The sequence below is a fragment of the Uloborus diversus genome, chromosome 5 (assembly GCF_026930045.1).
Source record: "Uloborus diversus isolate 005 chromosome 5, Udiv.v.3.1, whole genome shotgun sequence".
NCBI classification, from domain to species: Eukaryota; Metazoa; Arthropoda; class Arachnida; order Araneae; family Uloboridae; genus Uloborus; species Uloborus diversus.
Window position 1 is genome coordinate 165370418 of NC_072735.1, and position 120000 is coordinate 165490417.

Sequence of the window (120000 nt, forward strand, 5' to 3'; positions counted from 1 at the left end):
CGTGATATATTTTAAAGCTAAGTACTGGAAGAAATCGGGTTTCTTTCACTAACCAAATGATCAGAAAGTACTGTACCAGCAACATTTGTTTCTTGGCTGAAATCCATCCTAGTTTTGGCACCAATGTCAAGAATACTTTAAGGATTATCAAACTAATCAGTACATTATTAAAGAAAAAGACAGTGGAATAAACTTAAAGACGAAACAAATTTTATTTTTGTCCAGATAAATTACAACAGGGTAGTTCTGTGCACAAAAGATCGTGCAGTGGAAGATTTTTATTTTTGGCGGAAAAAACAAATTAAGCAATATATGAAGATCATTCAAGTACGCAAGGAAAGATAGTGAGACAACTGCTCAGCGAGAGAGCAGGATTTAAGTTTCCGCTCAAAAGATCGGATCGTCGGAGTTCGCTTCGCTCACTGATCGGCTGGATTACAGTAACGTGGTGGCTTGGCGACTTTGGACATTAAGAGTTGTGGGATTATTTGTTTGCATTTTAAAGCTACCGTTTATGTAACTTATTGTATTTTTTGTTTATTTCGCGAAATATTTTAAATTGCAAAGAATTGTTTTTGGTTTTTAAAGAGTGCTTATTCAGGGAACTGTTTTTACCTTTATCATTTTTTAAAAAAATGATACCCTTTCGATTGTTTTATTCTTTTTCATATGGGGGACGTTGTAGAGGGATTTGCCGTTTTAGATGGGTGGGTAGTGTTTTTTTTTTTTTTTTTTTTTTTTTTTTTTTTTTTTTTTTTTTTTAATTAATATCTGAGATCGATTTTTATCCTTTAAGTATGGCTGAAGGAACAAATCATAAATTTTATTATAAAATTGTACTTGAAAGATCTTTATAATATAAAGATCTTTCAAGTACGCGAGAAAAAATAGCTAATAAAATAACTGCTCAGTGGGCATCAGATAAATCTAGTTGTAATAAATATATGCACTTTGACACCAAGCAGCTTAAAACATTTCTTTTTACTTATTTTTGTCAACAAAAAGGATCAAACACTTGATAGTTTATTGAAATGCTTTAATTTACAAAGTTTGAACAGAACGTCTGTCGGGTCCTCTAGTAATACTATAAAATAATATTATTAAAGCAAATTTTAAAGTGCTTAAAATTCGCAACTCCAGCGTTCGAATACGCTACCTTGCGGTGATTCACAAAATTAAAGAAAAGGGTAAAACGCTGCGTTTCACGTATGTCTGTAAACATAGTCCGCATTCGATGCATCTTAGATTGCATTCAGCAACAGATTGTTTCGTCCCTTATTAATGGTATTCTCGAGCTTCTCAAAATAATGTTAGTTCTCATTACTTCCCTCTAAAAAGTGATTTGATTGTCGTAAATCGCGAAAGCGTAAACACAAGAACAACAAATTTCGCATTTGCATGAAATTATGCTCGCCTGTTCGATGCGTTTTTTTTTTTTTTTTTTTGAAGAGGATAGCGTTTTACCAGGTAATTTTTCTTTTTATTGTTTTGTGTGAATTTGTAAGAATATGAGTTTTTTTTAAATCTTAAGCTCGAAAGAAGGGTTTGATAACATTAGCAGAAGAATTAGGGCTTTCATCTCCGCCTAGTTTAAAGATAATTAATTTAACTAACCTTATTTTACTGCAGCATTTAGTTGGAATGGACAGTATGCAAAATATTTTCTCGAATATATTATCTTCTTCTATCACCTTGAGATAGCTGCTGCACTTTATCAAAGTGGCTTTATCTCTATTAATCCGGACAATATATATGATAATTTTATAATCATGAATTTATTCGAAAATATTTCAGTGTACGATGATTTTTGTGGCGTATTTTTTCTTGTCTCTTCGTTTTTTGACAAATTTCAAAAATAAAATATTTTGAAAAAAACTACTGGGTTTTATTCAGAATGGCATAGGAATTGGTGTGAAAAAAAATTGGACTTCATATTCGAATTCAGTTTTGCGTTATTTTGGTTTTACTACGAAATTTCAGGGTGTACGAACACTTTTGGGAGCCACTGTATTATCGTAGAACGAAATGAAAAATGTTTAACGCTCTGAGAATTTTCATCGCCAAAATAGTGCGACAACTTAACTTTATTGCTTACATTATCAGCTGAAGAGTTTCACGAAAAATTTGTTTAGGGTAGTATTGTGCAAGCCCTTGGCGAGATTTCGAATGTTAGTTATAAACCATTTTTATTTTTTATCATGTGTGGATTAAAATGGTAGAAAGATAACAGAATTCCATGAGATTAAAGAAATAATGGAAGACCAATTAAAAACAAAACCGCCAGCACCATGTATCCGTGAGAATTTTATTGATGATGCATGACAGAATTAAATCATAATTCTGAAATTAGAAACATACGAAACAGAAAAAAATAAAATTAACAAATTCCGCAATTTGTGAGAAAACTCAGCTACAAATGTAACAGACGGAGAGCCCAGGGCCGCCAGACCTGACCAGACCTAAGTTATTTTCTAAGTAACAAAATGTGTAGGACAGAATAGAGTTAGCATGTACTTTCAACATACGCGTGTTTATTAACTTGGTCCGCGGGCCAATTTGCAGGTACTGGGTACTGAATGTACGCAAAAATAGTGCTAAACTAAGTTATTTTCTAAGTCTCAATTTTCATATTATGATACTCAGGGAACTATTCCAAAGCATTTTTTAAGCTGCCAGACCAATCTTACGGGCCAAACATCCCGCCAGACACAGTTAAAACAACCTACCAAACTACCAGATACGTCCCGTGGACACTAATGGCTGCCAGTGGCGCAAACTTACCTATTTTCTAAGACTCAATTTTTACATTATGATACTCAGAGAACTATTCCAAAACTTTTGTAAGCTGCCAGAACAATCGTATGAGCAAAACATCCTGCCAGACACAGTTAAAACGTCGCTGTGAGTACGAGCGCGTGGAAAAAATAAGTTATCGCTGTTTTTACGTACATTCAGTATCAGCACCAGTTTTCAGCAGGACAATGCCAGATAACATACGGCACGTGTTGCTATGAACTGTCTGCAAGCTTGTCAAACTCTTTCGTGGCCTGCCAGATTGCCAGATCTCTCTCCCATCGAGCATGTCTGGGATATCATGGGATGACGATTGTATCTGGCAAGGAATGTTGATAACCTCATCCGACAATTGGAGCGAATTTGTCCGGAAATACCGCAGGACACCCTCCGGGAGCTTTAGCCGTGTTTGCCACACCGTGCTTCAGCTTGTATCCATGCTAGAGGGGGGTCAATACCTTATTGAACCTGTTACTGTAACTCTGACATAAATTATTCAATTGTTCTGAGAATTTAATCATTTACTGTTCTGTGCATTGTCTTCCTATCCATCTGTTTTCGTCTCAATCGGATCACTCCTTGGCGCGTCGATTTTTTTGTTATAGAGTGTATTTTGCATTTGGGATGCTGCCAAATAATATCAGCAGAAATGCAAACTAAAGCTTTTTACTCAAATAAAATTATTACCCTTTCATATGTAGATACAAAAACATAAAATTGCATACATTCGTACCATTCAGTCATGGGTGCAATTTTAGTGAGAAATAAATTTAAAAATTGAAATATAAAATCAGGTTTTAAAGCAGAGATGACCCACACCTCCAAGAGCAAATGCACCCCCCCCCCCAAAAAAAAAAAAAAACACGATGCCCCTTCCAAATCTGCAGCCCTTCCTAAAGAAGAAAAAAATACACCTTAAACAACCCCCTAAAAAATTCGATTCCGCAGTCTGCGCCATGCCCTCCCTCCCCCCCCCCCCCCCATTCCAGGTGGCACACCTGTTTCAATTTATTTTAGAAAGTATATCACACAAAACCCAGGATTTCACGCTGTAGTTTGAAATAAAAAGTATTCTGTTAACATTTTGAGTTGACTACTTTCGTTGGAGGTTGAGAGGGGGGGGGGGGGCAGGGCTGTAAAAAAGCCGGCTTTTTTTTAAAAAAGCCAGACCGGCCGGCTTTTATTAAAAAAGCCGGCTTTATTTGGCCTTTTTTAAAAAAAAGCCGGTCTTTTTTGGCTTTTTTGCATTACATACTTTACTACTTATACTAATGCACTCCTTACATTTTAATAGGATAACCAATGTTAATTCAAGTAATAAAGCAATGCTTATGCTGAAAATATGGTGATAAAAAGAATATACAAACAAAAACTGCAAATGATTTTCAAATGTCTGAGAGAATCCTTACGCTTTTGTTGCTTACTCTTCCACCTTCAGCATGGAAAAGTGCTTCCATATTGTCGCCTCAGAGCAACAGTAAGACATCTAATCCCAGAAATAACAATATGATATCCTACTGTTGCTCAGAGACGACAATATGACTTTAAACATGTTTATCTTTGATTACAATACAAGAAAGTATGTAGTATAGTGACTCAGAACAAACTGGGAAAATTTAAACTTAAAAAAAAATCAGTTTTCTTAGGAAGACAGTGAAAAAAAAAAAAAAAATGCTTCATTGAAATGTGATAAAAATTTCTCATTTTTTGTCAAATTGTTTCTTTTGAATGATTGTGTTACAGCTTAAAACAACATCTGCATAGTATTTTTTGTGTGTACATTATTTATTTTTTTAAAGACTATTCTATGTTTTAAAAAAAACATATACTACAAAATAATCAAATGGCACCCTTCTGAATTTAGCAAAAAACCAAGATTAGTAGAAGAAAAGAACTGATGCTTGAAATATTACTAATTTATTAGCTTCAAAATTAAGTGCTATCATATATTAGCTGAATAATTCCAGGACTTCATATCAAAAGCGCGCCTGGGGGAAGGGAGCAGATACAGGTCAGCTGATCTTAAAAACAGGTCACTGCTAAAATGCAGAACTCTTACTTTTTTTATGTTCTAAAGTTTAAAAAATAATTTATTTCAAATGAATTTAATTATTTTATTTCCAAGTAGATAAATAGTAAATAAAATACATCATTGCTGAATTACTTGCTTTGAATTTGAATGAAATGTTATAAAATGGAAAAAGACACCTTCCCTTTACTTAAACTCTGCTGAAAAGATAAACATTGGAATTGCATTCAGAGGTATGTCAATTGGACAAAGAAACCCATTCTGCACTATTTGTAAGGTGATAAGGAGGGTCATGACCAGTATTCTTTAGTGGTTTCAAGGCAATTCTAGAAACTTACAATTACTCAGAATTCAGCAGAGGCTAGTCAGAAAGAAAGAGTGGATATCAATGGGAATGATCCTCTAGTTTGAGTGACAGGAGCAGTGACATACAAAAGTATTAAAGGTGCAACTAAAGATAAAAACAGGTGGCAGAGTATTATTATCCTGAAAGAATGTTCCTTCCTTGTTCCAGAATTGGGGAGCTGGTGAATGAGCAATAGTCAATGACAATCCTAGTTGAGTAGGAGGGGGGGGGGAGGGGAGGAGAGAAAGATTGCAGAAATAGAGTGAGAAGGTACTGCTGCATTTTATTCACTTTTGTGTTCAAAATCAACAGGGTTCTGGTTTCTCATCAAACAGGCAAGAACAGAACCATTTCACAAATAAAAGGGGAAGAAGGGTACCTTTCAGGAATGGAAGGGCAGACAGGTCACCCTCCCATCCAAGTCTGGGGGAATAAAAAATTTATCTGACAACTATTGGTTACTGATCTAGTTCCGCAATAACCAATAAAATAGCACCTCTTAAAAGAATGGAATTGCAGATTGAAAATGGTATCACAATTCTTTTCTGCTTTAAAACCATTTTGAACCTTTGAGTAGCTCAGTTCAAATTTTTAGTGATCACTATTATTTTCCCAAAGTTATAATGGCTTCAGGATGTGGGAGAAAACAAGCTTCAGAATGGAATGAGTTTACTGAATTTGGCACAAAAGTGAAGTGCAAACATTGCGAAACTGTTGTTAGCAAAAGAGCTGTAAGAATAAAAGAACATTTAAAAAAGTGCAAAAGGAATATTGCCTCTAGGACTATTGAAGAAACTGATATTGCAGAGATTGAGCCTCCTACTAAAGTGCCCAGAGTTGAAGAGTGCAATAATGACTGTGCAGAAGTTCCTTCTTCAAGCAAAGAACAAAAGCAGAAATCCATATTTTCTTACGGTGTAGTTACAACAGCATCTCAGAAACAAAATTTGGATAAATCTGTTGCTAGATTTTTTTATGCAAACAACATAGCTTTCAATGTTTCAAGCAATGTAGAATTTAAAAAAATCGTTGAAGATTTAAGACCTGGTTACGTTCCTCCTAACAGGCATCAACTTTCGGGGAAATTACTTGATGAAGCTTGCGATGATATTGAAAACTGCTTAAAGAAAGAACTTGTCGATGAAGCAGCTCTAACTTTAATCCTTGATGGATGGTCAAGTGTAAAAAATGACCCAATTTTTGCCTGCAGTATTCATACCGGAGTTAAATCTTACCTTTTCAAGGCTATGGACTGTGGTTCGGAAAAGAAAACAGCAGAGTTTTGTGCTAATTTTGCGAAGGAAACACTAGAGGAAGTCGAGATCAAGTATAATAAGAAAGTGTTCGCTATTTGTACAGATAATGAAAATAAGATGACTGCTATGGGAAATCAAATTCAGGAAACTCACCCGTCACTTTTGATTTATGGATGCTCAGCACACATGCTAAATCTTTGTGTTAAAGACATCATACCAAATAGTTTAATTAAACATGTCTTAGAAGTGCAAAAATATTTCAGGAATAAGCACAATGCTCATGGATGGCTAAAGGAGAAAAATGGCTTAATGCCTCAGATACCCAATGACACTAGATGGAATTCACAAGATGAATGTCTAAGAACTTTCATCATTAATTTTCACAAGTATAATGAAATCAGATTAGAGCACTTGGATGAGTTTGATCAGCAGATTGGAAGTATACTGACAAATGTTGGTATCTATACTCAAGTTGTTTACCTACGTAAGCAGCTTGAAATTATTTCAAAAGCAATCAATGAACTTCAAAGCGACAACGCTACTTTGTCGAAAGCAGTGGAGACATGGTTGAATGTTATAGGAGACTCATCTTTAGAAAGCCATGAAGCAAAAATTAGAAAAAGATTTAATCAACACATTGAGCCGTTTCATCTGCTAGCTCACATGACGGATCCCAAATACTTTGGCAAGCGATTGAGAAATCTACAGGAAAATGAAGCGGAAATGTGGCTTGCAGAAAAGTACCCTCAATTTCTACCCGGTGTACTAAAATTCAAGATAAAAGATTCCGAAACCTATTCACCATTACTTTTTTCTGAAAACGTTATCGAACAATTTCCAGCAAGAAAATGGTGGAATTTAGTAAAAATCAAGGCTTCAAAAACCAAGAGTTCAATATCTGATGATTTTTGTGATTTTTTTATAAAATTACATAGTTGTCCTCCATCTTCTGCATCCATTGAGAGGATTTTTCTCAAATTATGGCTTTATTTGGAGCAAAGTCAGAAACAGCTTAGGTGCAGAAAAAGCCGAAAAATTAGTGAAAGTGTACCGATATTTAAAGGCTCAACCAAATGATTGGTAATTTATTTAATACAGCAGCAGTCGTATGTGATCTTTTATATACATAGTGAAACATTCCTTTATAATAATTTAAATTGTATCAAAAAGGATCATGTCCCTAATAAATAAGTTTTTTTTCTCTATTTTTGTGATGTAGCAAAATTTTAATGTGTTGGTGGTTTACTGTTTGGGTGATTAAACAAAAGCAGAAAAAAAGGTAAGAGTATACTGTTATTTAAAAACTGAACCAAATGACTGGTACTAAAAGCAGCAGTGTTTTGTGATCTTTTGAATACTTGAACTGAAAATAATTTCTAATCATTTAAATTCCATTCAATAATTTCATAATATAGAGCAATAGTTTGTTTTGTTATGTTTTTTTTTTTTTTTTTTTTTTTTGTACTGCACATTGTTATCTAACTGTCTAATTTTTAACCATTTTATTAAAAGAGTAGTAATTGCATTAATGATATATAATTTTCATTTTGATTAAATCACACTAAAAATACCAAAAAGTATTTTTTCTAAAAAAGCCGGCTTTTTTAATAAAAGCCGGCCTTTTTAAAGTGGTTTAAACCAAAAAAAGCCGGCCGGCTTTTTTTGGCCCGGCTAAAATCCGACAGCCCTGGGGGGGGGGGGGGGTATAACTGATTATAAAATGTGATGACTACGGAAAAACTGACTAAAAATAAGACTGAAACTTTCGAAAAAGATTACAAACTATGTATTTCAGTTCTCTACAAAAGAAACTGCAATTTTTTAAATGCAACCTGAACGTTTAATGTTTTTGGGAAGAACTTCATAACTTAACTTTATGCCTAAAACATTTCAAGTTCAAGCGCCACTTCATATTACATTAAAAAAAAAAACAGCATTGTGTATATGATGACTTACAGAAGCCCTACTAACGTATTGGCACTTCAAATTCAAACTGTAATGTTCCTTAAAACTTAAATTCAACCTGGGAGAACCATCCCCTGTTGGCTTCGCTCACCAATTCCGTTCATCGCCTGCGGAGTGGGACAATTGATGGCTATAAATCTATTTTTATCAACTCATAATTCCGTCCCCATTAGGTTTATATGGGTGAACCGGGGTTACCGGGCGGAATGGCTTCCTCTGAATGTCCTGAAACCCCTACCCCCAACTTTCCAGTATTGACTTTGTAGACATTGACAGTCCAGAGGAGATATAGACACACGCACAGCAAGTTACTCAACGGTATTGTTGCGCAAGTACTTAATAGTATTGATTAAATGTGGTTTATACTTTTATTTATTTTCAAAATTTCTGGTTTAAGATTTGTTCTTGATAATGTCAAGTTGTTTTTAGCTTTCAGCTTTTATAAGAACTAAAACGCAGAAAAAGAAAATAATAGACAAGTAAAATGTTTACTTTTGCTCATTAAGTTACAACATATAATAACAACGTTAGAATTGCGTAAGTAACAATCAGTCTTTTCATTAAAACCAAAAATGTTTTCAAGAAAAAAAGTAGTTTCTCGTAATTTCGAAACACATGCCTGCAGATTTTATTTGTGCAATTTTAATAGTCAAGTCCCGAAAAGTGACCCAAGCTTAGGAAAACGCCGGTTTATCGAGAATGCACATGCAACAAGTTTTATGGCCGGGAAGTTTACTTCCTATGGTGGCCGAGTTTTCTGGGTTCGACCTGGTTATCGAGTGCCGAGTTTTTGGGTCTCTCCTTTATTGCCAACATTGTTAGTAAGAAATATGTGCACATTGTTCTTGATTTCACACAGATAAAACTGATTTAATATATTTTAGTTAGAAAATGGAAGCATAAATCTTTAACTTTTATAGGAGTTTTTTAAAGATAAATTCGTTAATGCTGTACAAAAGTCAAAATACTTTTCAAGATTAAAAAAAAAAAGTTGTTTCCCGCCGCTTTGTAATTGTTTTAAAAAATATTTTCCTTAACTTTTCTTTTCTTATCTTTTTTTTCTGATGAATTATCATGGAGATGAGTCTGTAACATGCACTGATACAACTAAAAAGAGGTTCAAACCTGAATTGGGGGTTGGTCATATAACGTACATCACTGTAAAACTAATAATTCGTTGAATTTTTTTTTCTTTCGGTAAATTATATCAAAAACTTTTTCCACCAAAAATATTTCGGTTAGAAACTTTTCAAGAATATTTAAATCTATTATCTGATTAAATTTGTAATATCAACCCTCCAAATGTACAATCATAATTCAATTTATGCAAAAAGTTGCAGAAAGGATGTAACCGAACAATTTATAATATATTTAAATCAAAAATGTAGCTGTCGTCGCGATAGCAGATGTATAAAACTAATCTATCCGGCATCCGAACTGAAATTCAGAGATATTTTGCTGTCAGTAATTTTTAACCCTTTTCCGAAGCGAATTACCGAAGTTGAAATACTCCGGACGTATCGAAGTAAGAAACTTCGGAAGGATGACGTCATGCGTCACGTGACAGCTTCAATTCCGGGAGTGGAACACTTTCCGGATAGATAAAAGTAACCGCCTATGTTTTGCATTTCCAAGTACTGGTATACTGAGTGGCGGATACAAGGGGGGGGGGGCGCCATGCCCCCCCCCCCCCCCTAAAAAACCCGGAAACGTATTTAACTGTTTGCTTGAAAAAATAAAAAAACTTGATCGAAACCATATGATTTTTTTTGAATGCAATAATTTTTGGGCGTTACATGAAGGGGTAGATACAAGGAGGGGGTCATGTGGGTCGCGACCTCCCCTCCTCCCTCCGTAATCTGCAAAATTTCTTTGTAATCGTTATAAGGTTCTTTGCATTTGAGTAGTAAAAAAAAACTGCTTGGAAAAAAAAAAAAAAAACCTGAACGGAACCATAAGTAAAAAGAAAATAATAATTTATTTATTTGTGGCATAGCATGTCATTTGCTATTGATACATAGCTTTGCTTGAGACTACGGCGCTGTCTACAGCCGCCAGTAAATTGAAGTAATAAAAATGTGTCAGCTGCCCGATCGCTTTTTATGCAACAAATTTAATGGACAATAGGAATATTTCCAGAGCTGTGAGGCATCGCTTCAATTGATAAAATATTTGATTGTATAATTATTTCTTATGTAAAGTCTCTGTAAATTATTATTCTTTTCTGTTGTGATTTTTAGACAGTTTCGTTTTTGTTCGTGCTGAGTTAATTTGTAAATGTGCTGTGAGTAGTTGATTTTGGATTTTGTGTCGTGCAAGAAATTTAAAATTTTAGTTTCGTGTTAGCGCGAAACCTCGTTATACGAGGGTTTTCGTAAATTAGACCCTTGTATTAGACGAAAATGTGATTAAAAAAAAAGCCGCGTTTTGTTAGAAAAGGACTACCTATAACAAAAACAATGAAGTTTTCGGGTGACAAAATATTGTAGTCTTTTGTTGCAAAGTTAAAAAAAACTGATGAACCCAAATCCGATGGAAACATATGAGGCCCCTAGTTTCAAAACCGGATACTTGTAGAAAACCAAATTTTACAGGAGACGTAAAAGTGCGGTTTTGAAACTGAGGCAGACCTTCCCGCCCCATTTCAAGGGAGAAAGAAGCGGTTTTTGAACCTAATATTGAGCAGGCAAATAGGCCTTATGATTCTCTACAAGATTAACAAAAAAAAAAAAAAAGAAAATCGAATTTTTTGCAAGTATCCGGTTTTGAAACTAGGGGCCTCATATCCCGAGTTCCTGAATCAGACTCTGAGACTGCGACGTTCTCGTACACCTCCGATTTTTCTTCAACCGAAAACAATCAGTCGGTGAGTATTGATCAATGTCTGAATTTCATTCATAAAATATTTAATTTTGATTAGATTTTCACTGCATTTTTTAGGAAAGTTTAAAAAGTATATTTCTGCATACAAGATAGATGTGTCATAATCAGATGTATGAATAAAATGAGTCTTCTTTACGGTGATATCAGAGTACATAAAATATAAAAAAGAGCGGAGACCGTCATAAGAAGCTATTATCTTGATGTTTATTTTATTATAATTAATGTGCAATAACTTTTTATTTACGTCATTTAGTTAAAGTTTAATCACAACTTTTATGCTAAATAATTTTTTATTTTAGGCCCTTATCTATAACTTTCGGGTTCCACTACAAATATCAGCATGCCCTATACGTTTTTTCAACTCGCATCTGAGATGCCTATTTTATTCAAAGTCGCTATGTAAATTTAAACAGGATTTAAACTTTTTCCAGCGCAAATTCAAAATTCATAGTTAGAACAGGAAATATCATACTATCCCTTCACGGCTTTTACAAGGTGAATCCCAGAGGTCAAACCAAGTGATTTATTTAAATTACTAGCTTTTACCCGTAGCTTCGCTCACGTTGATGTAGTTTTTTTTTTTTTTTTTTTTTTTTTGATTCAAGTTAATGATCAACACAGACAGAGGTCAAATAGTTACCAAAAAATGGTTTGTCCCCAGTTTCGACGACATTATAAATTGTCTCTCCCCTTTAATATATCAAAAGGTATGATTAAAACTGAAAACCACGGGGGGAGGGGATGTAAATGAAATGTCGGTGAAACTGGGAAGACACCCAAATAATCACACAACATAAATTAGGAAAACTTTCAGGAGTTGTAAAGAAGTCAGTTTGGGTAATTCAAATTCAAGTGAGGTCAACAATTCAAACAAAATAAAGTCAAAAATTTCCCTAATAATCCCGATCGCCGTCAAATGATGTCCAGTGCTACACTGGCTATCTAAATTATTGTATAGCTTCTTGCCGGAGAAATCGTCCCAAAATAGGGTCAACAGTCAATGCAAATCATGATTCTAATAATGTGCCTTTAGAGTGAGAACATCAAACCTTTAAAATCCCCATCAGAAGGAAAAGGACTGTCTCTGAATAACGTAAACGGTCCTTATTACAATATGAAAAAGTTCAGAGTAAAAATATTATTAAAATCAGAGTAACCACAACAGTTTTTAAGTTTCCATTTAAATGAAGACAATAGTACAAAAAACTTCTTATTTCGAAAAGAGAAACATTCCCTAAAGTCTCTATTAGAATGATGATATCAGCGTTTTCAAATAACATCTCCCTCTGAAGATTTCCGTCATGATTAATTCCAAAAATCTTCATCAGTACGGGTCCGATAGCATGAAAAACAAATTTAAAAAGAAAGAAAGAAAGAAGGAACAATATTCTTCATTGTCGCCATTAAAGTGGGGACATTAATTCTACAAAATCCTAATTAGCATCATTAATTCTTAAAAACACAAAAAAATAAATAAATAAATAAAAGTTTCATAAAAATTTAAAATAATTCGCCAATGCGCTAACGTAGTCACCTGGTGAGACTGGAGATTAAAAAATTGGATTTGGCCGATTAAATTACATTTTAATAGTAGTTTTGATGTTATTTGAGCGTGTTGTTTCACTGATGTGGCGGATTAATTTTAACTTCAATGTCTTATACATAGTATTTAATGATCTTTTACCAAAATTAATTTTGCGAAATCTTTAGATTTAATGCAACTTTTGTAATGGCTGTAGCGCCAAGATTTTTGAACACTCGTCCCGACCGCGTTTTCATAACTCTGCCTATCGAATAAGTTTTTAAAATGTCATTTTGTTTAATGTCATTTTCTATTTTTGCAGTTAAAAGCAGCATAAAATGTAAAATAAATAATCCAAATCCATTATTTATCGCCAAAGGATCACAGTACCAAACATTCCCCAGAGACTTGCCAAATTTATGAAACTGCGTAAAATGTTTGCTTAATCTATATTCATAAAATACGATTTTTAAATATAATCATATCAGGAAAATAATCAGCCAAATCCATATTTTATTTGCCAATCTTGTGCAAAAATCTTACTTTAAGATTTAACTTGAGAAAAGCCTTGAACAGTCAGACAAAAAGCAAAAATAGTCATCAATACATCAATTGTCGCTATTGACAGGGAGTTGAGATGATACACTAAATACTGTATTGAGTTGAGGAAAGCCTTCGAACATGGAACTAAAAAACTCATAACTTGTTTTTTATTCTACTTAGAAATTTCGAACAGATTCCATCTTCAGCATAAAAATCAGAGCTTTCGATGGACATATAATGTTAATATGTGCAAGTATTTTTCATCCCCATATTAGAGAACTTATACGAAAATTGCGTTTTATCGCCCCCGGTGGGGGGTTTCTGCCCCCCATAATGGGATGAAAACTACCCTATGTGTTATTCTGATGCATAAGCTATATTATTGTAAAGTTTCATCAAAATCCATTCAGTAGTTTTCGCGTGAAAGTGTAAGAAACATCCATCCATACAGACAAACTTTCGCATATATAATAGTAGTAAGATTATTATTTCAATTAAACGTGACCTAAGTTTAAGAAAATTGCCTTACATGAGACTACACAATCTATGGTTACGGTTTCCGAAAATTTAGGGCTGACAACACATTCTAAAATCTGAAAAAAATATTTAAGAAAAAAAAATTTTTTTTAAATGGTCATTTCAATAATTTTTGTATGTTATTTTGAATTTTTTACGGAGGGGGGGGGGGACATTCTCATAGTTTTTGAAAATTTCAGAGTGTCTTCAAAAACTTTTACTTGAGTCTACTCACAGCCCCCTGCACATGACCCCCCCCCCCAAAAAAAATGAAATCCTGTATCTGCCCCTGGGTACACACTCTAAATTATTATTTTTTTTTTAGCATTGAAGCAGTGAATTTTATGACGCTGAAATAGATAATCATGCTTTAAAAAAATTTGTTTCAATTTCGAAATTTGCCGATCTAAGCGGCCACCTACCCCAGGAGCCGGGCCTGCATGCATCCACCAATCAATGTCAACGTTTCAATGCAGCTCATCCATCCATCAATCATAATCAATGTTTCAAAGTTTTTTTATACTTTTGATTGGCTGTCGCCCATTTTGACCGTAAGAGCCACTGGGAACCCATGTATCCACCAATCAATGGCAAAGTAATGGAAACAGGGGTGTCCTGTAGCGCCCTCTTTGTTGCCATGGGTTTCAGCGATTGCCACGGCCCGTAAGTATTCAGTAGGGCCATGCTCTGTCATAGTGCCACGGAAGTATAAAGTTCATGCTTGTGGCACCTGGGGCGGAGCCCCGCATCCACTTGTGTGATATATTTTGTTCAAATTTCCCCGAAGGGAGGCATAGCTGTGATTGGCCGAAGTGAAAGCCGATCGAGAGATCCTGGCGGCTCCAAGGGAGAACAATTAAGGGGGACACAGATGCGTGGTAAAGAGGGGTGAAAAAAGGTACTTGAAAATGTGAAAGGAAAAACAGACAAATTAGTCCAAGTTGCTTAAAACTTGAACTATGGAAGATAATTTCTCTAACAAGTTGCCTTGGCTTTTTAGAATAGGGAGGATTGACTTGAGAGTGGAGATGAGTTTATTGATGTTGAAAACTTTATTGATTTCCTGTATAATTGAGAATAAATCGGTGAAATTTTGTTCAGGGTAGTTATTGAAATGGGGATCATTTTCAGTGGCGGAAATGCCTTGAGTGGTATTAGAGTAAGAGCGGCGTGGGTCAACGCGGGCAGTATCCCGGTTGAAGTAGCGCCGGTTGCCTAAATTGATCTTGGGCTTTGGGAAGGCCTTACAGCCCCTATAAGAGGCTGCATGATTCTCCCCGCAGTTTGCGCAACAAGATTTTTCCTGATTTTGCCTGTTAGGGCAATCTGCTTTGTTGTGTGCTTCACCGCACACCACACATCTGACATGCCTGAAGCAATTCTCTGCCAGGTGGTTAAACCCCTGGCATGCATAACATTGCAGAATAGATTTACGATTACGATATTTTTCGACAGAAATTTTTGTGTTCAGAATACTTTCTAGGTCCGAAAAATCGGCCGAATCTTTGGAATGGGGGAGTTGGACCTGGAAAAGAGGGAGTGGAATTTTGTCCTTTCTTTTAAGCTGTGCTACCTTATTAATTTTAAATCCTTGCGCGGTAAGTTCTTCAAGCAGGTCAGAAGTGGAGGTTGTTGAGGGCAGTCCTCTAATTACAAATTTTAAGACCTTTTGGCCATAGGGTCTACCAATGTAGAATTGAAAGTTAACAGATTTTAAATACATGATAACTTTATTACGTGTAGTAGGATCATCCATGAAAATGGCACTTTCATTATTGCTCCTATTCCTGATTTGGAAATTCTTGCAGTTTTTGGTGAGATGCTTTACAAAATCAGCATAATTTTGTGGTGTTTGCACCACGATAGGGGGAGTTTGGGAGGGGGCTCCTGACTGGGGGAGGGGTTATCTTCCACCTGTTTTTCCAGAGATGAGAATTGATTGCTGACCTCAATAAGAGGTGAAGCAGCAGGAGGGGGACTTTTGCAAGTTCTTTTAGCTGGGGAGAATTCCAATTGAGCATCTTTTAGAGTTTGGAGGTGGGGGGCCATACTGGCTGAATAAAAGGCTGTCTCACCCAGGATTTCCACCAGGCGTTCGGCAACTTCGGCTTGGTCAGCACCATGCTCGGCCATTCTCAACAGTTGTACTTCGACTTTCTTGCATGCTGTAATGCCAATGGTATGACGAATAAAATCGTCAGAGATTCCATACTTGGCAGTTGTAAGGATTGTCGTAACATCACTATATGCAATAGTGAATCGTACCCAGAGGTAACATTCATTTCATCATCATCATCCTCAGACGGGACTAAGTCCGCCCAAGAGGTGTTAGCTTTGGGATTCAGGACCGCTTGTCCGAGAGCAGACGAGGGGATAAGTACCGGCGCTGGGTTCGGAGGGTCGGGATTACTCCCTGCCACCTAGCCACCGGCCGACACTGCATTCCTCTTCCCCTGTTTCTTCTTTGTCATGGCGAGACTTCCATCATTCACGAAATCCAGAAACTGAAATGTCTTTCCGTTTGTGTGCAATTTCATTGAAAATAACTTTTCTTCACCATCGCAACGGCGATTCTTAAATATTGATGTTTGTTCATCTACCAATTGTATCTCTGTCATAGTGCTTGTGTTTTACTTCGACTTTTAAAAACTACTTTTACTTTTTATTTGTTGCCAAACAATGAAGAATAATAGTAATTATAAAGTTAGATTTCTTAATAAATTAACTTCAAGGCTGCACTGAAGCAAGCATATATTTGTGGGTTTAGGCATTTTAAACTTCTCAAATAATTCAGGTTTTCGAGCTTTCGTTGATTCAAGTCAAGTCTTCAAATTATAAGTTTTTAAAGCTTTTTTTCCCCCACTATACTTGTTCAAAATTGCTTTTAAATTTGAGCATGTAGACTTGTAATATTTAGAGCAAAAAATGGTAAACATAAGCTAGTCTCTCTTATTGTGCAATACGTATTTTAAAATGATAGTCAATACCGTTTTTCCTCTCTCTCTTTTTAAATAAAAATAGGTAACAGGGAAATATTTGTTTCTGAACTAAATATGCAATAATTCGGGGGGGGGGGGGCTGTTTTACGGAGATAGTGGTTCTCTTTGAGCTGGGACTTGGCCTGGTTTGGCAAACCCTAATATGGAGTATGGACTAAATGAAACTAAGCATATCAGGAAATTGTCATATAATGTATTGAGACTCCTTGACGTTTAATATGTATTTTATTTTAGTTGAATTTGGGAACCAACTTTACGTTACAACATTTAAATCATCTTCAGTCGTTCTGACAATATTTTAAAAACCTAAAGTCACGTTCACTTACAATTATATTAAAAGTAACATTTGAAGTAATAATAAAATATGCAAGGATAAACTATATTACACGCCCTTTCTTTTCAATGAAACAATAAAATGAAACGAAAAAAGAAAATTAAAAATTCAAATGTGGCTTAAAGTTTCAAAGCAAAATTAAAAGTCAAACATAGTCTTTGAAACGAATTGGCGGTCTTATTGCTCTTTTGAGTCTCGCCATTTTAGGAGTAACTGTTTCACTGGGGTGGAATCGTCTAACTTTCTTGGTCTTAAGTGTATTCTATTACGGCGATATACAGTTCCTTCTGCGGACAGTACTAAATATGATCTTTGACTGTGTTTCTTTATAATAGTTCCTGGTATCCATTTACGATGATCAATCTGTAGATACACTGGATCTTTTACATTTAAAGATTTTAATTTCGTTGTTGAAAAATCATTATAATATTTTTGCTTGTTTTGATTTTCCTTGAGTTGCTGAATGGTGCTTCTAGTGGAAAATAAAGGCTTTAGTAAAATTGTCTTCTGGGGTACCACTGACCTTAAGCGTCTTCCCATCAACATTTCTGCTGGAGAAGGCAATTTAAATTTTGGCGTGTTGTTGTACTCCAAGATTGCTAAATTGGGATCGCCTCCAGAAGCTTTTACTTTCAAAAGGATGTTCTTCATTGTCCCTATTGATCTTTCAATCATTCCATTAGATCTTGGATATCTAAGAGATGATGTTATAGGTTGAATATCATATGATTTCAAAAATGACAAATATGCTTGGCTGTCAAAAGGTGGGCCATTGTCTGAATGCATTTTCTGCGGAATTCCATGTGTACGAAATATTTGTTTAAGTGCACTGATCACTGCTGTAGCTGTTTTCGTGTTAAGCTTCCTCAATTCTATAAATTTTGAATGGTAATCTATTACTTGTAAGAAGTTATCTCCATCCAAATACATAAAGTCTACGCCTACTTCTTCCCAAGGTAGTTTTGGAATATCATAAGGCATTAATGACTCTTTCTGATTTGCAGTTTGGCGCTCTTGGCAGTCTTGGCATCGCTCCACGTGATCTTTAATATGTTCACTCATTTTCGGCCAGTACAAAGATACTTTAGCTTTATTTTGACATGTAGTGATACCTTGGTGTGCAGAATGCAATTTAGATAATACATAAGATTGCATGGTCTTTGGCACAACAAGTCTATGTCCAAGAAAAATCAAGTCATTACTATCATGTAACTCTTCTTTAAAATTCCAATAAGGTCTTAGTTTTTCTGGAACTTGACTAAACTGTTTTGGCCATCCATTTTGTATTAACAACTTTAATCTGGATAGATCTTCATCCTCCTTTACAGCATTTTGCATTTCAGTTGTTCGTTCATCTGTTGTTGATAGAATCGTATGTACAGTTGCAGCTCCTCCCTCCAAAAAACTTGTGTCTGCATAGACCTTTGTAGAACTTCTAGACAGAGCATCTGCTACATAACGTTTCTTCCCTGGGACATATACAAGTTTAATTCTGTATTTTAAAAGTTCAAAAAGCATTCTTTGCAATCTTGGCGAAAGATTTTCAATTGGTTTTTTGAACAATCCAAGAAGAGGCTTGTGATTTGTTTCCACAACTGTATCAGTACCATATATAAAATAGTGAAATTTTTTACAACCATTCACAACAGCTAAAAGTTCTTTCTCTATTTGGCTGTATCTTTGCTGAGTGTCATTAAGCGCACACGATGCATAGCAAACTGGGTGGTCTCCTTGTTGTAAAACTGCTCCTAAGCCGTATTGGCTAGCATCAACAGAGACAGTAGATTTTAAATCAGGATTATAGTACGCTAAAACGGGTGCAATCTTGCATGTGCTCTTTGTCCAAACCATCACTCCTCCACTAGCATAATGGTCCCTTTCCATGATGTTACTGGAATGGTATCGGGTCCCAGGTCCATTCCATATGAATATTCGCCGAGAATCAGGTTGTAGACTGAATCTGGACTCATCTGTGAAAAGAACATTCGCCCATTGTTACTGTGTCCAGTGTTGGTGCTGTCTGCACCACTGTACACGCTCTCTTTTGTGGGAGTGAGTGAGTGGGATGCAAATGACGGGCTTTCTGGCATACAACCTTCTTTCTCCGAGCCTACTGGCAACTGTCGTCCTTGAAACTAATGTTCCTGTAGCAGCAGCAAGGTCCCTAGACAGTTGTGTTATTGTTGACGCCCTTTAGCACTTGGTTGTAAGTAACAAATACTCGTCTTTATTGGGCGTTGTTGTTCTCAAACGACTTTGTCCCAGTCTTCTGGACATTGTCCCACTGTTTTTTAACTGACTCAGCAAATGTAGTAGTAAGAAATAGATAAATAAAAGTTAGATTTTTTTTTCTTTTTTTCCAAAAAAACATCGGCGGTACATTGGCATTTAGATGTTTTTCAAGACCTATGGGCCGATGTTTTATCCGAGTTAGCATCGGCCGCCGATTCCGATGGATGAATTTTTGAACCATCGGCCTGGCCGATGCATCGGTCGAGTCGCATTCTTTAGTAGCATCAAGCTTTCTCGCGTTTAATTCTAACAATGATTTCTCAAACAAGATTTTGAGTCAAAGATAATACATGAGATTTGAAAAATTAACTAAAATATCTGATGATAGGGAATTATTGCAAAATAAAGAAAGGGAGGTGGGTATGAAACGGTTAAACAATACATTACAGAAAAAAGAAAACATGAGAAAACAAATTCAGAAAATGCCTTACCAGTTCTTTTTAAATTAGTATTTTATTTATTTATTTATTTATTTTTTCAACCATTGCACACAAAAATATATATAAGAATGGATTTCAGTTCCATCCATTCTGACTTATCTTATAGCATAGGCTGGAGTCTTAAATTAAGTTTTAAACTAGTTCTTTACTTCAATTCGGTGCACTGCCTATATTGTATCCCTTTTTCTGTTTAAAACAAAAGTTAAAATGATCTCTACACATTTATATAAAAATACTTATAAACACGCCTTCCAATTCTAAATGTTCCGAAAGAATCTAAATTAATAATAAGCAAATCAAGTGTTGTTACAAAAAAATGACTACTATTCTGGTGCCATCGGATGGCAGTGTTTTTGTACAACGGATACGAAATTTAACAAACTAAGACAAAAAGAAAGATGTGTGATGAATTTCTTTTTAACTGTTGTAAGAGAAAATTTAATTTAAAATATGTTGAGATTTCTGCATTTATATTTAAAAAAAAAAAACTTTTAAATAAATTTCGGTATCACTCTCTAAAGGGTTGTCACTCGACCGCCTCCCCTGCAGCAATGCTTTTGTGTTTGATGGATTAAAAATAATTTAAAATATATCAGGATTTCAGTATTTAAATTTTTCAGAAACTCTAAAATGCATTTTGTGTGTCATCCCCCAGTAGGAAGTCAACCGGCGAAAAATTAAGAATTACACCCAATTCGACTCACAACATCAGATTCAACAAACTCTAATTAAAAATCAGTCTTCTCATTTTCTCCCTACAAACCATTCCCTAGTTAGCGAGTAAAAGAACTCTGTAAAACGTTTTCCACTGCCATCACAGTATCAGTGCAGAGAAAACAAATTCAAGTTACTCCCTTTAGACCTACAGTAAACACTCGTTTTACGCGGTTTTTTTTTTTTTTTTTTTTTTCTTTTTTTTTTTTTAACGCGGTTTAAGATTTGACACTTTTATTTTATTTTACGCGGATAAGTTTCGGATTTGCGCAGATGCAGCGTTGCAAACAGATCAAGATTTCCCCTCTTTCAAAATCCCAACTCCTGAGATTGCAGATAACAAGTAATAAACTGCATTTTGACGTGTTAAAAAGCGAGCTTGGGCAACTGGAGACATTTTTACTTTCTTCTATATCTAATATATAGAAGAAAGTATCGGATTCGTGAAAATTTTCGAATTTCGAATTTTGACGGATTCGAACGTTTTGAGGTGTGCTGAGTCCATTTCGACTATTTTTGGAAAATGTCTGTCTGTCTGTGTGTGTATGTGTGTCACGTCTGTGTGTGACCATTTTTTTGTGGCTGCTCTACAGCAAAAACTACCGCATGAAATTGAACGAAATTTGGTACACATATGTGCCCCTATGTGAATTTGTGCCCATTGGCTTTTGGCGCGAATTCCTCCAAGGGGGGTGGAGCAATGGGACGTTTTTTGAGTTACGCGTGCTTGCTATTCCTCAGGAAGTAACCGGCGGAATCAAACAAAATTTGGTCCGTATGTTGCCCCTAACAGGAGCAGGTGCTGATTCAATTTTGGTGTCAATAGCTGAAACGGGGGTTGAGTTATAGGACGATTTTTGTCGTCAATTGTGACTGCTGTATCTCAAGAAATAACGAACGGAATCAAACAAAATTTTTTTGACAAGTAGCCCTTAGTGGGTATAAGAGCCGATTTTATTTTGGTGTCAACAGCTAAAAAGGGGGTAGCGCAATCGACCGTTCTTTTTTTCCATTGTGAATGCCCTATCTCAAGAAGTAATGCTACGTTCTGGTTGAAATTTGGAATATATGTGAATCCATACGTAAACAGGCTTTGGTTCAATTTTGACTCCAATCGCTCCAAGAGGTGTTGATTTTTTTTTTTTTTTTTTTTTTTTTTTTTTTTTTGCGAATAAAAATAGTTTTATTAATGCAACAATAAGAAAGATAAATCGTAATAGATTGTCGTCTGCGTATTTCTCGTGATTTTAATTGTATGGAAATGATCGGAAATATTATCTCAATGATTTAAAATTTTTAACTGTTGCCATCTTATGTTTGTTAATAAATAAAATATTTGTAATTAATTCAAGTAAGGCTTTTAAAGTAACTTTCAATTTTCGCTCTTTGTTTTGTTTTTACAATAATTCAGACATTGGGATGGTCGTCAAGTTTTTGCATGTGTAATTTTGTTTTTGTTAGGAATATTGCTTCCTCGTCAAGCATAGGGAGGGATCAGAAAAAGGAAAAATATAGAAGAAAGTTTCGTGATGGCCACAACATACTAGTTTGTGATTGGTTCTAGAGTCCTTTCCAGAAGTAAAGTTATTAATCTCACACGGTTATTCGGAGTTCACAGTAAGAACTCCGAGAAGTGAACAAGGAGAACAAAACCAATGAAGACATTGATGACACACAACCAAAAACTTTCACACTTGAAAATGTTGAGTAATTCCTGGACAATGGCAAATGATCTTTCTGATTTATTAGTGACTAGTGATACCCGCACGGCTTTGCCCGTAATAGAAAAATCAAAAGGTCTTTTGGTTCGCCTGTATATTTACAAATAATGTATGGTGAATTTTCTCGCCAGTTGCCTTGTACCCATCTTACGGTTCCACGTTATGATAATTTCGTATCTCGCCAATTGGCTTGTGCCCATGTTACGGTTCCACGTTATGATAATTTCGTAATTTACTCGTCCATCTTATGATATTTTTTTCTTAAAATTGGAATAGAAAAACAACCACATCGAATTTTCGAAAAATCGCTTCGAGGTGCACACCCCCATGCTACATACTAACTTTGTGCCAAATTTCATGAAAATCGGCCGAACGGTATAGGCGCTATGCGCAGGGGTAGAAGTGACCGACTTGTCACAAATAGGACATTTTCCACAAAAAATATAGGACACATTATATGAATAATTTTGCTATGAAAAAAGAAATAATACATATCATATATTATTCAGTTATTCTTATCAATGATTTTGTTTAAAAAAAACCTCAAACAAAATACCTTACATCTATAATGACTTTCCTGTAGTTGAAAGAATAATTTTTGAAAAAAGTATACTTTATAGACTAAATAACTAAACAAAATTTGAACAAAGATAATTTTTATTTTTTCTTCCTCACTCATGACCCAAGTACTAATTCCACTGCTCTTAGATTTTATATCTAAACTGAACCCTTTACCACTTGTATTAAGAACAAACAGAGCTTGAGAAGGATCCTTCTGACGTTTTTCAGAGTTTTCTTTATGCTTGAATGTTTTAGCATGCTGCCTCAATTGCGAAAATCCACTATTGCTTATGGGCACTGAACAGTTGCAAAAATGGCAAAAAGCGGTAAAATCATCTTTTTTTTTACACCATGCACCAAAATTTGTAGAATTAATGTCCTCCTGGTTCAACAACTCCACACGAAATGTTGTTAAGCGATGCGATTTCGCCATCATAATTCCACTTATTACAACAAACTACGTTTTAACATCATAAGGAACTAACCATTCCACGATCCCAAAATTCCACAAAAAGAAAAGATTGCAAAAAGAAAATTAGAACATTCCGATCAGAAAATGCACTGAAAGCAAAAATATACCAACGAAAACCATGATGGAAAACAAAACAAACGGCTGTTGCCGCCCCCCCCCCTCAAATGCAAAATTCTAAAACAACCTCAGAATTAGTTCTCGAAACTGCACCAACTATAGAGTGACGTCACATTGCTGTAGCCAATGAGAGAAGATGCCTGTTGCAGAATTTAGTCAGTTGAGTTTTTTAATTTGAAATTCGTTTGGGCACGTACTTTCAGCGAAAAATCCGATGTCAGAAAGTTTATTTTAACGTTATTTTCAAAAGATATATATGGTATAAAAAGGGAATATAGGACATTTTTGAAAAATATAGGAAATATAGGATATATAGGACTATTTCGACCCCTGTATGCGCGTCACAGACATCCTACAGACATCCAGACATCCTCCGGACAGAGAGACTTTCAGCTTTATTATTAGTAAAGATAAAGAAGGAAGATCCCGTCATGGAAATTAAGCGAGTGATCATGGAAGCATTAATGCCACACAAAGAACTACAGATTTTTTTTTTTTTTTTTTTTTGAATTGTATGCCAAAAGAATAATATAAACAGCTCTTTTTTTATAAGCACTAAGTTAATTCATGTTTTCTTTATACACGTCGCGCGTATGTATTAGAATAAGTACACATTAAACTTATTATATATATTTATCTATCACTAGAATTGATTTTTTTTTTCATCTAAGGAACCTAACCCCTATGTTAACACTATTATTAAGCCTCAACTTACGCGGTTTAGATTTACACGGCATTTCCGTGGAACGAAATTTCCGCAAAAAACGAAAGTCTACTGTGTACAGAACTCGTTCTATCTGACGTAAGTCATTGAAACTTGTTGTACATGTTAAATGGACTATGGTTTAATGAAATTTTCAATAATGAAACACGAGTTCAATGGATGAGAACGGGGAGCAGGAAAAAACAATCAAGGAACAGGAAACTTTATTTTATCACATAACTTGTTCAATGTGCTTTTCATTTAATTCAATCACCTGCCCAAAACGCATTCAACAATATCGTAAAACGTTTTTATATCAATTGCAGCAACTTGACAACCATAAAGGAAGTATCACTTGGCAAGTAAAATTTAAAAAAAAGAACTTTCTTATTGCATATTTCATTCTTTTTCCCTTGGTCCATAAAGCACACATATCAAATTTCATTAACACGTTTTTTTGATCTTTAACCTGATTTTAAGTTTAAAGAATAATGGCAATTTTTAGTCTGGTTTATAGGGTTTTTTCCCCTTAGTCTTTTAAAATTACACATGGTTATTACACGTTACAGGGGAACCTGGGAAAAAAAACAGGGTAAACACAGGAAATTCAAAAAAAAAAAAAGGAAAAAATTATTTGAATTTTGACCTCTTGAATTCAAGTTATGTTTTTCGCAATCACGAGTGTGTGTGTATGTAGGCATGTGTGTTTATGAGTGTGGTGGGTATGTGTGTTTCGGTGTAGGGGGTATGTGTATGTGTGTGTAGGCATGTGTGTTTGTGTCTGTGTTCAGGTATGAGTGTGTGGGTAGTTGTGTGTATGAGTGTTTGTGTGTGGTGGGGAATGTGTATGTGTGTGTGTAGGCATATGTGTTTGTGTCTGTGTGCAGGCATGAGTGTGATGAGTGTGTGGGTAGTTGTGTGTGTATGTGCAGGGGTCTGTATGTATGTGTAGGTGTCTGTATGTATGCGTGTGTGTTTGTGTGTATGTATGTGTTTGTGTGTGTGTGTTTGTGTATGTGTGTGGGTGTATGTATGCGCGTGTGTGTAGCATATTTATGCAACCGGGAGACGGTTTTTGCTATAGGAGCAGCATCGTGAGGAGCTGGTCGACGGTGATGCTGCAGAGGGTGCTGGCGGGAAAATAAAATGATAGCATATCAAAACAGTCAAGCGAGAACAATAAGCAATCGTGATTGCTCAAAAAAAAAGACACAAAAAAAGTAAAATGTAACATGGGAATTCTAGTTATTTTCTTCCCACAAAAAAATTAAAACCCCTTCCCCCACCCATAAAGTTTGGAACGGAGGCTCCCCTCTAGAAAAATTTGAATTTTAGCCATTGAGTATGTTTTTAAGGAACTCTGCAACATATACAATGGAAGTCTTGATTGCATATGCAACTAATATATGGATGCTTCACTTGACAAATCAATTAACTCCATAAAACAAAAAGTCGAGAAACGTGACGAAGATGATTCTGTTTTCCATTGAAGTGAATGGGCCCTCATGTTACATTTTCTGCCATCACAGGATTAGAAATGTACTGAACCAAAACTTTAATATAAATTTACATGCTAAGCATTGATTGAGCACTATCAAAGAAGAAATGAGGATTTTTTCAAAAAGTGGAGTTGATCGATTTGGCAATTGAGGCATCCATATAGGGATGTTAAAGTCGGGAAAATCCTTAAAAATCAATAAAGATAAAAAGGTGTCGTTAGCATTGAATGAATGGAGATGAAACAGTCCCCCCCCCCCTTTGTGTGTGTATATGTGTGAAGAAAGAAATGAATACAGAAAAAAAGCTTTCATTTCACTAAATGTAAGATGGCTTACATTTAAAGCTGAATGTCAGTTTATAGACGTTCAATGTTTAGTGCTAGCCATTTTGGGGACTAAAATTTGTTGTCGTTTTGCATCAATGTAGAGCACATTGTTTGTCTTTTTTCCAAACAAACAGCAAAATATTCCTACTACAATATGCCTGCAGTGTCGCAGATAGACTTTACCCCTTTTTGGCAAAACTTTATCTTCAAGTTTAACAAAGAAACCTTTCTCTAAGCAGACAGCACTTTCAAACTGCATATTTGATTACTGTGATTTGTTCTTTATACTGCCCACTGCTTTGCATAACTCTAATGCACCATCCAAAGGTTAAAAGCATGGTTTCCTTTTTTTCACCCTTCACACAATTGATCACGCCCTTATATGCATATACAGTGTAGTTCAAAGAAACTGCTTCTATTTATGAAATGCTAAGGGCCTATCACTAAACCAAACTTTCGACCAAAACCTCTAACATAGTTATTTGAAGGTATGTCCTGGAGATAGTGATCATTTTAAATAATACAGAGTTTATACTTACCGTTACACTGAAAGAATTCTGAACTTTCAAATTGGAACACCCACTTTTTCCTCATGCAAATTGATCAGTGTATTGAAAAGCCATAAATGGAGTTGGAACAATGACTGAATGATGAAAAATGCTCATTGGAAAATTAAAACACCAAAATGAAGAAATACTTTCCACACAGCTTTTTAAGGATTTTTCCGCAAACAATACTTTGAACATGGTGCAAATACTACTGTTCAGCGTACGTGAATTATGCAAAGTGCGTCAAAGCACCTTTGATTTTGTGTTGTCATTAGTCCTTTAAAATGCTTTTCTTTGCAAATGCTTTACACTGGGAACTTTTGTCACATGTCAATCTTTTCAATGACATTTGCGGTTTTCAATAAGCTGATAAATTTTCACATGAAAAAAATGGGTGTTGCAATTCAAAAATTTTGAAATTCTCTCATCATAATCATGAGCACTGTGTTGTTTAAAATCATCACAATTTCCAGCTCAAAACTTCTAACAGCCATGTCTGAAATATTGTTTTGATTGATTGAGTGGATAAGAGTTTCATAAAAAGGGTAAGTTTCTTTTGGACTACCATGTATGCATAAGTTTTCCAACATATTTAATAATGTTGATTTCATATATACAAAGAAAACTAATAATAATTGGGATAAAATCCTCCATCTGCTTTTTATTTTTTTGTTTTCCATGAAATGATATGACAGCAAATTATAGCATCTACACTGATTATCATAAATTAAGGTCAAAAAAAAAAAAAAAAAAAAAAAAAAAAAAAAACAGCAAAAACACCCACAAAAATAAGCTAATTTAATATACTGCCAAGTAAGGGTTACTGAGTAAAACTGCAATATGTAAATGAGTGATGCTGTAACTGCAATATGAAAGCAAGCCTACAAATTTTGCAGTGATACTGACATAAGAAATATGAGATCGCCAATTCATAAGGATGCCTTCCAGGTATCATTTACAGGCAGAACTACGATGGAGAGCTATTGGGAGATGAGAGGTAGGACAAAGTCAAAAGAAGTTGCCAGATGGCTCAATAAGTCTTCTGTTGTTCATCGACTTTGGAGTCAATTTCAAACCACAGATTTGGCATCAAGGAGGTTCAGTCAAGGGCTACAATGAGTGCTGATAAGCAATATTTGACATTATGTGCACACAAGAATAGCACCACTACCTCAAATAATCTCAGATCTTTGCTTGCTACAACTACTGGTAGCACCAACCATGCATAGTAGGCTTCACAAAGATGGTATGCGAGTCGACCAGCCATTTGTGTGCCACTCACATCACAACATAGGAGAGACTGTTTGCAGTGCGCATGACAACATGATCACTGGACATCTGATCAATGGAGGGCCGTTCTCTTTACGGATGAGTCCAGGTTTAGTCTAGAAAGTGATCGTAGGCGTTATTTGATATGGACAGAGCTTAGAACCTGTTATCATTTGTCAAACACCTATGAAAGAGATGCGCATAAAAAAGGCAGCATCTGTTTATTTGGGTTAGCATTTCATTGGGTGAAAGCAGATGTCTATGTCTTTCCAAGGGGAACAGTGAATGCTTAGGTTTATAGATGACAGCCTAGATGCTTTTGTGAGCCTATCTATTGGGGCAATAGGCGATGCTTTTCCATTACAGACCAACAATGTAGACCTCACAGGGCTTGCATTGTAGAAGATAATCCTCAATAGGCAACAATTCTATGCATGGAGTGGTCAGATCGATCCTTGGACTTAAACCTGTTGAGCATGTTTGGGATACTTTAGGGAGTAGCTGAAGGAGTCTCAATCTGCAACTAGACAACATAATTGATGGCATCCCACATCGATGCATGTGCTGCATTGCTTCTATAGGGGATTATATTCTATATTGAAGGTAGGTACTTTTAATATAGCAAATTTACACCTTTGATTTGTTCATTTTATACATGTGCTAATTTCTATCCTACTGTAATTTCTACTGGTAATTTCTTTTTGTGTTATTTTATACCTTACCATGTGCTGTATATTGTGGGTAAGTTTGATAAAATTCTACATAATTTTTTGAGTAACCATCATTTTAAAATTTTTTCCTTAATTTACGATAATCAGTGTATTAGTAACAGTTTAAAAACAATAACTTTTAAATACTCAGAAGTGAAAATAATTTAATGAAACTAAACAGTTTATAAACATACATATACATCTCTGTACAAATGACAATAAATTACACCTCATTGCCTTTTTTTAACAACTCGAGTTCTCGCAGGGGCTCTTTTACCCCCTGTAAAAAGGGAAGTCATCATTTCAGATAATTCCGGGACATCATATTTAGGCATCTGCATCTGCTGCATTTCCTAAGAATATTTCAACACACAAGAAAAAAACAAGAAGTTAAAACTAAAACTGGAATAAAATTTTTAAAAGCTTTTAAATTGTTAAATTCATATAGTAGTTTAATTAACAGTTTTAATTGTGTTTCTAAACAATTACTGAAACTTTCAAAACCTCCATGAATAAATTTAAAAAATAATAAGAAGGAGAAAGGAGAGGAAAACATGTTTAAAGCTTCAAAATGTTTTTTTTTTTTTTAAACTATACTTTCCAACTGTTTTTAATGGAAAAATTTGGTTGTAAATTTCTAATTAATATGTGTTGATCTGCAAACATAAGTTAACATTTATTAGCAGTCTGAATTCTGTAATGAAACTCTCAATTTGTATATTCCAATCCTCACCATAATCAATGAAAATTTGCATTAGGAAACTAAAGCAAAATGAATTTTAAACATCTGAACAAAACTCTAGATAAAAAGGAAACTTTAAGACACATCAGAAAACCTATAAAACACAGAATTAGGAATAAAAAATTAAGTAAACTTACCCTTTGAGTTTCTGGATCAGCTGCATTCATCATCTTTGGTAAAACCATTATTAATAACAATGGAAGAACCATCATCAGCACCTGAGGAAAAAATTATAGTAAAAATGAGAGAAACACTAAAACAAAAACATGTCATGCCTGTACAATTGAATATAATGATGAAAACTTGCACTTAATTTTAGAACTATGTATCTCTACATCATTGTCATTTGCATCTCTGGCTTCAGAAAAAGTTTGTAGTTTTTGAATAAAAAAGGAGTCATCATCACTCGTGCTAAAGATTTATAAATCATCACTAACTTTGAGTTGACTTCAGAATATTGAAGGAATTTTTCCAAAAGAAAGAGTTAGGTGGAATTTAATAGACATTTTATGAATTATATAAGAAATATATGAGGTTTGCTCATTAAAAGTGAGTTACTCTCTGGTAGACTCATTGTATCAACCAAGTTTTTCTGAACCCCTCGTTGAAGTCACGTTCTTGCTAAATCAGGGCTGGTTGAAAGTTAGTTTAACCGGGGCAACCGCGAAAGTAATGAAGAGCAGCTCTGCTGCTGTTTCGGACCCGGTACTACTAGAGGGCGCTTTGGCATTTTGTGTCGGCAAGTGATGGACAACGTGATGTTTACATTGGTGATTGTTAACGCTGTATAGGAAAATATGTGAAGAAAAATATGTAATTGAAGTCTTATTTCTTCTAGTTTCGAGTACATGAAATTCACAGGTAGTTGAAGACATTAACTCATTTGATGCAGGTAAGCAGTTATTATATTATGTCTGGATTCATATTAATTTCAATGATAGGCTTAAGTTTAGTTGCCAATAGTGGATTGTAGATTACTTGTTCTCCAACTTTTGTTTTGGATAAAATAGTGTCAAATTAAGACACAATTAACATAAGTTATAAATTTTCGTGAAAAATGTCTCGGATAAATTCATTCTTAGTCGAAGTGTTTAACTTTCGTTTTTTGCTATTAAATATTTAATAGTGTTTGAAATTAGTCCGTCAGTCTCTACTGGTTCTAACCGAATTTAATAACTAAGATCTAGCTAGTACTTGGTTGGCAGTTGATTGTAATTAATATTAAATACTACATCAAGTTAAACTAGCACTGGTCAAGAGTTTTTTTTTTTTTTTTTGATTTTTGACCTCCAATGAAACGACATTCCACAATTTTGGTATTTCAACCATATAATTTAATTTTTATGCTAAATAATTATGTCTTTCTAAAAAAACATTATGATTCCTTATCTTTATACTTCTTATTGATTTTACAAACTTAATTAAAATATAATAATTCGAGTTGTACCAGAACAGGACTAAAAATTAATCATTTTTTCCACAGCTAGCTATTAAAAAACATTCATAATTGTAGAGCACGAGAGTGCAAGGTTTGTCATTGTAATAATATTTGATTTATTTATAAAGTTTGTTTTCATATTAATAAATAAATACATATTCAAACCGTTTATATTGAAGCCATACATAGAAAATTTATGGCTATAATGTAATAGCTGTAATTTTTATAATGAAAATATGGCTATAGCGAAATTTTTATTCGATTCTTCAACTTGGCTATAAATATACTGCATTTATTAAACAACTTAACAATAAAATTGCTTTTTATTCTTTTATTTATTTCTGTTTATTTGTTTCTCTGTAAAGGAGTTAGGAAAAGAAAAAGCTACATTCTATTATCTAGTGTGTTTGAATTGTAAATTTACTTTTTACTTCATAGGATGTTTTGTTATGAACTTTTTAGTTTCTTGAGATGTGAAGAAGTGTGATTGCTGTATAACTTTTGTATTTATAGTTGTAAAAAAGCTATTATCTAAATATTAGTGTTTCATGTTTTAATACCTACTATAAGTTTATTATTATTAAATTTGGGACTGCTTTATTTTGATCAATCAAAATAAATTACCTTTTAAATAAATCTAAAGACAAGCTGTTTAGCATTGAATAATTGAATTTCTTTTTTTGCTATGCATTAAAAAAAGATTTAATATTCGTAATATTGTTGTGTATTTGCTAGGGGTAAGCTGAAACTTCTAATGTAGTTATATGTGCAACTTTTTGCTGTTCATTTTAATACTTAATTTTTATTATTATTTGAAATGAAATGCATGAAACTATTTCCTATTTTCCTAAAATTAAGTCAATTTCGTTACAGCTAGATTTTAAAGTGATAGAAGAGTTTGATATTTTTATGGTGCACAGGAATGAAAGGTTTGCCATTGCATGAAACTTGATTGGTGTATGAAGTCTATTCCCACACTTCTTAATATATTCTTGAATGCAAATGATATTGTTTTGTATCCCTAAAGGGTATGAAAAAGTAGCTGGATTATTTAGTGCATCTGAAGTGTAAATTTTAAAAAAGTTTGTTATGAACTTGTAAATTTTCTATGTACATGTCAATAAACCTGATTTTAATATAACTGTAGTGTTTATTGACTGAAATAATGTTCCGTGTATTACCACCTACAAGAAGTTTAACATAATCTAAATCTGTGTTACTTTGATTAATTCAAAAAAAAAAAAAAAAAAAAACACACACACACACACACATTCCGATATTAGCTTATCAGCATACCAGAAAGAACATTTTGTGGGTAGTCATTTAATTAAAATAACACAATTGAGGCAGTGAGAAGCAAAGGGACGTAAGTGGCAAAATTAAAAATTTGGAGATAACCAGTACAAATGGTAGGTGAACCCCTCCTCTGTCTTGGGGCAAGGTGTAGTACTAGCAGCCCTGGTAGGTTCCGGTATACTGTTTGATTTAGAAAAAAAATTCAATGAAAGCTTACCTAGGAGCTGATCTTTAAATGAGTTTTACTCAAAACTTCAAAATGTCCACTTGCATCCCCTTGCTTCTCACTGCCTCAATTGCACAAGCTTTTATTTAATCGATAAGCAAAGGATTTTTGATCTACAGTAGTTAATATCGTCAATAAATTTGTGCTCTCAATTAATGTATTCAACCCTTGATGAATTTCTCTTTTAAATAGCAGTTTTTTCCTGATGCGAAAACACCATACACCCTGACACCGTCAATGTTTTCCTTTTTTCATTTCTTCCATCGCTTAGCAGGATAGCAGCATTCCTCAGTACCGGGCCCAAAGAAACAGCAGAGCTGCTCTCAGGGGCCTCGGTTTAACTGTATATGATTACATTTCTGCCCCTTTTTTTTTTTTTGTTTATTTTTAAAAAAAATTTGTTTCTCATGCTGTTTTGTCTCAATAAAGGGATACTCTGACTAATCGGCCATACAGATTAATCAGCCATTTTGCTGATTATTCCTTATTGGCAAAATTTTGCTGATTAATTGGCGAAAAATATGTTTTCCAAAATTTTTTCTTTAAGTATAACTTCAACAAGAAACTATGATGAATACATTTATTCACAATAAATAAATGAAATTTTCTGCGAACTACTATACCATGTATTACGAAAGTGTACAGAGTAAAAACAAAACAAATATAGGTAGTTTAAAATGTGTGTAGACTTGTATGAGATACTAAAGAATAACCCTCACAGCTGATATTCATATGACTCTATTATGAATAATTAATTTCCACGACTTTTAAATTGCAATGCAAAAAACATGAACAAGTAAATCCCCCTTCCCCCCTCTCCAATACCACATTTGCGATAAATAAAAATAACTTTCAATTCATATCCATATTAAGCCAATATTTTTTTTTCCATCATTTGAAGAATAGAAATGTAACAGAAATAAGCAAATATGTATATGATACCACTGCAACCTCCCCTTAACTCTCTTCAGCAAAAAAGCTTCCTAATGCTTTTGTTTTATTTCATAAAGTAAATCAGGATCATTTTTTAGGTTTATAATATGATACCCTCCCTCCAGTTTTGGATGACACAACATATTTTTTTTCTTTTTATAGTTACCGTAAACCAAGGCTACTTGAGCCTCCAGGGACTTATTGAACCCAAGAGAAAAAAAGTGTTTAAAATCCGTCCTGGTCCTATAAAACTCAATGTGTAGACTTTAAAACCTTCTACATGACAGGTAGCAGTACTAGGCAGAGGCTGGTGCATGAAACAAAGTTTCTGCTATTCCCGCCTTTTTCTGATGAGGATATGATTGCATGTTTGCAGTTGTTTTTAGTGGCTGCAAACTTCTACATATAAGTTCAGGGAAACACCCAATATCATCAAGGTAAAGATAGTTCTATGGTTGCATTCTATTTCTTAGTAAAATAACAGTTTTTTAAGGGTATAGCTATATATAATTAACACAGCAACTAACATAAGTTAGCAAAAGTATACTAGTTGCCTTAAAATGGGGCTCCTTGAACCCAGCGTTCAAGCAGCCCCGAACCACATTTTATCACTAAATTATGTTACGCAAAGTTTGTAACCTTTTAAAATAAAGAAGTTAGTTTTATTAAGAGGAAAAATGACAGTTGTGTCCAGATTTAATTAATTCCGGAAAAATATCTTAGAGAGTGGCAGCAGCCCATTTTGACTTAAGTATATGAACTAATTAAAAGATCGTTCACAAAAGAAGCCTGGTCATCCTGTAGTACTTAGTAGTTAGGAAGAGCAGGTATTAAATAATATAAGAGAAAATAAATCCACCCAAGCCGTTTTCATTCTTTCTAATGTTCAAATAATGAGTATTTCCATTGGTTTTAGCTGTAGTTACACTACTTGACAATTGCTAAGGAACAATTATGTTTTTTGGTATAGTTAAAAATTGACAATGATTAAAGAAACAGAACTAAGTACATAGTAGGGAGGATGTGCCTTTATGATAAGTATAAAATAGTACAGATATTGCTGCATCAATGAAGTAAAAACTTAAAAATTAAAAAAAAAATAGTACTTCGATGATTTTTAAACAACCACAAAAAATTGATCTAGGTCAGAATGATGGAGACACGAGTACCTTAGTATGATGTGTATTAGTGCCAGAGATACTAATGCATATTTTGCAGCTGTTTTCCATACTAACCACTAAACTATCGAGGAGTGCTTAAGGGATATTTTCCCACTCCTCTCTCAAGGCAGATTTGAGCTCCTGTATTGTTCTTGGAGACGGTTCTTTGCGCAACACATCTGTCAAGAGCCTCCCAGGCATGCTTGATTGGATTTAAGTCGAGAGAGTAAGCAGGCATACGGAGAATGTTTTCAGTTTGCAATGTGTCTGATACTTAGATGCTTCTGTCTGGTTGTGCCTTTTTGTCCATAAAGATAAAGCCTGGACCTACAGCACCCCTAAAAAGACGAGCATGATCCAGTATAACTTCTCTGCAATACCTTTGTGATGTAATGCTTCCTAGTTGAAAAATGTGAAGTGGTGTTCTGCCATTGTGCATGACGCCTGCCCACACCATCACGCCTGGGCTGTACCAATCACGTTCACAAACAAATTTCTGTGCATAATGTGTTCCACGCTCTCTCCACAGTAGTTGGTGACCAGAATCACTTGTCACACTGAAGCACCATTTGTCCGAAAACATCACTCTAGACCAATTTTTACGATCTCTTCCAACATGTTTCTTACACCAGTGTAATCTCTCTCAACGATAGCGTGGTTGAAGTGGAATGTGACGTACGGGCTTCTGTGCATGCAGACCAACATTATTTAATCGTCGTGAGATGGTTCTTGCAGAAACATGCGTACCGGTAGCGGTTGCAAGATTTACAGCTATCTGTCCAAGAGTGAAAATTCTGTTCCTTTTTGCCACGAGGGCTACATAACCATCTTTTGAAGGTGTGATGATCCTACCACAATCCCTGGCATGCTTTCGCAAAGCATTTCCAACCTCAGTGGTGGAAATGCTTGTGCAGCTACAGTGATGAAACTTTGACCTGCTTCCAGCAGTCAATCCGCTCGTCCACGATCGTAGGTACTCAAGTGATGTTTTGCTGACATTTTACTCTTAAATATTTCAAGAATTAAACAGAATTTCAGAGAAAAAACTTTTTCAACATCCAGCACTATTTTTGTTAAGCACCAAACAATATGAATTTTTGTACGAATCTTGAGCTTATATGCACTGTCTTTTATATAGATAACAAGCTATCTGACATTGAATTTATTTCCATTAACCGGTTGTCTGAGGCAAAAATTTGCATAAATCACTTGTTTCTTAGCAATTGTCAAGCAGTGTAGATTATATTTCTATTTGAGAAATTATGTTTGCCTAAAAATATGTTTTTCTGTATATGTTGTAATTTATATAAGTAATTAGCAATTTATATAAATAGTTTGCTCACTAGAATGTACATTTAGAGTTTTCTTTCAAAAGCATTGGCCCTTCTTGATACCACCACCTGTTTTACAGCTTTTTCTAATGGATTTGATGAGTTTGACCAGGCAGCCCCAGCGCAGGGCTACTTGAACCCAATTTTTAAAAATAGTGAAGCACCGTTTATAAGTTTCTCTTTTATACGTTTTTATCAATTACATGTTTTTTAAATTGGTCCCTGCAGAGTCTAATACACATTAACGTACATCTATTATACGTTTTTTCATTTATACGCTTTTTTATATGGTCCCTTCAAAAACATATAAACGGTGCGTCACTGTAGAAATAAATATGTAGAGTTAAAATTGTTGTTTAAAAAAAGACTTAAGGTAGTAGCAGAATGTCTGAAAAGTGGTAAAAACAAGGTTATCAGTGGACAATATGGGTTTAACCAAAAATTCAGCATAACACTCCCAAAAAATATGAAATTTCGGGTCCAAGTAGCTTTTGTTCACGGTACTTTGTTTCTTTTAACAACACATATGATTACATCAAACAATTTACAAATTACTCGTTAAATTATTTATTTTGGATTCAAAAAAATTAATTACTGTTAAAAATCATGTGATTAAAAAAAATATGTATAGGATAAATGATTAGTTATGGGCAACCAACCAGCAAGGGGCAAGTTTGTCTTGTATTGTTAATATCAAGGTTGTAATCAATATTCCAGGAAAACCATCAGTGGATTCTCAAAATAGTATCTTTTAAGAGCACCCTCACCACATTTTTGCCAAACATACATTTTATCTATGTTAGAAAAAAATGTTCAAAAATTAAAAAAATGCAATTATCTTGGCATTTAAGCTTTTGAAGGGTTTTGTTCTTAAGGACCTGACACTGCTTTCTTATCAGCTTGCAGTTTTATTGGTGCGCACTCATTCTTTAGCTTTTTCTATAAAATAGAGATATTTTTGTCATTGGTTGAGATGCTTAATGTCATTCAGACATTGTTTCCATTTTTGCTGCTGACGTCACAAGATAGTAAATTGCTAGGGTCACCAGAATCAAGTTACAGGACACTGCCCTTTATTTAAAAAATTTTGTTAAACAAATAAATTGATCACAGTGAAAAAAATCATTAAAAGGCGATATCTTGCCAGAAAAGACAACCACTTGCTCCAATTCAAGATGGCGGTCATTACTTGAGACGTCACACGAAGAAACATTTTGGTTTTAAAAGCACACATTTTTAACAAAATAATTAAAAATTAAATGTTGGAAAAATAAAGGTATTTTCTGGGCTCATGTTTTTTTTTTTTTTGCTTATTTTACAAATTTCAGTGACTAAAAGTAGTACTTTTAACCAGGGTTGGCTTTTTTCCCGTCCAAACTTGTTTTTCCCATCCTGCCGGAAAAAACTGGGAAAAAATGGTAAATAACGGGGAAAAGTGGTAAAAACCGGGAAAAATTTCCAAATAACTATATGTAAGAAATGTTTTGGCTTTCTGAATCTGATGTGTAAAATGGAAGTTAGAAATAAAGTTATTAATTATTCCCTTGGGTTTTAAATTAGTCTGTAAGAAAGGAATATAATTAAAAAAGAATTATTGCTCAAAACATAAAATTTGCTCACAAAAGTTTTTAACAATAAATAGTTTCCTAAATAAATATTTTAGAACACGATAAAATAAAATTATTAAACCTTAAAATACTAGGGTCATCAAGAGAGGCAATAAATAATTTGTGTTTAAATTCAATAAAATTTTTATTACATTTTTAAGTAGACCTATTAAACAGTTTTTTTTAAAAAATAATTTGGGTTTGGTGTGATATTTACACAAAATGTACTTTTGCATCATCAGTAACAGTTGTTGCCAGATTCCTTTCCAATCAAACGGAATGTTTGAAAAATCAGTGGAAACATTTTTCTCTAAAGGCATTACAAAAGCACTATGGTGAAAGAATTTAAGTAATATTTCTACAATTATTGGAACATCTTAAAGGATATCTGTCCTGCATCATCAGCATCTCCTGAACTTTTTTTTTCTTTCTAATTTTTCACTCATGCAAAACAATATTAGAAATTGACTGGGTTTGCAAAAAGCTCCTAAATTAGTGTTTTGTTACATGATGCTAAAATGCAATGTAGAGGTAGAAGACGAAGAATATGAATAGGATTTTGATTTATAATCTGTGTATTGTGTAAATATTTATAAATAAATCCACTTCATTGTCCATTTTTGAGTACTTTCTTCTTTTTTTCGATTTTTCAAACTATTATTTACTTAGATTTCAATTTTGATATTTTTAAAGATTATTTTGAATTTATATTTTAAAAATCAGTTTTTCTCCATGTGGGAAAAAAAATTATATTTCCCAGGACAGTAAATACCGGTAATTACCATGGTATTTACCAGGTGTGGGAAAAACTTTCAGTTAAAAGCCTGCTCTTAACTGAAGGAAACAACCCAATTATGTAATAATTTCATTGTATCATAGCAATAATTTAATGTATTAAACATATAAATAATCAGTGTTTTTATTTTGTCCAGTTTCATCTATTTTTCTCATTTTCTTCTGGCGTCCCAGACTTTTTACAAAAACTTGGGTTTTCTGCCAAAATACCAATTCTGTCTGTTTTTCAATATACATGTTGGTAAAACGTTTTCTCCCACTATAATCACATGGCAATTTACTCCCACCCCCCACCCTTTTCCTGATGTAATCTGACGGTACTAAAAAAAAGGAATGCATGGATTAGAGAGTAGGGTAACGGCACCAGTAACAGACGAGGGTCCAGTAACCAACTGTCATAAGTTTGGATTTAAATAATTAGAAATTTAGGCAGATTAAACTGATGTTGCTGTGGCCCATGAATACGATGCAACCACCTAATGTTAACAGGGCGAATTTTATGAGCCAGTTGGTATTTACAAGGCAGTGACGGAAGGTTATGAACAACTGCCATGAGGTCAGCTGGTGTTCCCTGTTCATTTGAATTTAATAAGGATTTGGTTCTAAAAATAAAGAATTTTTGCACATTTTGACTTGAAAAAGATAATTTTTTTGCCCAAGACTCATCCTTTCCTCATCTTATCTGTTACTGGGTGTTATCAGATTTTTCGGTGTGTTACTGGGGATCAGACATTTTTTTCGAAATTGAGCAAATAAAAATAGAATTAACTAATTCAGAGGATCCAGAAGCAGCCAAATGTTAGATGAGATGTAGTTGCATGAGAGAAAAATAGTTTTATAAGTCTAAATACAAAAAAAGACTCAGAAAATTGAATTAACCTGAGAGTGATGTCTTACTAGTGCCGTTACCCTATGTACTTGGAAATCTGGGTTTGAAAAAATCGTGGTTTTTTGTGGAACTATTCTATTGTGGAGGAGATATTATTGGTGAATGTTTCATTTGTTTGCTAGAACAAGGCTGAATCATATTATTTCAGCGATACCAGTTAATTTTTAAAAAGGAAGAATCCGCATTGAAATCTTTCAATGTCTGCAGCCCAGTCAAAATTATTTATTTATTGATTAACGTTTAATAAATGTTGCTTTAATGAAGTAATATGAATGATTGTAAAAAAAATTATCAATGCTGCAAAAACCTCTGAAAATTGCAACAAAAGTGGCTGGACACAGCTTCAGCATAAAAGTGTCAAGAAAAGCTTCTGGAACTCTTTGAAAACGATAATCTTCAGCGGTGAAATTGAAGCAGCTATAGGATCCCTGTCCTTCATACAAATGTTATCGAAACAAAGAAATCCAGGTAGAAAATTTAAAAAAAAAAAAAAAAAAAGTTAATGCACATGTTTATAAGTGTATCAGTATCTTATCAGTAAATCAGGGGTGCCCACCTAGACCCAGTGTCATCGAAACTTTTTGAGTGGAATTTTTTTATTTGGGGGGGGGGGTCTTGCTTTTTGGGGAAATCTTTGTGATATCTAGGGGGTGCACCATTGCTCTTAGGGGGAGGGGGCTTGAGTAAATCAAAATGCAAACTATGCAATTTAATTACTGACCCTTTTAAACATCAAGCGGATAATAACCTGCCTTATTTTATAGCTTCCGTATCAAGTTAAGTTTAATAGATTTCTAATAACTCACCATAGGATTCATAAGAAAGTCTGTTATCCTCCATGCTTCTCTAACTTGAAAGTACTTGTATGGGGCTCGAACTTTGAACTTTAAAGGATAAGGTACTTGGTGAACTAGATTGGTCTGAACGTAGTTCAGCTTGCGAGCACGGAATTTGCCTTTAGAGTTAATGTCAATTCTTGAAGGTTCATAAATATGGTTAGGATTTATAACTTCAACTGCATAAGAGCCAGGTTCAACATTGCTAACAGTGAAGCTTCCATCACTCCTAAAAAGAAAAACCATTTAAATTATTAAAACCGTCATTGCAAAAGAAAGCAAAAATACTTAATATTTCACACAGGGATGTAACAAATATTTGGTATTCAGCACTTCTACCCAATGGGATGTGTCGAGGCACGTTGGACCGGGTTCCAATTATTTAAACAGCATTCATATTTTTTATTTAAATTTATGACAACAAAGAGCACGATTGTGCTACAAATTGTATGATGAATTGCGGGGGGGGGGGGGGGGCATTAGATTACATACCCCTTTAGACCCCCCCCCCCCCCCCCCGAAGATGTCTAACCCCCCACACAATTTTTGCAAGTCGTCACCCGTGCTGGGAGTAGACCATCAGAAAAATTGATGGGAACATCACTCGTTATCCTACTACAGAAAAACAAAAGATAATTTTAATAACTTCACTTAAATTTTTATTGATGTTTGGAAAGAAACTGTGCCAGAAAGTCATGTCTTAACAGTGGAATGGCTTTTGTGGTAACATTAATGACTAATAACATTAACCATGATCACACAAAGCGACGTCCACATTTTAACCATAAATGAATTTAATTTTAATAACACACACCCTGTTATATAAAATTCATGCATATAAAACTTATGGTACAAAAGCAAAGCATTATATTTTAGCATCATGTATAATTTTATAAGGTAAAATGGTGAAATTTAAATAGGGGAATGTGGGGCTAAGTATAGGTTAAGGTGACTAAGCTTTTTCAAAATGAACAAATTGAAAATTCATTTTGAAAATTACAGTACATAAAGAAATAACATTCTATTTTATAATAAAACTGGCATTGAAACAGTGTTTTATATTTTTGGCAATAAATTTGCAGCTTCAAAAAAAAAAAATATATATATATAATAAAAAATAAATAAATAATAATAATAAATAAATAAAAGCGGAAATTTTTTACTTATTTTTTCCATGGGACTAAGTGAAAAATGAAATATTTTTCTTATGAAATATTTTCTATTCAATTATAGAGAAAATATTTTTGATCAAATGAATCAGTAAATAAAAGGTTTAATGAGCAAATGAAAAGTTAATGAAACAAACTGAAAATTAAATTAGTTAATTAATTAATATATGAAGGAATACAAATGAACAAGCATAAGAGTGAATGAATGAGAAAATGAATGAATAAATCAGTGAATTGCTAAATAGCGACATGTAAATGAATAAATTAAGGAAATTAATAAGTGATTTAGTAAATGAATGAGCGAGTAGACAAAATAAACTATTTCACTTTGCCCTGCATGTACTTGACTGATTGTAGAAAATATTTAAAATACAAATAAGCTTAATATTAAGTAAATAAATATTTCAAAGCATTAGAAGGTCACAATCAATACTTAAAATGGCAATAATAAGAACAAATTTCATAACAATAATTTCATAATTACAAAAACAATTTTTGACTTGCAACAAAATATTACAAAATGAGTAGGATCAATTTTTGAAAATTGCCTTCATTATCATATGCTTTAATCTTCGGTTGGGTGGTATTTTTTTACTGACTGAAATAGTTTAGGTGTGCTACTATACACCTACTATTCTATATTACAGTTAAAATATTACCGGACAGGGAAGAGTAAATATTTCACCATTTCAATTTGCCTCACATTCCCCTACTTGAATTTAAGAGGCTGAAATGTACGATACAGGACAATTTAATTACAATTACTTTTAGAAATCAGCTACTATTGTAGATTTTGTCTATCAATAAAATAACACTATAAAATTAATATATATCTGTAAAAATTACATGAAGTTTAGGTAATCCATTAGAAATTCAAATAATAGTAGTTTCTTCTGAATGTACCATTCATGGCATTTCTTATTTCTGTTTGAAACATTTTTATACGATTCTAAGTGAACTTTTTTAATTGCTGAGCAAAACAAGCACAAAATTCAAATTATAGATATGGGCTTTCATGGATTTTTTATTTTTTATTTTTAAATATATAACCATGTTGTTTAGCAGCACTTATCAGAGCTACTAGCACCATCTTTTGCCACAAAACAGATGATAGTTCCTCTTGTTTGTACTAGCTATTTCTGAATTTGAAATTTAGCACTTGCACTCCTCTGCTTCAAGGTGCTTCAATCCAGGGTTCGCCGATATATATCATGATATATATCCTATATTTATTTTGAAAATATCATGATATTTTTCGATGTTTATTTTTTTCAACTACCGTATTTTCAATACAAAAATTATTAATTATAGTAATTTTGTTTATTTTTTATTAAAAATTACCAAAAAGTTGTGTACTATATTTTTATGATACATTAATATACGATTAATAACAAAGTAATGTAATATTCCTTTTTATTTTATGTTCATAAATATATTAGCAATGAAACAATTGTAATTCATTTTGAAAGTGCCTAATTAAATATCAACATTAGTCAGAAAAACAAGAAAATGTCTTACGACTGTGCACCAACTAATGCATATTTTTTGTTTCCAAATCATACAACTGTGTATAGAAGAAAAATGAGTAAAACAGCAAATGCTAAATTAACTCCACTAAAAATTGATAAAAATGTTAAACGAAATATTAGATATAAGTAATGAAAGAAACCTTCGTTTTAAGTCTACATATTGTAGTAATAATAATATAAGAAAATAAAGAGTAATTTGAGGATGCATTTTACTATTTTGAAGACTTTAGTTTGTGCTGATTGAAAATATCGGATATACATCAAACTATCCAATATCTATCAAAATATCAGATATTTCCGAAAATATTATATTTTCGGACCCTGCGTCAATCATTAAAAAGATTCATCACATAATTTCAAGTTTCGAGCATCGTAATGAACATTAACAATATTTAACCAATCAAATGTCTCAATTTTAATGTGACTTCAGGTGAAGGAAACATCGGGTAGAAAATGTAATGAATAAAAACACTATACTATTAAGAAATATTTATCAACTAACCTTAAAAAGCCAATGCGTTCACCACCATTCACCAAAACTTTAGTCAACAATAACCACTCAGGAGTGATAACATCCGGCGGCAAAACAGTTCCTTCGATTGTATATTTATCATTTTCTGAAGAATCTACATCTTCTGCAATTACATAGCAAGTAAAAAAGGGTACAAATACAATTAAAAATGCCCAATGCAAAACATAAACAGCCATATTGTTTAGTTTCTGTTTAAATACCCTTGTTGCCAATAGTTGTTTTATAAGTATGCATAAAAATTTAATTTAAAAAAAACGTTCATGAAGCTCATTTCAAGGGGCTTTTTTCTTTAAATTTTTGAGAGTATTTTTTCTGGATGTGTGACAATCATAATCTTCTATAATAACATGATAAAAACTCATTAACTTTTCTTCCCTTCCCTTACATCCCCTCCCCGTTTTCTCTCCTCTGCGCATCTGCATATTCATATTCCAGATTTTCTGGCGGTCAATACAACAAACGTGATGGCTGTCAAAAAATTCAATAAATTTCTTATAACATGATGTATTTATGTGCCTAGTTCATATATAATGAATCCTTCGAAAAATTTTAAGGTGCAGTTGTATGAAACAGATTGTAAAATATTGATAAAAAGTGTCACAAAATTTGAGGTAATTTTTCTTAGCTTTAAAAGTTTTGTGTTATGCTCAAAATGTCATACTCACAAAATGTATTTTATTTCATTTTTAGTTATTGCTGCAAGCAATGCAAAAGAATAAAGTATTTAAAGAACAATAATTTAAATTTTGTGATTTATTGTGCTTTAAATTTTTTAATTTCGAACTTCTGTTCAAGAAACAGAAGCGAAAAAAAAAAAAATATGAATTAACTGCATTTTTTGAAATTGTAAATTATTTTTTGAAAATTATTTGAATTATTGTTTATAGAATTGGCCTCCCAATGCTTCAATTTATAAGTTGTATTGAAATAACTTCATTAGAAACTATATATTTTAGTACAAAAGTGAATTTTCTTTGGTTAAGAAATGAATGAAAGTTTACGTTAAAATATTAATGAAACTACAAAATAATCTTGATGAACATTTTTCCTTTGAACTGGAAACTAAAACTTTCAGCATTTTATTTAGAATATTTATTAACTTTGCATTCAACATTTCATAAGTCTACCTTTTTGTAGCTTACCATATATACTCGTAATATAAGCGATCTCGCATATAAGTCGACCCCCTATTTTTAGAAAAAAAATCGGGAAAAAATCGAAAACCTGAGTTTAAGTCGAATTCCTACTTTTGAAAAAAACAGGAGCGTTTTGCCGCTAATTAATTAATTAAACTTTTTAAAAAGGAGGAAAATGAAATGTAATGAACATTTTTATGTTAAAAAACATCCCATTATAATACTTTTGCGTTAAAAGGGCTCACTTTTGCGATCCCGATTTTTGTAAAAGGTTAGATTTCACTACGATTTTTTTTGCTGTTTGCTTTTATTTCGATTTTATATCAATAGAATTTTATGCTGTTAAAAAATGAGCAATAATTCATGATTATAAGGAAAATTCGTGAATACGGTGACCCCCCGCACTTTTGGCGTAGTCCACAATCTACTGTAATTATTTATTCTTTATTTCACAATCAGACCAAATAAACTCATAGCAGAATGTTTAAGTATTTACTTTTTAAATCTCTGCTTAAAAGGGAGGCAGTGGCGAATCCAGGGGGCAGCTATGAGGCTGCAGCCGCTCCCAGACTAGAACTTTTTTTTCCTATTAGAATTTTTTTTATTGTGTATGTATCTTAATGTAAAATAATAAAATATATAATTTCCTATATCTATTCTATCTTAATCATTTTATTCGTTTTCCCTTGGGTTTATACACGAATTTGCTGTAGTAATGCAGATACTTGTTTTCAGAAATTTCCTTTTGAATTTCGGAAATTTTTCCCTGCCTTTTCAAAAAATTTATTTATTTACTCTATAAGAAGAAAGACAAAAAAAAAAATTTCAGACCTCTTTAATTAATGCACTTAGTGTCAATTCTCAGAATTTTATCTTCTTTTTCCTTTTTTTAACTATTAGTTCATGATTTTTCTGGTTTTCTTACTTACATTTAGTGTACTTGCATTTGCCACGGACAATATTTTTTATAATCAACAAGATGTGTTATTTTTGCCTTCAAATTGTTAAAAAATGTCCAAAAATTTTATTTTTTTAAAATTTAATTTAATTTTATTTATTTTTATTTTTACTGACATTTAAATTTTAAAATTTTATCACTAAATACCAAATTTTAGGTAATTTCAACGGTGACTCAGAAAATTTCATTAGCCATTCACACCTCCTGAAAAATATTTTTTTCTTCAAACGACTTTGTTTACATCAATGAACTTTTGGTGATGTCAAGGAGACATACATTGTTAATGATCTCAGCCGCCCCCAGAACTAAATCCTGAATTCGCCACTGAAGGGAGGGACTGAAATCGAGAAAGTGTTCACGTTTTTGAGTGTGTTTTTTTTTCTGAGAAAAAATTGAGGGAAATTTTTGGAAATTCTGCCTTGCGTTTAAGATGACCCCATAACTTTAAACATCATTTTTTGTAATAAATTTCTTGATTTATACATGAGTATGTGCGGTATTTTTTGCCATGGTTTTGTGATTAAATTAAAGTTATAACGGTGACATTTTATCAAAGTGCATATCATTCTTACCTTTCTTCTTCATACTTTATGTATTAAATTATAGTTTATGTCATTTCGATAAAATGCATGATATTTTAAGAAAATCACTTTTGAGTTAAATTAACTCCTTTCTGTTTTTTTTATAGGAATCAGAAGAAAATTTTAATTTGTGTCTTGATTATACTTTATCCAACTTACTGTATCACTCCTATCAAGACGTTGATAGTCATAAAGTAAACCGTATTGTTTCAGGGTATGTGATAAACTTTCAATATTTATGTTGTGTTTGATTATTAAAGTAAAAGTTTCATTTAGTTTATTCCAGCTGAAGGAAAATACTCATAATATTGAATAGTTTTAAACACCCACACCAGTGTTGGGCATCAACTAAAAAAATCAACTAAATTTGTAATTGATTGATTAGTTGACTAAAGTAATCTAACTCCCATTTAGTTCAGACTAATATTTTAAAAATTTAATTCAATTGCAGACGAAGATTAACGTTAGTTTAAACTAACTCGTTAGTTGACTAAAAAAACTAATTTAGTTCAGATTGATTTAGTTCAGATTAAATTAATCAGATTGAATTTAATCAAACTAAAAGTAATCAGATTAAAAGTAATCAAATTGATTTGATTACTTTTTTAATTCAGATTAAATTTGTAAAATATAAATATCACATGAACAGAGGCACATTTGTATTTCTACGTGTATATATATATTTATGCAAGCATAAACGAGTTAATGCGTGTACATACGACTACGTGCGGGTATATACGTATACAAACGTGTTATCCCGCGTATGTTCGTGTACGGAGGTATATTTGAAATTTTAAGTAAATATACATATTTATGTGTGCATACACGAGTAAATACGTGTATATACGAGTATGTACGTGTATACAAGAGAATATGCATATGGATACGTGGAACCCCGAGTATACTCGTGTACAGAGGCAAATTTGCTTTTAATTGTGTATACACATACTTATGCGTGCACATAAGCGAAAATACGTTTATATACGTGTATACATGAGAATATGCTCATAGATACGTGTTACCCCGAGTATACTCGTGTAAAGAGGTACATTTGTATTTCGACGTTTATATACGTATTCAAACATGCATATACGAGAAAGTACGTGTACATACAAGTATGTTCGTGTACAAACGAGAATATGCGTATAGATATGTGTTACCCCGAGTATACTCGTGTAAAAAGGTACATTTGTATTTGTACGTGTATATAGATATGTATGCGTGTACAAACAAGAAGGTACGTGTATATAAAAGTATGTTCATGTACACACGAGAATATATGTAAACATACGTGTTACCCCGAGTATACTCGTGCACAGAGGTAAATTTCTATTTAAACGTGTATATACACATGATGATGCATATACGATGCATGCATATACGAGAAAATACGTGTATATACGAGTAAGTACGTGTACACATGACAATAGGTATATAGATACTTGTTTAACCCGAGTATACTCGTGTACGATGGAACATTTGTATTTCTACGTTTATATGCATATTTACGCGTTTATAAACGAGTAAATACGTGTATATACGAGTATGTACGTGTACACATGAGAATATGCGTATAGATACGTGTTACCCCGAGTATACTCGTGTAAAGAGGTACATTTCTATTTCGACGTGTATATACATATTCAAGCATGCATATACGAGAAAGCACGTGTACATACAAGTATGTTCGTGTACACACGAGAATATGCGTATAGATATGTGTTACCCCGAGTATACTCGTGTAAAAAGCTACATTTGTATTTTTACGTGTATATAGATATTTATGCGTGCATAAACAAGAAGGTACGTGTATATAAAAGTATGTTCATGTACACACGAGAATATATGTAAACATACGTGTTACCCCGAGTATACTCGTGCACAGAGGTAAATTTCTATTTAAACGTGTATATACACATTGATGCATGCATATACGAGAAAATACGTGTATATACGAGTAAGTACGTGTACACATGACAATAGGTATATAGATACTTGTTTAACCCGAGTATACTCGTGTACGATGGAACATTTGTATTTCTACGCTTATATGCATATTTATGCATTTATAAACGAGTAAATATGTGTATATACGATTATGTACGTGTACACATGAGAATATGCGTATAGATACGTGTTACCCCGAGTATACTCGTGTAAAGAGGTACATTTCTATTTCGACGTGTATATACATATTCAAGCATGCATATACGAGAAAGCACGTGTACATACAAGTATGTTCGTGTACACACGAGAATATGCGTATAGATATGTGTTATCCCGAGTATACTCGTGTAAAAAGCTACATTTGTATTTGTACGTGTATATAGATATTTATGCGTGCATGAATGAGAAGGTACGTGTATATACAAGTATGTTCATGTACACACGAGAATATATGTAAACATACGTGTTACCCCGAGTATATTCGTGCACAGAGGTAAATTTATATTTAAACGTGTATACACACATTGATGCATGCATATACGAGAAAATACGTGTATATACGAGTAAGTACGTGTACACACGACAATAGGTATATAGATACTTGTTTAACCCGAGTATACTCGTGTACGATGGCACATTTGTATTTCTACGTGTATATGCATATATATGCGTTTATAAACGACTAAATACGTGTATATACGAGTATGTACGTGTACACATGAAAATATGCGTATAGATACGTGTTACCCCCGAGTATACTCGTGTAAAGAGGTACATTTGTATTTCTACGTGTTCAAGCATATTTAAGCTTGCATATACGAGAAAGCACGTGTACATACAAGTATGTTCGTGTACACACGAGAATATGCGTATAGATATGTGTTACCCCGAATATACTCGTGTAAAAAGCTACATTTGTATTTGTACGTGTATATAGATATTTATGCGTGCATAAACGAGAAGGTACGTGTATATACAAGTATGTTCATGTACACACGAGAATATATGTAAACATACGTGTTACCCCGAGTATATTCGTGCACAGAAGTAAATTTCTATTTAAACGTGTATACACACATTGATGCATGCATATAAGAGAAAATACGTGTATATACGAGTAAGTACGTGTACACACGACAATAGGTATATAGATACTTGTTTAACCCGAGTATACTCGTGCACAGCAGTAAATTTCTATTTAAACGTGTATACACACATTGATGCATGCATAAACGAGAAAATACGTGTATATACGAGTAAGTGCGTGTACACCCGACAATAGGTATATAGATACTTGTTTAAACCCGAGTATACTCGTGTACGATGGCACATTTGTATTTCTACGTGTATATGCATATATATGCGTTTATAAACGACTAAATACGTGTATATACGAGTATGTACGTGTACACATGAAAATATGCGTATAGATACGTGTTACCCCGAGTATACTCGTGTAAAGAGGTACATTTGTATTTCTACGTGTTCATGCATATTTAAGCTTGCATATACGAGAAAGTATTTGTATATACAAGTATGTTCGTGTACACACGAGAATATGCATATAGATGCGTGTTAACCCGAGTATACTCGTGCAGAGAGGAGAATTTGTATTTAAGATTGTACATACAATTTTATGCGAGCATATTCGAGAAAAGACAAGTATGTACGAGTATGTTCGTGTACACAAAAAATATGCGTATGGATACGTATTAATTAGAGTATACTCGTGCACAGAGGTATATATATATATATATATATATATATATATATATATATATATATATATATTTATTTATTTATATTATATATATATATATATATATATATATATATATATGGTGCCGACTCTGGTACACCCTGGTACACTTGCATAGCCATTCTTACATTTTAGCCTTCCTATATGGAAAACTCGCCAAGAGATGACGACGTAGAGTCCGGCGACAGAACGAACAGCGCCAAGGGCGGTAAAACTTTTTGATGAGTGAATCACTTTTGATGAGATGAAAGACGTAAGACGTGGTATAAAGACGAGCAGCAAGACGGCTGCACTTCTGCATTGTAATCATTTTTGTAAATATTAGTTATGTGTAGTTTAGTTAGTTATCATTAAATGTTTAGTGGCTAAAATTATGTTATCAATGAGTGCTTCTATAAGTGAATACAAGCATTTTCATAGTTATTACCAGTAGCTCGGCTCCCACACATATATATATATATATATATATATCTGTGCACGAGTATACTCTGATTAACACGTATCCATACGCATATTTTTTGTGTACACGTACATACCCGTGTAATCGAGTATTTACTCGTGTATGCACAAATAAATTTGTACATACACTTAGAAATTACACATATCTCCGTCCACGAATATACTCGGGATAACAGGTAGAAGTGCAAAAAAAAAAAAAAAAATGGGTTTACACTTATCTACTCGTATATACACGTATTTACTTGTGTTTACACGTACTTATAGGTATATACACGTAGAAATACAAAATTTCCAGTATACACGAATATTCGCGATAACGCGTATATATACGGATATGCACAAAACTACTCGTTAATACATGTTTTTACTCGTATATACAAGTGTATGCGAGCATAAATATGTTTTTTAACGTACAAATACAAATGTACCTCTGTACACGAGTATACTCGGGTTACGCGTATCTGTTCGCATATTTTCTTGTGTACACGAACATACTCGTCCATACTTGTCTTTTCTCGAATATGCTCGCATAAAATTGTATGTACAATCTTAAATACAAATTCTCCTCTCTGCACGAGTATACTCGGGTTAACAAGCATCTATATGCATATTCTCGTGTGTACACGAATACACTTGTATATACAAATACTTTCTCGTATATGCAAGCTTAAATATGCGATGAACATGTAGAAATACAAATGTACCTCTTTACACGAGTATACTCGGGGTAACACGTATCTATACGCATATTTTCATGTGTACACGTACATACTCGTATATACACGTATTTAGTCGTTTATAAACGCATATATATGCATATACACGTAGAAATACAAATGTGCCATCGTACACGAGTATACTCGGGTTAAACAAGTATCTATATACCTATTGTCGTGTGTACACGTACTTACTCGTATATACACGTATTTTCTCGTATATGCATGCATCAATGTGTGTATACACGTTTAAATAGAAATTTACTTCTGTGCACGAATATACTCGGGGGTAACACGTATGTTTACATATATTCTCGTGTGTACATGAACATACTTGTATATACACGTACCTTATCGTTTATGCACGCATAAATATCTATATACACGTACAAATACAAATGCAGCTTTTTACACGAGTATACTCGGGGTAACACATATCTATACGCATATTCTCGCGTGTACACGAACATACTTGTATGTACACGTGCTTTCTCGTATATGCATGCTTGAATATGTATATACACGTCGAAATAGAAATGTACCTCTTTACACGAGTATACTCGGGGTAACACGTATCTATACGCATATTCTCATGTGTACACGTACATACTCGTATATACACATATTTACTCGTTTATAAACGCATAAATATTCATATAAACGTAGAAATACAAATGTTCCATCGTACACGAGTATACTCGGGTTAAACAAGTATCTATATACCTATTGTCATGTGTACACGTACTTACTCGTATATACACGTATTTTCTCGTATATGCATGCATCAACGTGTATATACACGTTTAAATAGAAATTTACCTCTGTGCACGAGTATACTCGGGGTAACACGCATGTTTACATATATTCTCGTGTGTACATGAACATACTTTTATATACACGTACCTTCTTGTTTATGCACGCATAAATATATATATATATACGTACAAATACAAATGTAGCTTTTTACACGAGTATACTCGGGGGTAACACATATCTATACGCATATTCTCGTGTGTACACGAACATACTTGTATGTACACGTGCTTTCTCGTATATGCAAGCTTAAATATGCATGAACACGTAGAAATACAAATGTACTTCTTTACACGAGTATACTCGGGGTAACACGTATCTATACGCATATTTTCATGTGTACACGTACATACTCGTATATACACGTATTTAATCGTTTATAAACGCATACATATGCATATATACGTAGAAATACAAATGTGCCATCGTACACGAGTATACTCGGGTTAAACAAGTATCTATATACCTATTGTCGTGTGTACACGTACTTACTCGTATATACACGTATTTTCTCGTATATGCATGCATCTATATGTATATACACGTTTAAATAGAAATTTACCTCTGTACACGAGTATACTCGGGGTAACACGTATGTTTACATATATTCTCGTGTGTACATGAACGTACTTGTATATACACGTACCTTCTCCTATATGCACGCACAAATATGTATATACACGTACAAATACAAATGTACCTCTTTACACGAGTATACTCGGGGGTAACACGTATCTATACGCATATTCTCATGTGTACACGTACATACTCGTATATACACATATTTACTCGTTTATAAACGCATAAATATTCATATAAACGTAGAAATACAAATGTTCCATCGTACACGAGTATACTCGGGTTAAACAAGTATCTATATACCTATTGTCATGTGTACACGTACTTACTCGTATATACATGTATTTTCTCGTATATGCATGCATCAACGTGTATATACACGTTTAAATAGAAATTTACCTCTGTGCACGAGTATACTCGGGGTAACACGCATGTTTACATATATTCTCGTGTGTACATGAACATACTTTTATATACACGTACCTTCTTGTTTATGCACGCATAAATATATATATATATACGTACAAATACAAATGTAGCTTTTTACACGAGTATACTCGGGGTAACACATATCTATACGCATATTCTCGTGTGTACACGAACATACTTGTATGTACACGTGCTTTCTCGTATATGCAAGCTTAAATATGCATGAACACGTAGAAATACAAATGTACTTCTTTACACGAGTATACTCGGGGTAACACGTATCTATACGCATATTTTCATGTGTACACGTACATACTCGTATATACACGTATTTAATCGTTTATAAACGCATACATATGCATATATACGTAGAAATACAAATGTGCCATCGTACACGAGTATACTCGGGTTAAACAAGTATCTATATACCTATTGTCGTGTGTACACGTACTTACTCGTATATACACGTATTTTCTCGTATATGCATGCATCTATATGTATATACACGTTTAAATAGAAATTTACCTCTGTACACGAGTATACTCGGGGTAACACGTATGTTTACATATATTCTCGTGTGTACATGAACGTACTTGTATATACACGTACCTTCTCCTATATGCACGCACAAATATGTATATACACGTACAAATACAAATGTACCTCTTTACACGAGTATACTCGGGGTAACAAATATCTATACGCATATTTTCGTGTTTACACGAACATACTTGTATATACACGTACTTTCTCGTATATGCACGCTTAAATATGCATGAACATGTAGAAATACAAATGTACCTCTTTACACGAGTATACTCGGGGTAAAACGTATATATACGCATACTCTCATGTGTACATGTACATACACGTATTTTCGCTTGCGTGCACGCATAAGTATGTGTTTTCACAATTAAAAGCAAATTTACCTCTGTACACGAGTATACTCGGGGTAATACTTATCTATACGCATACTATCGTGTGTACTCGTAAATAATCGTATATATGTATTTACCCGTTTATAAACCCATAAATATGCATACACACATAGAAATACAAATGTGCCTTCGTACACGAGTATACTCGGGTTAAACACTTATTTTTCGTGTTTACATGTACTTACTCGTATATACACGTATTTTCTCTTATATGCATGCATCTATCTATATATTTATACACGTTTAAATAGAAATTTACCTCTGTACACGAGTATACTCGAGGTAACACGTATGTTTACATATATTCTCGTGTGTACATGAACATACTTGTATATACACGTTCCTTCTCCTTTATGCACGCAGAAATATGTATATACAAGTACAAATACAAATGTACCTCTTTACACGAGTATACTCGGGGTAACAAATATCTATACGCATATTCTCGTGTGTACACGAACATACTTGTATATACACGTACTTTCTCGAATATGCACGCTTCAATATGAATATGCACGTCGAAATATAAATGTTCCTCTTTACACGATTAGACTCGGGATAAAACGCATCTATACGCATATTTTCCTGTGTACACGTATATGCACGTATTTTCGCTTGTGTGCACGCATAAGTATGTGTTTTCACAATTAAAAGCAAATTTACCTCTGTACACGAGTATACTCGGGGTAACACATATCCATATGCATATTCTCTTGTGTACACGTACATACTCGTAGATACACATATTTACTCGTGTATGCACACATAAATATGTATATTCACTTAAAAATTCAAATATACCTCCGTACACGAACATACGCGGGATAACACGTTTATATACATATATTTACGCACATAGTCGTATATACACGTATTAACTCGTGTATGCTTGCGTAAATATGTACATACACGTAGAAATACAAATGTGTCTCTGTTCATGTGACATTTATATTTTACGAATTTAATCTGAATTAAAAATTTAATCAAATTAATTTGATTACTTTTAATCTGATTACTTTTAATCTGACTAAATTCAATTTGATTAATTTAATCTGAACTAAATCAATCTGAACTAAATTAGTTTTTTTAATCAACTAACGCGTTAGTTTAAACTAACGTTAATCTTCGTCTGCAATTGAATTAAATTTTTAAAATATTAGTCGGAACTAAATGAGAGTCAGATTACTTTAGTCGATTGCGGATTTAGTTGATTAATGCCCAACACTGACCCACACAAAAGTAAACTTCTACATTTCTGATTTTAGCTACAATCTTAACCTCCTCCTTAGTTTTTTTTTTTTTTTTTTTGGATCTCTTTTTTTTTTGCTTTAAAATCATTTGTAATCATTTATTCCAAAAACCAGTCAAGCGACAAAATTGCTAATTTTAAGAAAGCATCTATATCACCATATTAAATTATTCAATGATGATTACAACATTATTTATTGAAAGAAATGTACCTAAATATGTATCCCTTTCGGTTCAAAACATTCTAATCATTATAGAAAAATTTTAATGCAGAGGTAAAACTGTTTTTTCAAAATTTCAGAGTTTGTCGTTCGACTGGTTTCTGAAATAAACAGTTCATTTAAATTGTTGATTTGGTATGTAATAAAAAAAGAGAATTTTTTACTGTTTTTCTTTTAAAATTAGTTTTTATAGTACAGTGACCAAAATTCATTTGGAGTTAGTTAAAAGTCTGGTGTACCGTATTTTCGGGAATAAGCGCCACGGCGCATACAGGAAAAAAAATTGCCGGTGCGGCGCCTATAACGGGTGCTGGAGATACAGTGTTTTTTTTTAGTTTCAAGTTTTAAAAATAATTTTTCTTTAAAGGAAAAAAAAGTTGAAAATGCTGCTAAAAGATGGCTTTCCACCACTTTCTTTTATTTTGCAAAATTCTTCGACGACAAGTTAAGCAAGGGGGGGGGGGGGGGGCGAGTCAGCGATTGCACATGTTTCACTGAGGAGAGAAACGCTGACCCACGTGGCCGAGCAAGTCTTTTTGCATCCAAGTGAAGGGATGAGGGAGAGGAGGCAGCAAAAGTACTAGCAAGGGAGGGGATGGATGTCCAGTTTTGTAAAGGGAATTTACCACCCCCAAGGCCGAATTTAGGGGAGGGCAGGCGGGGCTACTGCCTTGGGGCTTCCACAACAAAGTGTCCCCCGCAGTAAATTTTTTACAAAATATCCTAACTTTCACGCGTCGAAAATATCGGATATATACGTGTATATCAAAATATTCGGATATGGGATATTTAAAAAATATGATGATCTTTTCAAACCCTGATTAGGGGCTCCACTCCTTCGTTGCCCCGTGGCCTCCACACTTCCAAATCCGGCCCTGACCAGCCCCGTCACAAAAGTGGGTTGCTCGGTCAAGCAACCGAAGTAGAACCTTGTCTCTTAGCTCTAATTTTATTATTCACTCACATCATCACGTTTCATCTTTTTTGCTGTCGTTTGTGCATTCTTGGCTTATCTTTTTTTATTGAATTCTTTCAGAGTTGCTTTTGAAATGGCTCCTAAGCGATTGAAAAGTTACACTGCAGCCTTTAAGTTTAAGGTAATAAAGGCAGAAGCAATTGGAAATACAGTAAAACCCCTCTATTGCGGACACTAATTGCGGAAATTTTTTTTGTCCACAATAGAGGGGTGTCCGCATAATGTTATATGCATTGGAATTGGAGGAATTAAAAAATGTTCGTATAAGAGGGATGTTCGCACTTGAGGGGTGTCCGTTAGGAAGGGTTTTACTGTAGTCTTGCTGCCAGAGAGTTTGGCACTGACTAGAGATGCGTTTGCCGCTGGAAATCAGATAAATTAACCATCAAAAGTGATGGCCAATCGAGGGATGCAGAAGGCAAAAAGTACAAAATAGGGATTTTTTAAAATATTTCTTATTGTTAATTAAAAATACCAATGAGATTTTTTTTTGTTTACATTTAATTTTCAGCTTTCTTTACTGTTGGAAATAAGGAATCATTCCTGGTCATGTGCCTCCTATCCTTCATGTAAATATTTTTCTAAACTAATTTTGGTTTGTCATCTACATTAAAATGTTAACTGTTTTATTCACTTCTAAATTGAAGAAGAAAGACATTTTGATTTGCATGTAACTGTGCAGCCGCAGTAGCGATCCAGGTATAAAACTTCAATGAAGTGATTATTCTTCTCTTTCAATATTTTCTTTTCATGCTACTTGCTGGTAAGGGGACATAAGTGCAATTTGTAACGAAATGCCGGGATTGCATGTTTTTATGTTTCTATAAGTGTTTTATGATTTTAGTTGAATAAATATTTATCAATGTTATTTTGAGAAGTTTTAATGATTATTCAAGTAGAATTTCAGTTTGAGTTTCACGTGATTGCCTACTCCAGCATTTAGATATTTTCCAGCATTTACTACTGATGGTGCTTTTAAGTTGTTTTATCGTGGGTTTGCGCTTATAGAAGGTGAGGCGCTTACACCAGGTAAGCTGCATACATTAAAAAAAATTTTCTTTTTGAATATATTAGGATGTGGGGCTTACACCGGGTGCTGTGCTTATTTCCGAAAAAAAAAACAGTGCGCTGACTCTGAATAATGGACAGTTGATTGCATAAAAAATGTTTTGTTTTGAATGTGTTGACAGAATTTTGTATAATCTAGTCAAACACGAATTTGTTTTATGAAACCTCTTTTTCATCCTCACATTCAGGTTTTAAACTCCTAATTTACATTATCTTTATTTTACTTTGAAAATGAAATGTAGTTAATAATACTCTAATGATAAGTCTTTTATAGCACAATTATTTTTGAAAACCTTTAATTAATATTTAATTTTTGTTAATTGCTATATGCTTGAAATTTAAAATTCTCAAAATATTCCTCTGTAATTGAGGGCAGACTACAAATTGCAGACAAAATTTCTGGTCTCGTGACTGTCTGCTAATCAGAGTTACTCTTGAGAACTACTGAACGATAGATATATTTGACAATATACTTATGATAAATAGATATACTTGAATTACTAATGAAGATGTTAAAACTTCATGTAACTATCGATAAAACGTTTTGGCTTGATCTTACAGTCTTTTCTTAGAAAGCAGTTGTTCTGACAGGGGCGCGGACTTGCAAAAATTATTGGGGGGGGGGGACATCACCGGGGGGCTTAGGCTGTTAAGTAATCCCTCCGAGGTCCCCCACCCCAAATAAAGGTCAGATTTTTGCACCTTGAAAATGTTATATTTTCTAGTGTGTATAATTTTAACAAATAAACAGTATGTGATACGGCGTTTTCGAAGTAAAAGAATCTAAAAATTGGTTTTCAAATTTTCTGGTTCAACTTTTCAAATTATATCACTTGTCTTAGTAGGAGATTTTTTTGCTCTATTTTATGGGGAGCCGTGCAGTACCGTAGCTAAGCATTGATATTATAAGGTAGGAAGGACACTTGACTTGAATGGAAAAGGTACTCCCAGAGACTCTGACTTTTAAAAAAATGGGGGGGGGGATTTTCTGAATTTGAGATGAAAAATAGTGAGTTTTAAAGTTTTTTTTAAGCATTTTAAAGTCATATAATCAACATTAGAACCCCAAAAACTAGACAAGCCTGACACATTTTTTTTTTGCTTTGAAAAAAGAAAAAATAAATACAAACACGCACAGTATTTTCGTAAAAAGGTAATTTAACTTACGCATGTTTTTTTTAAGTACAGTTGTTTTTTCATTAGTTATACCGGCTAACATATTCAAGTGTAAACGCAGTCTCTCAATGTCTAGGTTATTTTTGAAAACTCAATTGATTTTTCAAAATTAGTTTCACCTCTGCTTAATAAAAGCAAGCACTCTTGTTCAACTGCAATGATCTGTGTGAGTCCAGTTGATGTAAACCGTCCAATAATGCAAGATTGCACCATTTCACAAACCTCAATGTAAAGTGCCTTTGGGATTTTGAAAGCGTGCAGTGAGCTGGCTTCGTTGTTTTAATACTTTGGTATACGTCGATTCCGAGGAAGCGAAGGATCATCATTTTGTGAAGATTTTTCTTTTAAACACAATTCCCAAAAGTATTCAAAACTATCACGCCTCCCATTTAATATACAAATCAAACCCTCATATATTTTTTCCAGATCAGCAACACTTAGATGAGCTCGCCGCAGCGCTGCCCACCGGCAACAGATTTGACGCGTAAGTTCGCGTACTGGGACAAATTCTAAGTGTACTTGCAGCACCATAACACCATCATTATTCACACTACTTGTTTTCAGTTAACCTGCTTACTGTCGTAAGAATTATTTGTTTTAACTCATTACTGAATGTATTTTACAAGGCAAACTATCTTCAAACAAGGAAAATAAAAGATAAATTTATGAGTTTAGAAAACATAATATAACTAATACTTTTCTTGATTTATTGGGGGGGGGGGCTCTGCCCCCTGAAAAATATTTTTGAGGGGGCTCGGGCCCCTCAGGCCCCATGGAGTCGGCGCCACTGCGTTCTGATCACTCAATTAATAATTTCTTATCAGGACTGTGTACAGGGGGGAGAGGGGAGAAGGGACACCTGTTGCCCCTGGCTCAAGGGGGCCCAATATTTTTAAAACTAGGCATGAAATATAGGGGTAAACAATATGTAGAGGGGCGCAGAAAGTAAGTTGTGACGGGTCCCAAAATTTCTGTGCACACCCCTGCTTATTATTCAAGAAGTTATGGAAAATGCAAATTTTCTTGAATCCATCAATGTTATCAATGAAAATGTCTCTTTATTGCTTTGATAATAAACAATACTTATTGCAGTACTAATGTTTTATTTAACTCGGTGGTGCTCAATCAACAGCCTGCTGGCCATATGTGGCTCGCAAAGCTGATCCATATGACCCATTGTTATATTGAATGTTACAAACCAAAAACTGTTCTGGAAATTTCCGAAACAACTGATCATTTATCTTTAGTTGAGGTGCCCAAATAAAGGGGGGGGGGGCATGGCACAGACTGCAGCATTGAAATTTTTTTTTGGGGGGGGGAGGTGTTTTAAGAGATAGTTTTCACCTTTTTTAGGGGGAGAATCCCTTGTATTTAGTATTAAGAATGATTGTTCCAAATAGTCATAAATTAGTTTCTAAAAAATATATGGAAACTTCGTAATGATAAAGTAAGTATTTGTAATGATGACAATTTGATTTATAATTTTTTTTCATTTTCCGTGTTTTCTCCCGTTTTATAGGAAAAAATTTAATTATATTCCTATTCTGTTTGTGTTCTGGCACACGAGATACATCTTACAATGTGGTGGACCTTGAGTAAAAATAGATTGTGCACCATTGGTTTAGCTAATTCCTATAATATTTGTTTCATCTGTTTAAAAATAGCTTATCTGTTTTATTTATTTTGTGTTCAAAATTCTAGTTTTATTCTTAACATTTCATATTTTTATGTGTTTAGGTTGCATGAAAAATTTCTAATTCAGTCCGATCTTGAAAAAGCAAATACTTTCAAGGCAGTTTCAGAGAAATTATTGAAGACAGTAGATAGCCATTATGGTGCACAGGTTAGAAAAATTTTCTTATCTCTGTATGAAGTGATATGTATGTCTTTTAAATGTAAAACCTATATTTTGTTATTGTTTAAATTTTTGGTTTCATTAAACTTTTACATATTGTCAGCCTGTTGCATGATAATGCTAGACCACAGGCAGATAATGCAACTGAGGAACTTTTACAGAAATTTAAGTTGGAAGTCTTGAACCACCCCCTTTATAGTTCAGATCTATCCCCATATGATCCCACATATTTGGGAAACTCAAGAAAGCACTTCGTGGACAACCATTTCATTCCGACAAGGAAGTAAATGAGTGCGTACGTAATAGGCTCTAGCAGCAGCCAAAAGACTTTTATGAGCACAAAATTATGTGACTAATTTCCTAGAGGGATAAGTGTTTAAATAATTTCGGTCAGTACTTTTGAAGAATGTCGGATAAAGTCTGTTTTATAGCCTCTGCCTCGTTATTTATTGACTGACCCTCATATATAGAGAGATTCTAAATTATATGGTACATTTTAAGTACTTCACCATATAGTATAATTGACATATTTTTCTTTTAAATTTTTATTTATAGAAAGAAAATGGATACAGAATTTTAGCTCTGTTACTATGGCTTGCAGAAGCAAAATCCTGTCCTAGTACAGAGGTAACTACACAACATTCTGGTGAGTATGAAAGTAATAAACCATTTTTGTTGTTTAGAAGCATGATTATAATTAAAACGAATAAACAAATTAAAATCTCTTCAACTTAGAAAGCATGTGAAAAACATGGATTTATTACACATTTTTATAGTTCAGTTAACTATACAAATTTAATAATATTTTAGTAATCCTGTTTTGTTATAAAGAAGAAAAAAGACAAAAAAAAAAAAAAAACTTGAAGAATTTTATTAATTTATAATGGATAAAATATTTTTATTCGAGAACAGGTTAAAATGATGTTTCTAAAATAATGTTATTTGTTGATTATCATAGAGTACAAAAATTTATCAAAGTTGTAGATAAGTATGATAGATTAAAATTTATTATAGGCTTAGAATTATGTTTTACTTTTCAATGCAAAAATTCTAAATCTAATTACTTGTATTGGTTCTTTCTGGCTAATTGCAATTTTACAATGAAAGAAATATTTAAAGAATTTCTGCATTTTAGATATTCTTTGTATTTTGCATCAAAGGAGTTCTGATCACTGAATTTCCTAATGTCATTTCATGTATTAAAATAGAATGCAACTATTAAATTCATTAGCATTTCTTACAATAAAGCTAAAACACTTGTTTCAATTAATTGGGAAAGATTGAAGGTATGTTGCCAACAGGGTCATTAAAGAAACGGAAAAGTTTTCACTCACTACTAAAATTTTTCAAATATTGCATTTTTTGCATAAAAATTCCTTTGATTACTTTTTGTTGTTGATAATGATTTAGTATTTATATAATTATCTAGTATATTTTCATTTTTATGCAGAACAAATTTCATATTCAATTCTAAATTTTTTAAAATCCTTCATTGTGATAGTATTTATGTTACAAAATATGTGGACTAGAGATCCTAAATACGGAGAGATTGGACAACTTCAGAGCGGCGGCCATCTTATGTCCAAAGATGCTCACTGCCCGTAACCGTAATGCATCTTCTGCCCCAAATATCACTGTACATTGTATCGAAAAAATTAGAGGCTAGTTATGATATTATGAAATGAAATGTGCAGATCACAAATATATCTTTGTTTTCTATCTTTATGAAAATATTTTTTAGAAAATTTTTATTTTCTTTGTAAGCGCTATGACGATACAAAACGATTGGCGACGGATTTCCAGACTTTGAACTCACTTAGTTAAATGAAAATACGAGGAGAAAAAAAATAAGTCTCTACTTAAAAGATTTAATGTCCTATATTCCGTGGGAAAGCTAAAAAATCACACAGCGCAGCATTTCGAGCCGACAACACTTGGACTAAACATGGCGGATAGCGGCGCGCCGTTGTCCAATCTCTCCGTATGTAGGATCTCTAATGTGGACACTTCTACGTTCTAAGATAGTGGATGGGAAAATTTTAACAAAAATATATATTGTAGGTTTTTTGTGTTTAAATATGAGTATGGTACAAGTAGATCCACCTATAAATGAATGTCTTTCAGACCCGTCATTTGAGGGATCAGGGGAGGTCAGTTGGCTCACCTGCCCTGGATTTTAAAAATGTAATGTAATTATGCATTTTACATGTACTTTGATGGGGGTTTTTTTTTTTCAATAAAATGCATTGAATATTTACCCTTTGCCCTCCCACACCTTGGAAAATTTTGAAATGATAGGCCTGGTGTCCTGGAACCCTCAAATTAGATAAAATTCAGTGACAACCGCCAGTGCCGGATCTGGAAGTGTGGAAGCCCCGGGGCAACGAAGGAGTGGAGGCCCCTAATCAGGATTCGAAAAGATAATCATATTTTCAAAAATATCCAATACTTTGATATATATCCGAACAGTTTGATAGATATGTATATTCCGATATTTTCGATTCGTGAAAGTTAGGATATTTTGTAAAAATTTGATTGTGGGGGGGCCCCTTTGTTGTGGAGGCCCCGTGGCAGTAGCCCTGCCTGCCCTCCCTTAAATCCGGCCCTGACAACCGCAGTTCTAGATACTTGTTTTTATTATATTTTTTCTGTTTTATTTATGTATTTAGATAATGTGATAAAGGAAGACTTTGATTGGGCTGAATATCTTAAAGAAGGTGAAGAAGTATACAATTATTTTTCAGACAGTAGCTCTGAGGTACGTTTAACATTAACTTTCAAAATGTATTTTGTTAGTTTTCTTTTTTCAATGCTTCTCCATGTGGTTTTTTTAAATATATATACAAATTTCATAAGAATTGTATGAATTTATGATCAAAACTATATTGAGGAGCATAGTAGAAAAACACTCTAATGGAAATAAGTAAATCAGGGAAAATATGTTTTCAATTATTTGGCTTGTTGCAACTAGCAAACAGAATGTTTGTGTAAGGTGTTAGAATGTTGACGTAAAGAGTTACTATAGTTGACATAAAGAGTACTTAGAAGTAGATTCATTGACCTGAAGGGATGTTAAATTAAAAAAATAACAATAATAATAAATAAAAAAAACATTTAAAAATAAAGTCATGAAAACTTTGTTATGAAACAGTGTGTGTGTGTGTGAAAGGAGGGGGGGAGGTGCTATTCAATTTCCCCGTGCCCCTCCAAAAGATTTTTCTGTATCCACCCCTGGGCTTGACTAAGCTTGTTGAATTTTGATTCTATGCTGCGGCATTATTATTCGTTATATGCCAGTGAATTCCATGTATTCAATTAAAACTGCTCTCAGTGTTGAGACAGAAAGCCATGTACAAACTCATCAGTGTGTTGCAATATTCTGATAATGCAGTATTTGCTCACGTTGCCAAGCCATTTCAATACTTTTATTCCTTGTTGGCTCATGTCTCGTGATCAGCTACTTGATAACCTGCCCAAAAATTTTCGTATCTTCAAAAAAAAAAAATGTAATGCCCTTATTCACCAAGCTATTCGATTCAACTGAAGTATTCATTTAAAGAATATCATTTAAAGCATACATTTTTCTAAAATTTATCTATATTTTAGATAAGTATCTCTGATACAGAATCGGAAGAAGATGTCGTGCATGACTTACTGCCATTGCCTCCAAGAGATGATTCAGGACTTGGAATCAGTCCTGATAGCTGTTCTGGATCCTCTCAGCAGCAGTTTAATGACAACCATTTTCCTGTTCCCATAAGCCAAGATACCCAATCGGAAGATTTTCCTGTGCCAGTATACCAAAATTCTTTTTATCCCTATTGGATTCCAAAGTATCAACAGACATATTCTGTGACTAAATATAACTTAAAAACTGTAAATTTTACTAAAATATGGTAAGTTATTTTAAAGAGCTTTTAAAAGTTTTAATTTAATTTTGATAATTATCATGTTCTGTTACTTTAGTATTCTTTTGAGTAAGAAACGAGAGCAATTGATTACTTTTCTCTGATTGTTACAAATGTATTGTTTTGTGTATTTTCAATCAAATTTAGTTGGTGAAATAATGCTAAAAAGTATACTCTATCTTATTACTACTTCTTGGCCCAGTTTAGCCTATTAAACTGCGGCATTGAAACCTATAGCGCCAACCAATCTTTGTATTTCAAAGCTCGAAACACTAGAGATTACTTATGCTCTAGTGTTTGAACAATAAATGAAGAACAATCTTGGACTGTATTTCTTAGGTACTAACTAAATAGTTTATGGTTTAGTAAGGTATCTCATCTATTTAAGCACATATCTCTGAAATACTCAATTCCAAAGTGGTTAACCCACTCAGGATGGCTGTGACCAGGGTTACCAGACGTCCCGGATTTCAAGGGACAGTCTCGTATTTTGAAAAATTGTCTCGCGTCCCGGGGAACTTCCATACGGGACGGCTAAAGTCCCGTATTCTGGCTAATAAAAATATTTTATGAAACGAGACATTATTTTAAGGGAAAAAAATAAAGTAGTAAAACACAAAATGTGAAATAAAGAGTAATAAGAAAATCATGAGGCAACAAACGCAAAAATTATTTTCATTTTGGAGGCAGACCATGAGGAGCCGAATGATTACTTCCTCCTTGCTCATTGACTAATGTTGGAAATATATCTCTACGCATGCGTTGTCAATCGCAATGAAAACGATTTCTATACTTAGATCGGCGACATTTTGTAAGGTTTAATGCTTTGTTACGATTGAATTTTTCAGATTTATCATGAAGAGACATTCTACGTCAGAAAGCACCCCTCAAAAACATACCAGATCCAGTAATTGCCCAAAACCTCAAAAATATCCCCCCCCCCCTGCTTTCACTCCTAGAAGCTTGTCCCGTATTTACTGTTCTTAAATCTGGCAACCCTGGGTGTGACAGATACAGACCTACTGCAAATATTATCTCTCTGCTGGGTGTGATTTGTATAGATCATCATTCAAATCAACTCTGAGGATAGAAGCACCACAAACAAAATTTCATATAGAACCTTGTATAAACTTTTTTTTTTGCTACTTGGGGCCTGATGGCTAGTGAAATTACAGTAGCCACTTTTCACCTAATTTCTATAATCTTACAAATTTTTGCTTTACTGGAGTTTTTAGTTTTTAATGAAAACAAGATTATTTTAGACTTTCATAACTGAATTAGTTTTTAAAAAACTACTTTTTATTCTGTTTGTGTTTAATAAACTTTTTTCCCCATGAGAAAATGGTCGCTTTGTTTTAAACTTTTCTAAATTCTTCCTCATTTTTATGAAAAATATTCTAAATTCTCAAGAAGTTGGCCCCTATTTATCTTCCTATGCTTACCTCACCAATTGAGGTTTTCCCTGTTTTGCTAGTGGTAAAGATTTATAATTATATTATTGATAAAACTAGGTATTTATGTGTAATCAGTTACAACATTATCATTGATGCAAAAGTACTACAAGAAAAATCTCATTTAATATCAATTTTTTATCCACCCCCTCCCCCCTTCCCCAAGTAGAATGTGGCAAAAAATAGAATGTATGCTATGGAACAAGGGTTCCCAATCTTTTCTGATTTGCAGAATCCTTTGAAGAATTAGAATTTCCTCACAGCTCCTTAGCCTATCTCTTTTTCAGATGATTAGATTGAAAACATGAAGGCTTCACAGCGTTCCTTGCATCTCTCTGCGGCACCCTTGGGTGCCACTGCACTTACTTTGGTAACCCCGCCATAGAACAAAGTTATACTCCAGAACAATTGCTGTTTAATCCTTAGTTTATGGAAAATCAGAATTAGCCCAAGACATTCTGAAAAGTAAAATACGATCTTTTTGAAATCAACCCTGTTGTAAAAATTTCTCTACCAAGAATTCCTTAAAATATCTTCTGCAAAAGGGAATGCCTTCATCCTATGGCCCAAAACCCTCAACCTAAAAAAGTTATAATATCTAGTTTGCCTGCCAAGTATCTAGCAAACTACCATCCTCCCTATTTTTTTCTTTAATCATTTACTTCCTTGAGTTTCAACGCAGTTGCCAAACATGGACTGTCCATTTGCCTGTGAGGGAAGTTCCTTACTGCACAGCTCAACTGTTCCCATAAAGGTCACCAAAACCATTGCAAGACTCAGGACACCTACAAGGCATGAAAATCTTGCCAAACGGGTCCAGACCTTAAGTTTCAATATGTCCACACTGTTCATCTGCACAACTAGACCGTCATCATCTCCTCTATTGTCCAGCTATGGCTTCGGTTCTGGCCTGATTACATTCTTCCGCATACTGGACTAAAATCTCAACATTCTTTTCTTTTTGAGTGCCAAAGACTTGCAGAGGCCTTTGAGATCTCCAACTCCAGATTTGGCATCTATAGACCATCTTCTTATACTGGCCTTCTGAGATATGCTGCAGCTAGGTTTGATCTGGTACAGCCTGTCAAGAAATCAGATTCTCATCAGACTGAGATGTACTCCATTGCTTTGGCCACAATACACGAGAGGTACCCTGATCAGATTGGTTTAGGGTTTATACTGACGGATCGGCCACTCCTTCAGCTGGTAGAGCAGGTGCCGGTGCCTACTCCAAACATTTAAGTCTTCAGGAGCCTCTCGACACTTGGGCGGATAACTTCGATGGAGAAATGAACGCAATTTTTATGGCCATCAGATCTATTGGAGAACCAGCTGAACAAAATGTTGTTCTCTTTGTTGATTCTCAGGCTGTGATTCAGACCATTACTGATTACAATCTATATCCTTCAGAACTTGAGCTTGAGTCTAAAAAATCCATTGACTCTCTTTTGCGTTCCGGAAGAGAGGTTGTCTTCCAGTGGATCCCAGGCCATTGTGGCATCTATGGAAATGAACGAGCGGACATCTTGGCTAAAGAGGCTGCGTCCCTGCATCCACCTTCTCGCCAGGTTCCACTTAGAAACGCTAAGCGACTTCTCGCAAGCAAATTCCAACATGCTACAGTCTCTGCCCTGAGGAACAAAGCTGATGGAAAGCCCTGGACTTGCCTTCTGGATGATGATCAGCGTACGCGCCTTTCTCTCCTTCCCAGAGCCCTGGGAGTTGCCTCTTTCCGAACCATTACTGGACATGACTATCTGCAGGCCCATTTACATAAAATCAACCTGGCAGATTCACCTCTCTGTGTGCTCTGTGAGGGGACTTCTCCAATGACAGGGGAGCATCTTTATAGTTGCTCCTCTCTTCATGATATTCATAATTGTGATGACTTCCAGGCCCTAACACCCTTTGTAGCCACTTCATTGTTATACTGGACAGCAAGACGCCTTACGTTTGAAAGAACGATGGTGGGCGTAATTTTAAAAAAATAAATAAATAAAAAAAGCTATGGCTTCGGCTGTCTACAGAATCAACATCAACTGGACCAAAAATCGGAGAGAAAGAAAGGGCACCATTTTCTCCGATAATGCCAAAGCAGCACTTTGAACCTTTGGCTCCTTCTAACCTTTTTGCACCAAGGGCACCTATATGCAAAATTGTAAGGGGGGAGGGGGGCTCAGATATTTTCCCCATGGGTTAGAAGGGTATTTTCTCCATGGAAACCGATTTCAAGACAGATTAGAGTCTTTAAATATATTTTATTTGTAATAACTTATTCATTAATGGCTGGAGAATAAATGTTTTCACATTTTTGCAAAGAAAAAAGTACCAAAAACAAAGAAGTTCTAATTTCAATGGGGGGGAGGGGGAGGGCTCGAGCCCTCCCTTACCCCCCTATATGGGTGCCCTTGTTTTGCACTATGGACATGTCAAAAACAACTTCCTTGAATTTCTCTCAACTACCAACTCTTCACCAGTATAGATAGATCCTTTAATTTGTTTTCATTCCTTTTCAATCCAATCTTTTCGTCTTTGCAACATGTCGAAAAAACACACAAAAACTGAAAAAATTGCAATTTTCTAGCTGTTCTCCCCATTTGATCCCAAGGATTGAACTTTGTTATAAGTCGTTGAGGCTGCTAGGTATTGGGTTTACCAAAAATCAACTTGGGGGGGGGGGGTATTCACGGGGCTGAAACACAGTGAAGAAAAAAAACCCAAATTGTTCTGTTGTGTAAACTGTCCTTTCTAGTTTCTTTTCTTTCATTTTTCTTCCTAGCTGACATTTGGTTTTCCTGGTCGGCGAGACGCTCCCATGTCTCTTGATATTCTTCATTCATAATGTTTTAAGGGGAGCAAATGCAGCTGATCATGGAATTGCATAACAAATAATTCTGCATACTATTATGTATTTATCAGACTTGCATTTGCAGAACATGCATTTTACATTATGCAGAACATTCAATCTGCTGAATGCGTGTTATAAAACATTGAATAACATTCTTCCAATTGATTTCCTCCTTTTATTAATCTTTTCTTTGAGTTTTGGGGAAAGTGAAAACTTAACTTACTTGTTAATAAGTAAACCTCAAGCTAGTTATTTGCTTTCTGAAATAAAATCTAACATTTTCACTAATATAATATAATTTCTCGACTAAGTAATCTATATAGAGGTTTCTTTCATTTACATGCAGTGACTGTACAAAAAAGACAGAGGCAGCGATTGGGACTGAAAAGGGCAGGGGAGGAGGGGGGGGGGCAAAAAAAAAAGACTAAAAGCCATACAATTTTTAGCGGCAGCAAAAAAAAGTACCAAATTTTCCTAAGGCTGGTTTTTAGAGCATATGAGTGCTCATTGATGCAAATCTAACAGCTTAACTCACATTTTTCTTAAGATTTTGATGAATTATGTAAACAATTTTCCCCAAAGAAACACATAGCTGTGAATTAGACTTAAGTTATTTACCTCAAAGTATTTTGAGATGTCACAAACACTTGGTAATAATTTCATTAAGCAAGTACGACTTGTTTAAGTAAAACAATTAGATTACTAATATCTAAACAGTGAACACATGAACTAAAAGTGACTGCTTGTGCTAAATAATGTTTCGTAAACAGACATATACAAAGTAAAACTAATAATTATGATCTGAAAGTTTCGACTCTTTTGCTTCTTTTATAATTTCTAGTTTGGGATCATAAATTGGAAAATAAAATGAATAAATGAATCATAAAAAGTAGGGGGGGTTGCCTCCCCCAATCGGCGCCACTGCAAAAAAATTAATAGAAAGCAACAGAAAATTAATAAATTTAAAAATAAATAAACAAATTTTATAAATCTAACTGTATATGTGTACCAATACATTAATATAAGCATTTCTCTGCAACAATTTTTGCAACAATTTTTAAGAAATTGTTCCAAAGAAATAATTGTTGGAGCTGTTTTAGCATTTATTCTATGTTCTTTTATTTTGTCATTTGTAATCATAATAATCAACCAACTGCAATTTATCAGCAATTTCAAAAAAGTGAATAAATTTCATGAAGTCACATGGCCTTGGGTTTTCTTGCTAAATATTGGGAACTGTATGAGCTCAATCTTGGATTTTGCAAAAAAAAAAAAAAAAAATGACGACTCTGCTATTACTAAGTGAATATTTTGGGCTATTTAACAAGTATGGTGAAAAATACTTCTCATTACATAGTTATTATTTTATTGTATACAATTAAAGAAGTTAAATTATCACAAAAGGTTTTAGTTTTCATATTTCAGCAGAATATATTTTTCTTACTAAAAAATATTGTTATTCATATGCGTACTGGAAAGTAATGTAATTCTTTTCCTTTTCTTTCTCAGGGAGGAATCTTTATTGAATCAGTTTGGTGCGATTGAGAAGAAGACTATTCTTCACGAACGAAATGTGATAAAAGAAGTTTTATGGTAAATTTTGAGAGCATTTACAGACTGTATTATGGTGTTATGGATTGTGCAGTGTTCCATAATCTTTTTATTTTGTCCTTGATGAATTTTCTGAGTACTGCCAATATTCTGAGGAATTTCTACCTCCATGCACTGTTTTTTTTTTTTGCTTATATTTTTTAAGATTAAATTTGATTGTACTTTTAAGATCAAATATCTAAATTGAAAAGCAATATGAAAGGAAAAAATAATAATCAGCTGGAATCATTTCAATTTTTTTAAAGAAATGACAAACATCAAGAAATTTATGAGTTAAAGATAAATTCCATCACTGATTTGCTTTATCAAGACTGGAATTAAAAACTAATCATGGAAATTAAAATATAAATGGGGGAAATAGTATCCTTCAGTGGTTTTTGCCTTAAAATAGTTACCAAAGATAAGTTTCACTTAAGATAAGTGAAGGTAACTTTTACTGTCCCTCTTTGTCACGTATACTTGCTATAAAACTACAAATAAATAGCAAACTGCTCAGTCTCAGCATCCAGGGACTGCAGTTTCTCAGAGCAGTTATTTAGTTTTATTTATACCTTGGCGTTACTTATCTTCACTTTTTTGAGGTAGAGCCTGTGCCATTTCTGCAGACCACTCACTGGTGCATTTAAGTTGTTTTAACTACCAACGTGAAAGTATGCTCAGCTTCTTTTTGAGGCTTTTTGTTTGGAGCTCGGTTATGGCTATTTTAGGCTGATGAGCCTAAAAGAAGGGCGAAACTGATGTCTCTGAATAACGTTGTAAAGGTAATGAAACATACTTTTCTAAGGTTGGCGTGAGCCTAGGACAAGGAATTGCATATTTCTATAGAATTGCTCATGTTGAAAATGATCGGAAGAAGGGGTTTTGTAGCATATGTGTATCTTATCAGAAAATGAAATTCAAACACTAAGAGGGATTTGTTCTTGGTTAAATTGAGGAAAATGTTTGTGTACCTATATGAAAGATGACATCTATTTGCAGAAGATGTCCTTTACGATGACTTGTAGACAAAGACTTGTCCTTAAATGATGAAGGGATTTTATCTCTTTAAATGAACTACAGTATACTCTCGATATCACAAAGTTGAAGGGACAGTAAAAAAATTCGAAATAACAAGGTCATAATCATGATCAAATAGCATTCTAAAAATTAGTCACGAGTTAAAAATTAGTGGAAACATGTAATGAAAGTTGAAAAAAAAGTCTTAATACAATAACAAAAATTTTAATTTTTTAAAATGAGCCTAACATAATAAAAAGAAAAATGAATGCTCTAGTGAAGTAGCAAAATGTAGTGATTTACCACGACTAAACTTATCAAAGATTAGTCGTGACTCGGAACAAAAGAAGTTGAACAAAGGATTGCACCATATCTTGTGCCTCTTAATTGATTTTCCAATCATCTCCTCTTTTTACGGAGGTGGAAATAGGGTCAAAAGGCCCAACGAAATAACGTGAGAAGGGGGCAAAAGGTTTTTGGGGCTTCTGAGGACTTAAATTTTCGGACACCTCTGGGCTTTAGAATGAAAGTGACAGTAGATAAGCTTCTCCGAATCATTCTTTACCCCTGAGAGAAATAATGAAGGGTGTGAGAATTTTTGAAAACATTCCTCAAGTTGCTTCAAGTTGCTGCAGTTTTTCCGAAAAAATTATATTTGACTTTGAAAAATATTCGACATAACCAAGTTTTGATTAAAAACTCTTCGACATACGAATGAAAAATACTTTTTCGTCATATCAAGGTTTTCGAAGCATTAAAGTTTGAGATATCAAGAGTTTCTGTGTTTCTTGATACTAATTTTCTCTAGTGTGCATTTTTAATGTTGTATGCTCCAGTTAATGGAAAAAAATATCAGTAGGCATGTAATTGAGATATTGAAGAACAAAATTTATTACTTTTATTGTGTTGAAGCTTCACTTTTTATCCTCAACATGCAGTTGAAAATTATATTATTGAGGCAAAGTCTTAAACTTATTCAGATAAATTTAAAACTTCGCATACCTCTTTTACATGATATTCAATAATATTTCAACACATCAATTATTTCTCAAATGATGTCACGTACTGATGGTACTTTCTTTTTTCAGGATTCTTCATGGTATTAAGAATTCTTTTCTGTTTCAATGGGATAATTCTGAATTTAAAGTGAATTCAAATATCCATCTTTGCAATCTGACTTCTGTAAGTTGGTTTTATATAAATATATATATATAAAAATATTTTGCTGTACTAGTTAATACAGATGTATTTTATTATCAACTTTAATTGATGTTAATAACTTTCTTTAAAGCTTTTTCTGTGTGAGATTAAAGTAGATGATCTATGCTTATTACATTCCCATTATTTGTATACCTAATTTGAGCAGTAGACCATATTGCAACTTTAATTTATATTATGAGTAATTTATTGCTTCTTTTTATTTTTGAATGTTCTGTGTGTATAATATGTTGATTTTGCATTGGGTTTATTTCAACAGTTATGTGTTCTTACGTTTTTTTTAAAATGAAAAGCAAAATCTACTATAGAGTTTAAATTGAATGACTTTTTACAAAAAAAGTTTTTATAGTGAGAGTATGATTTCTGTTTAAAAGTGTTTTCTTTCTGTCTGGCCAATTTTGCTAAATATTTTGTGTGCTGGAGGTTATTTTCTCCCAATTTTACCAAAAAAGATTTGCTGAGTTCACAGAAAAAAAAAATATATGTATAAAATTAATTCAGCCAAATAAACATTTTGCACAGTTTATTAATATACATTTGAATTTGTAAGTAAATAAAAATATTTTTAAATTAATACAATACAATTAAAAGGACTCAGTATCTATTTCAAAACTAGGCACTTTGAAGCTTATAAATAATAATATTGGGCACAGCCAGAACCTCTCTTTTTACATCTAAATTAATCTTAAAATATCCTTTTGTAATGAAAGTATCATACATTAGCTATAGTGAAATGTTTTAATAGTAATGAATATTTATTGAATTCCTCCCCACAAAAGTAATTATGGGAATTGTGCACTACTGCAATTTAATACTATTTAGTTTGTACTTTTGAACTTTCTCTAACTGCATACACTTAAGAGGAAAATGCAAATTTTAAGCTGAAAGTTTTCAGAAACTGATCTTTTTCTATTACCAGATAAATTGACTTTGAAGATTACCACATAAAAATGTATTCAAATGTATTCCACGTCTTAACATTATTTAGGCACAATTTTTTGGGGGAAAAAAAAGAATTCTGTAGTACTGCATAGTTTGGAACTAAACTACTGCAAAATAAATTCAGGTACCATTTGACTTTCATGCAGTTGATCACAAACGATCACTACATTAACTCAGGATGTGCAATAGATGTGTAATATTAGCATGATAAATACTGTGACTTTAAAAAAAAAGTTTCTTCTGGTATTCTGAAATTTCTGGCATTTTAACAAAATTAAAATGTACTTACAAACATGGTACTGATCTTTACCATACTAAAAAAAAGAAATTGTCTCAAACATTTTGAGTTAATTTTTTTTAAAAATAAATATTGTGTACTAACTTGGATATGTAAAAGTTGCTGATAACATAACATTTTCAAAGTCAATAAATATTATTTTGTGTGTAGGTTACAAAAAATAAAAAAAAAAATAATAATAATAAAAATGCACATAATTAATTGTCTTGTGTTAGCTTTACTAATCCCAAAAAAAGTTTACAAATTCATTTCTATGCAACTTATATAAATTTAATTCTTGATTGGAGTAAGAAAAGTTTTGATAACTTTTTTTCTTTCTATCTTCTTTCCCATTCCTTTTTTATTTTCCGTTTCTGATATACAGTGCTGTCATAATTTCAGAAAATAAAACTTTCCCTCTTCTTGAAATGTATCTTAAATCTGGTCTGTATGTTATTGCTATCAAAGTGCTTAAACAGATCCATATTGAAAAGTTGTTAGAAAGTACAAAAAAAAAAAAAAAAAAACAAATTATTAAGAACTACAGTGAAGCAACGTTTATACGTTTCTCTTTTATAGGTTTTTAACAATTATGTTTTTTAAATTGATCTCTGCAGAGTCTAATATACATTAGCGTCTACCTATTGTACGTTTTTTCATTTATACACTTTTTTTCATACAGTCCCTTCAAAAACCTATAAACGGTGCTTCACTGTATATTTTAAAGTAACCAAACCATTCAAGTCTAAAAAGTCATAAATTACAAAAGCAAATGCTAAACTTGATGAAGAAAAAGAATGAAAACTGAATCATTTTCAAAATTCAAAAAGGGCTCAAATGATTCAATTTTTGAGAGTATTCCGCTTTATGCAAATCCTCCATCATGTTTTGTAAATATTTGATATGTCTTTTTGCGATATCTAATTTTTTGGCTTCAATGTCATAATTTTATTTAAAAATTTCATAGAATTTTCATTTTGATGTATAAGGAGGAGAATGTAATCGGTGCCGGATCTATGAGTTTTCCCGAGTTGGAGCTAATCTTGAAACTGCCGCCTTTACCAGTCTTTCTCTAGCTTTTATATCAAGTTTCAATGAAAAAACACACACACACATAGAAATGGAAGGGATTCGATGCTCTTTAGAAGTTGCCTCCCGGGGCAAGGAATTGCTCTCTCCTAGACCCGGTGCTGAATGTAATTTACATCTCAGCAACAGGTTTTTTTTTTTCATCAGCCTGTGTTTCAAATAAAAAACTAAAAAAGTAGTCTGCGAGGTTAACCGATATTAGATTGATTGTAAAATCTAAATCAGCACCAAGAAACATTTGAAAATAAGAGGCTAATCTTAAAAACAGCAAGTACTTGCTGGTTATGGATTATGTCCCAGAAAATAAAAAGCACAAGTTTCTGTTCACAAAAATTTACGATTTGTTTTTCAAAACTTTTTTTTATTTCCGAACTAAGAAACTATCTGCAGGCCTTCTCTAGAATCTGCAACGTATGTCGCAACCTTGCTCTGTTTCTGCTACTGAGATATCATTTTTCCTCATATATCTATCATGATGAGGTTGAGCAAGATTGAGGATATAAGATGTTCAGGGAAGTTATTTTTCTGCTCCTTAAAATAAATTTCTATAACTTCCAAAGTCTGTAAGGGAGCTACAAAATTTTTTATAATTTAGATTTTTAAAATGTAGTAAGAACTAGAAAAACTCATGATAACAATTATTTCAGTTCTGTTCCCTAAGTGAGTGTGCTAAAAGTCAATCCTAACTAAATTAAGTAGGAGCTTCAGAATGTCAAATTATTTGAAAAAGAATATAGTACCCCCCCCCTTATAATAGTAATAGCCCCCCCCCCAAAAAAAAAAGAGAAGGAAAAAATACATATAGGAGGCACAATTATTCATCTCTTTCTTTTTTCTTAGTCATTTAACTGCACTCGAAAAGTATAAAACATGAAATGCTTCTGTTAAGTTTATTTTTAATGTTAATTTTTAAAATGGTAAGTTTTGATATTATGTTAAACAAGTGTTATGAAGAATTCAAATTATTTCTCTAATATTACTAATCTCTTTAGATGCTGAGTATATATCAAAATTATTATTCTGTTTTTCTTTTCTCCCTATAGTATACATTGACTGTACTTATGAGAGAGTTTTGTGAGTATGGTACTAAAGTTGTATTCTTGCAAAAGTTTGTGGAAAATGTCCTTGTGGATGGCTCGAGTCTCTCAAAATGCCTTACTTTTCAGACATTTGCCGCTGCATTGCAGACACAGTTAAGAAGTATATCAAGTTCCCTATGTAAGATTGAGAAATCTCTGAGAAAGAAAAGTAATTATTTATCTTTGTAATAATATTATAAGGGATGACCTGTCATGTGTGCATAATTCAACGTAAAAACTACCCATAACAAATCTAATTACCAAATGGCATGACCTTGAGGGTCACGAATCTCAAAGAAATTCTCTATTTTGCATTAGATATGAACCCAGGTACAGCCGTTTGACTGCATAGGCCTTAGTTCAACCACAATGGAGGTCCAAAGTTGTTAATTTAGCTCCAGAAAAACAAGTTTGTTTCCTCTAACATTGATTTTTTTAAGCCTTTTCTTGCTATTGCATTTTAGTATCACCCAACTGAATGCATTCACAATATAGAATAAATTCCCCCATCTCTACAACAAGAGACGTGAAAGATGTTAGGAGAGCAAGTAGTGTGCCAAAGCTTCTGATTTCAAAGAAAATGCTATTGCAGTTCTGGAATCAAACAAGCAAATCTAGACCCTCCTACTATTTTACCTTAGTTCATATCTAGTACGAATTGACCTAAATCCAGAAGCTTATCCAGATTCGAGATTCTCAAGTTTTTGCCATCCGAACCAGACTGAGTTTCAGGACTCCAGAATTACAATGGTCTTTTCATTGGAATTTGAAACTATGGCATAGTATTTGCCCTACCAACATATTTAGCGTCTCTTGTCAGTGCAACAAAAGGGGGGGGGGGAGGGTTTATTCCATGTTGTGAATGCATACAGTTGGTTTTTACTGCAACGCAATTGCAAGAAAAGGGTTAAAAAAAAAATTCAAATGAAAAACCATTGCTTTTCTGGACTCAACTAGCAACTTTGGACCCCAATTGCAGCCAAACTAGAGCCTATGCCTTTACCTGGATTCATATAATGTGCGAACTGACTTAAATCTAGAATTTTTGCTCGGATATGTGACCCTCAAGGTCATGATGTTTGGTAGTAAGCATTTAAAAAAAATATTGGGCAATTCCACAGGTAACTGACTGACATTTTTGAAGCAAAACAATACATATTTTGAAAAATTCAACGCAAAATATACATTGTAAAAACTGTCTTGTGAAATATTGTATTTTTTTAGGTTGAATTCAGTGCTATAATTAAATTCTCAAAATACATTTTGGACGATTTAAATTTTTTTTTAAAAGCATGGTAACTGACTGACATGCTTCTTTTTAAAATGTCGGTCAGTTACCATGTTTTTAATAAATATTTGAAAATCATTGAAAATGTATTTCGAGATTCAACTATGCCATTAAATTCAGCTTAAAAAATACAATATTCCAGGGCAAAAGATCGTTTGCACAACATGTATTTCATGCTGAACGTTACAAAATATGTATTGTTTTGCTTCAATAATGTCAGTCAGTTAGCCGTGGAATTGCCCTATTTGTAGTGTTGATTTGTAGGAAATAACTATAGAATGTCATACCCTGCCCTTTTTGACCAAGTTCTGTTATTTTTTCTATGTCATTTGATTTCATTGATTGCAGTGTATTTCTGAATCAACTTCAGGAACTGTTTGGTTTAGAAGCATAGATCTTAGTCTTCACACAACTTCTGGAGGGGAAAAAAAAGCATGGCATTGAGTTTCTAGATCTTATTAGGCATTTCTGTAATATTTAGTTCAGATTACACTTCCACAAGTTTTACAATGTTACAATTCTGGTAATCCCTCCCCCCCTACAAAGTTATGAAAATAGGGAACAAATCAACACAAATGGGCAATTTAGCATTTTATATGCATAATAAGCAACATACAAGTAGGGGAATGTGGGGGCAAAGTGAAATAGTTAAGATAATTTACTCTTTTCAAAATTATTGAATTCAACATTTAAAAAATTACAGTACATAAAAAAATAACAATAAGTTTTCTCCTAAAACTTGCACTTAAACTTTATTTTTCATTTTTGGCAGTAAATTTGTTTTTTCAAAAAAAAAAAAAAGTGAAGGAAATGTTTTACTTTTATTGATGGGGCAAAGTGAAAAATAGAATCGTTTTTGAATCGAAATATGTTCCATCTGATAATCAAGGGTTCCCATATGCAAAATTGTAAGGGGGGAGCTCAGATATTTTCCCCATAGTTTAGCAGGATATTTTCCCTACGGAGACTGATTTCAGTGCTAATTAGAGTTATTAAAATTTGACATTTTTAATAACTTATTCATTAATGGCTGGAGAAGAAATGTTTTTGCATTTCTGCAAAGAAAAGATACTAAAACCAAAGAAGTTCTAAATTCTAAGGGAGGGGGGCTTGAGCCCCCACTTGCCCTCCCCCATATGGACCCCTTGCTGATTATTAAAAATATTTTTGACCAAATGAATGAGGAAGTAAAGGAATGAATTAATAATGAAATTATAAACTTATAAATTAATAAATAAATTAAACTAATTAATGTTTGAGAAAAAAACAAATGAGTGAATGAATAAGAAAATAAGTCAATGAATGATTAAATTAGTGAATAAATAAATAAAGACATATTCATGATTTAATTAATAAATGTACACATAAGTGATGTAGTAAATAAATGAATAAAAATACAAAATGAACTATTTTACTTTATTCTGTGTTTACCTGACAAATTTTATTAAACATTTAAAATCAAAACATGCCTAATATTAGCTAAATAAGTACTGCACTGGATATCAGTAGATCTCAATTAATAATTGAAATGTTAGTTACAGAAACAGTATCATTTTATCATAGCAAAATTTACTTTTCATATATGTGCATCAAATTTTGAAAATGACTTGTGTTATTACAAGCTCTGATCTTTAGAGCTATTTATTTTTCGACTGGAATCAACTATATGTTTTATGCTGGATAGGCGGCACTGCAAACTGTGAAAATATTTTACCATTTTCACTTTGCCCCACAATCTCCTATTAGTATCGAAGAATAATAAAATTACTAGCTGCGTTGCACAGGCAACCTAAAAAATTAAAGAGATGTCCAGTTGATGTTTTTGTGGTATTACTCTGACATCAGTTTCAAACGCGTTAAGGAATAAATAAATGAGCATAATGCAGGGTTTGCAAAACACCAGTGAAACATATTTTTGGCGGAAGTCTCATTTACATTAATAATAGTTAACAATGATACAAGTTATGAGTATTTCTGAAATATTTATGTTCAATAACAATCAGCTTTTTACATAAAATGACACATATTGCTTAGTTGATTACGTGAAACTAAAGCACCGAGACTTAATAAATACTAATAAACATTACTTTAATAATAAAGTCATCAGATTCCAATTAAAGTTTAGTTAAAACCATTAAAAGCAAACTTTTTTTGTTGAACTCTGTTTCATTAAAAAAATCCAAGCAAGCTTAATTTAACGAGTCCTTTTAACTAAACAGGAAGGAAAAAGAGATGTATTATAATTTGAAAACTCACTCATGTGAAGGGGAAAAGTCGAACAAAGTAAAAAAAAAAGTCGCACATCCTAAATTTACCAAATTTTGAGGCTGATAGCGATAAACTTACACTGCAATGAATAAACATAGCTAAAGAGATAACATTCATATGCTGAAAAGAATTAAGAACATTGGCTGTAAAATTTTTTAAAAAAGACACAATAAATTAAGGTTATGTCCAAATAGAGCAACGGATTAACCCGGTTGGTTGTTTTGATGACGTCAGTCCCACTGAAACAATTGTTAAAATGTTATTTATTAACACAAATGTAAAATGGCAACAGAAAGAAATAGAAATTATTGCTTAGAACAAAAGAGAAACGAAGCTAATTTACAATAAATTTCTAAACGAAAAATTGCTTTAAAGAGCAGTTTTATGATTTATATATCAGAATAAAAGATACATTAAACTAATTTGAAATAAAATTCTAGATGGAAAAGTTGTTTTGAGATTTGGACTGCCGCCAAAAAATTCCCTTTTAAAACAATTATTAGAATTTTATTATTTGCTCAGCCATATGCAAAAAGGCAACAGGAAATAAATACAATTTCCTAAGTAACGTAATGTTAATTAATGTTTCAATTAATATCTCCACTAATTAAAGTCGTACAATTACAAGATTAGTCCTATTGTTTTCCTTGGAAACTTTCGAATTGATCGGTAACGCGTTCGACTCTCGACTCCCAGTGATAATCGAGAAGATCTAACTTCAGATGGAGAAGCGGACGCGAACAGATTTTAATAGTATGGATTCGCTCCTTACAATTTTAAAGATTTACTTAAAAATAAAAAAAAAAACAGTTGAAAGCCTATTTTTTGCATTGAAAGAGTTCCACTTTGTTTGGGATATAAGTTTTTTTTCTAGCTCTATTTCATCAGAGGGATGCATCCTTTTCTTCCTCAAAACACTGAGAACGCCTTTAAAGTGTAAGCTAAAGCTGTTTTGTTTTCTGTCTTCTTCATAGCTCTGAAATTCATCTCTAATGTTTCGTTTACCCTTTATGCATCAGTTGCATGCTCGAAGCCTGAATCATTAGTGTCACAATCAGTACACTTAATGATATTATTGTCATGCCCCTGCCTTCCCTCGCTAACAGCTGTGGATCGTATAGTGATCAAAAAGCAAAATGTTCAATTAGAAGTGTAGCGGAATTAAAGAGGCAAGACAATTAATCTCCATTTTCTAACAGATTTTTATTTAACAAAGAGCAGGGGCACATGGCTTCAGGTAGTTTGTACGCTTGTTGAACCTAAGTATATTGCTGAGGCATTATCCTCCTCATCAACCTCATCCTTCATCCTGTCTTGATGTAAAAATGAAGAGATTTTATACTTCAGAGATTTGGGACTTTCGCCCTGTGTTCCGATACATAAGTTAGCTTTCACACGAACCTTATACTTTCCCCTGATTACAAGCATGGGAGATAGAAGGGTCAGTTGTACAATCATGTATAATTTAAACATTCCTCAACTGATTACAGGGAGCGTCGACTTTGATTTTAGCACCCCATGTTAATTATTTGGTTTTGAGGTCCAAGTAAGAACTAATCTTATCATTCTGAATTACAAAAGTAGGCCAGATGATGAGAAAATGAATAGCTAGTTTTCTTTTATGGATTTTTAAAACTAATAATTTTCTCCATACTTAATCGCTTTAATGAACAGCGTGACTTTATTTTCATTGGATTTTTTTCCACCAGTGATAAATTTCGTTACATTTGCTAAATTATGAGCTGGAACCTCTTCCACCTTCTTTTCAGATCCTACCCAAAGATTTGTCTGTTTCCAGATGGAATTAGTGTTCTGTAAGGTGGGTCTAAACTCATCTTAAGTTAAAGAAATAAGCTCCATCTAAAAAATAAGAATTGAAAAAAAAGGTAACAAATTCTGGGGGGGGGGGGATTCTGTTTTAAAAAAATTGCTGGAATATTTATGCAGTATGCCTGATAGGTCACCTGTTCATGAAAAATATATGTATGTGAAGGACGAAAATTTTATGCATATATATATACTATGTTTATTTATACCTACGAAAATAATCATTAAAATTGTTTTATTTTTTATAATGTAAACAACTTTTGGAAAGTGACATTTGACGCAAATGTAACATTAGTAATTTTTGCATACTCATTAATATTTATGTTTATCTACACCATAGTTATTTAAACGTGTAAATTACACTCATAATGTTGTTATATAAAATTTGCATTAAGTAATGTTGAATATATGTTGATAAACACTCAACTTACTTCTACATTTTTTTTTCTTTTCAGATGAGACTTTTACAATATTAAATTTAAAAGAAAAACTAAAAATCATTTTGAAAGACATCGACACTCTTTATTTCATGCATCAAGAAATGTTGGCTGTTGTATCAAACATGGTTGATCCTGTTGAAAGAGCATGCTCTTTATTGCAGTTTTTATGGTCATATCTTTCTCGTCAGATTTTGAAAGAACCCAACTCATCAGCGGTAATTTGCTTTAGTAATTGAATTTTTTTTTAGTGATTTAAATAGGGTGCATACACGACCCTGATAGTCCTTGAATTTCCTTATTTTTTTTCAATGCCTGGTAAGTACTGGAAAATTAGAATAATTGGGAGAAACATATGGAAAGTCTTTGTTTTTCTTATTCCTGTGACCCAAGCACATAATTTTTGAAATTAAACATGTGATGTTGAAAGCTCCTTTTGCAAAAAGGGATTTTGCCCTAAATTTAAAAAAAAATTTTTTTTTAAAAATGGTAAAAATCGTCCTGGCAAAAACTTTTGATACTTTGCCCATAATGGCAATAATGAACATGCTTATAGTGATGTAACTAGTCACTTTGTTTTTCAATTAAATATACATTTTCAAAAGTACAGCAGAATCTCATTAATTCATACAAATAGGGGATCTAGGTCATCCAAATGAATGAAAGTACGGATTAAACAAAATAACCTATTAACTGAGCAAAGGTGCCTAAACAAACTACCGTACACGGTAAAAATTGTACAGTTGTACTCTCTTGATACGAACACGGTTAATGCAAAATAACGGCTAAGACAAACATTTAATTTGCAGAGTTTGGTTTGCTATTTTGTAACATTAAAAATTTCACACGTAATACGTGCATTAAAATGCAAGTTTTGGTTTGAAGATCAAAAATTTCAGAGCTCGTAGCTAAAAATTTTCATGGTTGAATAAGAAAACTTTGTTTTAGAAATAATTCAGCATTTTATGTTGTTGTAAAAAGCCCAATAAGTGTGTACTGTCCGTTCTCGAAAGCAAAGACTAGCACTCAGGACGGCTTCCATTTTTAAAAGGGGAGATAGGATGAAGATGGGCACTTTCCGCTCCCACTGGAAGAACTGCTGAACACATCATTTTGCACCTTTAACTTTCGGGTTTCCCTCCCTATTTTGATAAAATCAGAACAGACTTGATGCATGCGCAAATTGGCGGAAAGTCTCGGCTAACAAAAACAGACAGTAGTTGATTACTTTTCATGGAGAATAAAGCCCATACATGGTTTACCTGTGGGCATTTCAATTTAGTTAGAGATAAAACTGTGTAATGTGTATCTTTCATCATAGACTGAAGTATCACTCAAGCACCATTTTATGAACTGCGTCCAGAAAATATTGATGCGCAAATAATTTAACTTGGTTGTTTTATGCCGAGATATGAAAATGTTGAAATTTAATAAGCTTAAAATCAACTAAAATTTCTTTTTCTTTTAAATGTGAACATTTAAAAATTAAGTTAAGTTTTTCTCAAACAGGTTTGACAACAAGGTATGTATTAGTAATAACAAAACTAGTAGAAACTCGTTCAAATTTAGGCATGCGTTTCCTCATTTTTTCTCGCACGACTCTTACGAATAATGGCTAATACGAACTATTTCATGAATTTTTGGCATTTTGTATTAACCAAGTTCAACTGCATTTTGAATTCAAGAGTGACATATAAAACTGCATAAAAAATTAAGTACAGTATGTGCATACATGATTTTGCTTACAATAAACTTCAGATAAAAAACTACTTTGAGCATGATATTTATGTAGTATGTACATCTAAGTGGCTGTCCAGATTTGAGTGAAGTCTGGCTTAATAGGGTCCAGATGAAAGAGAATTTACTGCATGAAGTATAATTAAATTTCAGGTTTTATGTATCTTTAAAAAATGTGATCGCTGGGTATGAATAAAATAACTACACTTGACTCACTAGAGTTTGTTGTTCTGCAAAAATATATGGGTAATTCTCTCCAAACTGCTCAAATTAACTTTACTGTAGTCCAGCCAATCGGTGAGCGAAGCGAACTCCGGCCGATTAGCGATCCAATGTTAAATATGAAAACTTTTAAATCCCACTCTCTGGCTGAGCATTTGTCTCGCTATCTTTCCTTGCGTACTTGAATGATCTTCATATATTGCCTAATTTGTTCTTTCCGCCAAAGATAAAAATCTTCCACTGCACTGATCTTTTGTGTGCAGAGCTACCCTGTTGTAATTTATCTGGACGGAAATAAAATTTGTTTCGTCTTTAAGTTTATTCCACCATCTTTTCCTTTAATAATATACTGATTAGTTTGGTAATCCTTAAAGTCTTCTTGCTAGTGGCGCCAAAACTCAGATCGATTTGAGCCGAGAAACAAATGTTGCTAGGTAAGGTACTTTCTGATCATTTGGTTTGGAAAACCTGAGGCAATGATTCCATCACATGGTTCAACTACGACGACAGGAAGACACATTTTGCGTGAACCTAGTGAAAGAATTCATGAAATACACCTCTAGCTCAGTCATTCCAGCAGAGGACCGCAGTTTTGTACGTATAAGCACTCACCAGCCCTGCATAGGAAGTGACTGAGCTGGAGGTGGTAAACCAACCTAGTGAAAGAAACCTGATTTCTTCCAATACTTTACTTTAAAATTTATCACAGGACCTAAAATTTTTACTTTCAAGAAATGTGAAGACTTCACTCTCTCTCTCTACGTTTTATATATTCTTAATTGACTTATCACAGTAGGAAATTTTCATTACAAAAAGCAGAGCTGACTTTCTTATTGTCCTTTGGCAATGGGTTCAATATTTATTTCAGTTCTCGCTCAACAATACATTAAAATAAATATTAATCATATGGGAGATATAACCATCCAATGTTTAAATTAATTAATTAACAAAAACCTTTCCTTTTCGCTCCATTGAAACTCTAAACCATTCTCAGATCAACCTAATCAAGTGCAAAAAATTTGTGAAAATCGGTCCAGCCGTCTAGAAGCCTTACGGTGACAAACACACACACAGAAGAAATATATATATTAAAATCTGTATCTAGGATTAAATTACTGAGATGTTCTCTACTTTTTTCTTTGTAAATTTCATTCCAAAATCAATGTATGCATTAAAATTTTCATTTTTTATAGGTGAAGATAACTTTAAGGGTATTTTTGAAAACTTGTAAGCCTCTTTTCACATTTTTGGAAAAGCTGATTGTTTTTGATACTTTTGAAGATCCTTGTGAAGAATTTTTCTTTATTAGGTAACAATCCTTATTTTAAAATATTAAATTACCAGTTATAATCCCTTTCTCAAAAATGTCTTATTAAAAAAAAATTATGATGTGTTTATTCTAGTAAAATCTAGTTTTTATGGTATTCTTTTATGGTAATTTATAAAAAGTATTTGTTCTCCATGTAATGAACTTCATGTATCATAATTTAATGTGTCTGATCTAGAGATTATCTATTAAAAAAGTAAAATATTGTAGTGTAGTTAATATGCTCCCACAGGCAATCTATGATTTTCTCTAGTCTAGAAATATTGAACATTAAAAGTGTTTTGTAATAGATTAGTTAATGGATGCTCTGCTTTTATATAGGAGTTTAGTAACACCTCGTTTGGGGTATGCTGTTTAGTTTTGGTTGCCTTATCTGAAGAAAGATATTTCTGTGTTGGAATGGGTTCAAAGAAGGGTAACTAGACTAGTAAGGGGACTTTCAGATTTATATTATGATACCAGACTTAATAGGCTTAATATGTCTGGAGCACAGGAGAGTCAGAGGGGACATAATTCAGTTGTTTAAATTAATCAAAATGAAAGATGTTAATGGATTAAATTTTTGCAGGGAAAGGCAGGATGAGGGATCATTGTTTTAAGCTATTCAAATCTCAGGCTAACCTGGAAATTAGGAAAAACTACTACTTCAGTAGGGTCGTGGGCACTTGGAACAGCTTACCGGAAGATGCGGTAATGGGCAAGGGGGTGGATAGCTTTAAAAGGGCCATTGATCTTCCTTGAGGACTAATAAATTGACTAGGACCAGCCTAGCTGGGCCGAGACCCTGTTGCTGGTTGTCACATTTGTATTTGTATAAAATTTGCTCCATGCCTATTGGATTTTATTGTTGAAACATAGCAGAAGTAAAATTGGTTTTGATGAGGAAAAATCCCAGTACCCTTTCTTTTCTATAATAATTATAGCATATTTTAAGAATTTTAAAGGTAAAAACTCGTTAATTCTGTGTTAGCTAAAAACTGTCGAAACTTTTATAGAAAAATATCGTTCTGAGAACTAAGTTTTAACTTTAGATAAATTAGGCACTAACCACCTGAGACCAGCTGGTTTACTCTTTTATGCAATTCTCTTTTTATGCCGTTCACCTCTTTATATGCTTTTATCAATCTCTAATCTATCTACCTCTATTTCTATAGCTCTCAACATCTGTATATTTATCTTGGCATGTAATGACCAATCTCTTTATATTGGGCAATCTGTAGATGAATGTGAATAATCATTTCAACAGAACCTTTTTGCAAAATATAATTCTTGAGAAAAGTATAAGAAAAGAAAATCACTTTCTGCAACACTTAAATTAGAGGTGGACCTGAAGACATAGAGACAGGTGAATTTAGTTTCAAATTTAATATCAAGGGACTTCAGGACTTTGTGACTAGTTTATTTTATTTATTTATTTTTAGAATTATAGTAATCCTTAAGTAAATATTTTTGGAGGAAAAATAACCGTAGTTTGCAATTTAGTCTTAGTTTGCTGATTGTCTTAATGGGTTGAATTGCTGTCTCAGTTCATTTTGTCTATAGTTTGGGGCAAACCTAACCTGGCAGCATTGTAATGCTGAGATTAGGATTTGCATAACCTTTGCCCCAACTATAGTACATCTGGTGGGCAGTGGTGTTCTCCATACACGCCGTCTACTCTCAAACATTTTTTAGACTTATAGCGTATACCCTCAAACTTCATAAATTTTCATTTAATGACATACTATGCATAGGATCACATACACATATTGTGTGTAATGGATTACTGGGAGTATACCCTCAGAAAATTGATGGGAACATCACTGCTGGTGGATATGTAAAGTTTGAGGTAGGCAACATTTTAAACCTGGATTCTCTCATGAAGAAATGAAGTTAGCAATATTACATAAGTGATAAAAGTAAATTTTTATATCATGAGTGCCACATTTGTAAACAATAACACCAGTCTTCAACCCAATGTTAAGTTTTAAATGCTAATTAACAGAATAAAAAAAAGGCAATTTTCTGCTGGAGTGGGGTGTCACACTGAACCCCGGCAAAATGTACATGTCTTGAGTTTATTTCCATATGTGAATGCTGCTTCTCAATTTCAGGGTATTTGATTTGCTGTATCACATCAACACTAACCCTAGTTAATATTTTTTAAATTATTTTAATTTTTCTTCATTTCTTCTTCCTTTTTAGACAAGATGTCAATGTCACAGATGAAACCTTCTGGGAGCATTCGCTCATTTTAAAGAAATTGCCCACTCAAGTTGAGAAAGATTTTTTTCTAAAACCATTTTTAAATGACTTTCTGATTACTGGAAAATCTGTTCAGATATTGAATAAAATCAACTTCTTATTGAAAGCTACATCTCCCCAGAAAAATATTCATGGTAAGTTTCTTATTTTTTTTTTTTTTTTTTGTTTGAGAGATTTTTTCAAAAATTATTATTATTTTAATTATTATTAGTTAGTAATATTGTTTTAAATTGGCATTTATATTATCATTTTGTCTTCTTTCTTCTGTTCTTTATTATGTAGGCTTTTGAAAATTGGTCTGCATTTTTTTTCTTTTCTAAAGGACTCTGTGCCATTCTAAATTTAAATCATTGTGTTCATGTTGGATTTGGCTATTTTGCTTAACAGTTTAGAAGTTTTGTTTCTGTGGTTTCTGCTCATATTACATCTTAATTCTTATTTTGGATATTTCTCTAACAACTGAGAATTACTGCATTGAAATGGAATATGTGCCTGAAAAGACAGCTTCTTTCTTCAGAAAGCTTTCTATATGTAAAAACATTTTTTGTGAATTTTAGACATGTATTTTATTGTTTAGAATAGATGAAAATAACTTCCAGAGTAAATAATTTTAGTACAGTAAGACCTGTGAAGTTGACCCCTGGTCTAAGTTGGCCACTTTTTTCAGGCGGGGAATTAGCCCTTCTCATGCAAATCAACCTCTGTGGTCAACTGACCACCTGTTTAAGTTGACAACTAAAGTAGTGCACCGCAAGTGGTCAACTTACATAGGTTTCCCTGTATTAAAAAATATGTGTTATGGCACAACTCTTTGTACTGAGAGAGAAAAAAAATATATGTAGTAAATAGTTGATTATTTTCAGGTGAATTATATTTAAAGTTTATAAGAATAATTCAGAAGTTGGTCTGTAAAAAAGGAGTTGAAGAAGCTGCTCCAAACATACAAGAAGAAGAAAGTAGAATTGAGGATCCCCTATTAAAGCAAAAAATTTTTGCTTTAGAAGGAAGTAGACGCAATTTTTTTTGTCCAGATACAAATCCTATGTATTTGCCAGCTGCAAAGAGGAAACCAGTGGAGTTGTTTTCAAAGAATCAAATTGAAACACTGGGGTATGTTTCAAGTTATATTTTAAACTAGTGGCACCAGCACGGCTTTGCACGTAAAAGAAAATTAAAAGGTCTTTTGGTTCGCCTGTATATGTACAAATAATGTACGATGAATTTCTCGCCAATTGGCTTGCCCATGTTACGGTTCCACGTTATGATTACTTGGTAATTTACTTGTCCATCTTATGATAATTTTGCTTCTGAAAATGTTCTTAAAATTGGAATAGAAAAAGAACAAAATCGAATTTTCAAAACATCGCTTCGAGGTGCACACCCCCAAGCTACAAACTAATTCGGTGCCAAATTTCATGAAAATCGGCCGAACGGTCTATGCGCTATGTGCGTCACAGAAATCCTGGCACACAGACTTACGAACTGATTGACCTTATTAACTTCTTACTTGTTTTTACATTTTATCCTTTTGCATTTTAAATTTTTACAGTTTTTCAATTTTACAGTTTTAGTTTCTATTTGTACATTTTTACATTATACATTTTTTTTTACCTTGTTACATTTTACGTTTTTATAGTTTATCTTTTTACATTTTACACTCTCTTCATGCTGAGTGCACTATCTATACACACTAACCAGTGATTTCTATGTTCAAGACTACACTGGTAAAAGTAAAAATAATAATTGAAATCATATTTTTTTTTGCTTCCTTGTGTTTTTTTAATTGAAATTGATTTAAAAAGTTAGCTCTTATGAAAGAAGAGAGAGAGAAAAAAAGATTGAATTCAGCTACTGTAAAACTTCAAGTTAAATATAGTAAACTATTAAAAATTAAGTAAAGTTAAATAAATGCCTTTGTGCTTGAAATGTAAAATAAGAAACAACAACGTATGAAGGTACAAAATGCAGATTACTGCAAACACGTGTTTCAAGGTTAAATCGAACTCTTTTTTTTTTTCAAAGCAAAATAAGTGAATTAATGGATGAAAAGACATAGAACAAAAGCCTTTGGTTGGATGTCTTTTCATTCATTAACTCGCGTATTTTGAAAAAGGGGTTCTTTGCAACCCCAAAACATGTCTACATTAATCTGCAACAAGGAGGGATACAAGGGGAGGGGTGAGGGGGCGATCGCCCCCTCCTTGAGCCGAGATACAGAACTTTTCTTCAGGTATATTTTCGATATTATAATTCCAAATTGAAGGGCTTGAAAACGCAATCGTAGGCCATCTCTTACTGTGGAATAGGGGCCAGAACTTTCTATAGGATTTTTTTTTTAAATTTAAGTTTCAAAACCTCAATTTTACACTATCTTAGATGATATTAGAGATAGGTTCAAGGGCTCCCCCTGGATATTTTTCAAAAGAAACACAAGTATAGGAAACCTTTAATTACGATAGAGTTCAGTGCACCTCTTCCAAAAATTTTAGAAATTGAAGTTCCAAAGAGTAAAATACAATCGCCCACTCCTTGAACATTTTCTGGATCTGCTCTTGATCTGCAATTTGTACTATTATGAGTTGTGATTTCTCATTTTACTGTAAAACTTAAGCAATTTTTTTTTAAAACCATTTTATGGAATGTATTGAATTTTTCTTTAAATTGATGTCCTGTTTCCTGTAATTTTTAGGATTATTGAAAATTTGGAGCCAAATGTTCCTAGAATCTTGAAAAGGAATATATTGAAATCCATTGAAATCTGCATGAACTATGCCTGTTTCCCCATATGTGGAAGGCTCATGAATTTATTGAAAGAGAAGTATCACATTATGACCCATATTCTCAATATGCGGGTATGTCCTGTTTTTTTCTTCCTGTCTTAGAGTTATTATTATTGCTACTGTCATGGTTGTAAGCAAATTAATATTTTTCAGAAATATTTTCTTATGGAATCTGGAGATTTAATGTTTAGCTTCTATTCTACAGTTTTTGAAAAAGTGAGTGTTTGTTTTTAACATTGAAAATATAATTTCTTTCTTTTTTTTTTAACTTTAATTTTTTGTAATTTAATTATAAATGCTTTTAAAGTTTTATATTTAAGTTAGTGATTTTTTTATTTCAGATTTTCTACAATGAGTCTTGGCAGGACATTTCCTTTTTGTATAGTGCTTTGCAAAATGCCATTTCAGAGAGCAAGGAGTGTTGCGAAAAGTATGTATAATTTTGGAATTAAATAAATTTTGAAATTTGTTTTAAAATACTGCATCAAAGCTGTTAGTTTTCACATTGCACTGATGGAAGGTAAGTATAATTGATGCCCATTCTTTTATAAAATTTCAAATTCTTATTAGACCAATTTTGAACTATTTTTTAGTAACATAGGATCAATAATTTTCTACCAGTTATGTCTGGCATTCGTTGCTTTTCAATGTTGATCAGGATCCGCATTAAGCATTTGCCACCACACCAAATGAGATAAAATCTTAAATTTGGTGAAACAAACTGTTATATGGAGAAAAAGAAATTCTCCAAACAATCAACAGAAAAAAAAAATCCTTGATCCTCAAAATTGTGCCATACTATCGTTAAAAATTCCACTAGGGAAAATAAACCCTTCCAAACAAGTGTCCTAATTATCTCAAGTGTATGAGTGTCTGCTGCATCTTTAAATAATAAGTGTATGTATTACTATATTATTCTTTCTAAAATTATACTTTGTTTTCTGATTTATTTAAAATTAGTCTTTGGCTAAGATTTTTGAAATTTGGCTCAGATTTTTAAATTTTGGCTGATTAACTGACTAACAATTTGAAATTCCTAGCGCGGATCCTGGTTGGTGTTCTGTAACTGAACCGAAAATATCACCAAAAATTTTTTTTATATTGTTCCCCCCCCTTTCTAATGGGACTGCATTACAGGTTTTAGTGTTTCGGATCCCCCAATATGGTATCCAGTCTTTCATGTACTACCATAAGGCATGGCTGCCTATATAGTAAGACAAGTGGGGGCTTAACCCCCCCCCCCCCTGGAAATTAGACCTTTTTTGCTTTTAGTACTTTTTTCTTTGCAAAAATGTAAAAACATTTCTTCTCCAGCCTTTAATGAGTAAGCTATTAAAAATGTTCCATTTTAATAACTCTAATCTGTAGTGAAAGCGGTTTCTATGGGGAAAATAAACTATGGAGAATATCTTGAGTCTTCTCCCCTTAAAATTTTGTATATGGACGCCTATGCCATAAGGCGCATATATCAATAACACAGATAATTTTGACGCCCAGTTTCCAACTGATAGAGGCACCTGAGCCCTCTTCGATGCCAAACTGCACTATACTGCCGTGCTAAGCCCAAAAGTCATACCTGTACTTTTCATCAAAACTGATTTACGGTCACCAAGTGGTTCTTTGTCACATATTGCACCTAAATACAACGTTTTATAGTTATTTGTCAATGGGAAATTTTTTTAAAAAATTCTAAAAAAGTTGCAAATATATGGAGGTGCAAAACTTGAAATATCAATTTCTCGTTTTCAATTTGGCCGCAGATATGACTTTTGTGCTTAGCACTGCAGTATAGTTGGGGCAAACCTAACTTGGCAACATCTTAATGCTGCCATTAGAGGACCTGTGTAGCCTTCATAATACTTCCAGGTTAGGTTTGCATTCTATTTAAGGACGATCTTTTGTGATCCATTGGAAGTCATTAAATAGAGTCAAGTGTGTTTGTTATTATGGTAAAATATTATTGTTATGATGTACATTATCTCTTCATTCAGTGGTAAAATATTAATTCAAGCAACAAATTGCAGTTTTATATTAATGTTAATTCAACAAAATATGTTACTAATTTTTTCCAAACCAGTTTACTTACTATAACAAATGAAATTTGCATTAGTAATTTTTATTGTAGCAATAATTACATTAAAATATTCTTACAGTTTGGGCATATATTTGGACAGTCAAAATTCAGAAGTTAAAATCAAAAAGCCTCTAAGTTTCCTGAATTCACTTCAGTTATTTTATGAAGTATGTAGATTTATTTTTGTAGTTCGTCTGTTGAAATTTTCATTTTATGAACAATTGTTTTAGTTACTTTTCTTATTTCAGGTAGAGTGGCCAATCAGTATTATATTAGGAACACAAGTACAGACTCAATACAGTGAAATATTTTCATTTTTGTTGCAAATTAAATGTGCCAAGTATCTTTTAGATAAATTATATTCAATAAGTGAGTTATTTTCCTTCTATTTGTATGCATTTATTTATTATGTTCGTTTTGATATACAGTGAAGCACCGTTTATACGTTTCTCTTTTCTACATTTTTATGATTTATATGTTTTTTAAATTGGTCACTGCAGAGTCCAATACACATTAATGTACAACTATTATACGTTTTTTCATTTGTATGCTTTTTTCGTGCAGCCCCTGCAAAAATGTATAAACAGTGCTTCCCTGTAGTTTTGTTTTAAATAAATTATTTTATATTAAGTAATAAGTTTATGAAGGCACTTAATTTCCTTTTGCATGCAATTCCTATACAATATAAAATAATATAAAATTTTGTTTCCATAAAAGCATGTTTTATTTGAATTTTCTTTTCTTTGAAGCGCTGTGTTTACTACCAGTGGTGTTCCCATAGAGTATACTATATATACGCCGTATACTCTCAAACATTTTTTAGATATATGGCGTATACCCTCAAGCTTCATAAATTTTCATATTATGACATACTATGTATATGATCACATACACATATTGTGTGTAATGGATTACTGGAAGTATACCCTCAGAAAAATTTATGGGAACATCACTCTTTACTACAGTTGGAGCAAAGCTAACTGGGCAGTATTGTGAAGGCTGTTTAGATCCTTATCATAGTGCTATGTACACTGCCATGTCAGGTTTGCCCTAACTGTGGTGTGTGTGCATTATTAAAAATACACACACACCCCACAGTTAGGGCAAAAGTTTAAAAAGTTATACGTTATAAATACGTTATAAGTTATAACTTATATATAAGTTATAAAAAGTTTTTAATACTTTTTAGATGTCAACACACACACACACACACACATACATATATATATATATATATATATATATATATATATATATATATATATATATATATATATATATATATATATATATGTAAGTGTCTATCCACATACTGTGCTTGCTCAGCACCTAAAATCCTTGTAAGCACACCTAAATATTAAATGAGACAATTATAGGGTCTGGTAGGGGAAAGTGGTCAATGGGGTAAAGTGGTCATGAATCAAATAAGGAGCCATATATTTGAAATAAATGAAAGAATGAGCTTAATTTTTTTGTTATACATTTTAATAATTAGGAACTATATTCTGAACTCATAATTTTATTTCTGGCAGTATTTTATTTAGTGAAAAAATTTATTTTGTGTGCACATGAAACATTTTAAAATCTAAACACCTCTTTTAACTTCTTTGTGAAATTTTGTTTATTAAAATTTTTAGCAGATTGGTTGTGCAAACAGCTTACCGGATGTCTCAAGAATACATCTGCATAAACAGCTAAGCTGGATTGATTTTATATAATATTCTAGATCAACTTGAGGAAGATAGGGTAAAGTGGTCATAGGTTAAGCTTAACATATATTCTTCATCAAAAATATTTAATCTTCACTTATAAGGCAGATATCAGCTAAATATTAATTTTACGAAATATTAACTGTTTTTAATGTAATCTGAATTAAATACAACTGAGTTAAAATTTTATACAGCATATCGATTTTTAAAAGCAAGATTGTAATCCTATAATATCTGAAAAATTAAAAAAATCATAGAATACTTTATGCAACCCCACTTCGCGTCTCCAACAAAATTCATCTGTTAAACATCAGTAAAAAGAAGAAATATAGAACTAGAAGTACAGCAAAACCCCTCCTAATGGACTTTTCTCTTATGCCGACAATTTTTAATTCCCTCGATTCCAAGGCAAATAACGGTATTAAACTACTGTCCTGCGGACACCCCGCTATTGTGGACAAAAAATTGTGTCGCGTTAGTATCCACATTCGATGTGATTTACTGTATTTCACAAACATTGAACAAATAGATAAAACTTGATCATTTTTTCCTTCTGTTTTTTAATGAAGAAATATTTTTTAGAAATCTATTTAGGTATAATATTTTCTTATTATATAATACAGGGTGCGGCGAAAGGTATGCCCTCATCTAGGAGAGCAATAAATAAAATACTATTAAATGTAGAGGATTGGATTTTTTTTAATTACCTTTGGTACTTCATTTTTTTTTTTTTTAATTAACATTTAAAAACGATATCTGCAACATGGCGGCCTCCAATAGCAATGCACTGATATAGCCAATTTTGGAAGCTTCTGGCTGCCTTTTGGCACATCTGAAGTGGAATGGCGTTCACCTTTTCAATGATTCTCCTTTTCAGTTCTTGTAGGTTAGGGGCATCATCCCCATACCCTACAGATATCTTGCAGATATTGTTTTTAAACGTTAATGTAAAAAAACTGTTTGAAATACCAAAGGTAATAAAAAAATTACAAGCCTCTACATTTAATATAGTATTTTATTTATTGCTCTCCAAAATGAGGGCATATCTTTTGCCGCATCCTGTATAGGTAGTTTAGACATTATTCAGACGTTTCCTAGCTGCCAAAGAACACCATATATCGAGAAGGAAGCTTTTCTTTCCTTTTTCTGCACATGTGCTCTGCCAATGATTTTAATCTCATTAACTGTTCAACTTAAACATTTTATTGCATCAGTTTCTTTTTTTTTTTTTTTTTTCCATGCTTACCCTCAAAAGAGATTTTAGTTTTTTATATTTTCAGCAACATTTATTTTAATGTGTCATTGCAAAAAATATGTTATGAATAATCCATCTTTGACATTGCATAATTGTTTTTTTATTAGGATTAGATGCAAGTGGAACTGCTGTGAATGAAATAGTTAAAGCAATATCAAGACATGAATATCCAAAGCAGCAGAAAACTCATGGCATGTACATAATGCGAATGAGATTGCTTTTTTTTGTCAATGGATTACACAACTACATCATGAGCAGGGTTAGTTCATTGTTCGCAATATCAATGTATTGCATGGTGCCTACTGGTGTGAAATGTTACTGAAAACCAGGTTGAAAAGTAAAACATTCAAACAAATTTTGGGAATAGTGGTTTCAGATTATTTTTTTTTAATGGAAAATAAGATAAAGAAGGAGTTTATCTGTTTTTAAAACCTTAAGTCTCTTACTCGTTGATTAAAGGGTTGGCCGTCTTGTATAGTGATCAGTAGGGTTTCGAATCCCGCGCCAAATTCAGTCCCACGGGATTTCGGGATTGTAAAGTGCCAATCCCACGGGATCCCACAGGATTGACTTTATTCTTCAAAAAATTAAATTTTTTATGATAAAGAGAAAAAGTTGTACTTTTTTGGTGGATTGCTTTTATGACTTGAATTAGTAGTCTTCTTGAATTCCGTACAGCAATTGTAAAGTACTACAAAGCCAGGTCCTAATTAGCAATTATCATTTGGTAAGCAAAAGTACGCCGCTCGTATGGGATGGTAAAGGATTTTTACTCTAAAAGTAATGCGCTTGATGAAAACACGTGCTGCGGTTTTATTAAAATTAAATATAATAATTGTGGACAGTTAGAAAAAGGTCTGCAGGTTGGTGCCCCTGCATACTTGTAATTCATTTAACATTCCCTATTACTTAGTGATTGGTTAGATAATGACAAGTCTTTTTAATATCCAACTTAAGTTATTTTCACTTTTTAATATCTGCAGATTCATAACAGTTTTGATGTGGAATTCAGCAAGGAACTTCAAAATTCTAGAACTATTGATGACGTGATTGTGGTCCACAATGCATACCTAAAATCCCTTCACGAAAAGTGTCTGCTGGACAAACGTCTGCTACGTTTGAAGGAACAGATATGTGATGTGCTGAATCTGTGTTATACTTTTCAACAACTTTGGCTGAAAGGAATTGATCGTGTTTGGTAAGATGTGTTAGATTTGATGCATTGAATTTGTTATTGGTGCTTCAGCTTTTTTTATTACCTTTTTGCTGTTTTTATTTATTTTTTTGTTCTAGCTTGGAAGATTTACAAAACATTGAAGAAAAGTTCAGCAAATATTGCAATTTCCTTTTCTGTGTGTTCAATACATCATTGCGACGTGGAGTTTACAGTCACTGTAAGTTTAATTTATATTTGGTAACATAACTTAAGGAGAAAGCAGTACCTCATTAATTTTCTTAAATATTAATTATTTAAATGAGTAATTGAAATCAGTTAACTTCCGCGTTAGTTTTTAGCTGATTATATCAAGAATGTTTTGCTATTTCATGTTTTACGTGATACTTTTTCACAACAGGAGGCCATAAAATTGAAACTGAAGCAACTTAATTGTTTTTGTGTCAGTATATGGATAACATATATAACTAAGTTTTTTCTCACCAAGTTAGCAACAAATTCAGCTCTAAAAATGAACTGCCAAATACATTGTCAGTTTGACAATATTTAGTGAGATTCTTTCAAAGACAAATTTGACTACAAAAATTCGGCGATATGTAGCCAATTTATGAGCTACTTCATACAAAATTAATGGCCCCCAGAAATGAGAGTACCCTTTACTATTGTTGTAAAAGATTCCCAAGATCTGTCAAAAGTCTTTGAATTTATTTTCCTTACTATTGGCCTCAGAAAATACTTCAAAACTCGATGTTGGTCTTAAAATTCGCATAGATCTTTCAAAAATTTGTTGTATTAAGCATCACTATGGTCTAGACTAGCGTTTCTTAAATTGAATGGTCGACTCAAGCAATGTTGGATGTTTTCCTCCAAAGGACAAAGATAAACCCAAATTCGTTTTTCAACAAACCAACAGGGATGAGGGACTCTTCAGCAGTAATTTTTTGAAAATTTAAGTTTAAAAACGCAAATTTAGAGAGTTTCATTGACGTTGTGAGAAGAAAGGTCTGGGTTTGGGACTCTATCCCGGAACTGTTTCGAAATTAAAGTTCAAAACCTTTGATTTTTTTAAAACCAGTATACAAGTCAAAAGTAAGCAATCAAAATAAATCGCCACTCCCTTGAAAAATTTCTGGATCCGCCCTTGCAAACCAAGCAACATTAGTTCACCATAAAAACAATTGAACAAAGAAATCACATTCAGCGTTGTTAAAGCCGTATTCTAGGAACTCCAGGGTTCCACAAAATGGCCTTTCTTTCTTTTAATTCAATTTAGTCACTTTAAAATTGAAAAAAAAATGGTTGTGTGAACATTTTGATTAGCAAGTAAAATAAGATATAACAATGTTTTGTTGCACAAAATTAAGCAGACACTTGTTTCGGAGTTTCAAGTAAGCCCTCTTTCAGTGCAATGAAGTGTGGGCTTTTAGATGAACAGTCATCCGAGAAAAGGCCTTAGCTTTTTTGTATGTGGTGGCATTAAAAACTAACTACAGGAATCATCTGTTATAGCTTATTGAAAACTGTTTGCTTTTATCTGTTTTTAATGTGGAGTTCACATAAACAAACTTTCTATGAGAAAATTAACCATCCCATAAATTATATAAACAATGAGGTAAAATATTATCAGTATCACAACATTTCGTTGTGCTTTAATTTCTCATATAGTTCTGTTTTGAGTCTGAGAAAATGTGGGTTTTTTAAATTTATATTTACGTTGCTTCGAATTTCGTGACTTTCGTTACTTATCTCTGTAACTCCCCTCGTAGTCAGAGTCACTATTCTGAGAAATGCTGTTTGTATGTTTAGCAGTCTGTATTTTGATATTTCATTTATGCATCATGTAAAGCATTTTTTTCTTTATGATTTTTTCCCACAGATTTTAAAAGTGACAACAATACACAACTGTTTCTCCGCTTCTTTACCTCTCGTTTTCCCAGAGTTTAACTTCAAATAAATTTAAAAAAATCTATGCATTTTTTCATTAGCTCATTTAACACTATAAATATTGTCATTACTTTAAATTTTTTTGTTGATTTTTTATGTCTTCAAAATGTATTCTTTGTTTTGCAGTGGAAAATTTGGTGAATTTAATGCTGTCGGAAACTCACACACTCCGTGTGTTTGATAACGAGAAGGGTTTACCAGAATATACAGAATTCCGAAAATTACTGAACACATAACGTATGTATTATTTCTTTGTAATAAATCCAGTATGTTGATTCAACTCTTGTTTTTGTAAATAAACATTTGTTTTTGACCACTCTGCCTTTTTTAATATCCACATTTCTTGTATTGTGTCTCTCTCTCTCACTTTTTTAAAATTTCATTTTCTGATTAATCTCTTCTCACTTTGCGCTTCTGAAAATACAGTGAAATACCCTTACGACAAACTTCAAAGGGCTGCTAATTTTGTTTGTTGTAGCGGGAATTTCGTCGTAAAGGAATTCAAGTTATGTGATGGAATTTAATTGCTACTGAAAATTTATTTCCTGAAAATGGATATTTCGTTGTATTCTGTGTTGGGAAAGTAAAGGGCGTTATCTGCAAATTTTTCATTTTTAGGAATTTTCATCATCTATTGTTCTTTAGCTTTATTGAACAAGTTTGTCTATTTTTCTGCTGAAAACAAAGCACAAAAAAAAAAAGTGAAATCCCAACATTTCATTATTGTTAGCAGGGAATCGAAATTGCATTTCTTCTTACATCTTAAAAACTCATTTCTGCAGATACTACCCTTTCCCTGGCCATGGCAGTATTGGTATTCGTTGTAATGGAATTTTACTGTCTATCAAAAAGATATGAAACTAATGCCATTTGATTTTTTGTTGTTCATTGATCGTTGTGTTCAGTTTTGGATGACTAAGTTTTTTGCATTATTTTAGGCTTCACCATTGCTTTCAACAATCTATTGACTGCGTTTTCATGTTAAATTATAATCTTTTCAGTCTACAGTGTTTTTATAATTACAGTTCCAGTTTGAAATGACCATAAGAGGCAAAATGCTGACCCAAATGATGAATTTCAAACGTAATATTGTATAGAAAGCAATTTTTTTTTTTGAAATCAAAATTGAAAGTAAAAACCCATCACACACAGGAAATGTATACAATATTGGTAAACAAAATGTGAATTTTTCCAATCATCCCAGTAAAATTCCTTGAATTCATGTTAACTATTACCAAATTTCATAATAAATTAAAACCAATTCTTCTCTTGTGATTGTTTTAAAGTTGCACCGTAATAATGAAGACTGTAATAATTAATATTATCCTCGGTGGTGTTCCCATAGGGTATACTCCAGGTACGCTGTATACTCTCAAACATCTTTTAGACATATAGCGTATACCCTCAAGCTTCAAAAATTTTCGTATTTTGACATTTTATGTGTATGATCGCATACACATATTGTGAGTACTGGGAGTATACCCTCAGAAAAATTGATGGGAACATCACTGATTATACTAGCATTTATGTATTATTGTTCTACTAGTTTTAAATAATTGAATGAATTCTCATAGATTTTCCATTAAGCAATGGAGAAAACTTCTTAGAGCTCAATTACACAGTAGAACATTGTAAATCATCTTTATCAATAAGAATAAAACCAGATAACGGACAAAAAGGCTGTTTATCAACTATTTCAAACTTTACTTTAAACTGCTCTGTTTACCTATTGTAGCGCAGAACTCATTTATATTTATGCTTCATTTAAAGGTATACTTTTATTAATGACTCTGTTTGTTTTTTGAAATGCTTACACCCAATTTTCGATAAATTAAAAGTTTTCAGCATTATTTTGCAATGGTATATTTTGTGCTTCTAAATTGATACCCTGTTTCAATGTTGCAAAGTTTTTAGAAGTTTTTGCATATTATAAAATTGTATGTCTTTGTTATGGTGGTTTTCAACGACTTTCCTAATTTGTGCTAAATGCATCTAAACTTAGCTCAAGTCGGCAAATTTCAAATTGTGTTAGTTTGCATATTAAAGTGGTATCATGGAATTTGATTGTGGCAATATAACACAGTAGTGAACATTGTTAATATAATTGGAAAAATTAAATTTGTTAAAATTGTACAAAATATCTGCCTTAACAAATATGAAAATAGCTAAAAAAATTGCCCATTAAGGTATGACGGAGGAAAATTGCTTCTACGTTTGAATGAAGCCATTGCCTGTTTGGCGATATTTTGATAGTTGAAATTTTAACCCTAACTCCGGTGGATTGACCCTAAAATCCAGTAGATAGCGTTCATTGTTAACCATTTTTAAGTTTCTTCATTATCCTAAAATGACAGTCTTACCAGTAAAACAGTCAAGTTACCGAATCCAGTTCAGCCTCGTCAAAAGAGAGCATTTCCCTGCCATGTCAAATATTACCGAAAAATATTATCAAATTATCATGCCGTGGCGTGAGTGTCGTTGTTGGTGACGTCAGCGTTACTCGATCATTCGCTATTGTAAAAATGAGGATTCATTGGATTAACGTATTTATGTTTTCAAATCCCAGCGTAATCAGTTGATCTGTTAGTATTTTGTTTTATGATTATAATTGAAAAACTTAAAATTTGAATGTGGATGACTTTCCTAGTGTCTTATATGCTAAAGTACATAAAATCATTTTTAAATAAATGGTTGAAAGTTGACCAAAAGTGATGGCTGATGGCTATTTAAACATGTCCATAAAGTTTAAGAGAGAAGATTTTAAAATGATAGTGGTCCTGTAAAATATAGTTACACATAAGGGCATATAAGTTTTATTATAACATCAGACCATATAGAAAACAGACAAAAACAATGGCTTTGAAATTTTTATACAATAGGTGAACTTCGGACAAAAGTTCAATGCAGGTTGTTTCAGTGTTCATATCTGGTGTGCATAGCATTCCGTTATTATACAGTTGATTTTTGCAAAATCATAAGAAATGGTGGATGATTTATAAGTGTTACCGAATAGTATCTGTACAAAAACACAATGGCAGAATAAAAACATTTTTACAAATACTTCCCGACCATAATGAACAATTACCTGGTGTTAACGTATGAAGAATAAGGCACTTTTAACTCGTTTTGAAATATTAACAAATGTTATCAATTACTTTTTTTGTTATTGACAAGGAATTGCTGCTGTTGTAAGCATCTAAGACTGTCAAATAAGTTTTAAAATTTTAATGTCTTATGCAATCCTCAAAAATTTAGATTTTGTTCAAAAGATTTTAAATAATTAACGTTGTACATGTAGATTGATTTACTGTGCAACTATCTAGATTTCAGTACTACAAAATATGTGCTATTGAATTTCTCTGCAATATTGTTTTGAAGTGCGTTTTTCTCAATTCTATTGAGAGCGAATTCATTACAATTTTTTTAACTTGATCAACACATAAAGTATCTTTTTTAAGTTTGAATAGTTTTAGTAAAATTATGTTCACAAATGAAGCTAGTTTCAAATGCAATTTGATGTAAATTGGAATACTTAGTTTCAAATATTTATTAAAATTTCTTGTAAGTTATTGTACACTTTCTATTGCTAATGTACTGCATTTAAGAATAAGTATTGATGCTCAAGTCTACTTCTATTGGTAAAATATTAAGTTTTTGCTCTTGTGAGTTAGAAAAATAAAATAATTTCAATCGAGGATAACAGAGCAGCGAGAGCGCATGCTCGTAATATGAACAGTCATATCTATAAGAATAGCATATTTTATTTTAGTTTTTAATATAAAAAAGCTCTTTTTCAGGCATAAAATCATATAATTTAATCAGTTTTGTTTCCTTTCCAATTCGGAAGAATTAAAAATCTGAGCATGGGTTCCAGAGGTCAAGAAATGTCCTGGTGCCCCAAACAATGAATTGGAAAAGTTTTAGAAGGCGTTCCCGCGACAAAGGAATGGCCCCGATTGTCTTTCAAGATCAGTTTCTGGAGAAGACGGAAATTCGGAATCCAGGAAAGCACCGAAAACTTTTAGAGAATGTTCTTCACTATAATATTACCTTGAAGAATAATATTCCTAGGGCGACATTGATGACGATTATGAGAATCACTAGCTGTTGACTTGCCAGCCAATCCTGAAAGAGAGACAGACAAAAAACAGGATGCATTATTATTTGTGCTGGTGGGCAAACTTGAAAGTGAGCCAATTAAATTACATAAAACCATTAATATGCACAGAAAGGTTGGGACACAGATGATGCCATCACTGTAATGCCAAAGATTACCAACACGGCACACATATTTTTTCAGGACCACCTTAACTGCATGATGGGAACCAAAATACTCTGACCTTTTTCAGATCATGTTATACTCCATGGTCCCCCATACCTACCACTATGTATGGTTTTACCCGTAGAATGAGACCCTGAACACAGTTTTTTTTTGTTTGGAATCAGAATCGGAGCAATCCCTTTCCAGCATCTTCAGAGGTTTTGATTCACTTGGAGGATTTGTGACCAGTGCCGTATCCAGAAAGGGGGGGGGGGGGGTCCAACGCCCACCCCCTTGAAACCCAAAATGTTTTGTAACGTAAAACAGAAAAAGTTTTCCCCCCTTTTCTGAGGTCAGAAAAGGAAATTAACAAAGTTTTTAATTCTTATCTGTGTAATTAATAAACGAGCAATCTATTTCAAAAAAATACAGGAAAAGCAATTTTAGTTTTCATCAGTTGCTAAGCATTCTTGAAATTGTGACCCTAATAGGGCTTCCTGCTTTCTTTTTTAATTCAATTCAGGGCCGTTCAGGCCAAGGCAGGCCCCCTTGTCAGTTTGGTAGACTTGTCCTCCTCCCCCCAAAACTCTTATAAAACTTACACTGCACTGATTTCCAGCCCAGGACTCCAGAAGGGTCAGGCCCCTAGTTTCCGATTAGGCTACTATATGGTTACCTAGATAGGCCAAATACAGCTCTTTGATACATCCTGCGTAAAAAATGCAAAAACATGATTCTCTCGTTTTTGTAGCAAATTTTTCAAGATCATTTTTTGTGACTGATATGTTTCATGCCTTGCCATTTATTTAATACTGAATTCAGTATTTTGGAAGTTCTTTTGTTATTACTTGTTTTTTCTTACTTTTGCTGCATACTGTTAATGTCTTCAGTGTGAGAAAAGAATATAATTTTTACTGCACTCTATTTCATTTTCTAGTATAGGGCGTTTAATGCAATAGGAGGGGGAGGGGTGTTGGGGAAATGATCAAAAACAAGGTGCACTAAGAGCCGATATGAGCGAGTGACTATGTGCTTCTCTTTTCTCCTTTCTGTCAATGAATGTCAACGATTTGTCAAACAAGCAATTTTTATATTGATTGATCTTGATTTTTAAAAGAATGCATAACTTTTAAAAGGTTTTGTTTGCCTAGTTTTCTTCATATTTTTTAGTCTCAATTACACCCATATGAGACCTTAAAATGCAGATTTTTGTATCTGTTTTTCAAAACTTTTACCCAGGGACAAACCCTTGACCCCTCCCCCCATACAAATTATGGATCTTTTACATCACACTTAAAAAGGCCCATTCTCCTGTTTTCTTTACCACTACAAAGGTGAATAGAAATAATAACAAATTAAAAATAAAAACAGTTGGAACCATTAAAAAAAAGAGACAAAACGCATGAAAGCTATCAGTAAAAAAGACACATATGGGAGTAAATGGTCTGTTTCACCTTCGACAACAAGTCTGAACTGCAAAAGGAAAAAATATACCTGCAATAGCTCAATGAGTGTATGTCAGGGAAATGTGCGAATCCGGGCCCCTCCCGAAAAAAATAACTGCATACAGCCTTGTTTGTGACCACGATATATTTTTTTTCCTCAAAAATTTCTCTTTTTGTAAGTCTTCTCTTAAGTGACTTGGGGCCTCTGCATGTTGCAGGCCCTGCCTTGGCCCAGATAGGTCCATGCATAACAACTGCACTGCATTTAACAGACGATACCAAGCGGATTCTACCAGTTTTAAAGTTGCAATGACTGTTTATGGCCCCCCTGGTTTTAAAATTCCCCAGTTACTAGTGAATTCCATTGTAATTCTAATTAGTAGTGATAGTAGGACATGTGGGAGAGATAAGTTAGAACATAACTTGTATTTCAGCCATTTAACACTGGTATATAGCACAGTAACTTTTGAAACATGTTCGATGAAGAGTAAGTCCTTTGTAAAATGTAATAATGGTATGAAATATTGAACTTTTTTTTCTGTAGAAAGGCAAGAAAGCCCTGCAAGGAATATATCCTTATAGTGCAGACTTTTAAGGACTGTGTACTTATACTAATGGGGGAAATGTGAAGGCATTTAGCCATCTGAACATCTGCTCTTTCAAGGCCACAAAATCTATATCCTATAAGTAATAAAGACACAATCCCTAAAAGTCAAATTAGAATAAGGACACCATCCCTTGGTGTATTCTTCATGATAAAGATATACAGATGATTCTCCAAAAACCTGACATTTTCCAATCACAATTTTGTTTTTAAATAAAATGTGAAAAAAATTATTCTTACTCTTTGTTAAGAACTTATTGAGGGAAACATAGAGGGAATTCACTTTAACTATGCTACACCCCTCAAAATAGGGAGTCAAATTTTCACATACCAGGAGAGTGACAAAATGAAATTCTTCAAAGGTTATTAAAAATGTAATTATATTAATAAGGAAATAACTCTAACCTAAATCAAAAAGTATGCTATTGCATGACAAAACAAAATTTATGAAAACCTCCTTTAACGGACACTCCCAAATAGCAAATATCTCTTCCAGTCCCACTCCCTTTATATAGTTTTTTCCATATTATTCACTCTACTTAGCTTAGAATTCGAATAAGAGACAGCTATTTTAACAAATAAATAAATAAAAAATTCAATTGCTATACTAAACAAACTAACATTACAAACAAATTAATAACAATTTTCACATTAAGTTATATTGTTTGCTATTTCTAATTTAGAAAAGTATTTATCTATAGTTCTAGAAAGTTGTGCTTGATTATCTAAGTCAGAAATTTGAAACAACTTCATTTATCTATTCAAATAACATTAAAATTAAAAATGAATAACCAACAAATCTCTTTTGAAAGGTTCGTCTGAAGAAAAAGATTAAATAACATTTTTATACATTTTTTGTTTATCGTTTGCCAAATTCAGTTGTCTTTTTTTTTTAATCACTAGGGGACTCGCCCCCTGCTCGCTAATGCCCACCAACCCCCGAAGATAGCTTTGCAATCTTATTTGATTCTCAATCAAAGATTTAAATCGTCAATAAGAAAGAAACGGATTAAAATTACATTACTCCCTTTGGAACAAAAAGCACCCCTTCCTCAGGTTTCAAAATAATTTGTACAAACTTGCAGAGAGATAAGGGCTAATAGTCCGGTCAATTTAGACAATGAAAATAACAAAAATTCCGGGAAAGCTAAATTTTTGTCGAGACCTTGGGCTTAGCATTACAAATAAAGTGACAAAAGTACCCGTCGATCCCATGTGAGCTAAAAAAGTTATTTGGGGTCAAAAGTCAAAATTTTAGGTTTTTCGGATTTTTCTCAAAAACGGCAATTTTTATTGAAAAGTACCTCTGACCAAAGTTGTAGATCGCAAAATTCTCTATAAAAATGGTCCTCCTGATTTTTTCTCCAAGACCAAACCATTTCCTAGATATTGCCTACTCTCAAAAGACAGTCAGTCATTTACAGAATCCCCTCTACTCGCATGTTCTTGAATAACATCTGGCTATTCTAGTCTGTGTGGTGTCGTTCGCATACCCAGGGGTGCCAAGCCACTAAGGGCCCCCCCCCCCCTCATCATCGCAGAGATCCCCCCAAAAGCAAGCCTCCCCCCCCCCCACAAATGAAAAAAATACCCCTCAAAACAATCTCCCTAAAAATTTCGATGGCACAATCTGGGCCATGACCCCTCCTAGGTGGGCACCCCTGACGTACCTGCTTCTTTTTGAGTTAAACGTGCAGTTCGAGTGAATAAACGTATTTATTACAAGCATCTACTGTTGTTTGTGCTGATCAATATTTAAGAAAAATCACATTTTTGCTTTATTTGCAATAAACTTTGAACTGAAGGTGAAACTGTTGTGCTGGGCAGTCGTGGAATGCCAACTTTAATCGATGCAAGTCTCGGGAGAAGTTATAAGAATGCTGATTATTTAAGAAGTCAAAAGTCAGTTACAATTCGCGTGAATTGCAGAAAATCATACACCCAGAAAAATTCAATCTCTGCAGCAACGTGAGGATGAACAGGCCAGTACTTCAAAAGTAAGTCCTCCTCGTACTGTAGCGCAATTAAGTGAATTTGAATCCAGCTTTTGTTTTTAAAAACACTGCTTATTTTGTGGCTGTGAAGTGGATGAGGAGGCTGAGAAGAAGAAAGCACAGAATCATCGCAGAAAAATTCATAAAGCATTGACTAAATCATACTCAAAATTAAAACATGCAAGGGCAGCTTTTGACACACCTCAGAACGATCTTTAGCTAATTGTAAAAGGGATTCTTTGAATGCAAATGTAGAAAATTTATGAATTTTTCTGCGATAATTCTGCGTTTTGTTCTTCTGAGCCTCTTCATCCGCTTTCTCGCCACAAAATAAACAGTATTTTTTACAACAAAAGCTTCATTCACTTAATCCCGCTCTAGTACGAGGTGGACTTACTTTTGAAGTACTGGCCATGTTCATTAGGGTGGATTGAAGAAAATCAAAATCTGATAAACGCTAAGTAATAGCCCGAAAAAGTTGCCTTTGGTAGAGATATTTGGTTATGCAAAAGGATTTTGACCTCAAAAAATATCTTGAGGTGTCGCTCGCGCCTTGAAGTTGACCATAAATGCTTAAAAACTGGAAAAAGTTACAATAATTTCGTCAAATAGCAAAATTTGATAAATTTGATGTTATCGCTCTTAAGAGCAGACTTTTTGTGTAGATTACAAATTGCATAAGATCATTTTAATAATAAACTGTATTTTAAAGTTCCACACATGTGTTGAATCTTGAATTTGACCAATATACTGCCGTGTGCAGGTAAAGGGCAGTAACTGCAAATTTTTCATTTTTTTGCATTTTTGTCAATTGTTGTATGTTATCTTTATTGTACAAGCTAACTTATTTGGTTTCCGCTGAAAAAAAAGCGCGAAAAAGATGTCTAATTCCAACATTTTCCATTCATTAGTATTGCATCCGAAACGCGTTTCTCCAAATATCTCGAAAACTCATTTCTGCAGATACTGCCGTTTACCTGCACACGGCAGTATAGTGTCAAAATTGAATAACATCGTGTTGCTCCGTACTTGGAGAAAAAATATTAGAAGTTATGATTTGTAAAAGTTTGTTTTCATATTAATTCTTACAAATATACGGAAAAAATAAGTAATAAAAGCATTTCTTATCTAGTAAAAAAAATGTTAATTCTCCACTTAGTCCATAACTTTGGCTCAAAATATCAAATTTACCTATGATAGAGAACAAAGATTAAGTGTAAAAATTAAAAAAAAAATGTGGCTTGCAACAGCCCACATAAGTCACCCTTTGAAACAAAAGACGTTAAAAAATTTTAATGGGTTTTGAGTCCTCAAACTGTAACCACATTGATTACAATAAAACATAAGTTTGGTGTGCGAGTTGAACTATAACACTTCTCATAATTTTCATTCTTGATTGAAATTGTGGCTTGATGGTATTGTGGCTTAATATTTCTAGATTCGAATAAATCCATTTTGACTTGAATAAATCCATCCCTTTTGGTTAGATAACAAACTGTACCTGACACTTCTTTCTCTTATTTTACCTATCGTCTCACTGCTTCAGTATGGCATGTGAAGTTTTGAAAACCATACTACTCAGTAGGTACACCATCAAGCAATTTCTTTCAAAGTTTTATCGGAAATCCCCTTTTTGAAAGAGGGAGCTGCCGAGTTTTACCAGTTCTGCTTATCGATGAGCTCATAGTAGTCTCTCAGCTTCAAAATTGAAATCTGGAATTATAAATGTTCATTGTCCATCTTCAAACTGGTCGTCGTAATTCGTCTCAAAACAAGTTCTCTGATGATGGTCATCCGCAAGGCCTAGTGTTATATTTTTTAGATTCTCAAAGTAACCAGTTTGCAGAACGAGAGCTGATGATCGAAACATAGTACGATGGCAAGTTTGAAGAATTCGATTGTATAGCGAAAATTTACAATTCCAGATTTCAACTTGAGTTCTTTGATAAGCAGAAGTGGGAAAACTCGGATCATCTTCTTAAACAAGGAATATCAGATAAAACTTTAAAAGAAATGGTGCTTGAGGGCATAACTACTGAATTATATGATTTCCAATACCTCACGTTATACTAAAGCAGTGAGATAATACGCAAAATTAGATGAAGAAGCGTTAACCACAGTTTGTTGTCTAACCAAGAGAGATAGATTACTTAGAGTCAGATTAGAATCCAGAAATCTTACCCACAATGTATCACTAAGGCCAAACATTGTCAGGAGTCAAGATAATAATGCGACTCGCCAGCCAAACTATGTTTTATTGTATGAAATGTGGTTACAGTTTGAGAGCTCAAAAAACATTTAAAGGGGGGCTGTTTTGAGGGATATTTTTCTCAGTTTTTGGAGGGGGGCTGTTGCTTTTGAAGGGGGGGGGGGCTCCGCGATATTGAGGGGTGCGCCCATGCCCTTAGTGGGTTGGGCGCCACACAAACTAGAATAGCCAGATGTTATTCAAGGCCATGCGAGTAGAGGGGATTCTGTAAATGACTGGCTGTCTTTTGAGAGTACGCAATATCTGGGAAATGGTTTGGTATTGGAGAAAAATCATGAGGACCATTTTTAGAGAGAATTTTGAGATCTACATCTTTGGTCGGAGGTACTTTTCGATAAAACTTACCGTTTTTGAGAAAAATCCAAAAAACCTAAAATTTTGACCTTTGACCCCAAATAACTTTTTTAGCTCACACGGGATCGACGGGAACTTTTGGCACTTAATTTGTAATGCTAAACCCAAGGTCTCTACAAAAATTTAGCTTTCCCAGAATTTTTGTTATTTGATCACTATTTTTATGTCTAAATTGACCGGGCTATAAGAGGTTCCTGAGCATTCCAAAACTGCAGTTGTGTAAGTTTGAAAATTCGCTTTCATATTCATGGTCTCTAGTAATGTACTTAAAATATACCACCAGCTCAGTTATTCCATCCGAGGACTGCAGATTCGTGCTTTTTAGCACTCATCAGCCCGGAATAGGAATCACATAAGCTGGTGGTGAAAATCCTCTTAAGGGAGCCAAGAGAGCCAAACAAGAGAGATTCCTATTCCGGGCTGATGAGTGCTAAAAAGCATGAACTGCAGTCCTCAGATGGAATAACTGAGCTGGTGGTGTATTTTAAGTATTTCTGTCTTAGCCCTGGCTTTAGTGCGGTAACTTACTACAAAATACCATGCCTTGCCATCAATCTTTGAGTTGAACCACACCATTGCTGCGGTCACTCATCTGGTGTGCTAATTCTACATTAGCTACCAGTTTGTTTGGCTCTCTTGGCTCCCTTAAGAGGATTTTCACCACCAGCTTATGTGATTCCTATTCCGGGCTGATGAGTGCTAAAAAGCACGAAACTGCAGTCCTCGGATGGAATAACTGAGCTGGTGGTGTATTTTAAGTATTTCTGCCTTATCCCTGGCTTAGGGCGGTAACTTACTACAAAACTCTAGTAATATATTTTGCTCAAGGCTTGAATTGAGTTGTGCCTAAGATTTTCCGTTGAAATCGAAACCCTTAAAATTTGTGAGTAAGAAAGAATAAACAAACAAATTGAAAAGACATAAGTATGGCAACGCCAAATAAAACATCAATAATTCGGATGGAAATGAGATTTTTCGAACTTGATTAAAACTACCTGTAACTTTTCACCTCCTTTTATGAAGTAAAGAAGGTATTGTATTCGGGTCATTCCATGTCAAGTGATCAAAAAATTTGTGAAGTTTTTACACTCACATTTTTGTATTTCTTTGAAATTTGGCTTATCGATTGTACCCTTCCAGGTAATCAAAAGTCCAGACTTTTAGATTTTTATCTCTCTTATTTTTTCATTTATGAGACTTTGATTTTTCGAAAAACCCTCTTTTTTTCATGGATACTAGAACATAAAATGGACAATAACACAGCACCAAATATAGATAGAAATATTTGGTAAAAAGCATTTTAAAGTACATTAGATGCTGCTTAATATGATATGCAACATAACTAATTTCATAAAAATTTTCATTTTTGAAAAATTGAATTTAAATTTCTTAAAAAACATATAATGATTGTTTTTTTAAAAATTCAAAAATTTTTGTGTATTTTATCTTGGTTTGTGCAAAATTTCAATTTGGGATCTCAATGGGATCATATTTTTACGAATTTTTGAATAAAATTTGACTTAAGAAATAATGTTATTTTTCAGATTCTATTTAGTTAAATATGTGGTTCTCTTACTAGTGATGGTTTAGTGAGTAGTAACTAAATATAACTATGCTTGAAAGGAGCTGGTATGAACTTGTAGATTGGTAAGCCCCCCCCCCCCCCTCCACCGGCATCACTAATTTTTAATCTTTTTCTTTTTATAACTTTTCAAAATGTAATAAAATAAATAAAACAAAACGAAAAGCAAACTTTTTAAAAAGGTGGTAAATGTTTTTCTTTAAAACAGGACGAAGTATATTCTCCCCCCCCCCCTTTCCCACCCATCCAAACATACGGATTATTTTTACCCCATTTGTTTTATTTTTTTCCCCAAGCGTTTATTTTTCTATCCTAACTTCACAAAGTGCACTTGATTAATTCAATATCTAATAAGGAAAGTTATGATTCATTTTATCCCCTACCCCAGCACCAACTTTCAATTTTGGCGGGAGGAAGAAAGTAGTTTGCCTCAAGATCATAGCCTTGTTGTTTTAATGTTTTTCCATTATTTTCACACAGAACTACAAATAAGTCAAAGTATCTGATCTCGTGTCTGTCACCATATAACTGTATTTCTACTGTACTGGAGTGCAGCGGTTTTTTTTTTCTTTCTTTTCTTTATTGCTTGTTTTCTTTTTGATTTCTGCGGTAAAAGAGAGTAATGCAACGAGATTTATCTATACCTATATTAAAAGCAGTTGTAGATCAAACAAACTTTGCTCTTTTGAGAATAACCTTCTATGTTGTTAAGCTTCATTCCAGATTGCTCCCCCCCCCCTCACTATTGTCCCACTTACGGAAAAAAAAAGCTGGAAATGAGTGTGGTTCTATTCAGTGATGTTCCCATCAATTTTTCTGAGGGTATACTCCTAGTAATCCATTATGCACAATATGTGTATGCGATCATATACATAATATGTCTAAAAAATGTTTGAGTTTATACGGCGTATATGTAGTATATCCCTGGTTCTATTTGCCTGTTTTTGCCGACTTTTAGTGTTTATACTTTTAGTGTTTTAGTATAGTGGTGTTATAGCAACTTTAGTGTTAGCCCCGACTTTGTTTATGATACCTCCCTCCCCATTTATAAGCCTCAGTCACTACTGATGTTTCGTAGAGTTTGTTTTGATTATTACTCTTGGGTACCAGCTTTTTTTTTTTTTTCTGAAAACAATATTGAAAAAAAAAGTGGTTGTGCGGCAGGGGGAGGGGGGGTTTTACCAATCTACAAGTTTATGCCAGCTCATTTCAAGCAAAGTCATGTTTACTTACTACTCACTAGACAACACTAGAAAGAGAACCACATAATAAACTAAATAGAACCTGAAAAATAACATTATTTCTTATGTCAAATTTTATTCAAAAATTCGTAAAGATATGATCCCATTGAGATCCCAACTTGAAATTTTGCACAAACCCAGATAAAATACATAAGAATTTTTGTGATTTTTTTGTTTTTTTTTTAATTAAGTAAATGTTTTCTGAAAAATTTAAATTTTAAAAATTAGCATTTTAATGAAATTAGTCATGTTGCATATCATATTAAGCAGCATCTAATGTACTTTGAAATGCTTTTTACCAAATATTTCTATCTATTTTCAGTGCTCAGTTCTCGTCCATTTTATGTGCAAGTATCCATGAAAAAAAGAGGGTTTTTCTAAAATTCAAAGTCTTATAAATAAAAAAATAAAAGAGATAAAAATCTAAAAATTTGGACTTTTGATAACCTGGAAGTCTACAATCGATGAGCCAAATTTCAAAGAAATACAAAAATCTGATGAAAAATCTTTGGATCACTTGACATGGAATGACCCATTCGCAAAAAAATTTTGGCCCAAAAATAGGCTTTCATTTTCGTTTTGCTCGCCACTGAATGAATGTTGAGTTTTTTTTTCACCCGACCACACGTGGATGTATACCTAGGAACCTACAGACACCCGAAATATCCATTTTGACGATCCCCGAGTTAATTACAATGAGTTTTCTCATGACGTACGTATGTATGTGCGTATGTATCGCGCATAGCTCAAAAACGGTATGCCCTAGAAAGTTGAAATTTGGTACGTAGACTACTAGTGGGGTTTAGTTTTGCACCTCCCCTTTTAGTGGCATTCGAATGTTCCAAAGGGGGTCTTTCACACCTTTCTGGCGTAAAACCATTGTTAATTTCAATGCAAACTCAAGCGGTGTTATAGTTTGGCAAACTCTTGCAATATATCGCCAAGCTTTTGGTCGCCAACTTGGTGACAAATTTGGCGCGTTTTTTTTTTTTTTTTAATCTGGTTTTAATTTGGCCATATTTGAAAAGTTAACTATTGAGTCACATTAAAATGTTCCCTATTTTGAAAATTAATCTGTGTAAAACTTTTTTTGCTTCAGTTCGCAACAAATTTGGGGTAAAAATATTTAAAGTGTTTCTTTGCTTACTCCGAGGCACTATTATCGTTAAATTGGAGTAAAAGGAGGTCATGTAATGCAAACATCAGCTCGTTTTTCTTTGGAGATAGAAGCTTTTCTTTGGAGATCTCTTTCGACCAGAGGTCGAATTAGATCTGGAGTAAAAAAAAGCCGCTCTTTCCAGTAGTGTCAAAAAGAAAACTGTGGGACAATTCCTTCACTTTTTACTGATAGATTTAATGAAGAAAGTAGTGCCAAAATTTTAGCTAAGCTTGAAAAAGTTCGAGTAAAAACGCAAATAATGCCCGCCGTATTTAAAAGTTAGAGCATTAAAACAAATTGCGCAGAACGCGGAAAATTCTACCCTTTCCAACGATGTATAATATTAATATTTGCAAGTAATTTTTCACCCCTTTAATAGACAATTTACCTGAAATTTGAGCTTAAAAAATTAATTACAAACGAGCTGATGTGTGCATCACATGACTTCCTTTTATGCGGAAGTAATGATAATATTAGTGTATTGGAGTTAGCAAAGAAACATTTTAAATATTTTTGCCCCAAGTTTATTGCGAACTGAAGCAAAAAAAAAAAGTTTTATACAAATTAATTTTCCCAAAATTGGACATTTTAATGTGATTCATTGCTTAACTCTCTAAATATCTCCAATAGAGACCAAAATGAAACCAGATTAAAAAAATAAATAAATAAATAAAAATAAACCTGCCAAATTTGTTGCCAAGTTGTGAAAAAACTTGCCCACCAAAAGCGTGACCTTATGTCGCCCAAGTGTTTGCCAAATTATAACACCACTTGAGTTTGCATTGATATTAACAATGATTTATCCCCAAGAAGGTGTAAAAGGCCTCATTAGAAACATCCGAATGCAACCAAAAGGGGAGGTGCACAATTAGATCACACTAGGTTTGGTCTACGTACCAAATTTCAATTTTCTAGGACATACCGTTTTTGAGTTATGCGAGATACATACGCACATGCATACGTACATACAGACGTCAGGAGAAAACTCGTTGCAATTAATTCGGGGATCGTCAAAATGGATATTTCGGGTGTCTATACGATCTTAGGCATATATCCGCGTGTGGCCGGGTTGAAAAACAAATTCAACATTAATTCGGGGGCGAGCAAAATGGAAATTAAGGCCTATTTTTGGGTCAAAATTTTTTGCAAATACAATACTTACTTCGTAAAAGGAAGTAAAAAACTAGTTCAAATTTTGAAAAACAAAACCCCAATTGCAAACCACCTGGTCTCGAAGTAATTTTGTACAAAATTTTAAGGCTGTAAGTGCTATGGAATTTCCTGGACGCAGGTCCGCCACAGACTTCCTTTCAAAATTTTCTTTCACCTTACTTTATTTTAATACAAAGAGATAATCTTATATTCTAACTAGTGTATTGTAAATAAAATTTTCTCTACTAAATGAATTATCAGTGCGTTATAAATAATGCTAGGATAGTGACTTTTTTTTTTTTTTTTTTTTTTTTTTTTTTTTTTTTTTTTTTTTTTTGGCGCCAGGAGTATGACTTTTTTTTTTTTGGGCCAGGAAAATATTATTTTCTTTTTAACTTGCCTGTTACATCTGCTCAAGATTATAATTTAGGTAAAGAATGTTATTTTTTTAATTCTTTCCACTTAATTCAATTACAGACTATGAGTAGAATTATTTTTTTTTCTTTTATTTAAAACAAAAATGTCGTCCAGGAGAATGACAGCAAAAATGTTACTATCCATTTTTGAACTTTAAAGTTTTAGTAAGAACGGCAGACAAATCAAAATACTCTAGGAATCTAACAAAATGGTGGTAATAAAGTGTTGTAGTACATCAAATAAAAAAAATTCTTTTTTTTTTTAAATTTATAATAATTGAATTCATTCCTCGGACAGGAGAATGACATGAAAACTGGGGACACATCTTATAACAATGTACCTTGATTATTTAATAATTAAATTTATTTAAAGAATGTTTTTTATAACTGTAAGTACTCGTAATTTACTACTACAAATTAAACTTGTTGAACGTTGATATAAAATTTTAAAATAGTTTAAGAACATTTGAGAAAAAAATAGGGACACGCCAAAAGATTGACTTTCTGGTTATTCAAAAAATTTTGTAGGAAAAAATGAATGAGCTTTTGTTTTAATAAGAATAAGAATGGAATAACGTCGGAAAAGTTATTTAACTATTAAAAAAAAAAAAGAAAAACCTAGGTTAAACAATCCTTGTGTTAGGCACTTGGGACATAATATTGTTAGGATTTTGGAGAATCAGCCATAGCTTTAAGTTTATCTTCTCAAAAATATCCAATAATAAGAATATAGTTCGTAAAAGATTAGTAGAATAAAAACGCTCCTTTAAATGAAATAATCAGTTATTCAACGTTTTGAAGGTATTTATTTGTTACTCCTCTAAATAATTCATTAGGGGGACAATTTTCCTAAGAGTCTTATTCAGAAATTAGAAGATACCTTCAAAATCCAGAAAAAAAATGTTTATGTGTAATATAGTACTTTTTAAAAGGCTTTTAACTATACTGTTGAAAAAAAAAATATCAGATTTTTTTTGAAAATCATAATGAAAAGATAAAATTCTCATTTTTTTTCGATTTTACAGTCTTGTTCGTGAATTAGGAGCGATTATTCGATTTCAATATTTCTTTTTGATTTATGAAGGCTTCACGAATAGCAGATTAGAGCATTTAAAAAAAAAAAAATGAAATAAAACTTTTGAAAAATCCGTGAAAAAAAGCATAAAATTTTCCAATTTTGCAAATTTTCAGGCTTGTTGCGCGATCGGAAGATATATCCAATTTCATTTTTTATTTTTATTTTTTGTGTGTGTGTGTTTGAAGTCTTCACCATCGCAACTTTTCCGCGTTATAGCAACTCGCAAAAAAAAAAAAAAATCGTTTTTATTTTTGCTCCACCCTAACGCATACTCTTTAAGGAGTTTATATAGGAAGTGAAAATGCCGCTTCCTTCCTATGTTTGCTATATAGCTGGACAGTGGCGGATACAGCCGGCGGGCAACCGGGCAGGCCGGTCATGTTTCGGGCCGATCATCTAACAGCAAATTATTTCGGGCCTGTCTACTAGCAGCAAAATGTAAATTTTGCGCGCATGTGTTGTGTATAGAATAACACAAATTCGCAAAAACACACCCTCAGCTCCTCTTTACGCATGGGCCAAAGCTTGCGGATGGAGGGAGACAGGGCCGTCACCAAGAGGAGGGGGAAGGGGAATTTCTGAAATGGGGGTGCCCAGGGCCTTATTACCACACAGGCTGACTAGGCCTAGGCCTGGGACCCCATGTTTCTAAAGGGCCCAAAATATTTCAAAGAATTATGAATAGCATTGCAAAGATATGAAAAATACATGTATTTTTTTAAATAAAAATTATGACTTATTAATTGGAAAAACAACTTCTTTAAAGGGGAATTTTTAATCATTCTGCCAGTAACGAATTTCCTTGGTCACACGATTATTAGAGGGCCCAAAGGGGATTCATAAATACACATAAGTGATTTATACATAGTTGTGTGATTAGACAAAGAGGCCTCCAAAAGTGCATTCGTGCTTTAAAAATGAAAATCAAGCATTGCATAGTCTTCAGGGGGCCTCCAAATTAATGTGGGTCTAGAGTCTCACTTTAAGTTAGTCGGACCCCGGGGCTGCCAATATATTTTTCGTGGTATAATAAAAAATAAATGAATAAATTAAAAAAAAAAAAAACAGGAAAACCTTAGCGGTCTTAAAAAGTAAAATACTTTTGGTCTCTTTGACGCTTATTATTTATAAATGACAATTCACAATTGCTATAAAATGCAACTTACAACAAATGGCCGACGTGAGGTCGTGTCAGCTTAGAATAGGGGCCCGGCTCGGAAATGAACTCGTGCAGAGGGTAAAATATCCCAATGGTGAAAGGTGTAGAAGGGGGCCTGTGAGAAAAATTGACCTATGTAATTTTTTTCCCCTTTTGCTCTCGGCGACCCTGTTTATAGCAATTGAAATAAAAGTGACAAAATATTTTTTCTGTAAAATTATTTTAAAAAATGCAATCTTAAAATATCATTGAGGAGCTTGAAAGACTCTATATTATTAAGATTATCAAATCAAAGGCCGCCGGAATGTGAGTTTAAAACATTTTTTTGACGAAACGTAAAGTATTCTGTACGCTGTACAAGCTCACGGTTTCGGGCCCCTCAGTTTAAAAAGAAAATAAGTTGATAAAAACAACCAATAGTCCAAAGAATTCTGGTGGTCACCAGAACCTCCCCTCCCCCTCGTAATATCATCGAAGATTGCGTAAAATTGAAATTTTGGGGCTTCAATTTTGAATAACTTCATAAGAGAACAGCCGAATCCACTCCCGCCATAACATGGAACTCTAGTTTCTAAAATTTGCTGGAGGAAAGCACTCGAACCTCTCCCATTCTTTTTTAACATGGTGGTTAACCCCAAAGATGGTCTAAACTGATTTTAAATTAACAGTATCAAAAAATTTTTTGGGAAAGTGTCCCGTCCCCTCCTTTCTCTCGACATCATCAATGAAGAACGTTTTAAATCTCGTTTTTAGTGCTTTAATTTCGAAAATTTTCCGGGGTGAGCCTCCTGAAAACTCCTTTTCCTAACATCACTGAAGGTTAGCAAAAATTTCCTTTTTGGAACTTAACTTTCGAGTAACTGCCAGTGCCCTAGTCTTTACCAAAATAAACTTTTAAGACTTCAATTTGAAAATTTTCTGGTGGATGGCCTCGGAATCTATCTCGGCTTAAAATCACCAAAGATCTTCTAAAACTGCGTTTCCAGAGCTAATATATTTTTTTTAATTTCAGAGTAGAGCCCCCGGAACCGCTCTTCATAGCGTATACTCGAAGATAATTTAAAATTCTGTTTTTGGATTTTCACTTCCGAAAAATTGCAGCAGGAGAAACCCTGAATCTACGCTCCCCTAACATCACCAAATATTGTCTAAAATTGAGTTTTTAAGACTACAATTTCGAAAATTTTCCGGGGAAAGCCCCCCGGAACCCCCTATTTCAGACCCAATGTTAATCTTTCCATAAAGTTTATATTGCTAATACTTTAATGACTCCTAGAAGCCAGAAAGCTAAGTCCACTCTCTCTCTCTCTCTCTCTTTGTATTGATACATGCGTTTGAAAAAAAATTAAGGGGCTGTCAAACTCGTACCCGATCCATCCCACCAGATTTTTGACCTCGTATCGAGTCTGGGGGTCGTCAGGGTATGGCAGTATAAAAAAGGGAAATTTTATGATAGGGTCCAGTAATGTATGTTTGTGTCGAGGGACCCATCATGTTCTAAGACGGCCCTAGTCTTCCATCCATGTACATCGCTAGATCTGTTTCACAAAACAGGGCAACTAAGTTACTTGTTATGACTGCAGAAAAGGACATACTAGCCAAGCAGTGTTATCATTACGGAAATATTCCGGGCATTGTAAAAATACTTAAAAATAGACAATTACAATCACAATTTTCCCCCAAAATAAGGTTTAGCTAATACTGTATCAATTTGTTCACCATTAAAGCGCTGAATTGTTCCTATCTGTTAAATTTTGTTTAAATAAAATATATTTAGTTGTTAAGAATAATTTCCTCATATTTAAGTGATATCCCAATCGTTAAGTAAAATTTAATATCTAAAAGAGCTATGGGGCCGCTACATCTTCTAATGCCAGGGCCGATTTTTTCAACCAATCCGCCACTGTAGCTGGAGAGCTAATAGATGGAAAACTTCAAATTGTGATAAGAAGATGCCCACTGGGTAGGAATGTTGTTTATGACTGTACAATGAAATTAAGACCCAGAGGCACTTTCAAAAACCGTTAAGATCCAAGATGGCGTCGTTTTTCAAAATGGCTACCAATATTACAGTTTATTTAATATATGTCGTACAAAAATGGTTTTTATATCGAATTATAGGTTTTTCTCTAGACAGATTTCGTTTCGTATGTTGAAAAAAAAAAAAAAAAAAAAAACTCAAGAAGAAAAACACGCTACTTCATCATAACAGAAAACAGATATAAGAAGAAAGCATCGTTTAGTCCCAAGATGGCGGACGTGCCGCTACTCTACGATTCAGTTCTTTGAGAGAGAAAAAAAAGATGACATTTTTTAAACCACATAAATGAATTCGAACAGTATAATTAACAGATATTGCCTGACCACGTTTGATGCGAAAAGCTGACAAACGAAGAGTAATAGGGTAATTATTGGGGTTTCCAATCCCGAATCCCGCAAGATTTTCAATCCCACAAGGATTTTCTGTGCAAACGTTCTCAAACATTTTTGTCGCTCATAAAACGAATGTTTCACAAGCATCATTTGAAGTTTCAATCACCTCGTATTTTTGCAAGAGTAGCAAGAAAAACTTTGCGTCTCATATGATGAGCAATGGATTTGCTTTTTAAGAACACAATAAAAATCAAGTATATTTTTCTGAGAATGAATAGATATTCTCATTCGAGGTTTTTGTTTTCATACGTTCAGCAGTTCAAATTTCACTAAAAGTTGAAACCCAGAAATTTGTGCTTTAGAAAAAATTGAAAAAGTGCATTAGATAGAAAAACCCGCAGGAGTACCCTTTGAATATGATGTTGGAACGCTTCAATAAGCTTAAGGAAAACACTCAAGATCTTTAACTTACTAAAAACTGCACAACATTTTCCTCTGAAGAAGAAAGCAATGAAAACCCTAACATTATCTATGCTCTCGAACCTGTAGAAAGTGCCTGCCGATGTCTTTGTCACCGTGAAGCTGATATTATTAATGTGAGTAGTATCTTGAAAATTACATCGGAGGAATAAGCTGAATAATTTTCAATGTTCGGCACGACTCTATAAGAGGTGACACACACTTGGATAAAACACAGAATGACCCGCAGTACCTTAAGCGACTAAGTTTTTTAATGTTTGTGAGAGGTAAAATTAGCGAAGTTGTCCAAAATTTTTTACTGCGACAGCGACTAGTAGGTGAAACATTTTAGAAGGTCATGAAGCTTATGGGGATCTTGTAAAACAAATTGCAGTGGAACCATTGCTCGCGTTTTCATTAATCGCATTATTTTTTTGCGCAAAATCTCTTCCCATCCCATACGAAGCGTAGGGCACGTTTTGCGTACCAAACGATAGTTGGTGATTGGTATGTGACTTCGCAGTACTCTACAAATGGCATACGGAATTCGAGAAAACAATCAATTCAATTAACAAAAGCAGTCATACCTAAAAAGCACAACCTTTTCTATTTAGCACTAATAGTTAACTTTTAGAAGAATAAAGTCAATCCCGAAATCCCGCTGGTCTGAATTCGGAGCGGGATTGGAAACCCTAGTAATCAGATAAATAAGTTCAGCAGGGAAAAAGGATATTCGGACTTCATTTGATATTTTGATACTTATCTGAAATATGCTAAATAATTTTGTGAACATAGTACTTCTAAAAAGAATAGAATGACTGGACCTTCTTAGAATCAGCAGTTTTGAAA

General features: G+C 33.3%; 4 protein-coding genes across 4 annotated transcripts in view; 1 reads left to right on the forward strand and 3 right to left on the reverse strand.

The window, feature by feature from the left end:
• Positions 1-17363: 17363 nt before the first annotated feature.
• Positions 17364-19070, reverse strand: LOC129223248 (uncharacterized protein K02A2.6-like). Its single transcript, XM_054857813.1, has one exon. The coding sequence runs from the start codon at positions 19068-19070 to the stop codon at positions 17364-17366; it is 1707 nt and encodes a 568-aa protein (XP_054713788.1).
• Positions 19071-28704: 9634 nt separating this feature from the next.
• LOC129222420 (ER membrane protein complex subunit 7-like) lies at positions 28705-43237 on the reverse strand. Its single transcript, XM_054856932.1, has 4 exons — positions 43012-43237; positions 39782-40040; positions 29438-29518; positions 28705-28911 (listed from the first exon to the last, which is right to left on the reverse strand). Exons 1-4 carry the CDS (start codon positions 43215-43217, stop codon positions 28789-28791), a joined length of 669 nt encoding a protein of 222 aa, XP_054712907.1. The 5' UTR covers positions 43218-43237; the 3' UTR covers positions 28705-28788.
• Positions 43238-43473: 236 nt separating this feature from the next.
• On the forward strand, positions 43474-97919 carry LOC129222417 (gamma-tubulin complex component 5-like). Its single transcript, XM_054856927.1, has 22 exons — positions 43474-43652; positions 45824-45930; positions 59783-59888; positions 60456-60546; positions 62570-62658; positions 63507-63796; positions 69617-69700; positions 71803-71896; positions 75284-75488; positions 81158-81357; positions 84292-84407; positions 86610-86803; positions 87533-87779; positions 89359-89521; positions 89603-89665; positions 89791-89879; positions 91603-91690; positions 91772-91892; positions 94595-94746; positions 95471-95685; positions 95781-95881; positions 97732-97919. The coding sequence occupies exons 1-22, from the start codon at positions 43572-43574 to the stop codon at positions 97839-97841; spliced, it is 3006 nt and encodes a 1001-aa protein (XP_054712902.1). The 5' UTR covers positions 43474-43571; the 3' UTR covers positions 97842-97919.
• Positions 97920-101111: 3192 nt separating this feature from the next.
• Positions 101112-120000, reverse strand: part of LOC129223249 (uncharacterized) — a 25367-nt gene continuing 6478 nt past the window's right edge. Inside the window, exon 3 of the mRNA XM_054857814.1 lies at positions 101112-101730. Coding sequence (XP_054713789.1) covers positions 101644-101730 — 87 coding nt within the window. The 3' untranslated portion in view covers positions 101112-101643. The remainder of the gene's footprint in view (positions 101731-120000) is intronic.

Excerpts from the sequence above, each read along its gene's own strand:
- LOC129223248 (XM_054857813.1), bottom strand. The coding sequence starts at position 19,070 with ATGGAAAGGGACCATTATGCTAGTGGAGGAGTGATGGTTTGGACAAAG.
- LOC129222420 (XM_054856932.1), bottom strand. The coding sequence starts at position 43,217 with ATGGCTGTTTATGTTTTGCATTGGGCATTTTTAATTGTATTTGTACCC. Across the intron at positions 40,041-43,011 it reads GAACGCATTGGCTTTTTAAG|GAGTGATGGAAGCTTCACTG; the intron begins GTTAGTTGATAA and ends TTTTCTTTTTAG. Across the intron at positions 29,519-39,781 it reads ACTTTCTTATGAATCCTATG|GTGCTGATGATGGTTCTTCC; the intron begins GTGAGTTATTAG and ends TTTTTTCCTCAG.
- LOC129222417 (XM_054856927.1), top strand. The coding sequence starts at position 43,572 with ATGAATCCTTCGAAAAATTTTAAGGTGCAGTTGTATGAAACAGATTGT. Across the intron at positions 63,797-69,616 it reads GTAAATTTTACTAAAATATG|GGAGGAATCTTTATTGAATC; the intron begins GTAAGTTATTTT and ends TTTCTTTCTCAG. Across the intron at positions 89,666-89,790 it reads ATTCTACAGTTTTTGAAAAA|ATTTTCTACAATGAGTCTTG; the intron begins GTGAGTGTTTGT and ends TTTTTATTTCAG.